General features: G+C 45.2%; 1 protein-coding gene across 8 annotated transcripts; it reads left to right on the top strand.

The window, feature by feature from the left end:
• The first annotated feature begins 8,028 nt into the window (after nt 1-8,028).
• BCL11A (BAF chromatin remodeling complex subunit BCL11A) lies at nt 8,029-109,220 on the top strand. Of its 8 annotated transcripts, none has more exons than XM_021699261.1 (5): nt 8,029-8,052; nt 8,928-9,105; nt 16,012-16,341; nt 93,535-93,636; nt 98,923-101,027. In XM_021699261.1, the coding sequence occupies exons 2-5, from the start codon at nt 9,051-9,053 to the stop codon at nt 100,941-100,943; spliced, it is 2,508 nt and encodes an 835-aa protein (XP_021554936.1). In that variant the 5' UTR covers nt 8,029-8,052; nt 8,928-9,050; the 3' UTR covers nt 100,944-101,027. The 8 variants fall into 8 exon arrangements, with proteins under 8 accessions (XP_021554936.1, XP_021554935.1, XP_021554937.1 ...); XM_021699260.1 differs by lacking the exon at nt 8,029-8,052 and adding an exon at nt 8,404-8,449; XM_021699262.2 differs by lacking the exon at nt 8,029-8,052 and adding an exon at nt 108,666-109,220 and having other exon boundaries at nt 8,641-9,105; nt 98,923-100,665.
• The last annotated feature ends 34,557 nt before the right edge of the window (nt 109,221-143,777 follow it).

Raw genomic sequence — 143,777 nt, forward strand, 5'->3', positions numbered from 1 at the left:
CGGCTCAGGTCATGATCCCGGAGTCCTGGGATCGAGTCCCGCATCGGGCTCCCGGCTCAGCGGGGAGCCTGCTTCTCCCTCTGACCCTCTCCCTTCTCATGCTGTTTCTCTCTCGCTCGCTCTCTAATAAATAAATAAAATCTTAAAAAAAAAAAGGATACTTTCACAAATGCATGCTAGAAATAGCCTATAATATTGCCTACAAAACAAATGTAGTACAGAAAACTCATTTCTCAAAGGTAACTAGTTATTTTATAACATCATAAAAATTGAAAACAATAGATTATCACAGATATTCATGACCAGACCTCATTATTTACCATTCTCGTTTCTGGGAAAACAAGTTCTTTCTCTAGAAAGTAAAAATCTTGTGTCAGAAGTGACCAGCACGGTGTTCCCTCAAACAGGTCCTTGCCAAAGGTTTAGAACTATTCAAATCAGCAATGTGAAGCCAAAGCTCTATAAAGCAAGGCTAATAGTGTGCATCAGTATGGCTTTGGTGTGTGTGACTCATGAACTAATGTGATATGCTTGTGTCTGTGTATGTGCATCCTCGTGCCTTAAAAATAAAAGCCATCCAAGAGCAGGGACCATGTCTCATATCTTGGTGCAGTGCTCCATAAGAAAGAAAGAATAACAATTCTTAGGACCAGATTCTTCATTTTATAGGAACCTGGAGGCTTAGATAATTGACCTTGTGCAAAGAATTTTTTTTTTTAAGAGAAAGAGAGAAAACAGGCAAATTGTATACAAGGAGAAATGGGAGACTAGAGAGATTTGTTTATCCTCTACCAGGCTGCCAAAGAAAGATGAAATAAGAATCGGCATTTTCTACCAGAAAATTTCCCTTTGCTGAATTTGGCAGGAAAAACAAATACTGATGATTAACTATTAGGAAAAAAAGGTGTCTTAATTTCTGGAAAAGGGACCAGAATAGTCCCAGCTATTCAGTGATCTCTGGGAAGGGTTGGTACACATCTGGAGTGGTCGTGGGGCTAGGCATTTGCGGGGTTTATGAGAAATTGGCAGAGAAGGAACTTGAGCTCCGTGACATGTCTTGATGACTACTTCTGTTTTGTCACCTAACTAATGCCAGAAGAGACCAACTAAAGCTATTGTGAGGTGAGAATTATCAAGGCTGTAATGATACCTGATAGCCTGGTTTGGTGGTCTGATTTCCATAAGAGGGAACAGAGAAAAATAAACTGCTCTTCTTCTGGAAGTGAAAAGATTTCTGAATGCAGACATGGTGGCCACACTGTTCTTGGTGGGTCCTTCAGTATGAAGTCAGTGACCTTAGCGCCTGCCAACAATACCCAGCCACGGCCACATCTTGCTGTGTGTGTGGGAGGGGCACATTTGAAAACTTCCTTTGAACTCATCGACCACCTGCTCTTCATGGAACAGCTAAAACAACAAGAATTGGAGCAGCAAGGGCTTGAGCTTTTTACCTTCATCTTTCATCTCATTTTTACTGCCCTCTCATGGACATATTAACTAGAGAAACCACCACCATCCTTATCTCTCACCCCCATGATCATCACTAATCTCCACCACCATCACCTCCATTATCACCCGCCATCCTTGTTTTCCTTATGATAGAATCAGCCACATCCTCACTAGCAAACTTTAATTACATATTATATTGGCGGTATACCAGGTTAATAGAACATACTGCACGACTCTGACCCATTAGATAATCCAAGGTACATCCTCCATTTATCTGTGAACAAAGTCAAGCAGAGAAATATCTCATGTTTGTGTATACGTGGTCCTTGGGTAGTTCAATGCTGACTGCTACTTTCTGAACAAATCAATTGATACCAGGAAGACACAACTTTCCAAAATAAGATGTTGTAAGTACCTCTTTTATTTTTACCACATAGTTGATGGAGTAGATAAAGAAGATCTTAAGTGCTTTATTTCTCTTTGGTAAATTTATACTTTTATCAGAATATAACACAGAATATATACATCTGTGTATGTATCTGAGGTTGCAACATTCCTTCATATATAGTCTGAATTTTAGTTGTTTCTCTCCATCTCTCTCTTCCTCCTTTTCTCTCTCCCTCCCTCTCTCTCTGTTTGTATGTATATTCTAGGATAATAAAATAATAAAAACTTGTAATAACAGCAAAGAGTACTTGTCCAAATAAAGGACTAACTGCCTATAAAATTTCCTTTTAGACAGTGAAGTCATAGCTAGAAGTTGGCAATAAGACCATCTGAAACCACTAGAAATCATTTCTGTGAGGTTCTACGAGGAAGAGAAGGAGGATAAGAGGGAAGGAGTGGGGTGGGGAAGAGGGAAAGGGAGAGAGAGTTCTCCAAAAGCTTTCTCAGCTGAGTTATCCTGTCTTTTATAAAACAACTTCACATCTGGACTGATAACTTGAATTCCACCCAGTGCCATTTAAATAGCCCAAGTTATAAACCTCTTAAACTTGAGGTTTATAATAGAAACACTGACAGACCCTTAACTATAGTGCCTCTATAGTAATGAAAGCACAACTATTTCATTATAGCAGTGTCTGGCAGGGCTGCTATAATTAAGAGTCTGTCAGCATTTCCATTATAAATCCAAATTTTAAGAGGTTTTTAACTCACATTGTTTTAAATCACATTGGGCTTAAACTTGCTGTACAAAATGTCAGACCAGGTGTGTGTGTGTGTGTGTGTGTGTGTGTGTGTGTGTGATGTTGCTTTTCCTCTTATTTAGCCCTCCCCCTGCCAAAAGAAGCAAATAGGTGAGGCTTGTTTTGTGATTGGGCGTGACTGGGTGTGAAAAACATGCCCTGAAAAAAATTATTCCCTAGTTAAAAGAAAAGGAATCAAAGAATTAAGTTTGAGATACTTTTTGTTTTTGGTTGTTCTGATAGTATTTTTCCTTTAGAAGTGCTCTCCTTTGGGAAACCAGATTTGTACAGATTCAAAAAACAGTGTTAAAAAATGAATCTTTTGATACTGGATTCTTGATACTGGTTTATTTGGAGGATATTTGATAATGTAGACTGCTGGAGATGATGGAAATATCTTGCATTATATTCTGAACAATTGTTCAGTTGCTCTAATATTTGGGATGATCTTTTTGAACTCACCATCTTTGCTGGGAATCACTTTTAGGCTATAATTAGCTCTTATAATAGGGTTGCCTGATCAAAGCCTTATTGGTCTCTGGGGAAAACTAGAATTTGAATGGTCATGTGGGTTTCATTCACATGGTAATAGGATTTATTCACTTATTCACTACAAAACCATTTATTGAGCATCTACTGTATTTGAGTTTTGTATGTTTTTAATGCAGTACATTGGACTGGCTTTATTGCCCAACACCTATGTGTCTTTGATGTCAATGTGAGGGAACTGAACTGACTATCTTACCAAGTGGTGTTCTAACCAGAACTCCTTCTTATCTTCAAAGGGGCCTCTTATTTAAATGGTGAGACTGCTTCCCCCGACCCATACATTATTGACTCAGCACACAGCAGCCCAGTGGAGAGGCAAGTATAGACTTATTTAGAGCAGATTCAGCTTTCTCCTTCTTTCTTTTCCTCCCTTTCTCCCTTCCTTCCTCACTGCCTCCCTCCCTTCTTCCCTCCTTCTCTCCCACCCTACCTACCTTCTTTCTTTTCTTTCCTTTTTTTGGACAGACCATCCAGGTAGGTGAGGTAGCCTGCCAGCCAGCTAAAGGCCCAGGGAGCCTCTGGAGAAATGCCAGACTAACTGTTCCCCCAGGAGCGTCCTGGGGGATGTCTGCCCTTGCATAAGGTGTAGACACTGCCCCCCCCCCAGGGCCTCCTTAGGTCCTCAGCTCTGGATCACAGTGGCAGGAGAGGGGGAAGAAACGTTATAGAGAGGTGGGGGCTGAGGGAGGCTGGGGAGAGGAGGGGTCTGTGGCCCTTCTTTTCACCTTTCTCTTTAGGGTGCCCACATAATGCCCACCCCCTTTCTCACACACAATCCCCTTTTTTAAAATTAATTTTTCCTTTGTCTTAAGGACACCCTAGCACTCCCACCCTCAAGAACCCCAAATGCAAAGCCTATGTCAAGTATAGAATCTAAACCCAAATTTTATTTTTATGAAGATGACTGCCCATTCTCTATTTTCTGAACTGCTATTAGGACAAAAAAATAAGAATAAAAATAAGAAGAAGAAGAGAGAGAAAGAAAGCAAGGAAGGAAGAAAGAAAGAAAGAAAGAAAGAAAGAAAGAAAGAAAGAAAGAAAGAAAGAAAGAAAGAAAAGAAAGAAAGAAAGAAAGAAGAGAAAACAGAAAAAAGGAAAAAAGAAAGAATGAAGCCAAAAGTAAGGTGGGACTGATTGTAACAATTTTTTAACCATTCAGTCATTCATTTATTTATCTTTAAGCCTATAAAGGTGTTTCCCCCTAAAGGCAGACAGTGAATATTTTATTTTAATCTTGTAGTTTCCATCGAGACAGACCTTTAACCCTTCATTCTCCAGCTCTGCCCGAGTCCCCCGCGCCAGGCGATCCTCCGCACGAGGGCTGGGACTGTATTAAGTCTCCCTCTTGGAGCTGTTTGTTGACCACATTCACGTTCAGAGCCCTGGAGCTAAAAGCACTTTACACCATAAAATAAAAGCACTGTCTTTTTTTCTAAAAGGTTACGTCTGGAGGCCACGCGGCTCATACTTCATACCGAAAACTACTGAAAGGACTATGAAATCCTCTATGATTTACACTCTCTCACTGCATTAGGGTATAGATCTACTCGACTCTAAAAATACGGTGGGTTTCTAACCGACGTGAATATATGTGCATTATTTCAGAAAGTCTGTTAGAAAACTTGTCAACACATTATAAAGCATAAACCAGGACTTGGCTATTAAGTACGGAGATCAGAGGCAGAATACATACTGCAGGAAGTCCTGGGGAGTCTCCTCCGCGGGCAAGATAAAAAGGGGGAGGAGGGGAGGGGAGGGGTCGTCTGTTGGCCTGGAGTTTACATTCAATGTCGTCACCAAAGGTTTGGGAAAGAGCCCACGGAGCGTAATTAGCAAAGGTTCCACAGCTCCAAATTAAGTTAACTGAACGGCCAGAAAATAATTTTAACGTTGTCATAATTTATTACTTTCTAAAAGCCACTTTGGTAAAGGTAAATATACTTATTGTGTATCCAAGTGTGCGCGTTTAAGGTGACCTTTCACCCCTCTACAAAAGCACCTGCATCATTAATCAATACTTATGTAATGTTTTTAAACCTTTTAAAACAACACATTTTTCTTTCTTTAAACACACGTACAACCTTCCCCTCCCCCCACTTTTGAGCGCTTTAGCGAGCATCCAGCAGGAATGAGGGAGGGGGCGTCACTCTTAGGGGCGAGCACGAGGGACCGGCAGTGGGGGTCTGCGACGAGGAGGGATCAAATGCCAATACACAGCCCAGGTTTTCTGGACTGGGTGAAATCAGGCTGGGGGAGGGGCGGGAGCGGAGGGCAGTTCCTATTTCACTCTGGGCATTTTATGGTGGTGAAATTAAATATATGTTAATGGTGGAAACGTCGCTGCTTACCTCTCCATTGGCACCCAGGGAAAGCAGCTGCAAAACTGGGTTTTTAATGCATGTTTTAAGATGTGGTTTCGGAAGGAACCCCCTGGAATCTAAAACAAGTGCAATAACATAGCAGACCTACTTGTAACTAAGTGCTTAATTTCCTATGATTTTTTTTTAAAAAAGAAAATCAATAAAATGTTGCCAGTTATTTATTGGAAATAACCACAGATAGCGGCCCTGATAGGGTGCCGGTTTTAGAGAGCACACAATTGTGTAATGAATTGTAATTCAGAAGACTGTTAAATGTGAACCACAGAACCTTTCAGAGGTAATAAAGTCATTACTTTTTACACTACAGCCAACCCTGAAAAGCTTTATACACACCATTATATATAAATCATACATATATATTTCCACAACACACATTCGCCCATTTATATGCCTTCCCTATATATGGACTTTTATGGATGGATGGGGGAAATACTTAAATTTGAAAAACTGGGTTCCGAAAGAATCTGACTCACTATTGTTACCTGAAGAGGCTGTTATTTTATTTATTTATTTTTCAAAAACCTCCCAGTTGCACTTTATTCTTTCCTCTCCTCACCTTCCCTCCAACCATTCTTCTCCACGCAGCCCCCCTCCCGTGCAATGACACTCTTTTGGTCGTTCCAAAGCTAGTTTAAAAGGACGACGACGAGGAACAAGAAGAAGGGGAGCAGGAGGAGGAGGAGGAGGAAGGACAAGAAGAGGAAGAAGAAGAAGAAAAAAGACAGTAGTGGGAGATGCCGACCTGCTCTGAAGAACTCATGAAAAAGGGGAAATGGTGTAACGCACACACTACAGAGCTTTACTGCAAGTGACTCTTCCTGCTTCTTAAACAGGATTTGAGTGCCCCCCCCCAAACTGGAGAGAAACAATAACAACAAAACACATTTACACAAACCCAGTTCAGCACACATCTCTCCTAATGCTGAGCATCAAAAACCTCTCTTTCTTCCTTAGTGGGGCCCGAAGCTTCGCGGAGCCAGGCAAGCCAGTCATTTTCTAATAGGTTTGAAACTTTACTAAGACAACACGAGAATAAACAGCCGCTTGCCGGCACCACAGGGAGGTGGGTGTGCGCTTGCAAGCCAGGGGCTTCAGCTTAAAGCAATAAAGCCCCCAGCCGGGTGGGTGAATTTACGGAAAAGACGTCCTTTAGACTGAGGAGGGGAAAGAGAAGACGCGAGGGGTTGTGGAGCCGCTTGGAGGAGAGGGAAGGAAGGCTCCTCGTTCTGCAGACACACACACACACGTCCACCTGCAGCTCGGAGTCTCGCGGACCGCAGCGACCCGCCTCCACCCTGCACCCTCCGCGCCTCCTTTAGACTTGAGTCAGTTTGCTTCCCCCCCGCCCCCCGCCCTTCCTGATTTGGAATCGCAGCGCGGTCTCGGCGGCGGTGGCTGAGGCTACAGGGTGGCGCAGGCAGGCTGGGAGGCGGGAGACGCCGGGGGACTTTGCAGACACGTTTCTGGATAAACTTTCCAATCGCAGGGGGTGCTGTTGCTGTACATTTTACGTAAAACTGAAAGTATCCCACGCCAGAGTGAAGCCCGCTTTTTGACAGCGGCAGCACGCGCGCGCGCGCGCTGTGTATGTGTGTGTGTGTGTGTGTGTACGCGCGCGAGCGCGTGTGTGCATTAAAGAGACAGGGGTTTATTTCCAACAGGTCTTCTTTAATTTCCCGGGAACGTCTGTAGAAAGGCCGGAGGGGCCTGCAGGCTCCAGGCTGTGCGCCTTGGCTCTGGGCGCCTGAGCAGCACGGCGTTGACCCAGGGCGGTCACCCCACCACCGTGGTCTCCCCGCTGCTCCTGGGAGCCAGTCCCTCTCTCTCCATTCCCCATTTTCTTTCCCCGGGTAACAGCACAGGAATAGTTGTACCCGGCCTGTAAGAAACATTTTTCTTTCCATTCCTCTGTGCTTTAGCAGTTGCTCTTGAGTGGGAGGGGGTGTGTCCATCCCTGGGACCCGGCCCGAGGACGTCCCGCGGCGCCGGAGCACGTTCCCAGGGACTGGAACTCTCAGGACTACCCGTGCTTTGTCCTCTGGCCCGCGGCCGCTCGGTGAGGTGGACGCCTCGGCGCCTTCCTCGCCCCGGGCCGCGGCGCTCCCCTCTGGGGGCTGGAACGTGCCCCGAGTCTGGCTCCTCGTTCTTTATTCCTTGTCCTTTCTATTTACGACCCTTGGGAGCCTCGAGTCCGTGCTCCCAGTTTCATTCAGACCCAATCACTTGTCTGGGCGCTCAGATCCCAGCTTTCCCCCGGCCTCGCCCCCGGCTCGGCCTTGGGGGTGCCCTCCAGCCCGGGCCTGCGCCGCCTCTCTCGCCCTTGCCCCCTCTCTCCAGGCTGCCCAGGCACCTACAGGCCCCGGAGCTGCCTTTCCGGACCCGCAACCCTCCAAACTTGGGCTGGACTCCGTTTTGCTGCGCGCTTCCTCCCGCCTCCCCTCGCCCGCTGCGGAGCTGTAACTTGGAGGCTCAGCTCTAAACTTCGGGTGATTTTTCTTTGCTATCCTCTCCTCAGGCAAAGTTTCCCGAGCGCAGCCCCGAGCTCAGGGCTTTCACTGCAGCCCTGGGCGTCCGCACGCGGGGAGCGAGCGCAGCAGCCGCGCGGCGGTGAGGGGAAGTGGGTGTGCGCACAGAGGAGGGTGTCCGGGAGCAACTCTACCTGGCTTCCCTCCGCCCGCGCTTCCCGGGACCCAGGCTGCAGCCGGGCGGTGGGGTGGTGCCTTTTTTTTTTTTTTTTTTAAGTAATCTTTCATTTTAGGGTCCGCGTCCGGGGGGGGAGCAGGGCGCACGTCTCGCTCCCCCCACCCTGCTCCCCCCCCAACCCGGCCGCCCCTTTCTTCTCTCCCGGCCACGCTGCCGCCACGGCGCTAGCTGCGGCCACTGGTGAGCCCGCGGCCCCAGCGCCCCCTCCCCTCCGCCCGCCCCTCCCCCGGGGGCCGCGTCTGGCGTCTGCGGAGCCCCCCGCCCCGCACCTCCCCCGCCCCGCACTGGCCATTGGCTTGTCCTGGTCTCTTTTTCATGTCCAGCCCCTGATGTGTGTCCATTGGTGTGAGCTTCCCCTTCCCTCCTCCCCTTCTCTCCTGCTCGCCCTGCCCATGTTTTGTGTGTCTCTGTCCATCCAGACTCCTGACGTTCAAGTTCGCAGGGACGTCACGTCCGCACTTGAACTTGCAGCTCAGGGGGGCTTTTGCCATTTTTTTCATCTCTCTCTCTCTCTCTCTCCCTCTATCTCTCTCCTCTCTCTCTCTCTCTCTCTTTTTTTTTTTTTTCTTAAAAAAAAAAAAGCCATGACGGCTCTCCCACAATTCATCTTCCCTGCGCCATCTTTGTATTATTTCTAATTTATTTTGGATGTCAAAAGGCACTGATGAAGATATTTTCTCTGGAGTCTCCTTCTTTCTAACCCGGCTCTCCCGATGTGAACCGAGCCGTCGTCCGCCCGCCGCCGCCGCCGCCGCCGCCGCCGCCCGCCCCGCAGCCCACCATGTCTCGCCGCAAGCAAGGCAAACCCCAGCACTTAAGCAAACGGGAATTCTCGCGTAAGTAACCCAATAATAGTAATAATAATTATTAATAATCACGAGAGCGCGCAGGACGAGAAGTAAGAGCGAGGGGGAGAGAGGGGTGTGTGCATGCATTTTTTAATTTTTTCACGAGATGAACCTCCGAGAGTCGGGGTAAAAGAGCTTAAAGGGAGAAAAACAAACAAACAAACAAAAAACAAACCTCATCCTATCCCGAACCACAGCCGTACGTACACTTTTGGGATAGCACGCACCTTTTAATTTTTATTTAATTCACAAAAATTTGACTCCTCCTCTTTCATGCTTTCCGCTGCTTTATTTCGCTTTTCGAAAAGGAATGCAATGATTTCCCCTTCAATTTTGCAAAATAATGAACAATGCTATGGATGCGAACAACTCTCTTGCAAACCTAGAGGAGGGAGCTGGAGGGGAAAAGGGGGGTTGCTTCCACTCACCAAAGGAAGGAAAACGGGGCGGGAGGAGGGAGCCCAAGCCAAAAAAACAATTCCCTGGGAGAAAAGAGGTGAGACTGGCCCTCGGACAGCAGCGCGCTCACGGACAAGTGTGCATCAGGAGGAAAGTAGTCATCTCCACAATAGTGAGAAAGTGGGATTGTGGGAGGGGGGCCCCCCGGCGCTCTGGAGTCTGCCGAGTGTGGAGAGGGGCCGCGGCGGCTGGGAGAGCTTGACGACCGGGAAGGACGGGAGTCTCGGCCGGCGCTGCCGCCTTTTGTTCCGGCCCGAGGTGGGTGTTTGTCCCGCTGCCTTTTGTGCCGGCTCCTCGCGCTTGCCCTTCCGCGCCTCCGCCGCTGAAGTGCAGCAGCAAGGGCCCAGGGCGAGCGGGATGGAGGGAGGGCGCTCGGGCCGCCGCCGCCTGGGTTCCCGCTGCCCGCCCATCCCAGACGAACCTCAGTGGCGGCGAAAAGACGTGAAAAATAAAATAAAAATAAAAACAAAAATAAAACAAGGCAAAAGGATGTAAAATTTCTTGCCCCCAAACAGAAGCCAAACGCTCAGCCAGCCGTTTTCTGCAACGCTCTCCTCTTTGACTCCCCCACCCCCCCTTCAAAAATCGCAATCTCTATTAGAGGGGGAAAAATACAATTACCCCCTTCCCCAAAACCCCTTTGATTGCAAACTTAGAGCGCCGGCGGCATGGAGAGGGAGCGAGGAACTCCCTCCTCTTACTATTTTTTGGAAGATTTTCAAAAAAAGTGGAAGTGGATTTTGATTGGGAAAAATCTCGTGTCTGAATGTTTACAAGCACCGCGTGTGCGGGAGCCTCCTGCCAACAAACAGACAGAGGACCGAGCGCGGCGCGGCAGCCCGGGAGCGGGCGGCGGCGGCGGCCGGGCCTCGCCCGGGCCTCGCCGGGCCTCGCCGCGCCCCCGCCCTGCTCGAGATCGCCCACCCCGCGCCAGCCGTCTGCCCGCCCGCACAGCGTCAGGCCGAGCGGCGACTCCGCGCCAGCCGGGTCCACAGTGCACTTTCACCCCCAGCACAATGCCCAGACCTTCTCCCAGCCCACCAGACTGCGAAATCGGCTGGGGAGAAACTCAGCTTTGTGAAGCATTTTTATTTTTCAAAGCAATTGAAAAAGCGCGTCTGCCGCCCCCTCCCCCCGCCCCCGGACGTTCTTGTCCATAGCTCCGGACCGCGGGGAGGTCACCACGTGCTTTCCTTGCCCCCCTCCCACTGGGTCTGGCCACTAGCCCCCGCCTCCCGAGCGCTGCCAGGCCGGGGGGGGGGGTGAGATGGGGGGGTGGGGTGGTGGGCAGAGTAGTATGTGCGACTGTGTGTTGGGGGAGTGCTGGATCCCGGTACTCCGTGCACCCCACCCTTGAGTTCCTGCCCTCTAACCAGGGCCTGTCTTGGTCAGCGGTGAGGGGATGGCGGTGGTCCTTTTGAGTCTTTATGGGGTGGTGGGTTACTGGGTCCTGGCTAACAGAGTGCGTCTGGAAAGGCGGGCGGTGGGCACTTTGGAAAGTTTGGCAGCCAGGGAAAGAAAGGCGTGAGAGGGCCCACATCCCTTCCCCTCCTCATTTGTGACCCTTATTTTAATTTTTGATGCAATTTAAAACCACCACCTATACCCAATTTTGTATTTATTAAAGGGTTGGGGGGTGCGCATAGGGAGTTGAATTTTTCACTAGGCCCTGGAACTTGTCACACACTTCGGAAGCTCCCCCGCCCCGGCACGTTGCGGGGCCCTCCCTCTCCCCACCCCCGCGCATCCCTCCCTCGTCGCTCTCCCCCGCCCCCCACTCCCCCGGCCGCGCCGGATGCGGAGCAGACGCGGCGCGCGGCGGTGTGAAGTTACAGCCCGGCCAGGTACCGGCGGGAAGGAAGGGCAGTGTTCGCAGGACTCGGGAAAGCCCGGCCCTTCTTCGGAAGGATGCACTGGGGGCTCAAAGGACCGACTGAGGCGTGCAGTCCGGGCTGCTCCCTTGTCCCCCACCCACTCCCGGGTCCATCTCGGGACACTCCAGGCTGGGTGGGTTTAGCCGGCCTCTAGCCTTGTCTCATTGCGGTTTTTGGGTTAAGGGACTAGTATGGAGGGGGTGCGGGGGCCGCTTCTTTCTCATTTTCTGGGTGCGCAGAGGGGGCGGGAGCCATTCCGGTCTTCAAGACCCCCCTCCCCCCCAATCCTCCGCTTCTTGGGCTGACTGAGCCATTCGGTCGCTAGGAGGCAGAACAAGATCAAGAAAGCTCAGCGAACTTGAACCTGTACCAGAGCCTCCCCCACTCCCTGCTCTGCGTTTCTCGGCCGGGGAGGGACGAGCTTTGCGAGGGTGGGGGTGGGGGAAACGGACTGTTAGGCAGAATTCCCTTTCTCCCCCCATCACCCCTTATGTCTTTGTTCTTCATTTTGACTTTAAAAATGCTCCTGGCCAGGGCTGCGGAGAAGCGCTCGGGAGCGCGGTCGACAACCCGGTGCGCCGGGCGCTGAGTGGGGTGCAGTTTTCGCTTTCTTTTGGGGCGGGCATTTTTGGTAGGAAGGAAAAGGGGAGTACGCACTCTCAGCTTTCGAGGCAAGGCCAAAGGGCGGGATCCAGCAAGTTTGCACTTAGGTCTCCCGGTTCACTTCTTCTACCCCAACACCCCTGCGCAAAGCACGGACAACGGCGGCTACGTTGGGCTTGCACGGCGGCTCTGCAGCCGGACCTCTGGCTCCCCCGCCTCCTGCAGCTCTCGCCTCGGAGCCCGAAATCACAACAATAGTAATAGTTATCATCATAATGATGCGGGCTAGCAGCATCATTAATAATGAATAACCGCAGCAGCCGCTGCCGACGCGCTGCGCACACTCGTGCCCGGAATTGCGGGAGAAACGCATTTGCAGAGATTCCCCCAAAGTAAAAAGTGTAAGCCCGGGGACACAGAATGAATTTCGGGGCCCGCGCTTGAGAGGTGTGTGTGGTGATACCGAGACTGCACCAGGTTAACCAGCCGAGTTTTCCAAGCCTCACTTCCCATTTCTCCAACTGGCGGGGCCGGGGAACGGTGGTCACCCTGAGGCCGGGCTGGACGGCGGTGGAGGCGGCAGTAGGGGCCCCTGGCTGCCGGTCGCCTCCCGGCCTGGCCCGCGCCCCACGGCCCGGCAGCCGCCGCTGCACGTGTTTGCAGCGAGCGCGGCCGGAGCCTGCAGCCAGCAAGCTTCTTGCTTTGTGCCTCAGAGTCCCGGCGCCCAACTTCACTTTCGGCAAAGCCCGCCCCCGCCGGGCCCCCTGCCCCGGGCCTGTCGCCCTAGCCTTCGCTTTTGTTTCTTTGCTTTTCCTCTCCACATTTCAGACTTGGTGTGCTTCCTTACCCTGTTAAGACAATCAAAAGGAAGGACTTGGAAAGCAAACTTGAAGGCATAGCTCCTTTTCCCCCTCCCCCTCCCCCAGCAGCCCTCGTTTCCCTCGCTCCTTCCCTACATTTCTTCTAAAGCTTTTTTTTTTTTTTCTTTAAATTTATTCCTTTGCAACTGCAGAGAGGAAGGAGATCTCAGTCAGCCGCTGGGGCATTGAGACGTTCCAGTCTGTTTTGCTGTTTCAACGCAGAAGCATTTTATTTTCTATTTCTTTCTCCTCTTGTAGAGAATTCGCGGCTAATTATTATGATTATTTGCCCACTCCCTTCCACTTCAATCCTGGACTCCCCGCTTTGTAGCGGGAGGTTTAGGCCAAAGCTTAGAAACGATGGTATTGTGGGGGCGAAAGAGGATGGAGTTGAATTGAGGGAGGGGGTAAAATGGCTGAGGTTAGGAATGTTTTTAGGGAAAGAGGAATTTGCATTAAAATACAGAGAAATTATCAGATGCCCAGAAAGGAAATGTTGATTACCACTGAGAAAAGATGTCAATGCAAATCAGTAGACTACACCAAGAGAATGGTATTTTCATATTTTCTTTGTGCCCCACTTCGTCTCATTTTTAATAATATAGCAGCAATAATAAGAACACGTTTTGGTATTTCTCTGAACATTACTAGCCAAATGTTTTGCAAGAAGCCCGATGTTAGACGTATTTCATACATTAGGATATAATTCTTGTTAATTAGCAATAATTTACGTTAAGAGCATAGAAAATGTTGAGGTTACAGGTTTTATATCTGTACATTTGATCATCTTGTTATTTTCAAGAACTTTGCCTCCTATAAAATTAATTAGGTGAAATGTGGAGGTGTAATCAGCAACCTCTGAATTACCACTTCATTTCCTGGTTTTGATTGTAAATCAGTTCAGTCACTACATTTAGAAGACTTTAACCAAGTCTGTTTGCACCGCATTACCTTTAACTATTTGATACCTAGGAGAATATTTCCTTTTGCTCCTAAATAATATTTCCACTTTCAGAAATATGTCAGGCCTTGGGGATAAAAAAAAAGAATCTTAATGGTGGAGTTTAAAAAAGATTTTTTTTGCAAAGGTTCTAAGTAGTACTAACTTTAATAAAGCAAAATATTATCTCTGAGTCTTTCTTTAATCTGTGAACCTCAGAACTTGTAGTTAGTGCTGAACAACAACAGTAAAAAAAGCCACATTTGTCAATGTGTACTTAAAAATCCTTAATTCAAATAGCAGTGATCTTGGAGATGACTTCCCTATTCGGTTCCTCACTTGGTCAAAATGAAAGCAAATGTAGGAGAAAAATGACATAGAGGCATAATGCAAAAGCACTTCCGCTTATCTCCTTTTATTTAAAAAGCATGCATGTGTATTTTGTATTTATCTTTTGGTCAGTATGTTGGGCAAAGAAACATAAGTGCTTACCTTGCTGCCTTTATTAGTGGGAATATAACCTTCATATTCCTGTGGTGACCTTATGTTAAATTAGGAGGAGTACCAGAGGCTAGAAATTATGACATGTCCTACTTGAGCACAGGTGCAGCTAGGCAGGGCTCTCTCAATATTATTTCACCCAGCACATCTGGGAGTTACTCCAGATCTTCCCCCTCAATATTCAGCCTGGGTAGGGTTGAAATAAATTTAACCTGAGTTCACTGGATTTTTGCACTTTATCAAAATCGGTTCCAATATTCTACACTCAAATTAAAATCTATTTTTTGATTCTCTGTGGCTTTAAGTTCATTAAATGTGAAATTGGCAGCTTGCTAAAGAAGGTCAGACTGATTAACTGTTTAAGACTTGTACATTTTCTGCTTCAGTTTTATTAACTGGCAGCATCCTGGATGTGTTTTGTATTTTGTGATTTTTTTTGATAGAGTAAGCATACGGTTTCAGGAGCAGAGACTTAACCAACTCTCTTTTCCTCTTTGGAAGGTTAAAAAAATGATAGAAGCTGTTCAAATGAGATGCTGGAGTATTTTGGTGCAAAGTTAAAAAAAAAAAAAGGAAACAGGAATGAAAGACATATCTACCTTGTTATACCATCCGCTGGTGATTATGTGTGTAGAAATAGTCCCATAATGAAGCGTTTTGGAGCTCATTCAGAAAATTAGTCAACTTTGACAACATTAGGCGAAGTATTTCAAGTCTAAAGAAAGGACTTCTCAGCCTTGTTCTGAAATGTGGCGTTTGCTTGACCATTCTGATTTTTATGTGATGGAGGCCACCAAGTGCAAACATGTTTAGAATATTTTAGGCATTCCTTTCTTCAGAATGAAAAAATGACTAATTGGCTTATTTTCTTAAGTACTCAAAAGTATCCCATTTAGCTAATGTGTCTGAGAAGAATTGCCAGTGAATTTGGTATTTCTTTGATTTTGTGGCACTGCTGAGAGTGAGATCAGAAAGGTTTTTGGCAGTATGAATTATGCTGCATTATGATTATTATTTAGATCCGTTTCACAGGTGAATGCAGTCGTTTTCTTATTATGATGGTGTAAATGTGGCACATTTTCTGTGTGATATAGTAGCTTTCTAATTTATGAAGCTATGTCTCTGTATACTTAGGAGTATATACATTCACACACAAAGGGTGTGTGTGTTTATTCACCTCTCCTTTTTTATTCTTTGGCACAATGGACAACTTAGTCTATAGGAAAAAAGAAACAAATTTGGTTTCAGTACATGTTTTTACCAGTTTTGGGGGTAGTTATTATTTAAGCTTTCTTTATATTCCCTGTCTTAAGGATTTATTTAACACTCAACATTGTTTCTAAACTCGCAAACCAAACACAGTTTATAGTGTGTGTGTGTGTGTGTGTGTGTGTATGTATGTTTTCTCAGGAGTTAGGGAAGTCAGAGAGTTTTCTTTAAATATATGATGATTTGTCTCATTGATAAATTTGCTTTCTTGTTGATAATCTTCACATCCTTACATGTTTTAGGTGCTCACGTTTTCTGGGTATTATATGAAGGAGCCTAGAAACACTTTATATAATGTGGTGGGATGGGATGGGGTTGAGAATGTATTTCCCCCTTTTCTCTCTTCTCTGGAGCTCTAATAATTGTGCTTTTGTTTCTCCAACCACAGCCGAACCTCTTGAAGCCATTCTTACAGATGATGAACCGGACCACGGCCCTTTGGGAGCTCCAGAAGGGGACCATGACCTCCTCACGTGTGGGCAGTGCCAGATGAACTTCCCATTGGGGGACATTCTTATTTTTATCGAGCACAAACGGAAACAATGCAATGGCAGCCTCTGCTTAGAAAAAGCTGTGGATAAGCCACCTTCCCCTTCACCAATCGAGATGAAAAAAGCATCCAATCCCGTGGAGGTTGGCATCCAGGTCACGCCAGAGGATGACGATTGTTTATCAACGTCATCTAGAGGAATTTGCCCCAAACAGGAACACATAGCAGGTAAATGAGAAGCAAGGAGAAAAGCTGTTTGCATGTTTTCTTTTCATTTACAGAGGTGCTGTAGCTAAGCACTAAGGAGTGGTGAAGTGCTTTCTGTATTTCTCCATGTGACTGTCCCTGACAGCCCTGTAATGTTTAAAATAATCATTCCTATTGCTTACATCCAGAACACACAAAAAATAAATATTTTCCACTTCACTGAGTCAGATGTAGATGGTACACACACCTGATGCCCTCTCTCTGGATCTACTGATGCTGAACTTCTTTTCTTTTTTTTCTCCCCTTCTCATTTTTAAGTGTTGAACCTTACTCTACGTGGCCCAGTTTCCACTGTCAATTTCCAGTCATGGTGACAAGTCAGAGGCAGAAGTGGCCATGCAGACATTTGGTGGTTCGGCCGATGACCTCTTTGAGTCCGAATACCTGGTCAGACCTCCCTAGGGGTACAGTTAGTTCTCAAGGCTTCCATGAAGTGGGGTGGGCTGCAGGATGTTTTGGAATGGCTAGAAAGAGTTAACTGAGCTTCAGGGCTAGCCTTGGATCCATATTGGCTGTCAGCCCGTATGGGGCTGTAATTAAACACAGCCCCGTGGTGGGATGACACTGTGACCTTGACTTTAAGATGCCATTTTCGACTGGCCAGGCCAGAGTAGAGAGGGCAGTTGCTGAAGCGCACAGACATGCTTACTCGAAAAGTTTAAGGGCATGTTGGAAATTTCAAAAGGTTGGTTTGACAGGAACGGCTGCTCCCTGCAGCCTGCCTCCTCAGCTAAATGATAAATGCTTCTCTGTGCTCTCTCTTGTCTCTGATGTGGTTTTGACAGATGTATCTTGATTTTGTTTGTGGTTTACACAACCACATGTCACCCTTACAAATGTCCAGTCCAGACTTCCCCTGTTTCTGCTATAACACAACGTAAAAATTCTATTGGAAAAACATATACCCATATTCAACAGCTCTCCTTTCGGTTAATTTTAGCAGAGAGGTAGCTAGGTGTGTGGGTTTCTCAGGAGCTCACGGGGAAAAAGAATTAGCGGGCTAACAGAGGGACTTAAATCCCTGCTCTAAGTGATAAACAGCAGCCCTATATAGTGACCTTTAAAACGTGTTTTTGTGAAACAACAGTGATTTAGCACACAAGACAGAGTAAATGCAGAGTCCATGGTGCCAAAAATACCAAGACTGTTGATGGATCCCTTTCTTCTGTTTCCCCCTTGCCCCCTTCCCTAAAAGGCAGAAGGTTTGTTCAGTTTTAGGAAAGAGTGTGTATAATCAGTTGATTCACTGAAACTTGTCTTTCTGACCTAGTTTGACCACAGAGTTGAACTGTAGTAGGTCAGTGGTCCAGAGGGGATTAAATGTCGTATTATTTCTCCTTTTCCCCTCTGGAATTTGATCATTAAAATCAAACGTGGCATTTTCTTTCTTTCTTTCTTCTTTTTTATTTTAATGCTTCCTGCAATAACACTCAGATACTTTTCATTTAGTGAAACGAGAAATCTGTACCAGAGAAGCTGCATTTACAAAATATTTTTCTAGACTCCACCACATTTAGCTTAAGTGACATGTAGGTTAAGCTTTTATACCCCCGCTCCCCCCCACCCCCCCAGTAGGATATGGCAATGACCATTTCCATGTGCTGTCTTGTGACTGGAAGGAAAACGTAAGGCATGATTAATGAAGCAAGAGCCGGCAGAAGGGGATTTGTCGACTTCGGAGATCCAAAGCCTTTCTAAATCACCAAATATGGAGTAACACTTGCGTGATGTAACATCGTATTTACATATCGAGCTGCTCGTTTAAAAGACAAAACACAGTGTCTGTCAAGCAGGAATTAAAACCACACTTCTTACTGAGGTCCCAAGTAGGTTATTCACTCTCAGATTAACCAGCTCCAAAATTCTGTGCTTCTGTACTTAGAAGAGGAATCTAAAAGCTGGGGGGAAGGCACTGTAGTGAAAGCTTTTTACTGTGATAGTTGTGAATCTACATAAGGAAAGAAAAGATATTTTCTTTAACTTCTGGTTGTCATAAAGGTTTTTTTTTTTTTTTTCTTAAAACCTGGTACAATAGCAGAGCCTAGAGAAGCACCCTGCCCTGCCAAAAACAAAAACAAACACAAAAGAAAGCAAAAAGAAGAGAAAGCAAATTTAAAATATGTTTTAGAGTGCTAATACTAAATAATTTCACTGAGATGAAAAGCAGTGTAAGGTATCTAAGATATTCAGTGGGTGCACCAGCGCTGCAACCCAGGTGAGGTAAACCTTTCATGCACAAATAATTACAAAGTCTTGATTCCTTTCATTGTGTTTAATCACCTGTTCCCACCCTGGAATTGGCTGAACATAAATAGCGTGGTCACATCTCAAAGCGAGATGTCAGTAACTAGAATCACGACTTCTCATAATTCACAGTAATGAATTAAGAGTTTCCTATGGTGAAATTAACATTCTACCATTGCACATAAATTAAGATGCCTTGGCCCTCAGGTGCCTCTGAAGGGAAGTTCTGGAAGACGGCTGTGCACAACTAGCCCATTTCCCTCCAGCACGTCTTCCCAGTTCCAAGTCTTCTTTTCTTTTTATGGTGAGGAAGGAAACAAGAAGAATAATCATTCGGTAGATATTTAAATTGTGTCACAAAAAGAAAGGAGAAGCAATACTCCATATTAGGAGAGAGATCTATTGATGAATCTCTAGAAGAATATGTTTGGCAACCACATAAAAGGTAGTCATTTAAGTGCGCTGTGTAGGAAAGGCTTTATTAAAGTGATGTAAGTTGGATTTGAGCTCAGTGTGCTCTGTGCCATTTTATAGGCAGGAAGCAGGAATAAAACAATGACAGATTTTCCTGAGATAAATAAAGCTTAGAATTTGGGGCTTTCAGATAGGAGAATAAAGTAGAGTTCTTTAAATCCTTAGTAAAGTGATATGTATTTTGACTGTACACAGGCCTCTCCAAGAGGAGTATTTTTTTTTTTTAAAGAAACGATGATTTTTACCTGGCGAATAGATGGGTCTGTGCTCCAGCACTTCACCCATGTACGTGTGTTAACACATCGACGTTAATCAGTTTGGTTTCTCATTTCATTCAAATATTCAAAATATTGCGTGACAGTGATCCATTGAGACCACTGAAATAGTATTCATTAACTGGAAATGAGCAGGTTATATTGTGTGGGGTCCAGTGCATGTATTTGTGTTTCAGATATTCACCACGAGGTATGAGCAGCCTGTGTGTGACTGGCAGTCAGGGCTTTTAATAGGGGTGTTGCTGTGTTTTCTAGTCTCCTATTTTATGATGGGGGAAATACTCATCAAAGACTAGTGAATGGGAAACTGCTGTTCACTTATAGAAAGGGCCAAAAATATAATCCCACAGTGTCAGATGTGAGGTTTTGGCTTATTATACACAGAAATCTTCAAATTAGGGTTGGGCTGTTATGAAGTTAGCTTTTTAAGAGAATGGGAGAAAATATGACCAGTGCTATAAAATGTAGTCAAGTCTACTACCATTGATAAATATGATTTTTTTCTCCTTAAAATTGTGAACATAGGCCTTTTTATCGGATATTTCAAAATTATTTGCTTAGGTAATATGCCTCATCACTGGATAAAAATATGTAAGACAGTTACTCTAATGGGAGGGAGAAATACTAATTCAAAACAGAAATACATCAGCATGTTACTTAAAGGTAAATCAAATATAACATGCTTTTCAGAATCTAGAAAATCAACTTGCCTTTTCCTTTTGTACCCATTCTAATTCTCTAGCTCAGACTGGATTTGGGATGTATTTGTATGCTTCATGGTGTGACTGTAAATGAGACTATAAATTGTAGTATCCTAGTATGACTACTTACTTTTAATTTCTTTTTATTCGAGTGATTCTGAATAAAAACCACTGACTTCTGAAGTGAATTTTTAGCATGGCAGCTGAAAAAGAAAACAACAAACAAACAAAAAAACCTCCAGTGTACTGGTGAACATTTTACTTACCTTCTGAATCCAGAGAGTAGAGAATATTGTTTCCTTATATATATCTAGGATTTTCATTGGGAGCCTGTGTGTTTGTGAGGCCACTACCCAAAGACTCATGTTCATGAGTCTGGGAGTCCTATATACAAGCTGTATTTGTAAATAAGACCGAGAAAGGTTGTGAACTGGCAGCTTGGATGTTTTGTCAAAGTACAATGTCAGAGAAACTCTCTCTAAGACAAATTGTAAATAGAACTGTCACAGTGATTGCATGATTGAGCCACAGAAGTGTCTTACAATTGTTGGCATTGTCAGAGGACTTTTGAAAGCTTAATTAAACACGGTGGCCCGCATGGCTGCTAAATTTACTTCGGAAAGCCAAAAAGGAAAAAAAAAATTTTTTAAATGTGGAAGATCCCAAAGATCCCAAAGTTCTTCAGACATTACCCTTTCGGTCAGACACAGAAAAGAGGCATTGTGCATTTTCCTAGTTGTCTTTTATAAATAATAGTTTTGAGAATAGGGCCACGTGATATGAAGATCATCCTGTGTGTGATGTAGAGATTGCGTTAGTTTTTCTGTCTCCTGCTGTTACAGACAGTTAATGTAAAAATGGCCTTTTATTGGAAACACAAATATGTATTCACTTCAAGAACAGGAGCAGAGGGGGAAAGTTTCCCTCCCATTCTCTGTGTTCATTCTATGAAAGCTTAAAAAAACAGTGCTTTAATTTCTTAAATCACCCCATTCCTTGTGTTGCAAGTTGTGCCTTTTACTTTAAAGGATCTGAAATCTGTTTTGCACACCTTTCTCCGAGTGAATGTGGCATTTAATTGTGGAGCTGCCCATGGGCTGGAAAATGCAACTGGGTGTAGAAACGTGCAGGCAATGTCAGGACAGCGAACCTTAAGCTCAGGGAAGAGGAGAGTTGGATGCATATTAATGGCACATTTTCGAGTCCTGGAAAATCATTAATTTCACACCATAGCCTCAATGTAGTTTGGCTAATGTGGGAGGACTAAATTGGAGTATATAACAAACGTGCAGATCCTAGGGAAGCATTTTTCAGAATTTCGTGATTTCTTAAGTGAAAGTCTTTAAGAAAGAAAACAATAGATGAATGGTGGCAGTGCACACTAGTCAGTAAGAAAGGAAGAAAAGTTTGGCTTTCCTTTGGGGGAAAACATGAAATCGAACCAAAGTAGCACAGCTAGGGAGATGCACCGAGATTGCGGCATTCAATGTGAATTTAATGTACTTTGGTTGGTCTGTTCACACTCTTTACTGCACAAAGGAATCATTTGACAAAATTTACCCAAGCCCCAGTCTGTTTTTACATACCGTAGTACTAGCTTCATGCAATAAAAAGCACTTAGCATCAAACTGGACCCAGCCTGGCAACTTGCCACTTTTTTAGAAACAGATTTAATCACCAAGGATCTTTAGTACCTTTCTGCTTGTTCAGATTTCATTTGGGTCATGGTTATGTCAGCAGTGTTGTTATTACAAGGATTAAAAAAGAAAAAGATTTTAACTTAGTGCCCATTTTTAACATTGTCTCAAATCAAGCAGGTTTTTATATTATGTGTCAATTTGGAGGACATTAATAAAGTTCATAAATATGTTCAGACCATGTAATTTAATGGATAATAACCAGTACTTTTATTTGTAATGACAAATAGAAAATTGGCCATTGTATCCCTCCCTCCTCTATTCTTTCCTCCTACCCAGGTAAATAAGCATCCTTAAACTGCTTCTCCCTGTTACTTCCAGGGTATAGAGGCTCTGGCCAATATCAGTAAATTTACCTTTGTAATTTGCCATGTAGTTTTTACAACAATGACCTAATTAATTTGAGCATGAACCATATTATTGCTACTAGAGTCATTTTCTGTCACAAACTTAATTTCCAGGAAATGTAACCTGACGAATAAGAATGCTTTAGCTCTCCACATGTGCTCCTAGAGACCAAAGGCAAATTTAAAATAATAATAATAATAATAATAAAATGCCAGCATTATTAAAGCCAGTATGCTTGATGCCAAACTCAATTTGAAGCCAGCAAACATAAGACTGTATTTCTAATCAGTTTTAGAATGTAACGTATTCCATATTGGGTTCGCTGGAATCTGTCTCTCTGCTTTTTACTGGCCAGCTGCACTCCCTATGCATTTTTAAAACATTTCAGCAAAGGCTTTTGCTGTTCTTAGCAGGGTTAGTAACTTGGGGTCTATTTCTGAGCTCATTCGTCATTCTGCGATGGCATTGAGTTAGGTTGGCAAGGGAAGGATTTGAAGCATGGGGGGTGGTGAGGTCACTTCTGACCCCAGCAGGGAATAGGTGAGCTTCATTTGCCTTTACAATAGGCGCACAGTTACTGCACCTTGGAGGAGCACTCAGGTGCCGCTCAGATGGGCGCATGTAAATGCCCTGTCAGATGCGGAGCTGGAATATTAATGCTCCTTCCACCACCGCACCATAATAAAGCTGTACACAGCAAGCTTAATATGCAGCTAGTCTGGGGAATTGTGTAAACTTAGATAGCCCAGTGTGAAAGACAGCAATGTAAAAATGCTCGATATGCTACAGTTTCCATTCTTGTTCTCCTTTGATCTATAGCAAAATGAAAACATCATCCTTTCCTCCTCTTGGAGTTGCCTCCCCAACTCTGCCACCTCCCAATCCACCACCAGAATTTTCTGCATGTGTGGTATGGAGAAGTGCGACATAATTTGTTTCATATGGTTAATTACAGGCGTTTGAATATTTAAAATTTTAAATAGCCGCAGTTTCAGCTTTTCCTGTTAAAAGTATGTGATTTGAACAAAGGGAATACAGTGTAAATATTTGTGGTGATTTGCAACACCCCTCTCTCCCCATTAAACACATACACACACACGCGTGCGCGCGCACACATTCAGTTTAGATCTAGTGCTGACTTAAAAGACTTCTGTACCTTCATTTATACTTTTTTTTAACCAACTCTCAGTTGGAACTCCATTAAAACATTTCGCCATTATTTTTTGAGTCCACTTTTGCTTGAGGTTTTTAAAGAGGATTTTGATAATGTGTTCATTTAACAGAATCAACAGCTGTCAGAACCAGTTGTGGTAAATCCACAAAACGTACAAAAGAAAATACACACGTTTCCTGAAACAAAACACTTGGAAAAATAAGCTGCCAAGAACTGGTGAATGAGAAGTTTGCAGACAGGAACCGGAGTGTTTCATCTCTGGAGACTGATGTGAGCGGATCTGATGCAATGCCCCTGGAAGGCTTACCTGACCAGGTGGCTGTGCTGGGGTGGTGCTCCCCATGCACGCAGGCTGGCCAGGGCTGCAACTTGCTCCTTCTGCCCTCCTTTTTTCCCTTTTTGATCTCTCTACAGAGATAAAATACCAAGTTTGTAGAGTGCTAAGCAACAAATTCTATCCACTAAAGGTGAGATGATCAGATTTAAACTTCCTGTAAAAGAGGTGAGAAGGCGCCCAGCACACCCTTTTCCAGATAGAGTTGGCTGTGTGTTATGCCGAATGGAATCGGCCCCACCAGGGGAATTCCCAGTGGGAGCATGGAGCAGGCCTGCTGATGAAGGGGATACCTGGGGACCTTGGGTCACTCACAATGCGTTTCTGTTTGTATTTTCACTCTTGTGAGCATTGGCGATGAACAATTACACCTACAATTTGATCTGAGTTTTAGATACAGGTGAGTCCACTGATTAAAAACTCCCATTAAAATGAAGAATGGAATTATTGTGAAGCCTGTGAAGGTGCTTTTGCAAAAAGAACACAGGTGCTGTTGTGTCCCCTGCCCTCTGGTTTCTGTTTTCTTTGAATTTTCTACAAAACACAAGGAAGCCTCATGCTAAGCATCAGGGCACTTAAATTCATATTCACCAGTTGTTCATTTTCTTGATATGTAATGATGCATAAAAAAACTGCAAAAAACATCACATCTGTTAATTTTTAGAGAAAGAAGGTGTAGCTTGGATTTTTACCTTAGTTGGAGAACAAGGCCCTACATGCCATGTTTGATCTTTTTACGTTTTTAAATATGGAGTTTCTCTTTGGGCCAAAAAAAACCAAAACCAAAACAAAAACCCCAAAACAAAACTCTGAAGCATTTCCCTTTAGTGACTCAGGGGATACCACGATTTCATGATTGATTTACGTTTAGGGGGCAGCTCACAATGAACCATTTACTGCTCCTTTTAGCCCCCTCCTCCACAAGTCTTTTGAGTTCACAGTTAAAACAATACATTAACCAATGTTAAATTTTAAATCTCATGAGTTTCTCCTACTCCATCCTATCCTAAGATTAAAAAAAAAAAAAAACAACCCAACTATTCTTTTACATTTAAAAGTGAACATTGGCTACTGAAGAATGATTTAAAGGCTGCGAAAATTTTTAATAATAAATCGTAACCTTCTAATGTTATGTTTTTGTTATGTTAAGGGGAAAAAATCAATAAGGAAAAATTTAATTCTGATAAAGATACTCTTGGATCTTTGAAAACAACTGCTGTCCTTTTAACTAAAACATTTGAGCAGCTTCAAAGACTGTATTTCTTCTGATCTTGGAGCTGTGTGACTGGTAGCAAGAAAGAAAAAAAAATCTTATTCTACATACAAGTGGATTGCTTAACAAGTCTGCACAGACACGTACTTGTTTGTACAATAGAGATAAAAATTCCTGTATAAAAATAATTCAGCTGCTGACAGCAGGCATTGTTGTTGGACCTGTGTTTTGTGCTTGTCCCAGCTCTGGGCCCCCTCTCCCCCCTATCTGCTTGGGACAACTTGCTGCCTACAGACTCCTGACCAGAAGTTAATTGCTATATATTAAATGTATAGGTATTGTATCTAAAGAGGAACATCTCAAGCCTTCCTGTATACATTCCACTCTCCTTTCTGATGTGATTGCGGCGCTGCCAGCAAAGGGGTGGCAGGCAAACGCTCTAATAGGGAAAATGACTTGAAGGCAGTTAGGGGAAATTTGGCCTTCAGGTCCCATTTGCTCTGCAGTGTAGCATCAGTTTCTAAACTTTTGTTTTTAATCTAATTCTGATTTACTCTGTCACATCCCATATCAACCCTCATTGAACTCTACTCATGTAGAGTAACATTAGTGTCAAACGGAATTGGTCAGGACTGTGGACCTGTGGCTCATACAGATGGTTGTGAATGTGAGTTACATGCAGCTCTGCATCCGATTCTTTCTAATAAACGTTAAAATGGGGCATATTTCCAAGCAGGGCCCATGGATAAGTGAGCTAAGGAATCAGGGATAGTACTTGGGTATTTTCCCCTTCTCTGTTCTCTTTTCCACTTCCTTGGTATACCTGCCTTTCAGGTAGGAGGATCAATTCTAGGAAAATGTCTGAGGCTGGGGGTGGGAGGGGGGAAAGAGTGGCAGAGGGAAGTTACTGGAGTATTTTCAGTAGGGATTCAACACAATCACCAAAGCAGAGAGTCTTTTGGGTCCAGAAGCAGAGCAATGAGCACGGGCACGTGGTCCTAAGCTGTTATTCTCAGTCTGACTTGCACACTAGCTGAGATAGGACTTAACATGTGCTTTCATCTGGGTTGGATGTATGGGATGGGGGAAGAGGAGACATTCACTGGGAATTCTATCACTAGAATTTCTTAAATATCATGAGGTTAGTAAGGTGTGAGTTAGCATTCGAGGTGTGAGATAGATTCTTCTCCATACTTGTCATTGGGAAGCATGAAAATTCAAATTCCTACTATGTAATAACTGGGGTGGGGGGTGGACACAACGACTTTCTGAATGTCAGCTGATGTCTGCATGACCTGTTCTTCTTGAATTAAATGCTGTCAGTGTAGGATAGGGGGAACCCCCAGGAAGATAAATACCCAACGACAGGATTTTCAATCCTCAGAAGTAAACCAGATCTCGCTCCTCTGCCTCATATCCTCTCCTTTCTTGTTCTTTTTCTTTTGGAAGCAGAAACTTCTAAAACGAATGCCACTACAAGGCGATGAAAAAGCTGTTTTTATACCACAGTGGATGTTTACACAGGAGACTCAACTTGAGGGGAAAAAGGCTTTTTGGGAGGGTGGTGGGACTCGTGTTAATCTGTTTTGTTGGAGGCCTGTGCAGTATATTGCCTATGAGCAACTCTGGGCTGTTTTTGATAAATTACCATGTTTAGAGATAGGTTTGGCTCTTAAGGGCTTAGTTTTATGAACAAAGTCCGTAACGATGTTTGCAGCCTCTGTTTGTCTCTTAGCCCCTTTGGCTTCACTAGAAGCTCAATGTTTAGTTTAAGCTCAGTCTGGAAGATATAACAATTTTGCATTAAAAAAATGAGGAAATCATAGGAAGAAAAACCCTTTGCTTTTTGGATGAATCTTACTGATAATTTGCTAAAGCTCATTTGAATTTTAAGCACTTCTTTAATCTTCAAAGGCTAAATTGCTTTATGAATATGCATGGTGTGGGCAGACTTCAGTTCATTACCTAGTTGTAAATTCTAATGACCATTAGGTCCTTCCAGTAATTGCGAATTGTTTTGCATTTTTGATTGGCCTATTAACATGTACATTCGGTGCACATCAGGCTGGCCTGTCAGCCTGCTGAAGGAGAAAAAAAAGGTGAAAATTGTTTATAGCACCAAGATTCTTAGATTTTCAATCTTGCAAAATTGATGATGTAAAAAAATTAAAGCAGTGTTTTTTCTTCTCAAGATTGAAAGTTCACCAAGAGATTTGACATATTTAATTTACATGATGACTTTGCACTCCTTCATTAATGCAATTTGCATATGAAGCTGTTGTTAATCACTTTTGATCATGTTTTGTGTATTAGCTGCCTCAGTGGCTCTCCTCCTAGGATGCCCCAGTAGAAAGGAGCAAAATGATGCATCTTCTTGCCAAGTTTCCTTTAGTGAATTGAGGAATTAGAAGTCTAACCTTGAGTAATTACATATGTTTTATCCGTTTTCTTTTAACATTAAGTACAGTTTGTGGAAGTGGTGGCTGGAAGTTGTTCTCATTTGGGGAGAAGACTGTAAAATTCAAGTGTATGATTGAGGCATATCCAGATCTGTGCGGAAATATGTGCTGCCTGTCCCTGTTCCCCCCGCGAAAGTTGTCGGGCAGTTTCATTGTTAAGCGGTTTGATGTCAGGGAGACTTGAATTTTCCAGCGTATTAAGACATCAGGCTTCTCCTTTGGAAGAGAGATGGCTACAAAGTACAGACAGACCTTTGCAACAATGCTTTGGGTCTTTTCTTTCAATATGTGCCTAACACCCACAGCCCTCCGTCTTGGGCCTGGGCTTGGCTGACTTTTTTACCTTTGAGCTCAAGGAAGTTTTCCCGTGGCCTCGTCCGGCTTCTGCTCTCCGCTGCTCTGTCTGTGTCCTTCTCTAGTCACGAGAGTAAATCTTGGTCCCTGGGCTCCCGGGTGCCTCCTTCAAGGTACACAAGTGCCCTGGTTGTGAAAACAAGCTGCTAACTAACGGTTTCCGATTTTTGAGAGACTGTGATTTTGGTATTTGCCCTTGCTGTTGAATAGCCCGTGCTGTATTATTGATGCTCATCTTTGGTCTATGAGTTTATCACTGGTTAACAAGAAGAATCAGAACACGGAAACTGATATTCTGATTAAAAGGAATGTTTAATGAAAGAAAATAAATTGTGATGGAAAATGAACAGTGTGTAAGAAACATAACTACAATTTTAACCTCCGAGGGACCCTAGCACTGCCCTACTGTGACTTCCATCCATACCATGCTAAAAGCATGCTTCAGTTCAAAGTTGTTAATATTCAGCTGGGAAACAGTATCCAGAACACAAATAAATTATTAAGTGCATGAACTTTTTAGGCAGTAAGATGAACTGATGGGGTCCATCTGTGAGATCCAGGGGCTTTTTATTTGTGTGTGTCGAGCGATTCTGCCCTCTCCGACTTCACAGCCTTTGGTCTCCGGCCAACTGCATGCATAATTGATTCCACACGCACTATCATTTTCTTGATGTAATTGCTTTACTAAGATATGATGAAATCTAATGGATAATTTGCTATTTGAAAATGGGCAAAAAAATGTTCATACTTTTTATTGGGGGGAGGGCAACAGAGAAGGGGGTATTCAGATGACCGGCTATTTAAGAAAACACAACAAAACGAAACAGGCAAAACTAACTCATGCACTCTGCTTCAATCACATTGCTTGTGGGTAGGAAGGTCTTTGTGACATATGGAAGCCAGTGTGTAAATCTCTCTCTTTCTATCTCATATCACCCTCCTTCATTCCTTCTTTCTCTGTCTCTCCTCCAAACTTTACAAGAAAGGGATCCTAACAAGGTAAAAAGTAAACAATTTAGTCATCACAAGCCTTATTATTCAGTCTATCCAGGAGTTTTGCCATGTCGGTTTATTTAACTTCCAGGAATGTAAACACTGACACAGCCCTAGAAGCAGCCAGAAAGATTACAGTATTAGAGTTAAAAACCGTGAGCACGGAGTAGCTGTGCTTTATACTCAGCTATAATAACACTTTACATTGAAACATAATGGTAAGTCAAAACCGACTGGAAACTTCTGCTTATATGGAGTACAAATTTCATTCTAATAGATTGGCATAATCTAGTGTACCCGGAGTAGATTGTTATATAATGGAGAAACTGTATAAATGTCAAGTACACAAATAATTCTACGGGAAGTAAATGAAAAGTATTAGAATTTCTTAAATCACCATTAAATTTTGTTGGTGGGACAATCTCATTAGGTCCCTCAAAATCATGTGTGGCTTTGCATAAGTCTTTTAAAAATGTATTTTGAGAGAATTTATGGACATTGAAACATTGTTTTAATCCAAACCAGTTCATGCTTTAAATATACCTTAAAAAAATTGTACTGTTTTTCAAAGTACTTAAAGGGAGTGGAGGGGTAGAAAGCATATAAAGTGAATCCATCTCACTGTGGCAAACTGTTTTTCAAGTAAAGTCATAATAATGAACAACACATGATCTGAAATTTGATCAGCAAACATGTACTTATGCCAAGGAATTTCCTTTCTTTCGTTCTTTCATTCTTTCTTTCGTTCATTCTTTTCTTAATTTCTTTTTTCTCTCTTCCTTTCCTTCCTTCCTTCTTCCCTTCCTTCCTTCCCTCTTTCCTTCCTTCCTTCCTTCTGCCATTCACATACCAAGGTTCTGTAAATCAGTAAAGTAGGGGGAGATCAAATCATAATACACAGAATGGCACAGCTAAGCTATCTTTTGGAAGAAACATTAAATTCACCACCACTAACAACAACAACCACAAAAAAATCTTTTTACAAAACTGGAAATGACAGAATAGTTTTAAAAAGGAAAAAAAAAACCCACCCCACCTTCTGATGCTCAAAACTTCAAACTATTAATAGACCACCAGTAAGATAGACTGTCTTTGTGCCTTGAAATGCAAAATGAGGGAAATAATTAGCAGAGGAACAAAATTCTCAAAATTTGAAGAACTTCTGTGATTACTGGGGGTACAGTGAAAAGAAAATGCAAATTTCTTCCTGATCTTAATTAGATTCGATTGTGCGGTGGGTGTGTTGGATTTGGGGGGAGAGGCGCGGGCAGGGATTGGGGGAGGCGGGGGTGGGGGTTGAGGCGAGGGGCTGCGTGATGTGGAGACAGGTTAACAGGGGTCTGGTGGTGTGTGTTGGGGGGGGAGGTGGTTTTTGGCGCTTGTGCAGTAAAGGGTGCTGATGGGGTGAGAATCCTGAGCCCTTAGTTTAGCTGGGCTCATTTCCCTCGGGTCTAGGAGATTCATTTGAGGGGAGGGGTGGGCACTGAAATAAGAGCCAGGCTGCCTTAGGAAGGGGAAGCTGCCTGTGGGTTACTTTCCCCGACCACATGGGAAAGCTGTGTGAGACGTTATGGCCTCCACCTTGTGCTCTGTGGCCATGGCTCAGTCTCTCAGGGGGGAGTCTGCACAGAACCCCCAACACCAGAGCACCGCTTCCCCGCCCCCCTCCCCGCCCCCCTCCAAACACGCTCTTTAGAGTTCACTGGTGTGGTTGGCCAGAGTCCTGCCAAAGTATGTGCAGCAAGTTTCACTGGCTGGATTTCCCCTTGCGTGAAATAATAAAAGCCCTGGCCAAGGCTTATGAATCTATTTTTGTTTCATTAGTATTATTTATTATGTATTTTATTAATATTTTTAGGAGGGACTGTGCTCTCATTTGACCATTTGTAGTTATAATTAATACATTCCGTACTGGTTGTAAAAAGTATTTGCATTTAATTGCAAGTCAGGCTAAATTAATGGATATGATTTAAAACAAAACTCACTTAAAATAATCTTGCAGGGAGCAAAAGAAGGGACGGTCCTTGCATTAAATTTATTTTCTGGGTGTCTGTGGTGAGAGGGTGGAAAGGATTATGTGGATATAACGGGAATCGTGTGTGTGTCCGAGGGACATGGGGGCCACACAGGGGAAGGAGGAAAACCTGGGCAGTAGGAGGGGCAGCCAGGAGCTCCGATCCTTTCTTTAATTTCTGAGGTTACCAGGAGGGGCTTAAGCAAAGTGGTCAAGTCCATCTGCTCCGGAGAAGGTGGTAAAGAAAAGAGGTTAGTGGCAAGAGGGAAGAAGCACAAAGGGAAAATTGTACACTGGGAGCGTTGCTCTCGCGGCCGTGGTGTAGCCAGACTGGTTTAGCAGACAGACTGATAGATTGTTTTGTCAAGGGTCCCAGGGTGTGCCCTGAACTTGAAGCACTTTGTTTATCTTGAATAGAAAGGGAAAAGCACAGACATAATCGATGTCTAGTTTTTAGGAGCTCGAAAGAGGTAGGAGAACACAGAGGAGTCGGGGAGGTGGGGGAGGTGCAGGCCTTGGTTGTGGCTGTCCATTAACAGATGAACTTGGCCTAGGGCCAAGCTTTAGATGAGAGCATGTCAGGGCCCCAGTGCAGCCAAGCCTTTTCAGTGTTTTTTTTTCCTTCCTTTTTCTTTCTTAAAAAAAAAAAAATACCTGCTGACTGTACATCAAATGCTCCCAGGTCTTTGGCTAAAGGCAAGAAAAAAAAAAAAAAAAACACAGCCCAATTTTTTCCCCTCTGAACCAGTTGAGGCCAGTCTTTTGGCTACACACACAGGTTCTATCATCTTTCCTGGCTTGCCATTGGGAAAAAAAAAGAGTTGTGATAACGCCAGTAACCCGGAGGCCCGGGCCGGAAAGGGTTCGGTGTGTTCAGGAGAGCAGCGTGTGTGAGCGCGTGCGCTGGCGCCGACGTGTGTGCGGAGCCGGGGCGGGCGGGGCGTGCGGGGCGTGCGGGCCTGCGTGCAGGTAGGAAGTCCGTGCGAACGAATTCTTTTTTTTTTTTTTAATGGCTGAAGTTAAACTCCTTGTTGGGAAAGAGCTGTGAACTAGGCTGTTGGTGGCTCGGAAGGATAATACACCAGCAAGGCCCATGAAAGGCCAGGGTGGGGGAAAAAGTGCCCCAGTTGGAATCGCCGCATTTCCCGTGCAGGGCTGATGGCAAACCCATGTGTCTGGGCTTGTTTTATTCTCAATTACCTTATCTTCTTTGGTCTGTTTCTGTGTTTTTTAGTTTATTATGACATTATGCATTCACTTATGAGTGTTGGCAAGCAAGAGTCATCAGCCCAATAACTTCCTGACATTTTTAGCTCTTTTTTTTTTTTTTTTTTTTTAAAGATTTTATTCATTCACTTGAGACAGAGAGAATGAGATACAGAGAGCATGAGAGGGAGGAGGGTCAGAGGGAGAAGCAGACTCCCTGCCGAGCAGGGAGCCCGATGCGGGACTCGATCCAGGGACTCCAGGATCATGACCTGAGCCGAAGGCAGTCGCTTAACCAACTGAGCCACCCAGGCGCCCTGTTTTTAGCTCTTTTAATGTGCCGTCTTTGCCCTCCTGCCACAAGTGGCGAGGTAATTGAATTTCCCTGTTACTTACTGGCGGGGGGCATGTTCTGGTTCCCACCAGAGGAGCTGCTTGCGCTAAATCTGGGTTCGTAGCATTCTACCTAGAGGACACCCGGGCTTCCAAGTGGTTTGGGGGCCTGTCCGAAATGCAGTTCACACAATAAAAGATGTTTTTTCCCAACATAGACTTGAAAAGGCACCATTGTGAGCAGCCACATAAAATGGGATAAAATCACGGGGCGCCTGGATGGCTCAGTCGTTAAGCATCTGCCTTCAGCTCAGGTCATGATTCCAGGGTCCTGGGATCCAGTCCCACGTCGGGCTCCCTGCTCAGCGGGAAGCCTGCTTCTCCCTCTCCCACTCCCCCTGCTTGTGTTCCCTCTCTCACTGTGTCTCTCTCTGTCAAATAAATGAATAAATAAATAAATAAATAATCTTAAAAAAAAAAAGATAAAATCATGTTTACTTCGCCAGGCTGAAGCCTCAGCAGGGAGGTGGACTTTTTCTCCTCCTTATCTAGTAGCAAATAGAAACTGGGAAAATTTGGAGGCCTTTGGACTCATCCCACAGATAACCCAAAACACTCAGCCAAGCCCGTTAGATGCTGTTTTCACTCCACCTACGTGCCTTTTTAACCTGCGTGGTAACATGGGGAAGCCGGGCTGGAAGAGGGGGAAATAGGCCTTAAAAATATATTTATCTCCTTTCCTTTTCTCCCCCTTCTTCAGCTTCCGGGCATACATGAAATAAAATGGTGAAGAAGTGCTGCCATTTCTAGTTGTGTGAGCTTGGGCAGATTTCTTCATCTGAGTTTCCATTTCTTCATATGTAACATGGGGGGAGTTGCAGGAGCCCCCTCCCCCCAATGGGGACATCATTAGCATTGCATGAAAACGCTTGCCTGGTACGCAGTAAGCACTTGAGAAAAGCCAGTTATTATTATGATTCTGACTCATGGCTTAGCACTTTTCTCTCCTGTAAGAACTGGGGTCTCAACATAGTTCCTCACAGTGTGGGGCTAGTAGCTTGGGATGAGAGATGAGCGGGGCAGGGAGGGTTCGAATAGGCTCAGAGCCTCCTTCTCCCTCAGGGTGGGCTCCTGCTGGAGCCTGTGGGCAAGGGGCTATTGGGTGGAAACAGTTGAGTAGCCGCTGTAGATCTGGTGAGGTGGGGTGATTGAAGGGGCTTCTCCCCATTGGCAGCTCCCTCAGTGCTTGGCCACTCTCCCTACAGACATGGGCTGCATCACCAGGAGAGTATGCCTGGGTATGTGACATAGTCACTCTGGGTTCAGATTCTTGCTTCACCACTGACTGGTTGGGAGAGTTTGGGCAAAGCGTTTAACCTCTGTGCAATGCAGACAACCCAAAGCACCTCCCTCATAAGGTGGGTGCAAGGGGTAAATGAGAGAGAAAGCACATAAATTACCTGCTACACAGGATGCACTCAGAGAGTTGCCATTGCTATACTATGTATCTGTTCCACAGCAAACCCAGAAAGGAGGTCCTATTAACCCCATTTGGTAGAGGAGGCAATTGGACCTCCCCAAGGGTTAAATAACTTCCCTGAGGGGTCACAGTCATTAGGGGCTTAATCCTTTGGCTTCCAGTCATTATCCTCTGTCACCTCCTCAAAATGTTAGCAGCTTTCTGCAGTGGAGCTGGGCACCAGTTGGGTGGGAAGCTCTGGTGCTGGATGGTTGGCCCTCCTGTGGGTTCTGTGGTCAAGTTTTTAAGTCTTCTGGGAAAGAGAAGAATGTTCTCATCCAGCTCCTGGGCGGCTGTCCTGGGCATATTGGCGGAGCCTTGGAGCTGTTGGAAAGAGTTGCAATGTGAGGAATTCTGCTTTGCAAGTAGTCACTTCTCCATCTGTCCAGAGTAAGGCAGACATGGGGCGAGGGTCCTGTGAAGAACAGGAAGGAGGTTTTATTATTTGCGCGTGACTCGGTTACGAGATAGCAGTAGGCTGACCAAAAAACCAAGCGAGGACTTTTAAGGGCTGGTGAACCCTGGCTTCCAGTGTTTCTGTTCTGTTTTCTCTCTGGCATTGGCTTCGCTGACCACACCTTTAAAGGGCGGAGAGCATCAGAATTATGCTCTGAGCGGGAGAGCATGTGTGTGTGTGTGTGTGTGTGTGTGTGTGCATATGTGTGCGTTGGGAGTGCTGCGGGGTAATAATCTGCTTCTAGGAGGTTTTCATTATTGGCTGGACAAGTGCTGTGGTAAGGCAAGTCCGGAAAGCACGCTAAGAGACCTCAGAAAATTTTTGAATGGAAACTACAGTCACCAACTCCATATGATCCACATGTGGCTTTCCCTGAGGCAAGTTTTCAAGTGCATGGTGGCCTCCCCTCGTCACTCTGCAGGCTGCTCTGACTCCATTAATATTTGCTGAAGCAAGACCTGAGGTTCATTGCAGACGGATTACATAATGTATTCCAAAACCAAATGTCAGGGTTTTCCTTTTTATCACCCATCCTTTTGAATTGGCTGGGCCACCATGGACCACCATTGGTATAATTTCAGAGTCCACTGGGTAGTTAGGAGGCGCCTAGTGTGTGCAGGAGTCCGGTGGGGGACCCAAAGAGTTGCCTCCAGCAGTGACGAGGGTTGGCTGGGAGTTCTGCTCACTCTTCTATGCTCTTCTATTCCATTTGAACCAAGGGAGGTTGTTCAGATCAGGTCCACCACCAAGGAGTTGTCATGGGCCTGGATCCAGGAGGTCTTCTGAGGTGGGGATGGGGGTGGGGGTGGCTGCTGAGAACACACGTGGGTGAAGAACTCCAAGCCTTACACTTCAGTTCTCACTCTGCCCTGGGACTGGATCCTTGCTTCCTTTGCCCTCGCCTCTTCCCCTGGTTCTCCATGTTGTGTCTGCCTGCCCCCCGGGTCAGGACTGCAGCAGTCTTCCCCTATCACCCCAGGAGACAAGCTCTGAGTTTTATTCCTAGGCTGAAAGGCAGAAATGATAAAAGGAATACCATTGCTTTTGAGGCCCTATTTTTCCCCTCTCGTGTTCTCCCCATTCTCTTGAAAATCAGGCCAGCTCTCTGATGGTGGCCTTTTGTTTCTTTTTCTTTTTTGGTTCTGCCTTCATTAAGGTAAGCTCGAATTTAATGTCCCAAGAGGCAGGCCAGTGACCCTTCAGGCCAAGTGTCTGGATGTGGCAACGCTATAATAAATTTTGAATGGTGAGAGCAATGGAAATTTAACAAAGCCATAACTGAGGAGACCACAGAGGGGCAGCGGACTGGTTAAGAGGCTGTTGGATGAGCTGGGTAGTATTTCTACTTCAACCTGATTGAAATGTCGACTAAAAATCAATGCTGTTGACTAGTGATAATTTACAACGTTCCTGGTGCTAAGTAGTTCCCCGCTTAAGAAGGCGTTGGCTGGGCAGAGATTAGTGCGGGGAGTTGTGTGTGTCACAATGAATCAGACGCATTATAGGTCAGCCCTTTATTTGTTTCATCATGACTTTTACACAGTTGTCATGTAATTTATGGCTGCTTTCACGTTGTCAAACATTTTCATTGCATCTTCTTCTTTAACACACTCCTGACACAGACGCGCTGTCTTGGAAGGCTTGGTATTATTTCATAATCCGAGAGGAGGCCTATAAACCATCAAATTACACTATCTTCGGGCTAATCTAAATGCGCTGCAGATTAAAATCAGAGCTCATTTGTCCCTGATGCAAATTATTAAGTTCTAATTATAAATATCCATTTAATTACCCCATACATTTTTATTTTGCGGACCCTTTTGAGCCCTGCTGTCTGCGACGGGGCGGGGGGGGGGGGTGCATAGGAGACAATCTGCAGTAATTAGTGTACACTTCCCAAATGTACAGGATAAACATATGCTGCTTTGTTTGTCATATTTATTGATTGATTAGATGTATAGCGACTTTGGCATGGGCACAATCCAAAGTTGAAATCTTTGTTTTAAAAATGAAAACTATTTAAAAATCTTTTGGGGGGAAGACAAAGCAAAACAGAGCCAATCCAGAGCTTTCTGCTAGAATACATCATCCTCAAATACAGGATTTTCAACCAGATTCGAATTTGAGTCAATCTAGATTTTTCAGAAGTTAAGGGTGAGAGAAACCCTACCTCTTTTGTACCTAGAATACGAAATCATCATCATAGAAAAAACTGTAGTTTTTAAAAACAAAAACAAAAACAAAGTCATCTTTATTTCCACCCCTGTTGCCATTTAGGAGATAACATTTTCTGCCTGTAATAGGAAGACAGTCCATTTGAGAGCATTATGATAAACTATTTTTGATTACTAGACAATAAAGTAAAACAAAAAGAGAACATAAGAATTTGTGAAGGCCCAAGAACTAGATGCTTACTCTTCCATGAAGGCAGTGGAAAAATGACCAAAATGGTTTGGGAGGGTAGGGCGGGGATTGAGGTCTCTGGGGATTTTTCTAGAACCAAATTTTGACTTCTAATGATAGCGGGAAGACACTGGTCTGGGAACCAGTGTGCCTGGGTTCTAACTCTGAGCAGTGAGACTTTGAGTTCCCTTCATTTTCGTTTCCTTGTCTGTAGAATGGGTAGTTTGGAGTGGGTGCATCTCCAAGCCCCCGTCCTGTACCATGTACTCTGAACACCATAGGGAGATTGCCTGCTTCCTCTCCTTTCTGCTCTTTTTGGAACCTCCTTGCTGAATGGGGCTCGCCTGCAGAGAGGGCAGAATATTTTCTTTATTTGCCTCAAAGGTAGGAGCTATGGTGGAGATTAAGGGTTGGGCTCATAATCCCTCTGCAGAAAGCTTAAGAGCAACTTTCAAATTGCTGGAAGCAAAACTGAAGCATGGTATAATGGAATGGTGATAATTCACAGAAGTTTCCAGCCTTACAAGATTTCTCCGTCTTTTAATTGTTGCAAGCTGTTTGTTTTTTTGTTTTTTTTTAATATAAACTCTAAGGAGTATAATGTGTATTTTCTCCAAGCTTGCTTTTTTGGGCAACTGTAGCTATGTCAAAATAGAAATACGTTTGACAAAGAAATCAGTTGAATTTAAACAACCAGGTATTTTAAATTCAATTAACTGACTGAATTCAGTGATATTTTCCTTTTTCCTCCCCCAAAAGCTGGTTTCTCTGTATGGACATAGCCTACATATGCTGAGTTCTTGGAGTTACAAATTCTTGCTTGTTAAAGGCATCCGATGCAACATGTTTAGAAGAACTCTCCCTCTGTTAGTGTTGAAGACAGCATAAATTGAGGGAAAATGTTCTTTTTTTATTCATCATGTAGGTAAAAGCATATGGCCTGTTCTGGGACATGTGATCTTTGCAATCCGTTTTCTAAACTTGGTGTTTACCATTGACTTTTAGCATGGATGTTTCTGTTTTCCACACTGTCCAGCAAATACCATTTATGCATGGCATGAAATTAGATATAAAATGATGTTTTCAGAAGCATGCTGATAAACAACACTCAAAGTTACCCTTTGGATAATGATTATTTAAAACTTTCTTTTATTATCCCACGTGCTAAGAGGAAGGGGGAAATGAACCAGTTGTGGGATACATGTTTCTCGTAGAACTCAGGCACTCTTGAGATCTATAGCTTCCATAAAAAAGCAATTTATTTAAATTACTGCCTCTTTAATTTATAATGTTTTGGGGGATTTTTATTAGGAGTCCTCTATTAGGGCACTGATAATCAGCTGTTTCAAATTTTGCCTACTCTTCTGTCTCTGGCAGAAAAACAAAACAAAACAAAATGCTAAAAAAACAAACAGGGAAAAGGAAAAAGTTGAGCCCTGACTCAACCCAGAGGAAGATAACGGGCAGACTGAATGAATGGCAGCCACCCAGAGGTACCACTTTCCCCTTCAGTTATTACTCGAACAAAAAGCACAATAGCATTCATGCCAAAGAGATAGGCAACAAAATATGTATTCAGATACGAAGTTTCGGATTTCATAGCGGATAGTGTCTCTTCTCCCCCAACCCTGCATTGTGTTGTGCAAATGTATCAGCATTGTATTGTTAATGTGTGATAGGATGCTACCGCTAGGACAGTCTTGGCTCACTAATGGGGTCAGCTGTGTCACAATGTGATATATGGATTATGTTTACCATGGCATATTTTGTTTGCGAGCTGGGTTGTGAGACTGGAGCAGATGATAAATGAAGATACCCTACAGGTTTTCACACGGGGTCCTGTGGTCCCGCGTCTCCAAAACAATCAAGCACTGCTGGTAATGGAGAGGTAGTTGTGGGGACATAATTGACTTCAAAGTTTGAGATCTCCAGCTGAAGTTTAAGATGTGCTAGTCCATTACGTTAATGTCTCTACTTAAAGCTCCTGTTTGACTTAAATAAATTATTTAGGATTTGTTGCTATTACCTGGGTAAATTCATGAATTGTCAGGCTGGTTAAATAATTTTCCGGTCGCTTTTTGTGCCTTCATGATTCTTTTGCTTGGGCTCCTGTGTGTTTGTATGATTTCTAAATCTATCTCTCAAGTGTCAATGGCAATGAATGATTTATCTTACTGGAGTCTTGTGTGGTACACCTATAAAAGACTTATCTCTTTGGGGAAAAAAAAACCCCTCCAAATACAGTGAAACGATCATCATAAGATGTAACACACACATGCTTATACATATGTACTACATGTATACACATATATAATGTGTGTATATATATCTAGAGTGTGTATATGTATAGCACATGTGTGTGTGTCTGTGTGTATATACACACACGTATGTATATGCACTCTATATATAGGTAGAGCAAGAGAGAGTGAGAGGGAGTGGGAAGATCTTCAGATTTACCATTAAGTTAATACAAAAGTTTTAAAAAGTCATCCATATGAATACCTCTTTCATTAAATTCCAACTTAGGCCAATCTATTTCATGCTGTTTGTCTCTGAGGGTCTGTTGCTCACATAGCCCTGGATTGAGGGGCACAGTTTCTGATTCAAGCTGAGCTCCTGGATGGTAGCCTATCCCCTGTGCGTTCACAGAGCTGAGGAGGCTGGTCTTTCTCTTGGTGGCAGTGACACTTGTTGCCATGAAGTCCCCCTCTGCAGAGTTCTGCCATGAGAGTGTTTCTTGACCCGCCTCTGCATCTGGTTAAATGGACTTCAGTAATCTGTGCACAGTTACTTCTTACTTATTTTATATCCTGGAAGATATTAAGTCCAACAAGCTTTTACCCACTGAGTCTACAGAGAAAACGGCCAGGCAATTTTTGTTTCAATCTCTGTGTCTCTCTGGAGCACTAGTTCCAGAGGCTGATCAATAGGTTTTATTGTAGACCTCACTGTCTCTAAAAGCATTGTGACCTTATCCTGTCTAAAAATAGTATTTGCTCTTGCCTGCAGAACCTTGACCTGTGAAAACCCATTTGGAACATAACTGACATATCTAGTCAGCTGTATATCTAAGACATGCTCTGTGAATGAATTCTGTGCAGAACTGTCCAGGAGAACACTTTCTTCAAAGAAAAATAAATACCAGTTCTGAACACTGGGAATGTACCTGCTTGCCTAAAGCGGTGATGGGCCACAGAGTGGAGAATGAGGAAGACTCAGGAATTAGGGGGATGTTGAGAGGGATGAGGACTCTCATGGAGGACTCCCAGAGAGTGCATTTGGCCCCCAATAGGGCAAGGGACTGCAAGGAGGAGTTTGGGCTGAAGTGCAAGGTGGCTTTAAACAAGGTCCATGACCCTTTTTAGAGAGTGTGATTCTCCGAATGCTTTTCTTGTCAGCTTTAGTCTTGAACTTGGTGGAAGGGATCCTCCAAAGCAGGACCTAGATGCAAAGAAGTATTTCTGAGTCTAAAGTAACTCCCCTATTTAATGGTAAGGAATTATTGTCACTTTAATTTTTTTAGGTGTGACAATGGTTTTGTGGTTAAAAAAAAGTCTTTAGCTTTTAAAAATACATACTGAAGTATTTGGTGATGAGATGATAGGATGTCTAGAATTAATGTGTATAATCCAATGGGCAGGATTGGTTTTAGAGTTATAGATAAAACAAGTTTGGCTGTGAGTTGCTAGTGGTTGAAGTTGGATGATGCATACTTGGGAGTTGATTTAAACCATTCTCTGTACTGCTGTATGTATGTATGTGAGATTTTCCCAAAAATAAAGGTGCTGCCTGACTGCTCAAGAGCAAAATGGCCTTGTTCAGTGGATGTTGTTTCTTTGCCAAGGGTTCAGCTCAGAGGTAGTGAGGGGACAGGTATCCTTTAGGGAAGAAAGTACTTGTGAACTCAAGTCTTGTATCTGGAAAGTTCACTTTTAAGGGAAGGGGCGTTCTTAGAGTCTTCACTGTGCACTGTGCTTCATTCTCCTGGAAGGAAAGAGCTGCCAGAATTTGTTTCAGCATGTGAAGAGCAGTTGGAGGTGGAGTTTAACTGAGTGCCAGCACTGGTGCCTCTTTTCTTTGTAGTGGGTGTTGGCAAGAGCAGGTGGGAAATGCCCATTTACCTGGCAGTGTTGACAAAGAAGGTTCTTGGGCCTTCCTGTGGCCATTGAGCTCTGGCTATTTGAGAAAGATGGTTTCCCCAAGAGGAAGCTGACCATGCTCTTAAGGAAGAGGGGGACCAAAGCACAGTGGAGGGAGTTCTGGGGCACAGCCTCTGGAAGATGGGGGGGAACAGGCCGATGATGGCAGAGTGGTAAGGGGCATCTGTTCTGTTCAGCAAAAGCCAGGGATGTGGCTGCTTAGCTTGAAAGCGAGGTTACTGGGGGCTCTAGTGCAGCTGGTCTCGTTAGAGGCGCGGTGGGCCTGGTCTCGTGCGCATCTGCTGCCTGGGAGCTGAGACCAGCCTCACCGAGCCATTCCCAGGCAGAGGTCCCTCTGGTTTCACAAAATGTCCACTCTTGCTCACTTCATGGAGAGGCTATTATTAGCAAGTGTCACTCAGTTATCTGAGACTGGCGCTTTTAGCTGCCATCGAAGTGCCTGACACTTGGGTTTACAGCAGATTAAATTAAATTTTAGGCTGGTTTGGCTTCACTGGCGGTAGACAATAGGACCAGCTGTCGTAGAAATGTAACCTGGCACCGTCAAGAAACTCTGTGCGCAGGCGCTCCCATGTGCACCTACGGGGGTGCCGAGCGTGCAGGTGACTCTGGGGCAGTGAAGGACCTGACGAGCCACTGTTGTGGGAGTGGGGAGAGTGCCATTGTCTGGGGCTGACCACCGCGTACACCTCCCTATTTTCTCTTCTCCGCGTTTCATCCCTTCCCCAAAAAGTGTTTGTTCAGACAAATTGTCTCTCCAACTTGGTTTTATTGTGCTTGTTGACAGAAGGGAGTGTACAAAGCTGGAATAATCTTTCTGCTGTTTGCACATCCATGTCACTGTTTTTCTGGAAAGGGGCTAAGCTTGCGTGAAAACACCAACGGAAACCAGCAGAAGGGTGTAGATGATCTCGGGCTCGTTACAGCCTGGTGACCAAGCTGATGTGACGGGTGGGATAGGCGGAAGGTCTGGCTGCTCCCCTGGCCTGCTTTCTACCTCAGACTCCCGTAGGTCCAGCAGGCACACCAACATGGGGCTTGTGGGGGAAGGTCTTCTCTTTGAGAGGCGAATGTCTTTGCTTTCCTTGGCGCTTGGTTGTGGTTGTGCCTGTGAACTTAGGACCTTTAGGCCTCCACTGGTGAGTCAGAGCAAGGCAGTGTACATCAACATCACTGATTTAAAATTCTTCAGAAAAGTCTGTGTGGATAACTTCTCCTTATAAACAGAATGCAAATGTGTCTATTATTCCACCGAAGGGCGATGCTCTTTGCTTTTATAATCTGGATTTTAAAAAATTCTGTGGCACTTGATTTCAGTTCCTCAGACTCCAGAATTTATACTCACTGATTAGAAATACATTATGCAAATAATTCAGTTTACATATCCAAATACTGTTTTGCATCATTCACACCTCATGTCTTGAAAAAAAAAAGTGAAATGTTTCCTCAAAATAAACAAAACCTGCAGAAGAGTTTATTGTAAGGGTGAAAATTAAAGAGGCACCCATTTGCCTGGGAACTTTTGAGGAAAATTTTAATACTCATGCATAAATAACTTTGCAGGTTTTTTTTTTTTTTTTTTTTTGCTTTTTTTGCTTCTACCCATAGGACATGCCATTCAAGGTATATTATGTTATCGTTGGCTTTGTGAATTTTTCAATTTTTGGAAAAAAGCAACATGCTACATCAGATACACATTTGTGTATCTGCACATACAGCCATAAATGAGAAGTTAAGCAGAGGAGATTGAAGGAGGTACAGACACTGCTTACCGGTGACATGAGTTTTCTGCTAGAGAGAGGGGAGAGTAGGGAGATGCAAACTTTTGATAACCCTTGTCAAGAGAGGGTTAACTAGGCATAGCCATGAAAGCTTAAGCTAGAGATTGACAAATGGCAGGGCCCTGCAAAAGTGTCTCTGCTTTCAGTGGGTTTTTATTGTCATTGGAATAATTCAGGGGAATACAGGATGTGACCTGGCAGCCTCGTCTTTATAAGCACGTTCCCATGCCCACTTGAATGTCTAAAACAGTGGCTTTGACCTCGTGCGGCAGACCCGAATTGGCGTCAGAAATCTGCCCAGGATTCCAGTGGTTCCAGCCTCACTCTCTGGGGTGGTTAACCTACTGCTGTTGCAAAGCATGTCAGATTTCAGGAGGAATTTCTCTCCGAAGGAAGGAAGGATGGCAGGGAGGGAAGCAGGCGGGCGGGGACCTGGCCTTCTCTCTGCGCTGTGAGTGCCGTCATCCTTCTTGTAGGATGCTCCACACCCATCTCCCCTAACAGGTTACAGACACATTTTTGGCACCGCATAAAGTAAGCGTTCCAACATGTTTTTAATCTTTAACTTTCAAGTCGTTAAAAGTCTGATGTACTGACTTTCAGCTGCCTGCAGATAGTTCAGGGCACAGCACCTGACAGGTGTAGTGTTTGGTGTTTTATGTCTCTCAATATGGAGGTTATAGAATCAAAAAGGCTGCAAAATGCTTTAAAGCTGTTGATACCCATATACCAAACTCTCTTGGTCCTTAGGCTCTTTCTTACCCCACTTTCACACCTACATTTTTTTGTTGTTGTTGTTTGTTTGTTTTGTGGCCTGTATTCGAAAGGGGCCCTTGGTGTCCTGGGGAGACAAGAAACCTCTTGGCTTGGTGTTACCTACCAGAGTGTCAGGACTGAAAATCCCACTTCTCTTCATTTTTTCCTCAAGGGTTGAGAGACGTGTACCATAGCTCTTTCAAAGAACCAACTGTCCTTTTGTCGTGGGTCATGGGGAGACAGATTTGGTGGTACTGTGGCTGCAGATCTCAACTCAAATGGCGGAAGGTCATTGACAAGCAGCCCCACCAACTACCCTGTGAGTGACTGCATCTTAATTTTTGCCTATGGAGCAGTGGCATGTTGATGGTCTGCCCAGCTTGCTTGGAGCCTGAATAGTACCTGCTGGGTCCTCAGGATGCCCCGTGGCACCTCCTTTTACATCCCAGTTCTGGATGGACTTTTAAAGGAACTCGGTGATGATAAGTGGACTCTTGAATTTTCCTCACCGTTCTCTGATGGGTTTATGTGTCGTCTCTCACCCTCCCCTGGTAGGTGGTGATTCTCAGATTGTGTGCGATGCTTCTCGCCTTGTTCCCCCCCCCCCGTGTCTGTGTGTGTGTGAGAAACTGACATTCTCATGTGTGATGCCCTCCCATGGGCAGCTTCTGGCTGGCCCCACCTCCTAGTCTCCACTTGAGGAAGCATATTGAAATTCAGGTGAATCCAAATGTCATTTTGTAGGCATCATCTTGAGTTGGCTCTAACACAGACACTTACAAAGTAAATACATTTTATCCGTACTAAGTAGTAACAAAATCATTTGGACTCACTTCATGATGGGCTGCAAAACTCCCGTGTGGATCTCGAGCTCTGATGCAGTGGGCCATCCCCTCAGTGCCTTATGTGGTGGGGGAGCTCAGCAGATGTTGATGGAGGGACCCAGACAAGATGTGCGGAGGCCCACCCAGCCTTGCTGGAGGGAGTCTGGATAGAGAAAACCTACGCCTCATTTTGCCTTTTTAAGTTAAGAGAGCTATTTTTTAAAAGTGCTTTAAAGAAATGTCTCCCTTTCCCTAAAATTGACTCGGAGGGCAAGGCTCTTGTTCCGTTTTTGACCAGAGTATCTGAGCAATCAGAGAAGAGAGGTTTTTGAGCCTAGTGTTCTTCATAAAAGGGGGAAGTAAGTATTTATTGAGCATCTTCTTTGCAGACATAGGAGTCATGAAGTCCTATCACCTACCCTCTCATTATACAGACAAGGAAGGTTGAGGCTGAGGAGGGGCGATGATGAGCCCGAGGCCATTCACTAGGCGGTGATAGAATTGGCCCAGAGCCCGGGCCTCACACCCTCTCCCTGGCTCGCTCTACCAGCTCGTACAGCCTCTCCTCACCCAGCGGGACCCGGGGTGACCCTCCTGTGCTTCTGCCGAGAGACTCGTGCTACCCCCGATGCTTTTATGTGTGATGGTTGGAATACTTCTGAGAACTGGAGCTTTGCTGAGGAAGACCCCAGAGAGTGGTCGGGTGCCGTACCCTTTCCTCAAGGCCTCTTTCTTTCCCTGTCCTGTTTTGGGCAGGCGAGGCCGCCATGTTTCCTGACAGGGTTCATGCAGAGTGGTAGCACCATGTGCACATGGAACAGCTTGGCACTGTTATTCGAATCATTGAACATAAGGGGTGGGATGGAGCTGGGGTGCTGGTGGAAGTTGGACCCTCTCAGAGGCAGACGGGTCTTGAGAATTGGCCAGCTCAACCTCTTCCTCCTCCACATGTGTTCTATTTTTAAAGACATCTCTCAATAGCAGGAAATCCTTCCTTTTGTCTACCTTAAATCTCTTATGCTTTAGTTTAAACCCATTTCCTCTTCATTGCAGAGAAGATAGAGTTCCTTATCATCAGCTTTGAGCTGAAACCCCTCATATTTTAGAATCCTTTACTCTGCTCCCTGCCTCTTCTCCTTCCTGAAGAATCTCTATTCCCTGAACTTGAATTCATAGATCTGTTATCTTTTAACCCATTTATTATTTTTGTACCTCTCTTTAGAACCTCCTGGTTCTAACCTTCCCGGATCTTTTACTCAAACACCAGTCTGATTACTGTAGAGTACACTGGTGAGATACTTGGTGTTTTCCCCATTCCTTACTCTGAGATCTGTACTCAGGTATCTTGCTTACTTTTTTAATAAAAAGCAGGCATTCATGTTCAGCTCAACGTCCCTGTGGAATTCTAGAGCTTCTTCAGCCATCTTTTTTTTTTTTTTTGCAGCAATGCAAAGTTTATTGAGCGATAGTGAAGTGATAGTACAAAGCTCCCAAAGGGGGAGGGGACCCGAGAGGGTTGCCATCTTCAGCCATCTTTGAGTGCAGTTAAACTTGCCCTCTCAACCGTCCTGAAGCCACACCTCTCCCTTCCTAGGCTCTCCTCTCTGTCTTTGTCCATACTGAACCTAATTCTCCACTCCTGTCCCAAGCCCCCCGGCCACCTCTCTGCTTCACCAGGTGGTGGAGGGTTATGATCCTGTCTCTGAGGGTGCCTCCTCCCTCTTGGCTCCTCTCCCAGTGACTCTGTTCATGGAGGCTGAGAAATACAGTGAGTGGCCTTTCTTGCCTCACTTACTGCTGGTGAGAGTCTAGCTGTTCATAACTTTCCGCTGACATCTGGAGAACGTAGGCTTTGGAGGAGCAGAGCCCAGATTCCCTGGGAGCCAACAAAGCCAAGTCTTTTATAAGTTTCCAGCACAACCTATGTTATAGTAATATGAGTTGGTCATTGTGTTTAATAGTAAAACAAAACCGGGGCTCCTGGGTGGCTCAGTTGGTTAAGCATCTGCTTTCAGCTCAGGTCGTGATCCCAGGGTCCTGGGATCGAGCCCCGAATTGGGCTCCTCGCTCAGCGAGGAGCCTGCTTCTCCCTCTCCCACTCCCCCTGCTTGTGCAAGTGCTCTCTCTCAAGTAAATAAATAAATAAAATCTTTAAGAGAACCATAGTAAAACAAAACCTAAGTGCCCATGAAAAGCACATCTTCTCTGCGTGTTGGGGTGAGGGAGGTGACAGCAAGTGTGTAGGATGATCTGAAAAGCATTACGGACATGGGAAAGCATTTCAGAGCACACAAACATGGCATGAGTAATGGCAGGCTTATAGCCACAAGGCTAGATTTTCAGCCCTGCCTCCCTTTTTGGTACCGCAGTTCCATCAGTCAAGATGTATACGACGTGGTGAGAAGGGGGGCCGCCTGCCCAGGACCCCTTCATGGGTGTTGACCCAACAGAGCCCAGAGAACATCCCCTGACTGGATCTTTCTCGGACTGACTTGCTCAATTCCCATTCTGCCTAGCCCGAGGTGACTCGGTAATCCCCACTGTATGACCTCACAGTGGGCTAAGTGGCTTGGGAACTTTAGCCTCCAGTCTCAAGTCAGGAGCACAAATAGGGAAGCTGGGGAGGTCGAGGGATCAAGAGTCGGTAGGCAGGCCCTGCATCCATTTCAGAGCCTGCTTCCGCCTGCCCCTCTCTTCGCCACCACACTCTCCTGGCCTGAAAGCACCGGGCTGTGTTTTGAGGAACAGAGAGATGGCCCGGTCCCATATACGGGCACTGAGTGCTTGTTTCTGGCTTGCCTTTCCCTGAGCTGGGTGGCTCCAAGGCCATCCCCCCAAGTCACTAGGAATGTATGATTGGGGAGCCAGCAAAGGCCCGACTCCCGTCAGGAAGTGGCTGCAACCCCCGCGTGGCCTTTGGAGGGAGAGTGGCTCTGAGACTAATGAGAGGGCATTAGTAGTATTCACGCTGCCTCCTGGTGCTAGAATCTTCTGCTGCCAAAACTATAACCTTTTGGAAGATAGGGATCGTGTTTTATTTTTTGTATTTTCATGTCCCACATAATGCTAGTTCATATATGGTGTTTAGTTCATTATTTGTTCTGACTGATGGTTTGAAAATCGAAAGGCCAGGCTTTGCACTGGGGCTTAGCTCCATGTGGGGGAAAGGTGCCAAGGCTAGGTGAGTTTATTTTCCTCTTTCTCCCTGTGGACAAGATAAGGAGGGGTTGGGATGGGTGTGACATCTTCGATGCCTTCACTTGCAGACACCTTTTCTCCTGACCAAGCCGCGAGCTCTTTGCTTATAGCTCTGCTCCTTCTTGTCTGGAAGTTGGTGTGGGGGAGGCTCCTCAGGGCTGGGCAAACACTGAGGAGGGCAGCTAGGAGTACCCTGGGAGTGAGGGAAGCCGGGAGCAGAACATGCGAGAGGGAGCGTAGCCTGTGTTCAGAAGGGAGTGAGTACTGCTTTTCTTTCTGATAGCTCTGGCTGATGCTGGGTTGGGTTGAAATGGGGATTCTCTCTTTTTGGTGTATGTGTTTGCAGGACCTTTGATATTTGAGTAGGGAAATCCTCTCTTATCCATGGAATTCACTAACTCTTGTGGCGTGTTTCCCTTGCAGTGTTGTGAAGAGCGTCATCCAGACCAGCTAGATTTATTTGTACAACTTTGATTTCTTTCATAAGAAAAAAAATTCCAATTGAAGTTTATGTTTAGATGGTCTGTTCTCCCAGTCCCAGGACTGTCCAGAGGTGGGTTGCTCAGCAGGACTGGGCTCAGCGCTGCTGTCCCATCCGTGGCCAGGGCAGCTGTGACCTATCTCATGATACTGGAGGGGGTCCAGCATGAAAACATTCCCCTTGAGAACCTTCGGGAGCACTGCTGGCTGGAAGTGCTCTTAGGGAAGTCCAGGAGGAAATGGCTGATGTGGCCAGAGGTCCCTGTGCTCTGCCTTTGCCCCAGCCCAGGTCTGCCCGCCTGCCTGCCTGCCTGCCTGCCTCTCAGGCCAGGCTGCCTTCCTACCTCCCTCCCCTCCCCTCCTGCTCCTTCTTTGGAGATTTAGGACTGTGGCCTTAGAGAATTCAAGATAGTGGAACTCGAATCCAGGTCTTCCCCATAGGCCAGGAAGGTTCTCTTCTATGGAGGTGCCTGTCTTTGAAAGGCAGTGAGTTGCTGGCCTGTTGACAAAATGGGTTTCCTGCCCATTGGACTCCAAGGTGTTTGTAACATAGGACTGCTTCGTTAGTGTGGATGCAGCTGTGCTCTATTCTAGAGCTAGGTCTTACTTCTAATTTCCCAGGTATTGGTATAATGGGAGTATTAGTTGTGGCAGGAGACATTTTTTTTTTTTCTATCCTGGCCAGGGATGAACTGATTCTATCATGGATGGGAGCAGGCTGCCAGCCCTTGGATGGGGGTGGGATCTAGAAGGGAGAGGGCAGGACAGGGAAGGTCCCGACAGGACTTGAAGATAAGCTCCAACAGGAGAGAAGAAGCAGGAGTTCTTGCTAGAGACAGAGCCAGCACCTACCGCTGGTGAAGTTGCTCCTATGGGTGCTTGGCCTTATGGTGCCTGGCCGGTGGCTTCTGCAGAGTAGCATCAATGGGGGCATGGAAGCAGCGTCTCCCTCACCACCTGGCTTTAAGTGCCCCTGAGGACTGGGCCCTGGGGGCAGGAGCTCCCTTTAGTGTCACTCCTAGCATGAAATTCCTTGTTCCACCTTCTGACATCTTGTTGTGGTGTCGACTGCCTAGACGCGGGACTGGGGCATGATAGGGTGTGCCGCAAACCTCATTAGCACGTGAGTCCCTTGCTCTGGGCCTCCTCCTTCTAGAGGAGAGCATTTCAAAGAGTTGTGGTGGATGAGAAAGACCAAGGATTTGTGGCCCGTGGATTTTGGTGCTGGTGGGGATAGGCCTCCCTATCCCTGAAACTTCTTAAAGGGTGACCGTTCAGTGGGCTGCCCGTATGCTGCCTCTCTCGGGGGTAACCGGAGGTGGTGGTGTGGTCAGGTGTGACTTGTGGGCTGTGCCCTGGGTGTCTGTTTTTGGGCGAAATTCATCTCTGAGTTGGCTAAGTGGTAAAACGCCTTTCTCCTGTGTCATCCAAAAGGATATCATGTGGGTGGGCTGTGTGGTCAAGTGTGCTCCTTAACTTTAGATGTGTTGCAGTAAAACCTGCCTGTTCTCTTACCCCTCCTTCAAGGTGACTCGTAGTTGAGAAACCGAAAGAAAATAAACCGTCTTCACCAGACTGAGAACCCCTCCAAGCACTGAACCAATCTCAAGTAATGGGGATGCCCTGATGCCTACATTACCGAAGCCTCTTAAATTAGATAAACAACATGGTGTTATTTGGGGCTGTTGTTTTCACGGGACCAGAGAATTAGAGCTGAGAGGAGAGGCAGATGCTGTCTCATCTCATTTTAGTTTTTATTCAGCATGTGTTTATTGAACACTTACTCTGTGCCCAGCATTGTGCTGGGTGCTAGATGTGCAGAGGTGAGCAAGACCAGGCAAGTTTCCTCTCATGAAGTGTTCTCATTTGGGAGATGGGTGTGTGTCGGGGGTGGGGGGATGTGGGAGGCAAATTCCTTATACCTGATGGCCAGACGTGCAGCCAGAAAATCTAGAACATACAGGCAAAGAGAGGGCAAGTGACTTGGCCCAGCCACCCTCAGCCACAAACCCAGACAGGTTTTTCTGAGTCCCAAACCCATGCTTTTCCTAGCATGTCAAGGAGCTGCCTTTAGCAACTCAACCTTTATAGGTGGGGATCTAGGTGCCTCTGAATTGCCCCCTTTAGAGCATCCTAGGTAAGCAGGCTTCCTCTTCTGATAGCTCCCCAGGGAAGGTGAGCACAAAACTTCCTTTGCCGCACCCACTTCAAGTGTTTCTGAGCCTTCCAAGTTGTGTGGATAAAGTTGTGGCCCCAGGTCGCTGCACACATATTCATTTCACCTGAGGCACTTGTATGTCCTGGGAAGACTTCCTGTATCTTGGCCCAGTTAGTACTAAGCACTGAGCCATATCCTTTCTTTGGCATTTGAATACCTGTCCCAGTTACTGGAAGGCCAGCTTGGTGAGTTGGGGGCAGCGAGTACAGCATCTCATACTCTTATTTATTTGTTTGTTTGTTTTGAAAGAAAAGAATTCTCAGTCGCTTTACTGGTCCTCCTGTTCTTGCCTCCATGGAAACGAAGTGCACAAAGCTTGGAAAAGAATTAGTGACTCTCCTCCCCACCAGTGTCTTACATTATGAGCTTCTTCTATGCCTCCTGCATTTTCAATGTATTACAGCTTTTCTGTGGCTTGGAAAATCCGTTGACTGAGTGATGATTGTTTTCATGAAACGGTGCAACATGTAAAGCAATGGTTGTCATTAATAGTGCAGTTATGTAGAGAGTAGCTCTTTAAGCCTTCAGTTTCAAATCAGATTAGCGCTCTGTTGACTTAAAATAGCCCCAAAAAAGAAGAAGAAAAAAAGAACTGTCGGAAATCAGAGGGAAATATTAGCAGTATGAAACATGTTAACAAGTGGCCATTAGCACTTTATGTCTGCATGAATAGCATCTTTAAGTGTTTTATTGGTAACAGAATAGAGTAGAGTCACATAGAATGGCATTACTTTTCAAATTGGCAAGTTCTTTTAATTCAGACTTCTCCTTGTTATTGCCTACTGGGGAGCATTTATTCACCTGTCAAAATGTACACCAGGGTGGGAAAAGGTACTTTAGCTGTTCTGGCTGATCCCGGGCTCTCAGGTCTAAGAGTTTTGTCCCTCTACCGCACCCCCCAACACCGCTCCCCCACGGGAAGAAGGGTGAGTCTGAAAGCACAAACCGGGATGAATGATGCTCTGGAGGAAGCTAGCCCAGAGCCCCCACACAGCCTCGGGGGTGAGGACATGCATCTCAGTGTGCCTGGACACATGGCTGGCTGCCACGAGGTGTGTTTGTGCGGATCACTGAGCTGGAGGGAACTCTGAAGAGCTGCTGGTGGTGGGCACCTCCCCAGGCTCTTAGCTTCTCCTTCTGGAGGCCCCTCCTACGCCTTAGGGAAGAGGCTCCAATTTGGTCTTGACTGGCCTCTCTCAAGAGCGCCCCCCCATTCTTTCTCCTTTCCCAAACCAGCTGAACCCCTTTATGTTATAATGCAAAATGCTGTTCCCTCTGGGCCTCAGGGCCTGTGGGGGAAATGGAATTTGGCAGAAACTCAGACTCCAAAGCCAAAGTGACCCTAGGTCTGGCTGCCTGATGGTTTTATAGATATGGCGTTGAGTGGCCTCCTGGCAGTTTGGGATTCTAGAGGTTCCCTCATTCATTTTTCAACACAATTTTTGAACACTTGCCATGTGCCAGCAACTGTTCGTGGTGTTGAGCACATAGCAATGATCAAAGCATTCAAAAATCCCTGACCTTGTGGCACTCCCATTCTAGTTGGGGAGACAGACAGTAAATGAATAAACATGTGAATTATATAGTGTGTCAGAATATGACCAGACTGCTTTGGAGCAAAATAAGGCGGAGATGAGGGATAGGGAATGTGGTGGGCACACTTCAAATGGGATGGTTAGGGATGGCCCCACTGAGAAGCAAAGGCTCCAAGGAATGAGACAATCGGCCATGTGGATTTCTGGAGGGAAGAGGGTTCTGAGCCAAATGAATAGCACATGCAAAGACTTTGTGCATAATCTGCCTGGTTGTTGGAACAGGAGCAAGGGGCCTTTGGGGTCCCAGTGGAAAGAGTAAAGGAGGTGGGTGGGAGCTGAAGCCCAAGGGACAGGAGTCCAGTGCCTTGTCAGTCATTGTGAGGACTCTGGCTTTGACTCCAAGGGAGATAGAAGCCACTGGAGGAGTGGCATCATGTGACTTAAGTTTCCAGAAGGAGACTTTGGCTACTTTTTGAGACTTGGTGGGGGGGGGGGGGGGGGGATGAGGCAGAAGTATTACAGGAAGCTGTTGCCAAATCCAGGCCGTATGATGGCAGCTTGGACCAGGGGGATGGGCATGTGAGAGGAGGCTGAATTCTGGAAATGTTTTGAAGGTAAAACAAAGAGGATTCGCCGACAGATTGGGCGTGGGGTGTGAGAGTTAGAGGAGTCAAGGTGGACCCTAAGATGTTTGGCGTGGTGACTGAAAGGATGGAATTTCCTGGGATGAGGAATGCACTGGGAGGCGTTTGAGAGGATGGAGGTGCTCGTTCCCAGCTGTGGGGCTCCTCTTCCTCTTCCGCTTTGGGCCACAGGTGGCCGTTAGCCTGCTCTGCTCAGGGAGGGTTGAGAGGGAAAGGAGTGTGACCCTCATGGGGCAGCTGGGAGATCTCCAGTAGACTGCTGGGAGCTGAGATGGCTTAGGTCAAGCTCTAACTTGTAGTTGTTTAGAAAAGGTGCTTTTTTGAGCTGTTTTGTTCAGTTTCTTTCTCTATTGTTCGTTAGCTACCAAAGACAACTTGATCTTTTGACTCAGAAATATGTGCTTTGTGTCTTGCATTTCTTTTCCTTAGCTTTTTCTCAGAGCTCAGGTGAATCATCAGGGGCTGCTGGTGAACCATGGGATTTGGGAATGGGTAACTAAGCTGCATCTTGCCCTGGGCTTCACCCTCTCCAGGTGCTGGAGGATTATCAGGAATCCACGGCCACTGAGTTTTATACCTCTAAAGAGTCCTTTTCTGAAGATTTCTCTGTGGCTCTGCTGTACCCAGATCTGCCACTCAGCCTGGGCTTTGGAATTACTTATCTGTTGGAAATCTGTTGTCCTCCTTTCCATAGGTCCTCCTCCTCCCTTTCCCCATTCCTGGAAAGAAGTTGGCTGGCAGATAGAGTATTTTTCCTTGAAAGGAGAGAGGAGAGCCCTCTAATGGAAAAGTAAAATAATTCTTGGAATTCTTATTACACCCAAGCCAGCCAAAGCTGAGACCAAGTAAATTATTTGGGGGTAATTTGCAAGGGCCTGAATCAAACAAATTGCTTTCTTGCACTGACCTCAGCTTGAATCTTTAGACCAAAAGCTGGCGATGTTAGGAGTTTGATAAGAGTGAGCATTTTTATCTGAGCCATCTTCAGGGGTTTTTTTTGGGGGGGGGATATCTTCTAGGCTTTAGAGCTCACAGGTGAGCATCTTTTGCTAGCAACAGACTCCTTATCATAGGAGGCCCTCCTTTGCCCTCAAGTCTCAGAAGACCTTATTCAATAACAGCATTTAGAGCATGAGTTTACTAACATCCATCGAGGTACGCCTTAGTTTTCTCTTTACCTCTTCCACGGTGCTGGCTTTGCTACATGTAGAACAAATTATTCTGGAATCCAAGGTGGCCCAAGGGAGAGCCCACAGAAGAGTCTAGGTTGCCAGCTTGAGGGTTCAGCCTGTTGTCAAAGAGGCTCTCGGGGAAATCCAAAGATCTCCAGCCTTTCCCGTGGTCCCAGATGTGTAAGCACCAGCCTCTTGCTGGGATGGGTTCCTGACATCTTCCTTCTCATAGCTATGTCCCTCCTTGACCAGTTTGCTGAGGTGCCTGAGATCCTTTGCCCACCAAGCAGATCCTTCCCATCCCGGAGGAAAACAATGTGCTCTTCAGAAAGGCTTAAAAGCCCAGCACAGTTCCGCATTAGCTGTTCCGTAAACTTACAGCAGCACTCCTTTAAAAATGTGTCTTGGGGATGTTTGTCTCGCAGCAGCTGGTAACCTTGTTTTTGAAACTGTCAGACTTGGGCTGGGCTGCCCTATTGGCCCCCTTCATGACTGTGGGGAGAATGGCCTGCAGTGTAATTCCGTGTCCCCCAAGAAGCTTTTCTCTGGCACCTCTTTCACATCTTGCCTTGTCTGCCACATTCGAAAACAAGTGTGGCTGAGTTTGAGTTTCCTCCTATTTTTTATTTATGTAACTTTTTGTAGTTGTTTGGATGGGGGAGGCGGTGGGCGGGTAGACAACCCTAGGGCAGTCAGTATGTTAGGTTGGCTCTTTGAGATGAATAACTACTTAGCTGTTGCTCAACTACTTTTGTCTGTGAAATAAAGGGCAGTAAGCACCATGACATGAGAGAATTTCAGGTTTATTGTGATTTCTTTTTTGTGTTAGCATCTGCCCTGCTCAGTTAGGGCATTACCCGTAACCCCATAGGAGCGAACACCGAAGACCATATGATTTTAAAGCTTTAGAAATCTGCGTGTGTAATATGTCTTTTGTGAATTTTTGTTGTTGTTGTTGTTCTTTTGCTTTAGAAACAGTAATAATAATCCATAGTAATTATCCCATAGTATGCTGTCCTTTGTTACCGGAGCACTGGATTAGTGTGAAAACGTGCCCTGTATACAGTTTAAACAGCTTGATTTTGCTTCTTCCTTCCCCCTTCCACCCCCCTTTTCTGTCTTGTGCTATTTGGAAGACAATTTCCACATTTCTGCCATATGTCTTAGAAAAGCTCAGGACTTAGAGGCAGAGCAGACTTAGGACAGCAAGCTTAGTTCAGGTGGGGAGGCAGCCCTGTACAGCAGACACTGTTAGGGAGACCGAGAGCTGTTGAAACAGCTGCATTTGGAAATCATGCTTCCCCTCGCCTGCCCTCTTTTCTTGAGAGACTCCCAAACATCTGAAAATGCAAAAGCATTTCAGGTTTTAACTTTTCTGGCTCAAACAGAAGCAGCTTCAGATCAACAAGAGCACAGCAGTCTTTGTATGTTTTATAGACATTTTTTGAGCTTTTCAAGCAAGACAGCCCCCTCCCTCCCTCCCTCCCCCACTCACTTCCTTCCTTCCTTCCTTCCCTCCTTCTTTCCCTCTCTCCCTGCCTTCCGTCCTTCCCTCCCTCCCTCTTTTCCTTTCCTTTCCTTTCCTTTCCTTTCCTTCCCTTCCCTTCCCTTCCTTCCTCCCTCCCTTCCTTCCTTCCCTCCCTCCCTCCTTCTTTACCTCTCTCCCTCCCTCCCTTCCTTCCCTCCCTCCCTCCTTTCCTTCCTTCCTTCCTTCCTCCCTCCCTCCCCTCCTTCCCTTCCTTCCTTCCTTCCTTCCTTTTTTCTTGGTGCCTTGTTTTGCATTCTGCTCAACTGGAAGAGCATTTAATCCTTGGCCTCCTGTCTGTTGAGATATTATGTTTTTTTAATAGTGCTTGTTTATGACTAAGGTCAAAGACAGTATTTCCGAACAAAAATTAGAGTTAGTTCATAATTGAGTACATATGTATGTTAACTGTTTATTTTTATAGTTTGCTAATTTATTTTTAAACCACTCAGTTATGCCAACAGGTTTATAGCTCTGTTCATCACGTGCCTTACCAGTCAGGGTGTTAAAAGGCACATGCTTTTCAATAGTTTGGATCCCAAGTTAAATTAGATACTGCTATCAGGTAGCAATTTAATTACATTAATTAAATGGTTAGGTGGAAAGGTAGTTTGTTGCAGAGACTATAATGAAATAACATTTATAAGTACACATGTATAAATCTCAGCATTATAGACATTATTTGAGGTTGCTGACAGAAAAATGGGTATATATCAGGCGCTTAGAAGGAAATGTGAGGGGGCTCTGTCATCGGTGTTAATGCTGCCTTCGCAGTTTTGGAGGCTGCTGGGCATGGCCGTTTCCTTCGTGCGCCGCCTTTCTCATTAGGCCTCTGAGCAGAGATGCACAAAGGCACCTGGGTGGCACTTCCCTAGGTGGCAGCCGGCCAGTTTGGGCTGGCTCACTGAGCCCTAGGAGACGAGACACAGTCCTGTGAGGCCTTTGTCACCTTGGAGGCTCGAGGCTTGGCACACTTGGGTCCATCTCCGGGGCCTTCCAAGCCAGCTCTGTCCGGAATCCGAGGAGGGCTGTCTCAGGGTTCCAGGCATTTTACAGACTGGGGTGGAAGCAGTTGGCAAGGAGAGCCCTGGCACGTAAGGTGTGGCACGTCGGCCCGCAGCTCTTGCCTGCGAGGGTGGCTTCCTCCGATGCAGAGGGAGTTGGAAGAGGGGGCCAGAGCGCCAGGCCCCGGTCAGCCGCCTTCCCTCCATGCCCTTGGACGAAGTGGGAGAGTTGGCATTTGAGTAATATGACAAGTTATTTGGGGCCCGGGTGCTCCTTCCCACCTCTCTGTGATTTAGTGTGGTGGGTGTCGAGTGATGGCTCGCAAAAAGGGATTTTTAGGTGTGCTAACAGCAGATTCTTTGCCTGTGAGTCATTCATTGTCTTCTGACGCCATCTGGTTTCATTGGGCTGCAGAGCCTAGTGTGGTGTCCCGTCCCCTGCAGCACCCTATGTGGGTTATTTACCAAATGCCACCGTGCCTCCCTCACAGCATCTGGCAGATAAATCAGGTGGGCCTGCCGTTGCTGCTGGGTGTCCTCTGGATGCAGAGTTTTCTGCCCACCGTTGTTTTGGGGGATACTGTCCCCCTCCCTCAGGTGGATTTGTTTCTGGCCATATCTGTAGTTGGCCCTTCCCCTTGGGAGTCAGCCATGAATGACTTCACCTAAAATTAAAGACCCAGCCGGAGGATTACCCTCCTCATCACAGAGTGGCCACCTTGGGTCCCTTACCTCTTGGAGGTGGGGCTGGGTGGGAGGGCTTGTGATTTCAAAATACTCTTGCTTTGGTGGCCAGGAGGTCTCAGCCCTCTGAAAGAGAGCTGCGGAAGCTGGAAGGAAGGGTGGGCAGCTGTGCCTTCGAGGGGAAGGAGGCCTGTTGGTTGGGACAAGGAGGTGAAGGAAGGTTGGTTTGGCCCCCCAGGGAAGGACAGGAAAGTTCTCATTCCTGGTTGCAGATGCAGTGTTTGTCCAGCTGAAAGCAGCCCCACTTGGTTGGCTACCTGATGAGTGATCTTCTCCAAGTTAACAACTGCTCCAACACATTTCCCCCACAAGTCCTGACAAAGTGGCATGTTCTTTTGGGGCTGTTATTACCGCAGTAGGCATTTGGAAGAATCTGGAAGAATAGGGTTCCAAGGGACAACCTTGAAGCAATTTTTCGGTATCTGTTCCTTCCTTTCTTGCCAACCCTCTCACTTTTTTGGTTTATGAAAAATTGGACCCCTCCCTTTCAAACATCCACTGTGCTGTTAATAATGAGACTAGCAATAAAATCACAGTATGTTTATGTGGTTCTTGAATAAGCCCTTTGATGGGCATTGTCAGATTTGAGCCTTACCTCATGAGTAAAGTTGTGAAGAGGCAGGAGAGGTGGTACGTGAAGCCCAGAGAGGTTAAAGCGCATGTCTGGTCTTACACAACTACGGGATGGACTTAGGGTTTGGACCCAGGACTCGTCCCTCCTGCCCCTCCATCCATTCCACAGCCGGCCCACAGGGCAGACAGTTGGGGCTTGCAGAAGGCTGCTTTCTGGTGGAAGGTCTGTTGGAACAGTTGAGAGCAGGGACATCGGTAGGAGTGCTCCCTGGTAAGGGACCCAGGTGATGGGAATTAGGATGATTTTTGAGGGTTTGCAGGGGCAGAATTGTGCCCGACATTCAGCCTTTCTATATACTTTCAAGAGTTTCTTGCCGTAGCCCCTAAGCATCAGGGGAAATGTGAAGTTGGAGAAGCTTCTCAGTAAATACCTCAGGTACAGTTCTTTTTTTTTTTTTTTTTAAAGATTTTATTTATTTATTTGAGAGAGAGAATGAGACAGAGAGCATGAGAGAGGGGAGGGTCAGAGGGAGAAGCAGACTCCCCGCTGAGCAGGGAGCCCGATGCGGGACTCGATCTCGGTACTCCAGGATCATGACCTGAGCCGAAGGCAGCCGCTTAACCGACTGAGCCACCCAGGCGCCTCCTCAGGTACAGTTCTTAGTGAGCAGCAGTAGCTGTTTCTTGGGCTCACACCTGACTCCCTGTAATGCCGAGGGAAGGCTCAGAAGAGGAGGGTTTGGGGAAGACAGACGTGGAGCTGGTTGCTTTAGCACACTTGGTCTTCCCTTTGCATTTTGTTTGACTTGACTTTTCCTGGGTTCCAGGATGTTGAGCTCCCGTCGCAAGGAGAACATTAGTGTAAATATAAAAACCGCGGGTAGTTAGAGGTTGACTCGTTTGTTTTATTATACCTTCCTCTTTGGGAAAGCAGGCTGGCAGGGTGGAAGGAAGGGTCAAGTGTGTGTAATATTCTGGTATTTCAGATTGGTGGCCTCCTCTCTCTCTGCAGTGGGTGACTGGGCTGGGTGAAGCCCCGAGGCAACTTAGAAAGGGCAGGGTGGGCCAGCCAAGCCTCTGGAAAGCGGTGTGCCTTCATCATCACTCCTGCACGCGTGCCAATGGGCAGCTGCGTGTGATGTCGGGGAAGTCGCTGTGCGGTGTGAGCCCCGGGCCCTGTTCGCTTGTGTGAAGGCTCAGTGGGCATCTCTGTTTTATGTAAGGAGTCCTGCCAGGCAAGTGTGAATGGAAAAGGAGACCAGAGCCCTGGGGTCCAGGGGTGGTGTAGGCTGAATGATGCTTTTCAGAGTTCTTAGCATGTGCCACCCAAAGCCATGAATGCTTCCAGGAGGCAGTGGCAAGTGTGAGGTTTTGGTCTCGTTGGGCCTTTCACTCAGTTTCTTTCATTTCCTTCCTTCTTTTTTTTTTAATCAATAAACAGTTGATAATCAGTTCTCAGAAAGTTTAGATAAATGCACATTATTGTTGAATTTTAAAAACTTCGCAAAGAGAATTAAACTCTGACGAGAGCTCCAGAATACTGTCCCTCTCAGTGGGTGCTGGGTTTGTATCTTGTTTCCCAGATCTTCTGGACTGGATAAATGAGTCCTTACAAAATGTCACATTTCCCTGGCAGTGCCATCTGGGTGTTTGAAGAAATCTTTCAGAGCTGGGTCGGAACTGTTGGGTGTGGAAAACAACCGTAAACCCGTAAACAGCACTGGGGTGGGAGCTTGGACGGCACACAGGCCTTTCCAGCCTTGGGCAGTGCCTGGGGAATCTAACCCATAGGTGGGAGGCCTCTGCCCTGTCCTGGGAACAGATGGGGGAGAAGGTACAGGGGAAGCTGTTATGGCGCTCAAAGGAAGCAAGGGACGGCTATCTCCCGGGGAGAAGTCTGGGTCCTCAAATGGCTGTCCAGGCTGGAGTGGGTGGTGGCAGTGAGGGTTTTAAGAGGAAGCCAGTGTCCCTGGAAAATTGGGGTTCCTTTGCAGCTGTCCCCTCTTCTCTCTTGGTTCTCCTGGTCGGACCACAGTCTGTCCTCCTACCTGCTTGGAGACTGCCGAGGTGTCAGAATGGGGCCAACATGATCAGGGAGGTGTGGCCCCTTCCTCCTGGGCCTGGGGGTGACCCAGTTTGGAGGAGGTGGCCCCCACCCCTGCTCCCAACCCTGAGGCAAATGTAGTGAGTGGATCTGGGGCTGATCCCTTCCCCACAGATACCTTCATGACTAGCTTTGATCCTATTTAAACACATTCCATGCATATTAACATGACAGACATATTGGTTTTACTCCAAGCAAGTAGCAGTCTACCCGAGATGGGCCCTGGGCCCTTCAAGACAGGTGGGTGTTGGAAGACAGTAAGCAACAAACCTCACCATTCTGGGAGCCCCGGATGGACCGGTGTTCTCTCCGTGTCTTGCTCACCCTGTCCCCCTCACACCCCATCTCATTTTACTCATGAGAAACTTGACTCTCTTAGAGATTAAGTGCCTCCTCCTGGTCACATAGCTTCTTAGTGACAGGACTAGAATTTATGTCTCTTGGTTACCAGTCGAGTGCTTTTTCTGCTCTACTCTGTTACCACAATCAGAGCTAAATTTTTTTTAATTGGTCTTTCTTGAGTGCATATTTTAATATAAGAAAGCCTGGGATTGGATGTGAACACTACTTTTTGATGTAGGAGGAAGATAAGGGGAGGAAGCCGCCTGGGGACAGTTCTGGAGCAATACCTGAGATCTGGGAGTCGTGCGTACAAAGTGTGTGATGGCAGAATGCAAATATGTGCTAGCAAGAACACCCTGTGCTACCCTTCTGAATTCCACCAAGAAGTTATTCTGTCTGTAATTTTATTAGGCTGAGACTTTTTCCGAGGGTTTATTTTTCCATTTGCTCACAGCGCATAGAAGAGAGCCAGGGAGGGAAGCCAATGCATTTGTACTATTTACCTACTCCCTGACTCTGGAACTCAGCAAGAGTTGCTGTGTAGTGCTTTGTTGCACCAACTTTCACAGATCGGGACAATAAACTGTAAGCACATCAGCTCACTTGGAGGGACCTGATATCTGATTGTTGCTCTGATAAGTATCTGTACAAATATTTATAGGATTCTGATAATCTTGGGTTGTGTTGTTACAACATGCAAAGCTGTCAGTTTTCCAGGCCTGCTGATGGTAGGGCTTCTCCGTGGAGCGAGGCTTATTTTTGATCTGGCCTTTCCTCCCTGAAACCCTGTTAGCCTGGGATTTCATCTCGTGCAACACAAGTTTTGTAGAAAGAAACGTGACATTACCCCCTTCCATCATTCACTGGTAAAATAACCAGAAGAGGCCCTTCTGGAATACAGAGAGGCCGGCATAACTTCTCAGAGTGGGTCTTCCTGCTCCCCTTGCTTAAATTTTCATGTGAGAGGAGCCCATTGCTGTAATTAAGGAGGCGATAGAGCATTTTGGAAGGCCTTTATCTCTTCAGGTGAGCACCTGAAAGAGAACTTGGAAGTGGCTAATCCCTATTACAAAAGCGTACATTTCCCCAAAGTATCCATGGCTCCTTGGGAGACTTAGGCGTCCATTTACAGATCACTGAGGATTAGAGCTGCTAGACTGTGAGCTCCTTGAGGGCAAGGAATGAGGCTAATTTCATTTTGTTCTCCCTGCCATTAACAATACATGTGTGGGACAAATGAATGAAATTGGCCTCCACTGAATATCAAGCAGAATGAAGGAAGAGTTTCCAGAACAATGATGTAAATAAGTGCAAAACTGGATAGTTAACTGACACTTTTCCTGAAACGGGTCTTGTTTTGGAAGATGAGCCAAAGGCGTCTTGTTGGGGAGGGGCTCGTGTAAGTGTTTGGAGACCTCTGTTGTTGACTCATTCAACCGTGATTGGGCCAAGCGGCGCAGGTTTTCCCCATGGCTCACACGAGAAAGAAGTGCTTGTGAGCCCACTCTGCTAGGTTACCAAGCTCCTGAGCTCCAGACACTATTTTTTCCCTAGGTCATTTCACCCTAAACATCTTCGCCATAGACATCTTTGCTGCAAGCATTTTTGCTGCATAACTAATTGGTCCTAAGGCAGTTATGCCATAAAAGGTAAAAAAACAAAACAAAACTGGTTGACAGTTTGGTTTCATTTCTCCAATGAGGCAGTCCTCCCATTTTTATATGATACAAATCTCAGCTCTCATAATGGTCTCTATGGTGGCATAGAGTTTTGAACCCACATTTCCCATAGAACTTTGGAACAGCTATCAACTGACAAGTGACAATATGCCAAGAACGAACAGCAGTGTAGAAGGCTTTCACAATGCAATACAAAGCCCAGTTACAGATAAACATCCTAGTATTTGGAAACAGATGCCTCTCTTAATGAAGGAAGAAAATTTAGCAAGTAAAGAAGTGGGATGGTGAACGAGATGAATCAACAAGCAAAAATATGTATAATACTATGAATGAAAGACTTCGAAGACAAATGTTTAGGTACAATCCACAAAATAAAATCAGTTATTTGCACCGTATTGCCATGAATCAACACTATACATTTTGAATGTATTTGAATACTTTGTATTTTGCAATAAAGTCTTTTAAATTTTGTTATTCATTTTTCATGTTTCGTTATGTCCTTCTCAATGACTGTCCCTTTTTTATTTTTTTGTGATTTTATCTTTTAAATGGCAAAATCGCCTTACGGCCAATTAGTTATGGGGTGAGAATGTTTGCTAGAAAGGTGTTTATGGTGAAAATATGTAGCAGCCCCCGGAGGCTGGTAATACAGTATGGTCAGGCACATTTTACTGATGGACAGACTGAAGGCTCGGGGACCTTAAAGAGCTGCTCTGGGTTGCACAGCCGGGAAGGGATGGGCGATGAAGATTCTGGAGTCTTCATCTACCTTGTTCAGGGATCCTGAGCGCTCACCCTGCTGACCCACCCGAGCTTGAGCCCACGTGCCCCGCTCTGAGCTCCGGGCTGATGTTCCAGGCTGCCAGGTGCTGCCTCCTGGCTCTGGACTTGGTCCCGAGGGGTGGGGAGAAGGGGGGGTGCCCTTAGTCCTTCCCACTCTCCCTGCATCGTTCACAGGGCCTCCCCTTCCTTGTTTCCCTACCACAGAGACTGTCTGCCTGGCTCTGGGGTAGGCTCTGGGGTAGGCTGCCTGCTCCAGTGTGCCTCCCCGCCAGGGATTATTGCCCTGGCCAGGCTGTGGCCGCTCCCCCACCCTGCTCTGAAGGCGTGTCTGTCAGGCCGCAGGGGTGCGGTTCACAGGCGAGAAGTCAGAGGCGCTCTGCCTGAAGGAACTGGTCCTGGGGAACCTCACCTGTCCCCCTCCTCCTCCCTGCCCTGGCCGGACTTGGGGAGTTTTACTCTCAGGGTCATGTCTCCAACGCCAGCCCATCTGCCACCTCAGGTGTACCCCCCAGACCTTTCCGGGCCTCTGGGTCTTCCATCCTGGGCAGAGAAACAGGACTGTGGGAGTCTCAACACTCAGTGCCCTGGGCACAGCCCCGACATGCAGTCGCTCTGGCAAGCAGCCTCAGGCAGGCCCGGGCAGAGGGCCGAAAGGAGGAGAAGGAGCAAGCGGAGCCGCAGCAGACCAGAGAGGAGACAAGAGCCAGCTCCCGAGCAAACCGCCTGGCAGTGGGGTGGGTGCCCTGGCTGGAGGGCTGGCCCGGGCTGGCCTGCCTTGGGAGGAGTCAGGTTGGCGCCTGCTCTCTCAGAGGCTCCGTGCTGCTGGAGGCCGGCCAGCTGCTGGAGCCGTGTGTGGGCGACGAACACAGGGTCTTGGAGTCTTGAAGGTTAGGGGTTGGGAAGAGGAGGAGAGAGAGAACTGAGGGAGGCCTCCTTCCCGGCCGCGCCGTGGGGCCCAGGCGCGGTCTCAGAGCTGTTTCACAGGAGCTTCCCCATTGGAAGCGGAGCACTTTTCCTCACTGTAGTCCACGCTTTGGTTTTGGGGATCTAGTGGTCCCTGTGGCTCACCGACACCCCTACCTGGGGCCGGTGAGTAGGTCAGGCTGGTTAGCAAAGACCTTCTTCAGAAGGCCACATTTTGAAGGCATTTGGGCCCGAAAGCTGGGTATATCTGGCTTCGCTCCCCTGCCGGCTGGGTGCCCTGAAACAAGTTGATCAACTCTGGAGCCTCAGGCTCCTTGTCTGTAAAATGGGGATAATTAACTTCCCTGTCCACTGGGAAGAAATGTTCTGCTTGACTCTCTCTCAGAGGTGTTAAAGAATGTGTGTCTTCCCCAAAGGGTATTGTTCCAGAAGGTACAGTCCTGGTGGCCTTCTGACTTCAGCCTCAGCACTGGAGGGCACTGTCCGCTGACGTCACGCAGCGTGGCCTCTGGCCCGCGCTCCCCCTCCCCCCCCCAGCCTCTGTGGCCAGACACTGTTCTCCAGCTCACTGGCTTGGCTCGGCAGGTGGGAGAGGATGATGGTAGCCCTGGGAAACTGAGTCCCAGGGGACAGGCCACAGGGTCACCTCCCAGCAAAGGTGAAGGTAAATGGGTTTGTTGTTGTAGTGTTCCTCACTTTCGATGCCCATTTTCGGAGGGAGTCAGAGGAAGGGAAAATGGGGAAGATAGGCTGGCTGCCCCTGCCTCACACCCCTTGCCCTGCCTGCTTCCTGTTCTATTAAAGAAATGTTTCTGCATGAGTTGGACGATCATCTGAGTCTGATCGAGGTTTATTGGTGATTCAGATCTATGTGTAAGGTACATATGTCTTTGTACATAAATTCGAGAGGCTTCCCTCAGCAACAAAGTCTCCAGGCCCTTCAGAGAATCAGCCTCCTGGCCAGCAATAGGGTGGGTCCAGGACAGCCTCGGGCCTAGAGATGACCTCTGCAGCCCCACTGGCTTCTGGCCTCCTTGTCCCCCATCGGCCTGTTTCCCGCTCTTTCCTGTTCATACACATAGGTGAATAGATGGGTAGGTCAGATCACCCCTGCTCATTTCTCTTCAGCACACTAACCTGTGTGCTATTAAAATTTGAAGACAAATGCAGGTGCCAGAGGTGGCTGTGTTATGAATGTCCCAGGCTGCTTCTAGGAAGAGAAGGGGTTCGAGGGGAGCCTGGTGCCTTATGGTGCCTTCCTGGTATCAGAATGGTGCAGTGCTTGGAGGCTGTCCCTCCCCGTGTCCTCAGTGCGCACCCTGCAACCTTGTAGGGACCCCTGTGTCCAGCCCAGCCTGGGTGTGCATCTCGTGTGCTTGGTCGGCACTGATAGGGGTCACCATGAGGAGGAGATCTCCTGGGAGCGCGCTGCCACCTGGCCTGTGCCCAGCCTCCAGTGTCCAGGCTCTCTTCTGCCAGGGCCCTGCTGCTTATCACCGTGGGCATTATCTGTACTCGCCACCTCTGCACTCAGGGCTGTGGTGTCCCCTTGAAGAACCACACACCCATCTACCCAGGGGCCCTTCTTGCTTAGAGTCTAACCCAATTCCCCCCCTCCTTCAGAGACTTCTTACTCGCCCCCGCCTTTCTCAGGACAGTGTCCTTTCCCAAAGGATGAGACCCAGCTCTCTGAGGGCTGCCCTGTGGGTCCCAGGCCCTCACCTCCTCGGGCCTGTCAGGTTTTGTGCCCGGCAGCCTTCAACACCCAGACCTTTGTGGGTTCTCATGATGGCCCTCAGCCGTCGAGGTGGCTGCCTTTGGGACTGCGCACAGGACCCTTTTGAGCAATTTTCTAGGCATTGGCAAAGGAAGAAATGGGACAAAAGAGGCCATGGAGTCCTCTGGGGGAAATATGTGCTGAGGATAAGGTGGTAGCACATGGAAAGGGGGAGCAGAAGATGTCCTGGAAGGCCTTCAAAGGAAGTAAAGTTTGTTAAATTGCTCCGTAAGCTGCAAAGTGCCATTCAGTGGAAGCTGTCATCATCATCCTCATCCTCGTTGTCATGGCCATTATCATTACCCTGCAGGAGAGGTAGGTGTGACGGACCAAGTCTCTAGCTGATTCCTGACTTTAGAGGCCATGAATTTGTTTCCTTGGAACATTCCAGTTCAACTCAAGAGCTGATGTTTGAGTCTGGACGTCAAAATTTTCCGATACTCCCCTGACTTACTCAACTGAGGGCTAGTTTCTAGGATGGGACTTGAAGATGGCTTCTATATCCTTGAATACTAGTTATCCATACTGTGAAAAATCGGAATGTATCACATAGAGCAGGAAAAAGGTGATATTTTGTTCTACAAAAGACTTTTTTTTTTTTTCCCACTTTACAAAAGGATCCACGATGGTATTCTTTGCAGTGGAATGTTTCTGTAGCCGAGTAAGTGTTTACAGGTCATTAACTACTCCATGGAAGGACTTTAGTAGAGAAAAGGAAGACTGCAAGGAAATAGACGCCTAGCTCTAGTGCAGAGATGCTAATTAAAGAGCATTAGAATCTGCTGGCCAATGCGTGTCTGCTAAGCATTCTGTGCACTCAGTGTTGGGAGAGAAGTAGGGGGCATGCTTCCTGCCCTCTGAGAACTTATAGTCCCTTTGGAAGCAGAGACCTCTGGTGAACTAACCATGAAGACACTGTCATGGAGGCAGAAATCAAGTGCTAAGTTGTGTTTCTTCACCTCTTATCATTGCTGATTGGAGAGTGGACCATGCTTTACAAAAATTCCGTTTACATACTACTTTTCAGGACTCCTGCTATTGCATATGGTGAGGGAGGTTTGAGGAAGGACTTGGCCTAAGACTCCTCCTGGGAGCATGGCGAGAGCTCATGTTGGAATGCAGAGGGTTGGCTGTCCTGGAATTTAATTTGGAGTTGGCACTCCAAAATGGCCCAGGTCCCTGATGGATGGTGGGAGTGAGAAGGTGGTGAGGAGAGAGGGTTGTATAGGAGAGGAGAGATGTACTCAGCATGCTCTTCCAGAAGAGGTAGCTGGCTCAAATCTGTGTCTTGAACCAGTGACAAAGTGGAAGGTGGCCATCCTCTTTCTCTCTTCCCGCTCTCCTGCTTGCTGCTACTCTGAGCTCACTTTGGCCACGTGTGCGGAGCCCAGCAGAGGACAACAGCAGCCCTGTCATCAGACGGGTCTGCCTGGGAAATGGTTTCCAAGAGCTCCTGGTTGTGGCCTTGACACCTGTGTCACAGGGCTAGCCGCTTGCCCCTTTAGGAACCCCTTTGGGATGGTCAGCTCTTGGCCTTTCCCCCGTCTGTGGCAGTCCGCACCACCTTGCCAGGCAAGGCATTCTCTAAATGGCTTTATTGGCTTTCCACTGTAGAGGTCATAATCTGTTCTCCCGGCTTCCGGGGGCCCTCCGTGGTCCTAGTATTCTGGGATTTCATGAGCACGTGCATGTTCCCCATCTGTTTCCTCGCAGATGCGTACTTTTCATTCATCCCTCCTCCTGTTGTCCTAAAAGCCTTCATCGTCAATCAAGTTTTCACATATGAGGGTGGCCCAGGCCTCCTTCTCTAGTTTGTTCCTCCCTTTTCTGGCAATCTTTCCCAGATCTGTAGCATATTTCTTAGGTGTTCAAAAAAATATTCAAAGAAGAATGAAAATGTCCTTGTGCTGTGGAGACCGCCAGAGAGACGGTAGTACCACGTAGAGCATGGATGGGGTGGTGCGCCACCCCTGCCCCGGGCTCGCACAGTTGCGGGGTTGCGGGGGAGTATCAAATTGCCTGTTCCTGAGCAGGAAGGGACTTGGAGTTTGCCAAGCATCTTTTATGTCTGTGTGCCAGTGGAAAGTCCCTTTGGAACATTTTTACTTGCAGGTAAGTCCCAAATTCTCAAACCACAGGGGCCACATCAGACACGTAATGTCTGCACCCCAACCTGGAAGACAACCTGACCGCTTCCACTGGCCGAACCGGACTCATGTCTCAGGGGTCGTACTTTGAGGTACTGATGGATGAGTCATGCTATGAGAAGAGAGGACGCTAGGCAGGACTTAGAAGTTATCTAGAGTGATGTGGTGTGCTCCAGGTGCATAAGTAAGAACAGGAAGCTGGTGCTGGGGCAGAGTAGTCCCAACATTGGCCAGAAAAGAGATATGGCATCCCCCCTTAGAGCACACCAGGGTCAACATAACTGTAAGAATTGGTCTGGTGCAAGCTAACAGTTGCTTTTATCAAAGGCCCCAAGGAAGGGTTTGGCCTCCCGATTGGGGTGGGGGTAAGGGTGGGGTGAAAGAGGAGTGGTAGATCTCCTGGTCTGTGGCTGTTTGCTCAGGTGGCCTCTTTCAGAAGACTCTCTTATTGGTAGAAAGTTAGATTTTATTTCTCAGTGGGAATAAAATTATTTGTATGCATTGCCATGTGGACTAGATCATTCCTCCTAAAATTGTGAAGATTAAGACCTGCCCCCCCCATCTCGTCACTGTTCATTCATTTTTCATCTGTCTGTCTGTCTCTGTCCATCCAACTTGCACACATAGGTACCTATCAGGTTCCAGCTACTCTGCATTCCCAAATGACCCCCCGCCCCAATCTCACATCCTTTCCTCTGTTCTCTCCCTCTTCCCTTTCTATTACCCTTGGGAAAGGGGCTGATGACCTCATTTCTGCTGAGGTGTAACTAATAAATACTAGGAGGTCTGTGTTTTATTTCACAGAGCACTTACTCTGTTGTAAGTACTTCCCAAATATTAACTCATTTTATTTCCATAGAAACTCTATGAAGCAAATACTATTATTATTCCCATTTTTCAGATGCGTCATTTTTTTATTCTAGCTGAAGAAATACAGTGTGGTGGTGCAACACCATAAGCCAGAAATTACTTGTCATCACAGAACCAGCATCTATCTTCCCAAGTCTGGCTTTACCAATCAATGGAGGTTAGGTAGTTGGAATGAACACTTCTCCTCCCTTTCGATATTTCATCTCAGCTAGGGCCATTTTCACTGTCCTATCCCCAAACTCCCATCTCTACAAATATGGCATGAGATTGATAAGACATTAAGGACTTAGAGGTCATTTTTTCCAACCTCCTTGTTTATAGTGGGGTGACTGGGTTTCCAGAGAGGTGACAAGGCCAGGCATGGTCGCCTGGCCAAGTAGTGGCAATGAACAGATGAGGAGCCAGGACTCCCAGCTCCTGGCCCCATGTCTTCCACTACCCCATACCATTCTGTCAGCACCACCGTCTCCCCACCTCACACTTCCTCAGTCTCTTTAGCTAATGGATCTGTTGCCCCAGAAATAAGGATTTGCACAGGTGTCTTAAGTAATGTAGGTATGCGTCACTCATGGGGCTTCATTTTCTCTTTCTCAGCTTATTGAGAATAAATATTGCCAGTAGCAGTCTTTGTTCTGTTTTCTTGAGCTTCTTCTTCTTGAGTTGTTGTCTATTTAAGATGGCTGCCCCATCTTGTGCACTTCCCCCCCATTCCCCCATGTCTGCCCTTAATCTGCTTCTGCCACTGCCTGGGGCCATTGTGGCTCCTCTTGTGAGGCTCTAGCTCCTTCATGTATCCTTCTGCTTCCTGTTCACCCATTGTCCCCCAGCCCTGCCCTGTTACAGCTGAGGAGAGTGGGGGAGGGGTGAAGAGGGCGAATCTTCATTTCCTCCTCTGGCTCTCTGCTGTCCACAGCACTGGGCAGCAGCTGTTTCCCCCCGGGCTGTTGTCTGAGAGAGGCCTCGATGTTGTCTTTCTTCTCAAGGCCTTTGGCAAGGTAGAAGTTATCTCTAGAACCCTTGGCTGCTGTTCAACTATACAGCTAATGGGGGAGGTCAACCGTCTCCTTCTCTGACCTAGTGGGGGGCTCTTAGGCCACTCAACACCACATTTAATAGTTATCCCTGGCTCAGAAGGGGCCTCTGAATGCCCATTATAAAAAGGTTTTGAGGTCTCTTTCTATCACTTCCTTAGGGTAGTGGAGAGGGTTCTGCTTGGAATAAGGTGACATTTGGTAATTGAACCAAACAGATGGCTGGGATACAGGCTTTGGAGCTGAACTCCCAGGGGAATGGGGTGGAGGTGGGGCTAGCTGAAGGGTGACAAAATGGGGGCTTCCTGGACTCTTAAATTCAAAACCTTTCCTGTGTTCTCAAAACTTGAGTTGCCGTAGGTATTTACCTAAGAGAAATGAAGACATGCATTCATACAAACACATACATAAATGTTCATTATAGTGTTTTTAATAGTCAAAAAGTGGTAACAACCCAAATGTCTATCAGTAGGTGAATGGATAAATTATAGTACAGCCATACAATGGAACACTCAGTATAAGAATGAAATAGTAATACATTTCAAAAACATGGAGTCTCTGCATCATTCTGCTCAGTGAAAGAAATTAAATGCAAAAGGTGACATGTTGGGACGCCTGGCTGGCTCAGCCAGCAGAGCATGCAACTCTTGATCCCAGGTTCCTGAGTTCAAGCCCCACATTGGGCATGGAGCCTACTTAAAAAAAAAAAGGTGGCATATGGTTTGATTCCGTTTATATGAAATTCTAGAAAAATCCAAACTATAGTGACAAGAAGTAGATCAATGATTAAAAGAGGTCAGAGAATTAGGGGAGAAGATTGACTGCAAAGAGGGGCATGAGGAAACTTTTCAGAGTGATGGAAATGTTCTCTATCTTGATTTTGGTGGAGGTGAGACAACTGTATACCATGGGCAAAATTCACTAAACTGTACGCTTAAAATGAGTGACTTTTATTATCTGTAAATTATGCCTCAATAATAAAAACCAGCCACTTGAGTTGGACCAGCATGGAAGGCTGTCTCTCTCTAAGTCTTCAACTGTTTGCATCTTCTCAAGACTCAAGCTGTCTCTGAGTGGGGCACCAAAGTACATTTTCTAGAACTCGGAATGTTCTTTGGATTCTGAGGAGATTTCATAGAAGTTGGGAATGACTGGGAGAGAGACAGAGGCAGGCTGAGATGGTGTCATCCGCCACAAGCAGAGCATGTGGACCTGTGTGAGAAATGCATGAGCACTTGTGAGTCTGTCAGGGAAGGAGAAAGTAAAGGGAGGGTGTCTATTGCCTAGAATTCCATTGGGCTTTAATAAATAAAAAAGGGGAGAGGGTGCCTGATTCGGTCTTAATTCATTAATAATACCTTCTTTTGGGTGAAGATCCCAGCTGTGTAATTGTCTGGGGAATTCCTATAAAGTGAGAGTTTTTATTTGTTTTTAATATTCATCTTTCTCTCCAAATTTGTGTCTCAGGCAGAGTTTCCAAGGTAGTCAGCATAAATGTGATATTGGAACTTTACTCATTTATTGGCAGACTTGTATGGAGTATGTTTTTTTTTTTTTTTAATTTTTTTTTTTAAAGATTTTATTTATTTGACAGAGAGAGACACAGCAAGAGAGGGAACACAAGCAGGGGGAGTGGGAGAGGGAGAAGCAGGCTCCCGGAGGAGCAGGGAGCCCGATGCAGGGCTCGATCCCAGGACCCTGGGATCATGACCTGAGCCGAAGGCAGACGTTTAACGACTGAGCCACCCAGGCGCCCCTGGAGTATGTTTTCTGAACCCAGCTTGGTGCTAAGGCTGTGTAGATTTGGGTCCTTAACACGGAATACCTCCATGCATACATAGTGTTGGGTCCCACCTGGACATGTGGCCTGACTCTGGGTCTTGGCTTTCAGGGTGGAGGCGGGATGCCCATGGCACTTTGATATGAACAGTCTGCCCAGCCTGGAGAATTATGGACCACATTTCAAATAATAGTTACATTAGCTGCTACCTTAGTTTTTGCCAGGCCTCCCCTTTACCACACCCAGTGGCTAAAAGGGGCCAAGAATGTCCATGTTTGCTGCTCTCTGGCATCAAAATGAAGTCCTTTTTAGTGATGCTGGATTTAAAGTCATATTAAAACTATGTTTTTGGAACTTAGCTTTTTGCATGCAGGATGTGCTCCTGCTGAGCCTTACTTCTTTGCAGATGACCGTGGTTAAAATACAGCTAGAGAGTGCGGTGTCTCGCTGGCTCAGTCAGTAGAGCATGTGTCTCTTGATCTTGGGGTCATAAGTTTGAGCCCCATGTTGGGGGGTAGAGTTTACTTTAGGAAAAAAAAAAAAACCACGGCCAGAGAGTTGCACAACCTTCAAGTTGGTTTTCACATTGAAAAGATGTTATTTTTTGGTACCTCTGACAGCCAGACTCAATTGGCCTGGCAAACGCTCTGGTCAGCACACGTACTTTGATTCTGCTCTTCTCCAGGGTGTGGGGTGGCTGTTTAAAGAGGGTGGATATTAATGCTAATCTTTGTGTAGCATAACATGTTACTGCCACTTGCCTTTTTTTTATCTGGACGTTCAAGCAGATATCAGAAGGGAACTGTTGGTGGGTACAGAGATGGTTAAAATTACCATTATGCACAGAAATGATATTTGGAAAAAATAACTTCCCTTTTAGAAGGTAAATCAGTTATTTAAAGCATTATTTGTTGAATTCCTAGATACATGTTTATCATATATCACATGCTGTGCCAGGTACTTTGAAATAAAATTAAAATAAGTAGAGGCCAGGGTCCCTGCACTTAAGAAGCGCTTGGAGAAGACATGGAATTAAGTAGAGGCATGGAGAGATAACCAGTGATGTAAGGACTGGATATGAGTCCAAGGTGGTGCAGGCAGTGAGGCTGGAGAAGGAAGAGATTGATTCTTATGCTAAGGTGACTCGTAGACCTTTACCTGGGCCTTGAAACATGGGCCAGATTCCAGGAAGTCAGAGAGGAAGAAGAAAAGCCAGAAAGGAAATGAGAATGGAAGGGATTTTGCACTTCAGCAGGGTATTTTCACTGGTGCAGAGAGGAAGCTAAGCCTAGAATAGAAGTGTCAGGCTGGATTATGGAGCTCTGAATGGTGGCTTAAGGAGCTAGACCATATCCTGTTGACCATGGGAGGCTGTCAGATCGTTCTGAGCAGAGGATGAAGGCAGCATTCTAGGAGACATAAATGGAGGATTCTGCCCAGGGGTTGGATGAGCAGGTTGTTGGAATTCTCTCTATAATGTCCTTCATGCTGAGTTCTCCTTTGTCAATATATATGTTCTCAAGGATGGAGCTGGTTGAGGGTAGGGTTTCCTTTCACAAGCAGGGTGGAGCCAAACATTGTAGGATACGAGCAAATGGATCTGTTCTCAATGTATAGAACCATTTAGGTCTTGGAAAGTTTTCACTTCGCCCACATTATGGATGGAGAGTTGACAGGAATGGAGTTTGGAAGCAAAAGCCCATCAGCTTCCACATTGTTCTCTTGTCCTTCTCCTCCAGACCATCCATGTTGAGGAATTGTTCAGGGCATGGAAGTTTTCCATGGCATTTATCATTCAGATGTGAGGAAACAAGGCAGGCACTAAAATCCCTATCCTTCTGGACTGTCTTTAATAGCATCTTCCTACTTTGGGCATCAGTGAGCTAGTCTGAATTTAAAGAACTTTTTTGGATGGAGTAAGAGGAAAGTTGAGAAAAGCGGTGGTAGATAGGCATTTGGAAAGGAAAGAAGGTCTGTGGGCTCAGGAGATTAGCCAGGGAAGCACAGAAAGTCAAACAAAGCATAGACCCTAGTGAGCCCAGAATATTCGGGAGGAGAACTCACCTCTGTTTGGATTTGAAATGATCAGAGCATCTCTTCAGCCGCCTTCTTTGGTACTTCTTCCTGCAGGCAGAATTTTCTTTCGAGACAAGTGTTAGTCAAACAAGCATTTTTTGTTTGTGGTTGGTCATTTGGCATGCAGCATGGCTCCTTGTCCTGGACAATGAGGAAGCCATTTTAATGGCAGACAGGGCAGCTGTGTGTTCACTGCAAAGGAATAACAGCTTCTAGGAGAATTGGTGGCTTTGGGGAAAAACTCACAGTGGCAGAAATTAATTGGAAAGTAGAGTAGAACTGACTTCCAAAGGCTGGTATTATGTGGATTTGGATGTGCTGTGGGCAAAACGACATAAAGGAAATGGAATGAGAAATAGTGTAAGGGACTGGCAAGGACCCTATTGGCTGGTAGACTAGTGTTGACCGCTCCCCCAATCTGAATTTAGTGAGGTGTTTCCACTTTATCTTCCCCAAACTCTCTAAAGCAACAGTGTTATTGGGGTCTGAGACATCCTTCAGAAACTTCATGGCCACCTATTGTTTTATAACCGACAGCAATCTTTTCTTCTTTCTTTGAAGATAAATTTGTTTTGGGTGGTAGTGACTTCAGGCTGTTTTTGAATCTTTGGCTTTTGGTTTGAATTTTTTTTTTTTTTTTTTTTTTATTGTCACATCAACCAAAGCTAGGAAGTTTTACTGAATCCCCTTGCAGTATAATTGGTGTTTCCTTTCATCGGGGGAGCAAACTATTTACAGCCCTAACAGGGTTTACAGTGAATTGTATAAGTGATACTGACTTCTGTGTCAGCAAAAAATGAAACAAAAGCTGATCATAGATGACATTACCTAAATGACAGTACCTCCGTGTGTCCTTTCTTTCACATTTGCTGTAATCCTGTTACGGCATTGTCCTATTACCCCAAGTACTGTCATCTTTAAATGCTGTCAAATCGTAACTGGATTGCCAAGGACAGAGGAGAGGAATCAGAGAGAGCACAGTGGCATTCCCCAACACACCACAGAGACGGCTCTTTTCCCATCCCATAGGCTGAATTCTTGGAGAAATTGCTCAGTTAAAATGATGACTCAGGTGTCTTTTACAAGCTTTGACGAAATAGCCAGTTTCACTCGTCATGTTCCTAGAAGGAAAGAAAGAAACATTCTCTTTTAACAGCTAATGAGACACACTCTTCCAGGATAATGTTCATGTTTCTGCATAATGAGAACTCCTGATAAGTATTATTATTGTGTTTTCAAAACCAGGTCAAAAGTAAGAGCACAGACAGGGCTCTATCCAAGAATTTAAAATCCAGTTGTTTCTCATTATGTTTTCCCAGACTTGGTGAGGAGATTGCATTCTAGAGATGGGAAACTGAGTCATAAGACATTTAGAGGCAGATGTTATGGGACAGCTGGAGTTGGGAACATTCGTATTTTGGGTTTGTTCCACATGTCCATGTTCCTCCTTATATATTGAGACCAGACTAGTGTCCAGATTTTGCATAAAACTTTCATAAATTTCCAGTCTTCACCTTTCTGCAGCTTCTGTAGGTAGACTAGTTGATGGGGAGATGGCTGCATTAAAATTAAGCCTCTTGCTTTTTGTACTCCATTTCTCCTAAATAAGGGAGTGAGAAATGGTTACCCAAGCACCCTTATTCAGCCTCGCTTGGCTGCCCAAGAAGAGGACTAAATTTAAGGGGGGCCAGCTAACACTTCTTTCTCATGCCTCTTTGTTTTTTGTTTTTTTTTGCTTTTTATTTTTTAGCTTTGGATTTTATAACAGTATCACTTAGTCTTCCCTTGATCTGATTCTGTATTTGTTTTTTAATATATAATGTTGAATAGTGTGTTCTATTATTTATAGCTCTCCAGAAGGATTCCCAAGGGAAGATAATCTCCATTTGAGGAGATGATTTCCCAGTCTCCATTCAGATGACGAAACAGTAACTGCCCACTGCACGGCCTCCCTCCGGAGTGTTTTCCTTACGCTCTCGGTGTGTGGCATGCGGGCTGCAGACACCCAAAAGCCTGACTGGAGGTGCAACCTGGGATGTGCTGACATTAACTCGAAAGGACTGGCTAATTGACTTGCAAAATACAGGTTAGGGAGTTTTATGGGATATCAAATTATCCTACTCTTTTTCTGATTAAAGACAAAATATTATATTAAGTAGATCATTACATGGGTAAAAGGTTAGACCTTCACACACTTAGAGGTGCAGTGCTGGTGTTCCCCCTGCTGTTCACAGCATTTCCCTGTGGCAAATAGTGGACGGAGGGCCGGGAGACTCACTGTTCACAGAAATGTGGACTGTGGACCGTCTGAAGAGAGAAGTTCAATTTATAGGAGGGGTGTTTGCCCTGGCTTCGAATGTCCTGAGTCTTTTTGATTCTGATAGACTAGAATCTCGAAATGAAATATTCATTTGTTCTGATTCCATTGCTGTTAGAAGGGAAAGGGCGAAAACATGAAAGGGGGAGTGAGTAGCGGGCAGAGCAGCGGCCGGGTTTCAGAGATGGGGTCTGCCTGTGAGGGGCATCCACGGGGCCATGGAGTGGAAACATCCTGTCAAGGGATGCGGTTGTTCCATGACTACCAGCGCCTTGGCTGTCACCCCATGATGCCTTGGTCAACTGTCTAATGGTGTCAGGTTCTTCCTGAAAGAAATTTCAGTCCTAATCCTGATGTTGAGGTGGAGCTTCCATGTGTCTGATAATCATCTGCCAGCTAATCCATCATGCTGCCCACTTCTCTGCATTATTGATTTCAAAGCCTGAGGACCTCAGGCCACCAAAGGGCTTGTGATTTGTAGAAAGGGACAATTTCAAGGCTTTTCCAGGCCAGATGTATTGTAGACAGGTAGGTCTTTAGAAATTATTTCTTAAAATATGTGTGTGTGTGTGTGTGTGTGTGTGTGTAGGGTAAGTAGAGTTTTCTTGAATTTCTCGCTTCGGTACTTAACTACACATATGTGCATCAGGTGAACCATCAGTGTTTGCCACCCCATCTCTTCCATTGTGTGAGAAGAAGCTGTGGTTGCCAAAGGGGAGGTGGGCAGTGTGGGCCAGTAGAGCTGTGGTTGGTGTCTTGATTTGATGTATGGGGGAGAGAGCAGACCACAAGTCATTCTCTGGAAATGAGCCAAGGTCCACCTGCAGAGCAATGACCCTGAAAGCCCCAGTACCAGCATCCCCAGGATGTCTTGACCTTCAGCAGCCTTTTTGTCAAATCCACTTCAGAATGGAGAACAGCTTGCTTCTGTCCTATCCTGTTGACCTGCTAACAGACGCGAGTGTCAGAAACTTTGGATAGATATGGAAATAGAGCCCTAAAAATACTAAACAGACCTTGTATGTTGCTAGGGTGGGGGGTGGAGGTGGGGAGCAGAAAGTTGGAGAAAGTAGAGGAAATGCTAAAATGTGCAGCCTCGTTCCCTAGCCTTCCCGTTGAAAATGGGGATCGGATGCAGCAATATCTATTTCCCAAGAGAAGACAAAGCCATCTGTCGGGCGAGGGAGTTTGTCTGGAAGGCCTGGAATTGCTGTGTGACCTTAGGGAAACACTTGCCTTCTCTGGGTTGAGCTCAGCCTGTGGCTCACAAGGGGCGATGCTGGTATTTATAGACCATGTTTGAGAGTCCCGAGTGGAAGGCAACTTCACTTCTTAGCTCAGAATAGCAAGTGTTGTTTCTTATTTCTAGGTTGCTGGGACAGCTTCCTAGGAGCCTCATAGTCGGCAGCCTGGTGACGTTAGATGAAGAGTTCGTCTTTTGAGTCGATTGGTTTTTGCCACTTTCCACGTATTTTCTGGGTCTAGGTATTTTCTTATTTTTTCCTCCCAGGCAGTACCTAACTGAATAGGGAATCTGCCCTGGCCCACACGATCCTGTTCTGTTAGTTGGCTTTAAAGGCACTGAAGGTTTTCCTGGGACTGGTGCCTGGAAGCCGATGGCCAGCCCGACAGCAGCAGGATGTGGGTGGAGGCATGGGCCCCTTTGGGGTTAGCGGCCCGCTGTGGCTGTTGAGGATGCTGCCCTTAGGAATCTTGCTGGGGTCGCCTTGCTCCACCCTGCCGGGTTGCTGTGACTTTAGCTAATTCTGGGGTTGTGTGAATTCATCAGTCTAGCCTGTGGCACCCCATCCCATCCTGTCCCATTGCATTTCAGAAGCCGGCAACTTGCAAGGCCAGGCTCTCATTACCCTCAGCTGCCTGTGTTTGTTTGCAGGACCTCAAGAAAGAGCTGGGTCTTCTTAGGGAATTGGGCGCAGTATCAAACTTGGAGTCAATGTGGGAACTATGGCAGAAAGGGATAGCTTGTTTTTTCAGAGCTGTCCCTTGTTCTTGGTGGGGGTGTGCAAGTAGTTTTTATATTGCCTATTTTGCCTTAAATACTGGTCTCTTTGTTGGCCAAGTCTTAGGCACGTGCCACAGAGCATTTCCTTTTGGCCTAAACGTGATGACATTTAGATGAATTTGATGAAATAAACACAAATTTGCATATGCGTGGTCATGGACGCATCACCCATCCTCTTGTCCACCCCAGCATGTATCCCATAAAGAGCTATTCCTAAGTGAGAATGCCTATAATTTTGAGGTCTTTCATTGGAAGGGTGATCAGGGCAGAAAACCTCAACCCCATATGCATTCTTGCTTGAGTTGTTAACCTTTCCTTCCTTCCTCCTCTTTTTTTCCTCCCCATCCAAGGTCTCCCTTCGCTTACATATGAGCCAGCCTGGAAGTATAGACTTGACCTCCACCTCACCAGGTGCAGCTGCTGACCAGCGCAAAAAAATAGGAAATATTTTTTTTAAAAAGAAGTTTGGGTAGGGGGAGCTTCTGTTCCACAATCACTGCTGTTTCAATAAAAAGCAACCTGGTTTATCTATAAAACCTACTTCCCTTTCTGTGAATGTGACCGTTTTCAATAGCAGAAGACCCTGATGTATGTGTGTGTGTGTGTGTGTGTGTGTGTGTGTGTGTTGGGGGTAACGGGATGGAAGGTGACAAAAGGGAGACGCTAGAGAGAGGATGGAAGGAAGAGAGATGAGAGGTGGAAAAGAGAAGGAAAAGGGGAAGAGAGAAGGCAAAGAGGCAGGTGGAAAAGAAGATCGAAATTTGAGCTATTTTTAGCTGAATGTGAATGCAGATTTCATCAGGCTTGTTGGCTGTGGGGAAACACTGTGTGGGGACAGTCACCTTGCATGTAACTTCCTGCAAAGCGGCCATGGTGACTAAATTTTCTGACACTGTCAGAGTTTGGACAACCCTGCCAGCTCCTGGAAGGGCAGCCCAACAACTGTCACAGGCAAAGCATCAAAAGCATGAGCTGTCGATAGTGACCTGCATTTGCAGAAAATCTGAGAGCCTTCTAATTAACAGGGGAGCTCTAAATTAGAGTAAAGCTGTTTGACAAGCCCCCTCAGATGCGGTAAGTGTCACAGCGCAGATAATCATTACATCTAACAAGCTTCTGATTTTTAACAGAAGCTATGAGATGAACTCGCTTATAATGGTTCAGTTTCAAGGGGGGAAAAAAAGCCACTCCCCTCCCCAAAAAGGAAGAAAGAAAGAAGGAAGGGAAGAAAGAAAGAACAAGAAGGAAAGAAAAGGCGGGGGATGAAAAGAAATTCTCACGCGAGTGCTTTGGGCAAATGCTCAGATCCCATCCCTGAATTCTTGCCTTTGTTGCTAGCCGAAGCATTGATACATCTTCTGTTTTAGAGTCTCCTTACTGTAATCTGTGTCTGCTAATAGGCCAGCTCAGTTCATTTGATGTTTCCCGGAGACAATAATCGTCTGTGAGTTATTTCTGACCATCGCGTATTCCGCGGGGTCTGAATTGTTGAAAGTGGGGCCCCAAACCGTAACAACTTGAGCATTACAATCAAAACACATGATATGGACGGCAATTGATTAGGGTTGTCCCTTGGATGGAGAAACAGACTAGGGGCTGGTGGAGACTGCAGCTGTACCTGGGGACTTGCCTGAGCTCGCTTGGGGTTCATCTGAGCTCAGGCCTCCTGACCCTGCCCGGGGCTCTTTGCACAGGGCTGGGGGATTTGAATCCCAGTGTGAGGCATTGATTTAAAGCAGCTTTCAGAGGCCCGAGTGGCGTGGATCATTTGGGTGCCTTCCTTTGTGGGTGCTACCCTTGCAAGACCATTTCTCTACCACGGGATATACATTAGAGGAGGAGAGGGCCATCAGTTCTTTGGCTTGTGTGGATTCCCCCCAAACTACCCACACCATCCTTGCAATTATTCATGGGAAATAAAATAATGTAAATCACGCTGCCTGATTCTTCTCAAACAGCTTACAAAGTAATCACAGGCTGAAGTGCAGGTTTTCTTGTAGTGTCTTTATCAGTAAATCAGATTTTGAGCATTTATCAGCGAAAGTTAGATTTAAACATCATTCCTGTAATGTTTGAAAGAAAGATTTGTTTCAGTGGGGACTCTGCCAATCAGTGATCTTCCAGCTTGACTCTGCTATCAATTATTGCTGCAATTATTTGTCTAGTTGGATATTTAAAATGTCATCAGAAAGAGATGATTACATATTCCAGAAAGCAAGGCACTGTATAATCAGATGAACTGAATCCAGTTAAATGTAGTGTGGTACCAACCTGTCCTTCAAAGTACGATTGTGGAGCTACCACCAAAGCAGCAGTCTTCTGCCCGGTTTTCAGGAAGCAGATCTTAACCTTGGGATGCAGCGTGCTGCCGGGGTCAGGTGATCCTCAATTATGGGAAACTTTCCAAGTCTGAAAATGGAATTGCTCCTTCAGATACACGAGAAGTGCATTTTGGTTATCTCATTCAATTCATCTGCAAATCTATAAATAAGAAGTCCCTCTATTCTTCTTGCTTCCTGTGGATTTAAATGCCAAATCCTGATTTGTGGCAAAGTTGTCACATGCCCCTTTCCCACTCTCTCTGCCTGGTGCCCAGGATCTAAGCAGTGGCAGTAGAAATTACAACTGTTTGGAAGCCAAGAAAAAGCTCCATTTCTCACTTTTCTCCAATTCCGGATATTCTCGGCCCTGCTCCATCTATCAGTCTTCTCCCCACACACCTCCTCCACCACACACCCTCCTTCTGTCCGCTCCACGAACAGGAAACAAATACAGCTTCAAATTTATTTATTTATGGAGGTAAAGAGACCACAACCTGAACACACAACAAAAAAACTCCAACCCAACTAAACCCAATGGTCCCAAATGTATAGAAATTTCCCCCTTAATAGTCTGACCCCATTTCTGGGCATCAGGAGTGCCCCTGATGGGTAGAATGTTCTATCTGAAAGTGACAGCCAAGCCCTCAGCTGGGAAACCTTAGTCCTTCCCCATTCTTACAACTGACTAGAGGTTGCAGGGACCGTCTCTGTATCTAGGTGGGTTTCGTGAGTTAGAGAACATGGTGGGCTGGCTGGGAGGGTTTTTTCCCAGTTCACTTCCTACACAGCGTGATGAGCTCTTACATCTTGGTGGTCAAAAGGCTTTCCCACACTAACATAAAATGTACAGGGGTTGGGGGGGCGTCTGTTAAGAAATTAATCTCAGGGTGCCTGGGTGGCTCAGTCACTGAGTGTTCCACACTTTTTTTTTTTTTTTTTAAGATTTTATTTATTTATTTGACAGAGAGAGACACAGCGAGAGAGGGAACACAAGCAGGGGGAGTGGGAGAGGGAGAAGCAGGCTCCCCGCCGAGCAGGGAGCCGGATGTGGGGCTCCATCCCAGGACCCTGGGACCATGACCTGAGCCAAAGGTGGACGCTTAACGACTGAGCCACCCAGGCGCCCTGAGTGTCCCACTCTTAATCTTGGTTCAGGTCTTGATCTCACAGTTGTGAGTTCGAGCCCTGCATTGAGCTCTGTGCTGGGCGTGGAGCCTACTTGAGGGAAGGAAAGAAGGAAGGGAGGGAGGGAGGAAGAAAACATCCAAAAAAAAACTTTAAAGAAGTCACAACCCATTGAAATGGAGAAGACACACTGTCCGTGCTGCAGTAAGTGTTGGCCCAGGAGCTGGCAGTGGACAGCCCTGTCACCTTCGTCCCCTCTTCTCCCTCACTGGCTGTGCTCCAGGACCTTGGCCTTGCCTGGGTGTCCCTGCCAGGCCCTGCAGCATGTGGCCTGCAGTCCCAGCCCAAGGTGACCCAGGTCAGCTGACCACACTGCCCTTTTGTGGGGGGGACAGATATTGCTTTGACCCTTGAAAGGGGGTTATCTGCTTGTGGTGGGTGAGGTGTGGTGTATTAAAGCCACAGAACAAAGGTGCAAAGGGCCTGGTTCAGCTCTTGAGCGATGGAGAGGAAGCCCTGGGTTCTGAATGTCTGCGCTGTTCTTGGGATTCCTGTTCTATTTTTAAGGGTGTACATTTCTCTCTTTGTGCCGCCTAGTATGTCTCAAGCAGAGGTGGGGGCCTGGGCCGGTGGGTGGGCAGGGAATCTGTGGCGCTGTGTCCGAAGCCCATGGCCATGGTGTCACACGCCGCGGCCCTTGCCAGGCCTTGGACTGGGGAGTCCAGGGCCTCACGGAGTGCAGCAGGTCTTTGCATTCTTTCTTTCCCAGGCCTCCCCGGGGCCGTGCGAGGATATGGTGCAACTCCTGGGGGATGAGGTGTGGGTGGCTGCAGGTGTTCTCCTGCATCTGAGGCAGGGAGGCAGCTGAGACCAGCCTGTCAACCTTTTCTGCACCTTCCATGGCCAGCTTCCTAGCTTGTTTTTAAGCCCTTTTAGTGGAGCAAAACCATGGGTTCTAAATAGAATTATTTGAACTGAAGAACTTCACACTGTTCCTTCTCTTGGGGCAGAAAGATAGGGGTGTAGGTGGGGGATGAGAATAGAGGAAAGTGTGGGAGATTACTAAAAAAAAAAAAGAGAGAGAGAGGGAAAGGAAAGGGACCCAGATTAGGTAATTGGGGCCAGTTCATCAGAAGACTAAAGAAAATTTGACATCTATTGTAACTCTTCTAACTGTGTAATTATATGGCGTTTGGAAGGTGAATTATTAACCTGATTGTCCGTAACAACCATTGAGTAAATATACAATTACAGATTGCCAAAATTGTACAGTGAACTGACGGGCCAGCAGCCACTTTCAAGGGGCTGTAATCATGTCCTAGGTCAAGGCTGACCCGGAGGTTCCTTGGTTAGTGAATCATTTACTGCAGAAACCTCAATGACCTCAGGGAGGGAAGGTTCCCCTGGTCACTGCTGGCTCCTTCCAGCCAGCTCGTTAAGAAGAAATTCTCTAACATGAAGAAAAGTCCACTGAGCAGCACTCAAGTTCTGAGTGTTTATTGAGAGGCTTTTCTCTGCCCAGAATGGTGTCGGGCCATGAGAGGTGGACAATGAAGTCTTGGTTCTCAGAAGCCTGGGAGTTTAGTGGAGGAACTGGGGCCAATGGATGCATGATGATCACAGGGGGCCCTGGACCCAGGAGAAATGCAGCACAGAGCTGAAGACAGAGGAATGGCACAGCCTTTGTGGTCCCCCTCCATTGTCTAACCAGGGCCCTTTGTGAGCGTCCGTGCCCCCAGCCCTAGGTGCAGGGGGTGGGGGGTGGTAATCTCAGCGGGGCCTCCTCCTGGGGAAGTCCACAGCCCTCTCACACTGAGGAGCCAGCCTGTGTCAGCCAAGAGCCGCAGGCCATAAATGCAAAGTATGGTTGAACAAAAGCAGCTTTTGAGTGAGAAAGCTGAGTGGAGTTGTCCCAACCTGTCAACTTCAGATTTCTTTCCTCCTCCCCATAAATCAAAAAACGGCTGGTGGAAGGGAGGGACAGAAGCATTTCATTTTCAGATTTTGTAAGAAAATAAAATCAAATCAAAAGAACCTGTCCCACGCTGATACCTTACATGCCAGGTTTGAGCCTGAGGCAAATTTTTGTGGCCATGTAATAAGCCTCTTTAAAATGGTGACAGACCCTTGACTCTTTGCCTTGAATTACACTGATAAAAGACATTTTATTGCGTTAGAGCTGGGGCAGGAGTACAGGACCGTTCTTGCCTGGTCGGCCTCTTTGAAACCACGTCAGCCCTGCTGTCCACACTCCCCACCTCCTGACGGTTTGAGCACCATGGCGGCGGAGAGCTGGGGGCCCGTGACAGAGGGGGCTTTCTACCCAGCAGTCGAAAGTTGAGGCTCTGGAAGTAAAAGGATTTCAGCCTGAGGGGCTTGTTAGGGAGAGTGGAGTGTCTCCATTCTTAGTAGACATAAGAGATCTTGACATTGGTGGCTCTAGGTCAGTCTCAGGGTTGGGACCGCCCGGAAATAGAGCGCAGAAAGCGAATTCTCTCAGACCTCATGTCCCCCGCGGTCTTAGAGAGATTCCAAAGACAAAATGATTCCTGGGTCTGCATTGTAGTGTGGGGTCCCTTTATGCCCCCTTGATCCCTATGGAATAGGGACAGGGGGCTTGTGGCCCCTTTGCCCAGGGAGGCCAGGTCTCCACCAGCTGAGCTCCCAAGTGAACCTGTTCACTGGGTAGGAAGGAGTTGAGATGGTGCATTCTTGGTTTGAAGAGCTTGGAGGTGTCTGATAACTTTGGGTGTTACCCTTGCTGAATCAACAGAATTAGTAAACCCCAGAACAGCTAGCAACACCCACCCGGTGACTGGATTGGGAACTCTTGAATGAGTGCAGATGATACATGTGGGCATCTCTTTTTTATTCAGGAAATTCTTTCCAGGTTGGTTAGTGGTATAAATGAAGGATTAGAAATTGGGTAAAAAGCCAGGAAAATAACTAGGAAGCCCAAGAAAATAGGCCTCAGCTAAATAGGCTATGTCCACCTCTCCTTTGTTCTGTGGGATTAGGGCTGAGGCCAGAGCTTGGCTGCTCTGTGCCCAGAAGGAGGGAAGGTGCTGAGGGACTGAGGAAGAATGGTAGCAGAAGTTGGAGGAGCTTGTGGGCGGGCAGAGGCCTGTTTCTGAAAGAAGGACTAGCTGCCTTGGGATGAGGCCTGGCCTCATAGGACCAGAACCCTCCTTGATTCAATCTCACCTCAGGCGAGAGGGCAGCCTAGTTTTGTTCCTGAAGAAATGTCAGAGCCTGACCTGCTAGACCATTTTTTTTTCTTTTTAGTTTGTAGAGCTTTGAAGCCTTAAATTAGTTCTCATAATTTCTGAGCACTTCTGTATTAACCATAGAACATAATAGGTTTTAATTCTGGAGAATGGCCAATTCTGGTTCTAAGAATCTCTTGGCCAAGATTATCGTAGAGCATTTGGCCTGTAGAGTATGGCTTCTCCACTGCCTCAGACAGACAGACAGACAGACAGACACACACACACACACACACACACACACCACTTTATAGAGTCAGGAAGGCAAGTGATTGCCTGTAAATGGCATTAAGACTTGTGTCTAGACAACACACTCTGCCTTGGCTCACCTCGAGGGCTCCTGAGGTGAGTGCTGACAAGGGGCAAAGCTTGGTCCCCGGGAAGATGGACTGGACTCTGAGTTCCAGCCCTGCCTGCATGACCTGCAGTACGACGCTCTTGACATCTTCTGCTTCCTCGCTGGGGAGGTGAGGATAACACCTTCCCTCATCCCACAGGATTACTGTAGGGCCAGAATGTGAGGAGGATGCTTTGGGAAGAAGAGAAACCTCCCCACAGAGGCCAGGACATCCTTCCTTAAGAAGGGCCAGTCTGGGAGGACTGACACAGCCTTCCTGGGGCTGCCTATTCTTTGGGGCCCCCTTCCCTTTAATGGTTGCGCAGATCAGTCCTGGAAGATAAGACCAGAAAATTCTCCAGCTCTCTGGGTGGTCAACCATGCCTCTGCCCTCCCTTGTCTTTCCAGTGACACCCCTGCCCCCCGCCTGCCGACTTCCTCCTCCACAGTACCCAAGAACACCTGAAAACATCAAGGATCTCTTTCTAAGTGCCAAGCTTAGTTTTCTTAAGCTTATTCTGGTATTTTCTTGAGACTGATGAAAATGGTGGTATGGAAGCATAAATTACATTTGCCTTGAATTAACACAGATAAAAAGGCTTGGGGTGGCCTCTTCAGAGTAATTTGGGAGTTGCATGTTGTGCCAACTTTGACAGACAAGTCCTCTGCTCTGGCCTGTGTTATCAGAATGAAACGTTTGCTGAGCAAGTGGTCAGTCTCATTGGCTCCAACTTTCTGGCCCAAATGCCTTTCCCTCCCTTCAGTGAAAAATGTTCATTCCACCCTCTTCAGGCACCTAATACTTAAGTCAGGAGAAACTCAAGTGTGGTTTTCAAGGCTTTCCAGCTGTCTGGGACCATGATTTTCTGTCCTTTTCTTCATTTCTCCTGTGGGCTGGGGGGGTGTGAGTGGTATCTGTGAATGTATTTGCGGGAAGTTGGACAGTTTGGGTGACAGAAAGGAATTCAGGGCAGCTCCTTGGATCACTGCCCCCTTCTCACCACAAAGGTTTTGCATTGAGCCCCACCTTAAGGAAGCCCGATACCCACAAAATCTCATCAATGGCAACTGATAAATTAGAGGGTGATTTTTCACATTACAGAAAGATTGTTAACTTTTCAAAAGGTTTCGCCACAGGGTTCCTTTAAATAGTGAGCTCCCCCACTGAATTTAAAGTGTTTGTTTACAGATCATTAACTACTTGACAGAGAGGTTGGGGAGGGGGTGGAGGAAGAAGCACTTAAAAGGTAAAATGTTAGAAGCCCTGCCAATTTTCGATGGGCCTGGAAGGGTGATGAAACATCTCTGAAATTATGTCGGTTAGCAAATGTGATTCCGTTTACAGAAACTCACTTTACACACGGCTTTCCAGGAAACCTTCACGTTGGTTGAGGGCAGGGACCACAGGACCCCGGGGCCTTGCCATCCTGGTTTGAGGTGGTTGGGAGAGGACTCTGGCTTTCCTGAGAGTCCTGTGTATGCCCTCACGAGCTGTGGGTGCCAGGCTCTGGCATGAGGCCAGGCTTTGCCACTGGCCGTCTGGCACGGACAGCTGAGACCTTTTCCCTTGACATTTAGCCTGAGTTTGTGGAAAGTTTTTTCCTGGTTCTCTGTGACCTTCAGTCTCTTTGGCTCTGGACCCACCTAGGTTTCCTCCTTGAAGCTCAGACGGGTGAGCTTGGCAAGATTGTGCCCTAGGAAGCTGAAATCCACCACCAGGCCTACTTTCTGAGTCTAAGAATTAGGCCGGCAGCTGAACCCAGTTCACACTGGCCTGTAGGTTCCTCCTAGTCCCTGCATGGGCATGAGGGGCACAGGCCCATCCTGGCCAGCGTTAGGATAGCAGGTCTCTTCACTGCATCCCAAACTCCTGTCCTAGATCTGGTCTCAAAGAGACTCTGACTGGCCTGGGAAACAGGAGGGAGAAGCCATCCGTCGGATCCAGTCTTCTCTTTTTAAGGACAAGAAACTTAGAGTCAGAAAGGGGAAGGGATTTACTCAAGGTCATGCACAGCTGGTGAGTGGCAGAGTTGGGACTGAAGACTCTGGATTTCTGACTTTGCGCCAGCAGCCTATCCAGAGGAGCGAGTCCCTGATGTCCTAAAGGAAGAAAAGAATCTGGAGAGTAAGGGTCAGTGCGGTTCATGGGCCTGGGCATCTTTAAAAGTAGTTCTTATATTCTCCCAAGTAACCTGAAAAAGACCCCAGGTAGAAGCAAACCTGCATGTGCATGTGTGCAAACACACACACACACACACACACACACTCATGCACACCCCACCCCAGACAAACAAAATCCTCAAATACGGACTTGGAGAGGGGGTGAGGGTACCCCCGCCTTCCCCGTGGCTTTGAAGAGAAGAAAGGGGGGAAATTTGGAGGGAAGGTCAAGTCGATGATTGAAGAGACAAAGCAGGGTAGGAAAATCTCCACATTTCTTGCACAGTCATTTGTTGAAAATGTGTCAGCAAGTACAAGCCCATCTTAAACTGGCAATGATACATCTGAAATAGATTATTTAAGCCAGGGAGGCAATATTGCAAAGAAGAACATGGCTATCAACACTTGTTTGTCTGACTTAAAGGAATAAAGCAGTGAATTCTGCCTCAGCGGACCACCCACCATTCATCAGGGGAGAAGAATGGAGGAGGGGGGGACAAAACAGGACAGATGAACTTTTCATGAAGAGTTTCACAAGCGTCCGCGTGGCTGTGTCCCTTATTTTAAGAAAATGTGATATTTGGAAGTATGAATTTGTCAAAGCTGAAGACTTCACCGAAGTCCTCAGAGGGTTTATTTAGATGAACAGATCCTCGTTGTCAACCGAATGGATCGGTGTACAATATTTTGATTTAAATGTGACTACCTGTTGGGCCCCATTTGCTCCGTGCACTCCTTGGCTTTTGCTCCACTGAGCATCTGTGCCGGCTTTTGCTTTTGTCTAGAAAGTCCTTCCTCTTGGCTCCCCAGGTGCAGTTCCTAAGTTACTGCTTCCTGAAAGCCGCTCTTCTTCCTTTCAAGTGGAAGCAATTGCTCTTCCTTTGAATTTCCATAGCAGTTTCTCTGTGGCTCTCTCGTGACACACTTTCTGCATGGGAGTAGAGCGATTTCTGTCCAGGCCTTATCTTTTCTACTAGGTGAAGGCTGCCGCGGGGAAGTCTGGGTCTGGGTTTTCTTTGTGTTACCCACAGACGCTGGCCCATTGCTTTGGGCCTCACAGGCCCTCGGTAAATAGTTGTCGAATGAATGCCTGAAAGAATGAATGAATGGAATTAACCTGGGTGACACGTTTTGCATAGTGAGGTACACAGTTAAATCAAGGGAAAAAAACTGTCCCGAGACAATTTGTCTTTATATAGCTGACCTTCCAGTCTCCTTGATAAGTTCCACCATTCTAAGGCAAAAGCTTAAAGTGTAATAAAAATTTATCTAATTCACAATCAAGTGAAAATACTTTGGGCCCAGAGCCAAAGAATATTATTGGAGTGCACTTTTTTCAACACCCTAAATTTAACCAGCTGGAATTCTTTTTTTTAGTACCATCCTATTCAACCTTTTGAAATGAAGGATTTGCCTTTTAGTGGGAAATCTGCATTTCAACACAAAGATGGAGCACAATGTCTTTGGTTTAGTTATTCTTCAGAAAAGCAAGCTCTTTTTTTTTTCTTTTTTGAATTATATGCTTTGCTTATGTTAAAGACACAGATTGCAGAAAATTTTGTTTAGGCCTGACAGATTGGTAGCTTGCATTTTTTGCATTTTTATAGATAAAGGGGCATGAAAGGTGTCATCTCTCCTCCCCCTCACTGAGTGAATTCCTAGGATAAGAACTCAAAAGGTGAAGTTAGTTTTCAGATAGTCAAGGCTATGATAAGAGGATAGAACTGGTCAAAAAAGAAAAGTTTTTAAATGAATAATTGATAAAATGGAAGTCACTGATGAAGTATCGGGGAATGTAGAGATCACGAGCAAGTTTCAGCACAGAAATTCTGTTAAGTGTGGTATCTCTAAAATTCTTGCTTGGTTTCATTTATACAGGATACACTTTTTTTTTTTTTAAGATTTTATTTATTTATTTGACAGAGAGAGACACAGCGAGAGGGGGAACACAAATAGGGGGAGTGGGAGAGGGAGAAGCAGGCTTCTAGCAGAGTAGGGAGCCGGATGCGGGGCTCGATCTTAGTACCCTGGGATCATGACCTGAGCCGAAGGCAGACGCTTAACGACTGAGCCACCCAGGCGCCCCCAGGATACACTTTTTAAAGAGCATCACAATTTGGTAAAACCTTAGCTAGTAAAAAAAAACAATGATGGAATAAATGCTCATGTAAATGCTCATTTCTAGAACAAAAGGGAATGCAATTTTGACAGTATCAGAAGGTTAATTAAGAAGTCTGTTAGTGATGATAAACCTGGCACATTTTCAGTTTAGACTGACATGACTCAAGACCTAGGCATAGCTAACGTTTGCTCTATAATACTGTGATAAGTCACAGAATCTGAGAGGAGCCGGTATCTGTTGTAAACGGAGGGTCAAGAGCTAGAAAGACGTTTAGTGGATTTGCTTTCCGGTTAAAGAAGCCTCTGTCCCAGACTGGCTGCACTGTTGTTATTTTTGTGATTTAGATCCACTAATATTGATAGAACTGGAATTGGTTCCAAAACTGTACAAACTTTCAGGATGCATTTGAAGGGTAGTCTGTAAGTTGGCTACCGGCTGGGGGGAGAGGGGATTTGAGAATTTTGGAGCTGGAACAGTGGGTCAGGGTCCTTTATTTTGGCCCATCACCTAATATAGAGATTCCCTCCCCATCGTGGTGGGTTGTTACTCATTCTTTTCTTGAAGACCCAGAGTGAATGGGACGTTATGGCTTCCTAGGGTAACCCATTCCACTTGGGGACAACCCTACTCCTTTTGTGCCCTACCTGGTTGGAAAAACAGGGAAGTTTTCTAAAAATATATGTTCAAGGGGTGCCTGGGTGGCTCAGTTGGTTAAGCGACTGGCTTTGGCTCAGGTCCTGATCCCTGGGTCCTGGGATGGAGCCCCGCATCGGGCTCCCTGCTCCGTGGGAGCCTGCTTCTCCCTCTCCTACTCTGCCTGCTTGTGTTGTCTCTCTTTCTCTGTCAAATAAATAAATAAAATCTTTAAAAAAAATGTTCAAAAAAGGAAATATATATACATGCATATACACTGTAGTAAACATCAAACATCTATACGTCTATGTACCCCTCTAGAGAGGCCTGGGGATTTAATACCTGATAAAAGTCGAGCACCCAGAGCGGCCATCAAGTGTGTTGGAAATGATGCTTTGTGCTTAGCTGTTTCCGCACATTTGTAGACAGCGGTATTACTTGTCGATGAGGAGACTATAATGTGGCTGCATTACATACCCAGTGATTAATTTCAGAAACAAACAGCATGTCAGTAATAAAGGAGTCTTTGAGATGTTCTTGAGGAAACCTAAAACTTGATTTAAGGACCTTAAATTCCAGGGACATCCCACAGGGCTTATAGAGCTCTGCATCAAAAGTTGGTACCCATTGTATATAGAAATGTAAAGTGACCAATGTAAAACATTAAATCAAAACCATTCCCAAATTTTTGCAGATTTTTAATGAGACCTGAAAAATAAGATTCATTATTTTTTATTCAGCCCAAGGAAACATTGCAACTTAATAATGCATAAGGCATTTCCAAGGCCCCAAGTGGAAATGCTGGGTCTCACGAGACCTTTATGAACCAGAAGGTTAAAACACCTTTTGCCAGAAGAGTACAGGCATTTGAAAAGACTGATCCAGAAGAGGGCAACACATCCCATTTGTGAGTCCAGACAAGGAAACAGAGTCCAGTTCTTACACCATCCATGTCATGGGCCACAGCTGCTGTCTCAAACATTTCAGCTTTTATGGAAGTGGTGAGGACACCATCTGTCTGACATAAACTGGTTTGGATGTTGTCTTGTGCAAAGAGCATTCCCTGTTTATGGAAGGCTTGGCTCTATTCTCTGTCCTGTCAACGAGGAAGGGTGGCACCTGGGATTCCACATGAAGAGATTCTTAGGTATGTCCCAAGCTTGCTCTGGTTTTGACTGTTCTGAAGGAGGTGAGTCCCAGACAGAAGGGACGACAATCTTGTAGCCATTCTGGCTCTCTGCCAGAGGAACATGCTTCCAGCTTCCATGCCTCCCCTTGCCCTAAGACAGCAGTATTAAACTGGAACTGTGCCTACACATCACCTGGAGGAGTTGTTAAACACAGATTGCCGCACGGCCCCCACCCCCAGGTTTTTATTCAGCAAGTCTGAGGTGGGCCTGAGAGTTTGCATTTCCAACAGGCTCCCTGGGCCTCAGTCTGCACTTTGAGAACCACTGCCCTAAGAGTACCACCAAGGAAACAAAAGAGAGCATAGCCAGACTGCCCACTTTCCAGCCCACCACTCCCTGGGGAAGAGAAAAGGCCCTCAGCCGGGGGTGGCTCAGGCAGGTAGAGCTGCTCGTTGAGTGTGATGCTAAGAAGCATTCATTGTGAGACTTTGCCTAAAACATGTTGAAATAATTGAAAGCATCACAGCAAAAAGTTAAACCCTAGGGAGGCTATTAACAATTTAGCATTTCCAGTTCCTGTGAGAATGTCGACTACTTACCAAGGGGAATGGGTTCAGTGGGAGAGGCTGCAGAATCAGCTGGGGTTCCCCATTGCCTTTGCTTCGACGCTCTTCCTGGACGAAGAGAAATGCAAGGATGGGTCTCTCAGAAAGACAGTGTCAGTAGCTTGTTAAGCTGACAGGAACAGTTTGTCTCTCTTCAGCTGGCTAATTCTGTAGGGGAAGCAGAGGTAAAGGGTGAAAGCAGTGAGGTCTGGGTTGGGGAGAGGGTGCAGCTAAGAGGCTCAGGAAGCAGATCAGGTGTTTTCCAATTTTGAAGCCAAGTCCGATTATTTGGATCCTTCGAAAGGCCCACTCAACACCTCTGGGTTGGACTCTCTCCCAAGAGGTTGTCACGAGAAGTTGTTTCTCTTAATGGGTCAGGAGAAAGAGAACCCTCCTCACTGGCACTTCTTGGGTAGGAACCAGGGGAAGAGATAGATGGATATCCCAGAAAAGAGCACTGGATGGGAAGCCGGGAGACTAATTCCAATCTTCACTTTAACCATCAGCATAGCTGTGGAGCAGCCACTTGATTTCTCAAGGCCTCAGTTTCCCCATCTGTAAAATGAAGGCATAGACTTGAGGATCTCGAAGGTTTTTTACAATTCAAAAGCCAAAAGCAGGGTCGTGGTGCCAGATACCCAGGTACTGGCCCTCGCTTTGTCACATGGCCTGGCCCTGTGGAAAAGCGGACCAGGCTGCTGCCCCCGGAAGCTCTGCTTGCTCGGGGCCGACAAGTTTGTAGACACGTTCACCCACCGAAGGTAAATGCGAGCGGTCAGGCCTGGATTAGGCTAAGAGCCCTCCCATTTCTTGTTGGAGGCCGTATCAAGGCACCTCATGGCTCTTCTCAGAGGAAGTGGCAGGGAGTTTGAAATCAGACCCTCCCTGTGCAGGGGTCCAGGTCCCTTGCTGCATTTCTGCTAGGGTCGCAGAGCTACCTCAGCTGTGTGGGTCCCTAAGAAAAAGATTTCCGTCTTGGTCACAAGACAAACTTAGGAAAGGGCTAAGGCAAGAGCAAGTACAAAAATGGGTTCTCAGACTTCTTGTTGAAAAACAATGACTAAATCCGTAGTTAATTTTACCCTCTATTCTCAATACCCTGTTTATAATATAAACAGTTGAATGAAGACATATTATTATTTTTCTTAAGTCCAGTCTTTGCACTTTTCACGGGTTCATTTTGTGGTATTTATTTTGTTTGGGGTTAGAGCGGAGGATATGCCTCTCGAGATGGTCTCCGAGAGCAGCCCCCTTTGCAGGCCTGGTAACAACCGAGTGTGAGATCTTCCACAAGCACCACGCCATTGTTACCCACCGGGCTCCCCATGAAAGGGAGCCTTGTGCTGACTGCCCTGGCTGTTCTTGGCAGCATGAATCTCTATAAGGAGAACAGGATGTATTTTACACTTGAGACCTGCTATCCTAGAGTCTAACAACAACACTTTTAAGTGCTCTTAATATTAAGCTAATGGAAAACATACTCTGTTTACTCACCATCAAAGTCTGTTTTTCTTCTCTCCCTCCTCCCCCAATCATCACAACCTCCCAGCCTCTAGAACACACCGAGTATCTCCTGCTCCATCGATCCTACACTCTGTCTCAAGGTTGACCTCTCCATGCTTGGTTGGCTCAAGGTGGACTTGGAAAAACTAGGAACTTACCACATAAACCATATAATCCCCAGGTCGCACAAACCAAATATTTCCTTTCTCACAAAAGTCTCAGTGCTAGAAATGCTTGATTTACTGCTAGATTTATGTTTACTGGTGTGAGAAGTCATTTCTCCTCACCAGAGAGAGACCAAGTGCGGGAGAATGGAGAAGGTGGGCCACTTTTTCTGGGTGCTGGTTCTCTCCTTGTCATGTAATAGTAGGATTCCTCACCCTCAAGATGTGGACTTGGCCAAAGTTATTTGAACCCCAGAAGTCTAATCTTTATTCTCCACTGCTTTGTGTTGTAAGAAGCCATGTCTAGGGGCGCCTGGGTGGCTCAGTCGTTGAGCGTCTGCCTTCGGCTCAGGTCATGATCCCAGGGTCCTGGGATCGAGTCCCACATTGGGTTCCCTCCTCGGCGGGAAGCCTGCTCTCCCTCTCCCACTCCCGCTGCTTGTGTTCCTGCTCTCGCTATCTCTGTCTCTGTCAAATAAATAAATAAAATCTTTAAAAAAAAAAAAAAAGAAGCCATGTCTATATGGGGTATTCCATTGATCCGATTCTAGAGTGTGGCCCAGCCCACGATTTCCCTGTCTCCGAAGGTGCTGTCATAAGTACAGCTTGGGAAGAGGGAGCAGTGGGACAGGGAAGGCAGAGTGGGCCTCTCTATTCTAGAAGAAATGATTCACAGATCCACTCATTTCCTACTTGCATATTGTTTTTTGCTTGGGCTTATCTTGTTAAGTAAATGTATGCATGTAAACCAGCCTTGCAGATAAATCCCCTCCATTTTGCCAGTCTACCCCCTAATATTACCAATTTCCCCCTTGCTGTGTACACATCTCTTATTATAAGACAATAAACAATAACAAAGAAGCAAATGAACCAAAGACCACCCCCCCCAACTAAAACAAACCCCTTCTCTTTTGTCTAAAAAGACCAAAATCAAAAACAAAACAAAATTGTGTGGAAATAACTTAATCGCTGTTTTTTTGATACAGGCCTTGGGCCTGTTAACTATCTGCAAGGCTGTTGTAATGATGTTAATCTATTTTAATGGAATTGAAATGTGATATCCTGTGGTTTACGATGCACATTGTTTATAGCTTTAGTGCTTGATTTTGGGTTTCTTTCACAGATAAACTTCTGCACTGGAGGGGCCTGTCCTCCCCTCGTTCTGCACACGGAGCTCTAATCCCCACGCCTGGGATGAGTGCAGAATATGCCCCGCAGGGTATTTGTAAGTTGAGCATTATTTTTTCTACAAATGTCCATGTGTATAAAGATGAGAGTTTCTGGAAATTACCCTTACTTTTTAAGTACTGAAAGGAGTTACAAAATAGATTGGCATCCTCATCTGCATTATTCCATTACTCACTTGGCACCCTCTCCCCCACTCCACTCGACCCCCTCCTCTTTCCCCTCTCCTTTTTTGTTTCTTTCCTCACTGAAGACATGGAGCTCACAGCAGCTCATCCCTGGGGTGGGGGTGGGGGTGGGGGGTCTTCGCCCCAGGGTCTTATCTGGCTCCACGGCTGGTGACCATATACCATCTGTGTGTTCAGGGCCCATTTTATTGCTGGACATTCACTTGCATGGCCTCATTTAGGACTTGGAGTTTATTCCATGGTGTACGTGTTAGCAGAGGCCAGAACCAAAAGAAGTCAGTTTAGAGTTACTCTAGAGTTGTTCTCATGCATGTTATGTGTGTATTGAAACATGGTATATTTGTATATAGACATGGTGCCTTATATATGTGCATACATATACAATTTCTATTTATTTTTCTCCTAGTTTTAGAGAAAAATGCACAGCATTGTTGCTTAAATTCAAAGATTCCACCGCCACCCCACCACTACCATTAACACCATCCAAGTACTTGTTCAGACCAACTTTTATGGTGGGGAAATGTTTATGAAATGTAGATTTGTATGTTCGTAAAAATGTGTTTGAAAGATGTTGTTTTAGAAGGTAATACAGTTTGCTTTTCTATGTAGTAACAACTAATAGGAGTCATGCATGGCTACACAGTCGGATGGGGGTGGGGGTTGATTCTACCCCAAACACGAAAAGGCAGCTTCCAGAAAAAAAGAAATGTGACATCAAATTTTTATTTAAGGAATGTATTTTTATTTTGAAAGTATGTGAAAACTAACCTGTTGTGGAAAGAAGAAAAGAAAGGGAAAGTGTCACGGAAAGAAAAGAACAAGATGCAGGTGTTCAGCTAGAGAGGGGACTGGTTTTTAGGTGGCAGAGGTCAAGTAGACCTCACCATCTTGTGAATGGTGTCTGCAGGGCAGGGCATGCGCCCTGAGACCAGATTGGAAGCCAGTTGTTTGTTTTGTTAACTCCTAGGTAATCCTAGGTAACAAAGAGTTATTGTGTGAATTTCACAAGTCCTCAAGTCCTGAGGGCTGGGCGGTGCAGGGGTTAAAAAGTCCCTCTTTTGCCACCCCCTCCCCAACACCAACCTGGGCCTAAACCTGGCTTAGGTCACAGATTGTAGAGAGTTTAGGGGGTTGGACTCTTGGTTTCGAGTCCCTACATGCTGACTGGGTGGGGAGAGCGCTCCTCATTTGGCTGGGGGTGCCTGGGGCCCCGCATGGGGCCGTGGGAACAGAGCCACCCATGGAGGGAAGGGAAGAGAAGGGAGTGGGGCAGTAGAGAGGAGGGTGGAGCTGAGTGGCCGAGGGCTGCTGGCCTCCCTCTTCCGCTGACCCTCCTGAGGGCAGGGGGTTTGATTGGAGGGGTGGGAAACTAGGAGCCTGATTCAGAGCCCATGTCTTCTCCCCCTCTTCCCGCAAAGGGAGGGTGCCCAGTTTGCTGGTGCCCATGCCGGCAGGACCAGTTTAGGAGTGACCAGACAAGGTATGTGGAAATGGGTTGTGGAGTTCCAGAAAGCTCTCGAGCAAAGCTGACCTCCAGGTCACTCAGCTGCCTTAACCGGCTGCCCTTGGCTGGCAGAGCATTTAGCACTTAACCTTGTGGCTTCCCTGCTGGTGGACCACAGTCGTGGGCCCTAATGTGGCCCCCTCTTGCTGCCTTCTAGCCAGGGCCTCCCCTTGGCCTGGGCTGAGGCCTGGATTCTGGATTCCAGCCTTCTACAGGAAGCCCTTCTGGGTGTACACCGTGGTCAGTCATCACGCTAGGTTAACTCACCAAGCCTGGGAGTAATGAAAACTCACATTCACGTCGGACCTGGTAGTTTACATATGGGTTTTGTATACGTCTGTCATCTGAGCCTCACAATTCTTTCAGGTACTGTTTTTATGCTCACTTTACAGATAGGAAACCTAAGGTTCAAAGAAATGACATGACTGGCTCAGAGCCCTAAGCTGGTAAATAGTAGAGCCAGGGGTCTGGTGTCAGACCTTGTTCTTCCAAATCCTGAGGCTTAGATCACATTACTTTTTAGCATTGCTGATAACCTAAAAATGGGTTATTCCTTCCCATACAGTAAAAAGAAATAAAATAAAAGCCGGTAGGTGAGCCAATAGCCGATTTTAACCGTTTGATGCCTGGAGTTCCTACACTTGGGGCCAGGTCTCAGTTTATTGCTGTAAATCAAAACAATCCCCATGAATGCCCAATGAGGCTCTCAAATTGAGAAGTTGATTTTCATCAGAGTAAATGAAGAATATTATTATATTTTACATGTCAATAAATCAATGTAGCCCTAATTTTGCCACGCAGGAAATCAATTCTGGCCTTTCTAAACCATCAGAGATGTTATGAACAAAGTAATTTCACAAATTATGGCAAGTAACACATTTATTGATGACTGCAGTTTAAGAATTGAGAATCTGTGAGCACCGTAATATAATATGGTGCACTGGCGTGAGCTGAGTAAAACACAGATTATGTGGTGAAACTGTAATGCATCATTTGCTATTAGTGGACTAGTAATAATTACCAGTTTCAAAGCCGCTCTTTCGATGTAATCTTTAGTCTCAATCGTAACAGCCCTTCTCATTGACGTTATGATTACACTAGCTGCCCTCATGATCTAGAATATCTAGTTGATAGGATACTAAAATGCGATAGTGAAAACTGTATGTTGTGTGCTCATCATAAGATGAAATGGCATCTTCTCTGACCCGATGTATGGAGAGGAGAGGCTAACAGCATAGTGTGAACATATACTGTAGAGTGATCACATCACTGGCTCTGAAAACAGAATTTTAGGAAGGTTCAGAGCAGCAAAATAAGACAGACTTTTCTCATTTAAGCCTTTTGGAGAGGATACAGGTGCGCTCCCTGATGCGGTGCTATATAACTTTCGGCACTCACCAGTGGCCATCCCGTTCAGGGTGCATGCGAAACTGGCATTGCTAATTATGGGTCCAGTCCTGGGATTCAATAGAATATTATAAGCTAAGATACGATTTTAAGGCATTTGGAGTGATGAAAGTGTTAAGGACTTGTTTCAGCTGACAGATCTCCTTTTTACTTATCCAATTCAGATTGTCAGGCTAAATGTATGATAATAACACAGAGTCCTAGGGAGGCAAAGGAGAAAGCCACGGAGGGTCACGTTAGTTGGAACCAGATAGTTTTTTTCCTGACTATTTAGGACCCAAGTCATTGTTCAACAACAACAAAAAATTTATGAAAATACTCTCAATGATGCTTTTTATTTCCCTTTGAAGAGAGGAGGAAAACAAAAATAGGCAGATAATGTGATACTAATGTCAGCATTTTCTTTCAAAATCTTTCTGCCTTTTTTTTTTTTTTCTCCCTCCACATTAGGCAAATGTTGGAAACCTAATTTTGGTATCTTATCATCTAATCTTGTTAAAGAGATTTACCCAGGAGTGGGATACATTGAGGGAGATTATAAATGCATTGTAAAGTAAATTACAAGGTCAGGGCAGGGAGTCCATTATTCAGACAAGTGCTTGAGCAAGCGGGCTTGTTTTGGAATGCAAGTGTTTGGGGCTCCTGAGAAGACCCTGCCAGCTTTTCTTTCTGACTTGCTAAATGGAGGAATCATAATTGATTAATTACTCATTCCCACTCTTTAGCTCCATGGTGGATTTTTTGCTTTTAAAAAAAAGTTACTGACATATACTAGCTGGGGGCCTTACGCTACTCTTCTAGTCCCCCTTTTAAAAGACAGGCTAAAGTTTATTTCTCATTTGTGTTTTACACACTGTCTTTTTTGGAATCCCTGGGAAGTTAACTATTTTTCTCATCCTTGTCCTTTGGCCACCAACATTTGTGCCCTTTTTAATGCTGTAGTTGACTGGTAAACTGTTAGTTACTCCCTTGGTGTATATATATTTTCAAATTTAGCTATCTCCAAAAATGAATGATTGTGAAGTCAAGTTGGCCCCTCTTTGCCAAAGTGGCATTTACCGCTCTCGGGTTCTTTTCAGCGAGAGAGAAATAATGTGACTTAAGCAGGGCCCCTCTCCAGACGGCTTGGCTACTGGCCAAAGAGTTGACTAGCTGAACTGTATCTTTCTGTTTCTTTCTCAACTGGAGCTGAGGCTCAGCCGAGGGCGCAGGATGTTGTATAATTTGGTTCACGTTGTTAGCCTCTCAAAATAATGAGGAGGAGGATAGTGTAGCATTTCTCAGCCTGCTGCCCGTCATGGTGCTGGCTGCTTTAACTGTTCTTAAACTAGGATGCTGTGTCTGCTTAAGTTGGCACCAGCCCCTCCTCCTAACTTCTCCAGACTTGCATTTGTTTGACTGGGGGACAACTCCTAAAGATTTGATACGGCCTGTTGGTTAAATCCGAATTAAATTTCTCTTTTGAGATTTTTTGCACCATCCCTTGAGATAAAAATGGGAGTCCCTGTAGGGTGTTGTGGGACCAGGATTGGGACTCACTGATCCTCACGCCGGCTGGGATGTGAGAAGGTTGCTAGTTTCTTTCCTGGAATTATTTTATGAGTATCTTCTCATTTTTAACAATATCAACAATTAGTGTGTTTCAGGCTAAGATTAAAAGCATCTCTAGGGCCATAGAGAATTGTAATGAGTTGACCTTCTCTTTTTTGATATCTCTATGAAATGATTGCCTCTTTAGAAAGTTCACCTGCCACCCAGGGGAGAATAGAACGATGGGATTTAGGAAGCAGAGAAGTTTCCCTTAGGTCACCTTGTCCAAGTCCCTCACTTAACAAATGAGGAAACGGAGGCACAGAGATGAAGTCGCTTACCCCAAACCACAGCTGGCGAAAGATTGGGAAGCTCAGATGTTTGCTGAGTTTCCCTAGAATGTAGGGATCCTCATTCCTAAGCTTGTATTGGTCCAGATTTTTCTGCTTTGGAGATTGGATTTAAAATTCTTAGAACTGAATGAAATGGCAGAAAGACTGACTGGACAACTATTTATTGGGCACCAATATGTGCCGGGCACCAATGTAGGCATGGGCAATAATAGGTCAGTTAGGGCTTAGGCCTGTGGGTTTGAGGGCTGGGGGGCAGGGAAGGCAGGAGGTGAAACATAAAGAAGCAGTTGCTAACGCCCTCCTCTGTGATTAAACATTGATGCTGGTGTTGTATTATTTTGCAGGTAAAGATGAGCCCAGCAGCTACACATGTACAACTTGCAAACAGCCATTCACCAGTGCATGGTTTCTCTTGCAACACGCACAGAACACTCATGGATTAAGAATCTACTTAGAAAGCGAACACGGAAGTCCCCTGACCCCGCGGGTTGGTATCCCTTCAGGACTAGGTGCAGAATGTCCTTCCCAGCCACCTCTCCATGGGATTCATATTGCAGACAATAACCCCTTTAACCTGCTAAGAATACCAGGATCAGTATCGAGAGAGGCTTCCGGCCTGGCAGAAGGGCGCTTTCCACCCACTCCCCCCCTGTTTAGTCCACCACCGAGACATCACTTGGACCCCCACCGCATAGAGCGCCTGGGGGCGGAAGAGATGGCCCTGGCCACCCATCACCCGAGTGCCTTTGACAGGGTGCTGCGGTTGAATCCAATGGCTATGGAGCCTCCCGCCATGGATTTCTCTAGGAGACTTAGAGAGCTGGCAGGGAACACGTCTAGCCCACCGCTGTCCCCAGGCCGGCCCAGCCCTATGCAAAGGTTACTGCAACCATTCCAGCCAGGTAGCAAGCCGCCCTTCCTGGCGACGCCCCCCCTCCCTCCTCTGCAATCTGCCCCTCCTCCCTCCCAGCCCCCGGTCAAGTCCAAGTCATGCGAGTTCTGCGGCAAGACGTTCAAATTTCAGAGCAACCTCGTGGTGCACCGGCGCAGCCACACGGGCGAGAAGCCCTACAAGTGCAACCTGTGCGACCACGCGTGCACGCAGGCCAGCAAGCTGAAGCGCCACATGAAGACGCACATGCACAAGTCGTCCCCTATGACGGTCAAGTCCGACGACGGCCTCTCCACCGCCAGCTCCCCGGAACCCGGCACCAGCGACCTGGTGGGCAGCGCCAGCAGCGCGCTCAAGTCTGTGGTGGCCAAGTTCAAGAGCGAGAACGACCCCAACCTGATCCCGGAGAATGGGGACGAGGAGGAAGAGGAGGACGACGAGGAAGAGGAAGAAGAGGAGGAAGAGGAGGAGGAGGAGCTGACGGAGAGCGAGAGGGTGGACTACGGCTTCGGGCTGAGCCTGGAGGCGGCGCGCCACCACGAGAACAGCTCGCGGGGCGCGGTGGTGGGCGTGGGCGACGAGGGCCGCGCCCTGCCTGATGTCATGCAGGGCATGGTGCTCAGCTCCATGCAGCACTTCAGCGAGGCCTTCCACCAGGTCCTGGGCGAGAAACATAAGCGCGGCCACCTGGCCGAGGCCGAGGGCCACAGGGACACTTGCGACGAAGACTCGGTGGCCGGCGAGTCGGACCGCATAGACGATGGCACTGTTAACGGCCGCGGCTGCTCCCCGGGTGAGTCGGCCTCGGGGGGCTTGTCCAAAAAGCTGCTGCTGGGCAGCCCCAGCTCGCTGAGCCCCTTCTCCAAGCGCATCAAGCTCGAGAAGGAGTTCGACTTGCCCCCGGCCGCGATGCCCAACACGGAGAACGTGTACTCGCAGTGGCTCGCTGGCTACGCGGCCTCCAGGCAGCTCAAAGATCCCTTCCTTAGCTTCGGAGACTCCAGACAATCGCCTTTCGCCTCCTCGTCGGAGCACTCCTCGGAGAACGGGAGCTTGCGCTTCTCCACGCCGCCCGGGGAGCTGGACGGAGGGATCTCGGGGCGCAGCGGCACGGGAAGTGGAGGGAGCACGCCCCATATTAGTGGTCCGGGCCCGGGCAGGCCCAGCTCAAAAGAGGGCAGACGCAGCGACACTTGTGAGTACTGTGGGAAAGTCTTCAAGAACTGTAGCAATCTCACTGTCCACAGGAGAAGCCACACGGGCGAAAGGCCTTATAAATGCGAGCTGTGCAACTATGCCTGTGCCCAGAGTAGCAAGCTCACCAGGCACATGAAAACGCATGGCCAGGTGGGGAAGGACGTTTACAAATGTGAAATTTGTAAGATGCCTTTTAGCGTGTACAGTACCCTGGAGAAACACATGAAAAAATGGCACAGTGATCGAGTGTTGAATAATGATATAAAAACTGAATAGAGGTATATTAATACCCCTCCCTCACTCCCACCTGACACTTCCTTTTTTCACCACCCCCCTCCCCCATCGCCCTCCAGCCCCACTCCCCCGTAGGATTTTTTTCTAGTCCCATGTGATTAAACAAACAAACAAACAGAAGTAACGGAAGCTAAGAATATGAGAGTGCTTGTCACCAGCACACCTGTTTTTTTTTCTTTTTCTTTTTTCTTTTTCTTTTTTTCCTTTATGTTCTCACCGTTTGAATGCATGATCTGTATGGGGCAATACTATTGCATTTTACGCAAACTTTGAGCCTTTCTCTTGTGCAATAATTTACATGTTGTGTATGTTTTTTTTTTTTTAAACTTAGACAGCATGTATGGTATGTTACGGCTATTTTAAATTGTCCCCGATTCGTTGCTGAGCAAACATGTTGCTGTTTCCAGTTCCGTTCTGAGAGAAAAAGAGAGAGAGAGAGAAAAAGACCATGCTGCATACGTTCTGTAATACATATCATGTACAGTTTTATTTTATAACGTGAGGAGGAAAAACAGTCTTTGGGTTAACCCTCTATAGACAGAATAGACAGCACTGAAACAAAATCTCTATGAGCTAAATGTCTGTCTCTAAAGGGTTAAATGTATCAATTGGAGAGGAAAAAAAAGGCCTTGAATTGACAAACAGAAAAACAAAACAAGCTTATTCTATCATTTGGTTTTAAAATATGAGTGCCTTGGATCTATTAAAACCACGTTGATGGTTCTTTCTACTTGTTATAAACTTGTAGCTTAATTCAGCATTGGGTGAGGTAAGAAACCTTAGGACCTAGCATATAATTCTATATTGTATTTCTCACAACAATGGCTACCTAAAAAATATGACCCATTATGTCCTAGTTAATCATCATTTTCCCTTTAGTTTAATCTTATAAGCAAAACTGATTATACCAGTATAAACGCTATTTTGCTCCTGGTGAGAGCTTAAAAGAAATGGGCTGTTTTGCCCAAAGTTTTATTTTTTTTAAATGATGATTAAATTGAATGTGAAACGTGCAAAAGCCCTGGAATTCAATTAAATGCATTAGTAAGGAATTCATTTTATGAAGATAACTTGTTTTAAATAATGTCTGTCTAAAAAAATTCTGGCACCAAAAGAAATAGATCCAGATCTACTTGGTTGTCAAAGGGACAATCAAATGATAAACTTTAAGACCTCGTAGACCATATTAAAAAGAAGAGACTGACAATAAGGTTTGACAGAGGGTAACAGGAAAAAAACAATATGTGATCTTTTAGCACAACGTGGTACTATTTGCCATTTTAAACTAGAACAGGTGTATAAGCTAATATTGATACAATGATGATTAACTATGAATTCTTAAGACTTGTGTTTAAATGTGACATTCTTAAAAAAGAAGAGAAAGAATTTTAAGAGTAGCAGTATATATGTCTGTGCTCCCTAAAAGTTGTACTTCATTTCTTTTCCATACACTGTGTGCTATTTGTGTTAACATGGAAGAGGATTCATTGTTTTTATTTTATTTTTTTAATTTTTTCTTTTTTATTAAGCTAGCATCTGCCCCAGTTGGTGTTCAAATAGCACTTGACTCTGCCTGTAATATCTGTATCTTTTCTCTAATCAGAGATACAGAGGTTGAGTATAAAATAAACCTGCTCAGATAGGACAATTAAGTGCACTGTACAATTTTCCCAGTTTACAGGTCTATACTTAAGGGAAAAGTTGCAAGAATGCTGAAAAAAAAAAATTGAACACAATCTCATTGATGAGCATTTTTTAAAAAAAAAACTAAAAAAAAAAACTTTGCCAGCCATTTACTTGACTAATGAGCTTACTTACTCGGACTCAACATTGCAAGCGCTGTGAATGGAAAACAGAATACACTTAACATAGAAATGAATGATTGCTTTCGCTTCTACAGTGCAAGGATTTTTTTGTACAAAACTTTTTTAAATATAAATGTTAAGAAAAGAATTTTTTTAAAAAACACTTCATTATGTTTAGGGGGGAACTGCATTTTAGGGTTCCATTGTCTTGGTGGTGTTACAAGACTTGTTATCCATTTAAAAATGGTAGTGGAAATTCTATGCCTTGGATACACACCGCTCTTCAGGTTGTAAAAAAAAACATACATTGGGGAAAGGTTTAAGATTATATAGTACTTAAATATAGGAAAATGCACACTCATGTTGATTCCTATGCTAAAACACATTTATGGTCTTTTTTCTGTATTTCTAGAATGGTATTTGAATTAAATGTTCATCTAGTGTTAGGCACTATAGTATTTATATTGAAGCTTGTATTTTTAACTGTTGCTTGTTCTCTTAAAAGGTATCAATGTACCTTTTTTGGTAGTGGAAAAAAAAAAAAGACAGGCTGCCACAGTATATTTTTTTAATTTGGCAGGATAATATAGTGCAAATTATTTGTATGCTTCAAAAAACAAAAAGAGACAAACAAACAAGTGTGACATTGTACAGATGAGAAGCCATATAATGGCGGTTTGGGGGAGCCTGCTAGAATGTCACACGGATGGCTGTCATAGGGGTTGTACATATCCTTTTTTGTTCCTTTTTCCTGCTGCCATACTGTATGCAGTACTGCAAGCTAATAACGTCGGTTTGTTATGTAGTGTGCTTTTTGTCCCTTTCCTTCTATCACCCTACATTCCAGCATCTTACCTTCATATGCAGTAAAAGAAAGAAAGAAAAAAAAAAAAGGAAAAAAAACAAAAACAATGTTTTGCAGTTTTTTTCATTGCCAAAAACTAAATGGTGCTTTATATTTAGATTGGAAAGAATTTCATATGCAAAGCATATTAAAGAGAAAGCCCGCTTTAGTCAATACTTTTTTGTAAATGGCAATGCAGAATATTTTGTTATTGGCCTTTTCTATTCCTGTAATGAAAGCTGTTTGTCGTAACTTGAAATTTTATCTTTTACTATGGGAGTCACTATTTATTATTGCTTACGGGCCCTGTTCAAAACAGAGGCACTTAATTTGATCTTTTATTTTTCTTTGTTTTTATTTTTTTTTATTTGGATGACCAAAGGTCATTACAACCTGGCTTTTTATTGTATTTGTTTCTGGTCTTTGTTAAGTTCTATTGGAAAAACCACTGTCTGTGTTTTTTTGGCAGTTGTCTGCATTAACCTGTTCATACACCCATTTTGTCCCTTTATTGAAAAAAATAAAAAAAATTAAAGTACACAATGTAAGCTTCTTGTGTCCTCATTTGACACACTCTGTAAATTACTTTCAAGAAAATAACAGGTTTTAAGAGAAGGCCAGTCAGTCTTTTTCAGGATTATTTCAATGGGCATTTTGATGCGTGTATTATACCCTAAAGTGTATATATACCCTACTATATTAATATAGACATATCTCAAAACATGGAAATAGTTTTTAGATTTTATAGTTCTAGAATAATTTTCAAGAAATGGAAAGTGTTTTCAGTCTGATGTTAAAAACTTTCCCTTCATCTCTTAACGATAAGCTATTCAGATATAAATGAAAAATTTATTGGTAATAGCATCTTAAACTTTTATTTCCTTTGGATTTTTTGCTGTTCTTGTTGTCTGAAAGTTCTTTTCTATTCTCCCTTCCCTGCTCTATCTTAGAACATAATGTAAAAAATCAGCTCTTTCGTTTCCATATGAGTCTTTCTTCATACCAAAAATAACCTCACCCTCCCCATAAAAATCCAGAAACAAAAGCATCAGGTTAACGAGAGAGAGAGAGAGAAAGAGAGAGAGAAGTAACCAGTAGTTTAGCCAGATGTGGCAAATCTCTGGAATCAGCCACTGATTTCCTGAGATGGATGGTGGTTTGCCTTGTGCTTCTGAGATCCTAGGGACCAGAGATGGGACAGATCTTTTAGGTGCTTTTCTAGTGTGTTCCTGGCTGATAGCAAACGAGGGGGCGAAATACCCTTCAGTGATCTTTTGCCCAACCAACAGATTTATGAAATGAAACATAGTCTTTGGAAAGCAGGTTAGGTCCCTTATAAAAACCCCTCCTTAGAAATCTGTGTTGTCAGTTTTACAAATACTGCATGCTGCAGCATCTATTTGCTTTATTAAAACACATACTTCTGTGATACTGTCTCCCTGTTCCCAGTGTAGATGAATGCATACAACGTTGTTCTTCTTTTTGTAAAAACCAAAACAAAAGCTGTTCTGTTGTCTTCTTGTGGTAGCATTTTTGTTGCTTAGGTCTTATGCCCTGGTGCCTGTGAGGTGGCCTTTTCATGTAATGCCTTTTATCTGAGGCAAGAATAGTTTTATCCTTCTAAAATACACAGAAAGTAGGTATATTTTTTTAAAGCCAGTTTGGGTGGGAAGCAGGGAGTGAAGGCAGAGAGGAATCCCGTACGAGAGGATTTGGGGCTGGGTGTAGGAGCTGGGATGAGATGGACGTATCTTGCAGGACTTGGTAATTGGCAGTGAACTGAGAGGCGGTATTTGTGTTTTGAATTAGGTTACTTCACAACTGAATCCAGAATACTATGCAAGATAGAAATATTCCCCAGGGCCATGCCGGTTTTAGATGTGGTGACTTCCGCTCCACCATATTAAATGTCCATAAAACCGCTGTGTGTCCCCTATTACTCTTTTATTAGGAGCTATGAGTGCAGCTGTGCAGGTTTTGTATACAGTGTTCATTTTAATTTTTCAGTATATGATGCTCTTAGCATAATTAGGTTTTGCGTCCTGACAGACAGAATTAATGGTGGATACTGTATACTTACTTGTATGTTCAAATTTCTTAAATGGGGAATGGGGAGGGGTGCAAGCATCTGGTGATAAATCATGGATTATGTTTGATTTACATGGTCCCGAAGTTAAATAAATTTATTGGGAGACGCGTTCTTCAGGGTACTTAGTCTTCTGACTTATTGAAGCCCTCTTATAAAATCTTATTTCTGAAGCTGAGTGAACAATAGGAGCCTGAAAACCTAGGCAACAGGAATATAACTTAAAAATGGCATCTGTATCCGGAACCCCCAAATTAAAAATCTTAATGCAAAATAACAAAAAACATTTCCAACTGAGGATAAATTCATGATATTTTTTTTAAATGAGGAAATACTAAGGATATTAACGTTTTTCAGAATTCTCCAGTTTATGTGATACCCCTGATGTGTTGATGCAATGTCCTCTACATACGTGAACTCTTAACGCTTAAATGTTCCCTTCTATCTTCATTTGGAGAACAACTTAATAAACAGGAGGACAGCAAATACTACTTCTCACAGATTTTAACTTAGAAACCCTCCCAGTGCATGGACTGCCTCTATCCTGAGACCGTTTCCCATCTTCTCTTTGTTTAGGACCTACAAAAGGACTGAAGCCAATACATTTTAAAGGTGGCTAAGAAGTGGGGTGAACACTTGCTTCTTCATTTGTACCAGCCATGGCAGGAAGTGTGAAGTAGTTGAATTTTTCCCAGGGCCTTCTCTGATAGAACTGTTTATTTAAATACCATTTTTGTATATGTAATGAGTACGTACTGTATATGTTCATAATGCTTGAAGTGAGAATTTGAAAGGAAGTGGCAGTGGGGGTCAGATATCATTTCATTTGGAGCAATAAGGAAATGAGGTGGTTTATTCGCAGACACTAAAAGTTTGTTAAAAGGTACTGGGATATTTCAGGCTTTCCTGAAAAGGTGTTGAGGAGCCTCAGGCCTCATCCTGTCCTGCTTTGAACACTTTACTCTCAGAGCATGAGGGAGGAAATACGGTGTTTTCTTTTTTTTTTTTTTAAAGCCTCTTTCGCCCTCTGTACACACACACAAACATGATTTCTTATGACTGTGTTGTAGTCGTGTGTTCTTCATTATGATTCTGTTACTCCATCGTTCCCGGGCCTGGTGTGTTCAAGAATGTACCCATCCCATTCTCTTTTCTTTTTTCAGACAACTTCCCATTAAAAAAAAAAAAAGAAAAAGAAAAAGAAATGTGGGAATTTTGCCAGTGTGAGGATGGGATTGGCAGTGTTCTTTAAACCTGCTTGGAAAAATGTTCTTTGAAAGACTGTTAACTTTTTAAAAAGGCATGAGGCACTTAGCAAATTTTCCTAAGTGTCTCCTAAGGCCCTGCAGCTTTCCCAATTAAGAATAAATGAACCCATGTTTAGAGAAATGGACATCAGGACACATAGCCAGAATTGGGATTACGTACATTTATTTCAGGGCTTCTATAGCTGTGAATGGTAGACATGGGTTGTTGGGTGTGCACTTTTGCTTGCTGTCATCTTGTTATCCCATTAGCCCTCTGTTTCATTTAGTAAAACACATGGCCAGTGAATTAGCCTTTAGGGGGATGGGTCTGTTTCTCTCTCTCTCTCTGTTTCCCAGTGTCATCTATGGTCATGGGATGCAATTAATTCCTCCCTTTCAAACGGGAAAGGAGACCAATTCAGTTCACGTGGGTCATTGTACTTAAGAACTGAAACTTGCCTGAACACAACTCCAATGGTTGATCCAAATACTGTTTTTTCTTTCTGTAAAGTGGCAAAGACTACTTAAAGGGAGCGGATATCAGGTCCTTGTGATTCAGCAGAAAAGGCAAATTAAACGATTTCCCCAAAGTCAATCCTCTAATGCAGGATCCACTCCCCCACCCCCAAACCCATAGGGGGTTGTGCTGTGCTTTTCAATAACGGTGAGCGGGGGTACATGCCCAGGCTGTATTTTGTCTGTTAGGGTTTTCAGTACTGGTAGCAGGTCGGACAAAGGGGTTTGATGGGGGTATCAGCTAGAGGGGCCTCAACGACAGTGACAGGGCTGGACTGGGAACGGGGTTCCCCAGAACCCACCTGGACACAGGAGGCCCCTCAGTCCGGGTCTCCACTGCGCAGGGGGAGTTCGGGAGAGCAGCTGAGCTCCAGACCCTGGGCCTCCTGCGGCGCCAAGTCGGGGAAGAGGAGGCCCCAGGCCCCTGCTTCGGGTCGCCATGGCAACGAGCCCTGGAATGCCACAGTGGTAGCCCTCTTCCTCGGCACATCCGGACTCCCAGTTCTGCTGCTTCAAGTCAATGTACACAGCAAGGGAGGAACCCCGGAGGAAAATAACCACTCCCTTCTTCCCTTCACCATTGCCTTTCCCCCTTACCAAAAAGAAAAAAAGGAAAAGAAAACTGCATGTTTGAAAGAAACTACAGGCAGTTTTTGGTGCAATTTGGGAGCAACTATTTTGGGTTCTGGTTTCCTCTTCAGAGATTTGTTCGCCTCTTGTAAATCGTTGGCTGCTTTGACGTTGAACTTGATGACATTTCATGTTTTCGTTGTGCTGCTTTTACATCAATTTTGAGTTTCTGTTTCTTTATAATTTTATTATTATTTTAAGGAAATGTCCCCCTGCCCCCCTCCCTCCCCTGTTCTCCTCAACCAAAGGACTGTTTCCTACTCAGTTTTCTCAGTCATAAGGGAAAGTGTTTCCTTCCAGGTGTGTCCCCAGTTTATTAGGACTATCATATGAGCGGGTAGCGGGTCTGGGTCCCTGGCGGGGGAAGGCAGGGAGGGAGGCATGGGAAAGGCACTCAGAGGTCAGAGATGTGGGGGGAGGGGACTGAGTTTGAAATCATGTTTAAGATGCCAGTGGCTCAACCTGTGGTGAATTTAAGTTATAGTTTTAAAAAGCTAGTTAGAGAACAGAAAATCACTGGGCCAAGTCACACCTGTACTTTTTTTTTCCCCTCCTCTGTCTCCAACCTCTTTCTAGGTTCTTCACACACCCCCATTCGGCGTAGTACCCAGAGAGCTCAAGATGTGTGGCAGTTTTCGGATGGAAGCTCGAGAGCCCTTAAGTTCTGAGAAAATTTGAAGCCCCCAGGGGCGGGGTGGACGAGAGCCGCCCAGCCGACATCTGCGTGGTCTGTCATCCTGCTAGTTTGTGATGTTTTCTGACAGTAGCCTCCAAGAAGCGGTTGTGCGAAGACAGAGTCCTGCAGAGTCCTTCCTGCCCGGGCCTGCAGTGCCATTTTATTTATATTTTTTAATAAAAAGTAAAAACAAAAAAACAGACCCACATTGGAACAGTGAATCAGTCCCATTACAGAGGGCCCCTGCACCATCGCTGTCCTGAGCAGCGTCCTGGCCCTTTTAAAACCAGCCAACCTAATTACCCGTGTTGTGGAAATGAGCATGAGTCCCCCAACCCCTTGTTTCTATACATTCTATGTTGTCTTTTAAAAAGTGTGCTTAACATTGACACAATAAATGTTGGAGCTTTAGGTGGTGTTTGCTTGTTCTTTAATTATTAATGCTTATAAGACAATGCAGCTGCTTATGACTTTGTATTTCTGTACCCGTTTCCTGCAGACATCCGTTGGGTGGGTAGGAGGAACAGATTTGAGGAATGGGTAGGAGGTGTAGGAGGGGAAAGAGGTTACTGCTTATCAGATGGCATAAATTTTCAAGGAGAATCAAAATGCAAAACTTGGGAATAAATCATAGCAATATCATAATTAATGTAGTAGTAGTGTTGCTGTTTATTAATGCTGAAGTGTGGTTTTCCTAACTGTCTGACTTATAATTTGCATACGATTAAATAATGCATAATATGGCACGCTGAATTCTGTTTTCCAAATATATGCTTTTGGTGGCTACCAAGCAGGATTTGAATTTGTCTTTTAATTTAGCTCAAGAAAGATAACGTCACTGGGTTAGTGGTAAATCCCAAAGAAAGTGATAAATGTCAGTAGTGGCTTATTAAATATTCTAATTTTAGGTTCCCAAACCTTTAGCAAATATATCTTAATACAGACAAACAAACACACATAAAACTTCTTTATTACTTATATTACTCGTATTAGGAAATTTGGGGCAGATTTTATATGGCGGGGGAGGGAACTGTGGGAGGAAGGAGGTTCACATCAGAACACACAGTTGTGATCGTGGCGTCCATTCCTCAGAAATCAGTGACACAAATAAATTAGTTCTACAAACAGGTGATAAAAATCCCTTCTGGTCCAGTTAATTTACAAAGAACTTTTCTCAATTTGGTGTTTTCTATTGCCTGGAGAACCAGAAGAGAACTAGAAACAATATAGCATATTAAAATAGGTTTATAAATAATAGAACTCAGACACCTGTGTATTATAGATTTACATATTGGCTGTGAACGTAAGTGGGGAAAATCTTACCCACTCACTACCCTCTGGCTAGATTACCTAGCCTAGTGAGAAGATAGCAAAATAATTGGCATCTGGATTCTTTCCTGCTTATTCATCATAAATAATGACTTCTTACAGTAGCGTACTGCCTTCTACTTTATACAGTGCTTTCATGAACATTATTTCATCTGATCATCGTCGGGACAGATCTCACAACTTCCACTTTGTGGGTGAGGAGACTGAGGCTCGCCAGGGTTAAGGGCTTGCCGCAGGCCAGGACGATGAGAGGGAGGGGAGGAAAGCCAGGTGTTCTGGTGTCTAGTCCAGAGCTGATTTCACTGAACTCTATAACTGATCAAAGAGAGTGTCTCCCTGTGTTAGCACACAAGTCATTAATGTTCATAAACGCACACACGTATGGCGTATGCGCGCGCGCACACACACACACACAGATCAAGGATGTCCGTAGGTCAGGGCACGCAAAATTGTCCCTTTCTACCAACAGCCATGGGCACTGCAGGAGGAGGTTGGAGCAAGGGTCCCTCCTTGCCATCTTTTCCCGGTGTCTTTTCCAGGACAGATAAACAACCCTGATTGACTAGGTGGCCTTGATGAGTTTTTCCTCTCACCTGGGTGGGATGGGGCTTCCAGACAAGAGTTATTTCCTGGAGAAACATTCTCCCTGCCCCATGCTCTGCCTTTATGTTGTTGAAACCTGAGACCAATAGGGATTCTGTGACAGCATCCTCCCTGAATGTGCTAAGCTCCTTGCTGATAATTCCAAAAAGTGACACCATTTCCAAAGGGAGACCCGACTGAGATAGAGCAAACAATTAAGATTCTTTTGGACAATGTCGGCCTTGGTTGGTAACTGCACTTGGTGTTCACTACACTTTCATTTCTGGTCTACGTTTCTGCCTCTACCTCTTTTTTCTTCTCGGAGTCAGAAAGTAAATGGGTAATTATAAATTATTGGGTAATTGTAAATAAGTGGATCGTTATAAATACATGGCTATCTCTAGAAGTGGGATTTTTGTTTTTTGAGGGGGTGGGGGAGGAGAGAGGGTGTGGGTAAAGGATATCTTTTCTTCCTCCCCCTTTCGGGGAAAAAAAAAAAACGTCTCATTAAAAAAATAAAAGACCATCTCTTTCTCCCATATCTTTTTCAGTTGGAAGAGAATAAAAGTTCATTTATGAAATTCATTATGAAATGATGGTGTTGTGCTAGGGCTAGAACTTTTGAAAATCCACACAGGATTGATGATTTGGGAAGACATCTCCCTGTGCGATATGTCAAGGTCGTGGTTATCCGTGAATGGTGGAAGCCGAAGAAGGGACTGACAAATCTGATCGGGGTCCTCACTGTGCCCTCTCCTGAGAGTGAAACTTCAAATTGCAGAGAGATTAATTGGTTGCCCAGCAGGTACTGAGCACGGATTAGAGGACACAGTCTCGGGTGCTTGTGAGGGGGGGGACCAGACATGGGACATTGTTCTTACCCTCCTAAGCCTGGTCTATGAACATTAATTTTGCGGTCTGTCCAGATTGTCACACTAAACAAAAAAGTCTAGTTAGACTTCTGAATCCATGATGGCAGAGACTCAGTAGCTCCTGCAAAAACTGGTGGTAGTTTAAAGAAAAATTTAGGCAAGGCAAGCAAATTTGGATTCTACTGAGGTCTAACCGAGTGCCCCAAACCTTGGTAGAATGTTTCCCTGGCATTTTTGCTTGGAGTTTTCAACAACTTTTGTATTAGAGTCAAGCCTTGCAAAAGGTGAAGAATATCTTTCAAGTATTGTGTGCACTGACATGATTTTCCTTTTTTTGAGGGCTAGTTGAGATTAATGTTGAAGAAGATGATTATCAATATTAACATGTTTCCCTTCTACAGTAATGTTTATTTCTATCAAGAATTCCATCAAGAATCAGTGTCTCCAGGAAGTGGTGGTAGAGAGGGTCAGAATTGAAGTATTTTGAGGATACCTGGGTGGCTCGGTTGGTTAAGCTCCTACCTTCAGCTCGGGTCGTGGTCCCAGGGCCCTGGGATCAAGTTCTGCGTTGGGCTCCTTGCTCAGCAGGGAGCCTGCTTCTCCCCCTGCCTGCTGCTCTCCCTGTTTGTGCTCTCTTTCTCTCTGTCAAATAAATGGATAAAATCTAAAAGAAAAAAAAAAAGAATTGAAGTATTTTGTAGGCTGTTGTTTCTCTTCTTCCATGCCATATAGCTTTGGCTCCTTTTGGGATATAGCGTGAGGAAACAGATTCGAGGAATTTACATACTGGCTGTGAAGTCAATATAAAGTTGAATTGGAATTTCAGAAACAACGAATATTGCAAGCACACCTTCCTCTTCTTCAACGATCCATTCTGTCCGAGTTCTTAACCAACAGGGAAACAATAATGCTATTTCTTTTCTCGGAGTCTCTAGCAGAGACAGCACTCCTCAGTTTGCACTCCCCCAGGTTACATTAAGACAAAGTACTTCACACTTCCAGCAAAATCCAGAAACGTAATTGTTTTCCTTCCTATCTTAGTGTAATTAAGATACCTTCTTGTTAAATCACATTACTTTCCCCCCTGGCTTTATATTTTTAAGAATGCTCCCAGAAAATACCTAAGGCTTATGGAACACTTTTATAGATATGATAGAATCAATTTTCCTAGCGATTCTAGAAAGGTGGGCCAAGAACCGACTACAGCAGAAAGGAACCACAGCAATCATCCATTTTACAGATCAGGGCAGCAGAGTCCCAAAGATTAAGTGAAGGATCTAAGATCACACAGCCTGGGGGAAAAAAAAAAAGTGAGAGCCAAGCTCGAAATCACACAGTTAGTGGTTGAGTCAGAATTGGAACTCAAGTCTCCAGCTCCCGTGCAAAGGAATTCAAGCGGCAAATCTCTCCCTTGTGACCTACTAAATTCAGAAGCAAGAGCGGCAGAAAAGTGTGCATTACGGAAGGTTTTAAGAATAAAATCAAAAGCTTGTTGTGGTGCCAGTCCTGGTGGAGAGCATGTGAGCATGTCCCATATTTCAAGGGTTTCTGAGCAGCATCCCGATGGCAGAGAACATTTAGGTCACTACCTGGAAGCATTCCTCCTTTAATTCACCCCTCCGATGGTAGAAATAAACTTAGGGACCCAGAATTGCTGTGAGACAGCTTTTAAAGTTAAAAGGGCATAAAAAAGAGCTACTCATCAAACCAAATTCATCTCGAATGACTTAAATAGATTTCACAATCTGTTCCATTCTCTAGACAGGATTTAAGAGAAACACCCACTTAATTTGAATTTCAAGGCCGCATCACATCCTGTTAGAGAATCCAAATAGCCAATAGCATGACCTGAATCTTGTTACTGGAGATATTTAATTTTGAGTTCAAAAGTGGTGTAACAGCAATGAACGGCAGGGAGGATGGACTGAACGGGTATACAACTCTGTGTGGTGAGGATTATTCGCCTTCACATGCTAGTTAGGCCGCGCGTTCTTTTCTGTGCAAGATGAAATCCTACCCACTTGCCCCTTCCTTCGATCAGGGGTTCCTGCCTCTGTTCAGAGATGTACAAATCCCGCCTCACCCTTTATTAGATCTGCTGCCTTCAGCTCTTCTGCTGCCATTTCTTTTCTCGCCAGCCATCCTTTGATTCTCATTCCCTTTTTTGAATGGACAGGGGTTGACTCCGAATGTCCCCGGGGCCTGACGGGGCTGCAGTTGTGGGCAGCAACAAAGTCATCCCTGAAATAGGAGCAGGACAGCGGGATGTCTCACAGAGCAACAGCCAATCAAATATCCCTGTTGAGGATGGTCTGAGAGGAAGTGATTTGCCGGATTTTTCTCCCCTGGTGATATAGTCCCTTGAATTTCCCGAACTGGCACTGCCTACGAGCAACTTCTGCTGACATCGGGGTCCCTTCCGCTCCTCTCCCCGGGCTGTCTTGTCCTCTCCCCTCAGACACAGAGAAAGCCTGCTGAGAGGAACGCGGAGATTACCTTCCTACGGGCTCTGAGGTTTGCAGAGTTGCTCACGCCCCTGTTTCCGAGTGCCCGGGTGCTCACCTGTTGCTTGCCTCACCACACGAAGGGGAAAAACCAAAATGCAAATCCTCCGCCTCAGAAATTCACTCAAAACTCAGAACTCTGAACACAAGAGATTTCCCTTTAAAGCAGTCCCCTTTGCGTGGATTTGCCTGTAGCCTCTACGCCTAATTTGTGGAGTTCTTTTTATTTTTCAGGTCCTTTGAGAGTCCATTCTCGTTTCCCTCTGACGGGATGATGTACTGCGGATGGACTCCTGGGCGTTATGGTCCAGGCCAGCGAATGGTGCCAATCTCTGAGTCAGCCTCTCTGGGCGGTGATCCTGGCTTTATCGTTGCCATGCTCACCCACCTGGTGTCCCCTCTCTCTGCACTTGACCTTATACGGGGTCCATTCCTCCCTCTAAAAAAAGGAAGGGCACTCCCTGCTTTCTGCTTCCTACGACCCAGCAGGGCACAACAGTCATAGTTCTATGAGCCACCCATATGCTCTGGACTCTGGGTAGGGGTGGGGGTGATGACATCCAGTCTTGATGACTATAGGCAAGTGGGGTTGGGGTCCATCTTAAAGGTGGTCTTTTCTTTGTTTTTAGTTAGTAAACCCGGTTTCTTTATAACTTTATGGCACAGAAAAAAAAAGCTGCAGCGATTTTTGTTTGGGATCTAAAGCTGTCATCACATTTTTTAAATGGTTACATGTGCAGTGCTCAGGGTGCATTTTATCACTTTGGTACACCTGAAGGTTGGAGGTCCCTCTCTGCAACTTGCGCTGCTGGTGGGTAGCCCTGGAGGGCCTTGTGCACCTCCCTGAAGGTGGCAAAGCACCACACATCTGCTGCCTGAAGATCGAGAGCCAGGACAGGTCCGAAATGTGATCGCTATTGAACACCGAACACTTCTCAGCTGGCCAACTGCCTGGAGTTTGGTAAAGAGCAAAATATAGGTTAAAATAAAAACAATAAAATTAGCCAATGCTTATTCAGAATTTACTATGTTCTGGGCATAGTGATGAGTTTTCCGTTCATGTTCTTATTTCTTCTTCATAACCATTTTGTGGGGTAGCTACGGTCATTATTCCATTTCACCAAAGCTGAGAGAGACCGCGGGGACATATCCAAGGTTAAACGCCTGGCACTGCCATAGTATGACTCCAGAATCCTCACTCTTAACCTCTACGTGTTGACTTCCAGGTTCTGTCTCATTCTAGAATTTTGTCATCATATGTAATGCCACGGTGGAGGATCCCCTATGAAAAACAGTGACAACAGTGCAGGGCTAATTAAACTGATTAGAAAGCATCCTCAAAGTGGCGTTGCCTTCAGGGTTCTGGTCTTGTTAACCACTGACTAAGGTTGGTGTCAGTATTTCTCACAGCGCTTACATTTCTGTCTGTCCTTGGCACTGGGAGGACCAGTTTGATTCCCTGAACCATATCCGAGAAATTCACTCATGCATCTTCTCCATCTGCAGTAAGGCTCATTCGTTTGTTCAATCAACAAATATTTATTAGGTCCCTGCTATATGCAACCTACTGAGCTAAGTGCTGGGGAAAGGAGGCAAAGAGGTAAAGGGCACAGTTACTGCCCGTCAGAAATTGCCACCAGTGGAGAACGAAATTAATTAGAATCCTACTGAAAAACTAGTTGACAGTGGTGAGAACAGTGGGCCTTTTTAAATGTTAATATATGATTCACTTTGCCAAAGTAGATGATAGGCCAGGGGCTTCAGCACTTCCGAATGAATGGGAATGTTATTCTTTATACCTTATCAGTAGGACATACTTAAAAGTTATTTTTCAAATGATGGGGATGAGTATACACTGATGTTTCCTCATGTAGTTGGTCCAGTCCTTCTGGTAAATAATAACAGCAGATAATTTAGAAGTAGAGTAGCTATAGAAACACAGTTTCTTGTCCTGCGGATGGAAGATAAGTGTTACTATATCCTGTATATCCTGTGTGTATATCTTATATAAAGGATAAATCCATGTATTTCCACTCTCTGGGCTGACTTGTCCCCAGTTACCTGCTGGTAATTCATTCTAAATGAAACAGGACAAAGAAATCTTGACTTCTCCTATGTGCAGTCCTATGATCTCTTTCAGAATATCAGCATAAGCCAAATTCATTTTCCCCACCTACAGCATACAAGGTGGTGTTCTAGGCACTGTGCAACTATCAAGAAGTTTAAGACCCAAGCCCTGTCCTCAAAGGGAATATAGTCAGTCCCATTAAGAGGGCAAAATTATAAGCATAAAAGCAGGTCATTAACAATGAAAGGGTGCAATAGGATTAATTCAGAAGTGAGAGACACAAACTATAGGAATCTGAAGAAAGAGGATTTCTCTGGGGCCCACAAAGATGCTGGGCTTTTAGTTGGTCATCAAAGGCAGGCTACGACTTGGACCATAAAGAGAAAGGACGGGGGCAAACCAGTTCAAGGCAGTCCTGTGGTGTGTGGAGGGCAGGGGCTAGATCACTGTGGCAGGAAAAGGTTTGTTTATGGATATAATGGAAGGTAAACTTAGAAACTAATTGGGAACCAATTATGGAGGCTCTTTTCTTTTTTTTTTAAGATTTTATTTATTTATCTGAGAGAGAGAATGGGAGACAGAGAGCATGAGAGGGGAAGGGTCAGAGGGAGAAGCAGACCCCCTGCTGAGCCAGGGAGCCCGATGTGGGACTCGATCCCGGGACTCCAGAATCATGACCTGAGCCGAAGGCAGTTGTTTAACCAACTGAGCCACCCAGGCGCCCCTATGGAGGCTCTTTAATGATAGGTGATGGGGCCTGTACCATAGTCAATAAAAAGTTTTTCAAAATCGTGTCCATAGAAAAGATTGTAGGAAGAGTATAACAGAGTATGGAATGGATTGAAGGGGAACTCAAAGGTGACCAAGAGACCAATAGGAGGCTGGTCCTTGAAGGTGTTGCCAATTTCCTGGAGGGAGGACTCTGCCATGAGTATAGTATTTGGGTCAAGCTATGTAGTCATCTTCACCGCATGCAAGCACGCGAGGATGCCATTATTTGATGGTATATCTAAATTCCCCATTTACCCTGCTCTAGATCCATCCCAGAATGCCTATGGAAGCGGACAAAAGATCTTCCTTCTGTGTTGACGGTTCTTAGAAGCCCACACAATGAAGAGCCTAAAGATAAAGACCTTGAGGCCCAAACCAGTTTCCTAGAGATGAACTGTTTTTACAGTACGAAGGGAAAACATCTCGTCTCATCAGGCATTTAACACTTTAGCAGAAAGTCTCAAGCACAATGATAAACTTAAGTGGAAAATGAACAGAAAACTTTAAGAGTTTTGTAGTTCAGTGGGCTCCAAGGATTTCCTTTTTTTGAGGGGGAAAGATTAAAGATTTTTTTTTTTATTCTCTTGACTATTTGTAAAAGTTGAATCATGTTGCTTTTTTCTTTGCAATATGCATGTTGATACATGCCAGATACTGCAATAATACGATTTTATTGTCATTTGGCCACAGCACTAGATGAATTTCATAATGAAGGCATGAAGTGAAAGTAAGTAAGCATGTTTACACAGAATCAGAGAAATGTTCTCTGCACCAAAGTGAGGCTGAGCAGGCTAGGGCTTTACTCTCTTAGAGCTTAAATAAAAAAAAAAAAAAAAAAAAAAAAGAGAGACCTTTGTATTATTGTATGGCAGTCATATGATCTGGTATCCTTCCATACCTCCCTTCCCTCTGGCTACCATTCTGTTCTCCCTGGAAGCAGGATTGGTCTATGACTGTCCAGGGTCATAAATCAGGACATTTAAGGCACACAAAGAATTCATTTTTGACACTGGGTTGCAAACTCTCCATTTTACTCTTGAGTTTCCCCTCCACCCTCCTCCTCCTCACCCCTGTGACCTGTCCATAGCCACAAGCCCCAGTGCTGGCGCCAGTTCTCAGGAGGATTGTCAAAGATGTAAATACAAGCTAAAGATCAGGCATGAGTGAGTGGCTGGGAGCCGCCCAAGGGGTTCAGCACACATGGAAACATTCCCCTGAGGTGCAAAAACACTTTGACATGACAGGTATGGCTCGTATTTCCCTCCTACCGAAATAAAGTATAACTGAAAAAGTTAAATATTCCCTGTAGACCTCGACGTGGGACAGGGAGGAAAGTAAGGTCTCTGGGAGATGAAGTCTGTGGAGCAGAAGACAAAGCTCCCTTCTCTAGCTAAGCTCCCCCTCTTCTATATTAGCACAGGGCTCAATTCACACTTCAGCAGATAATCACTGAAAGTCACAGATAGGAGCCCCTCCTCATCTGCAGTTTTGCTTTCCTCAGTTGCCCATTGGCAACCATGGTCGCTAAGCGTGTACTCCTTCTCACTCACGGTGGGAAGGGCCACAACCGCCCGCGCTACGTCACGACGACGCCTGCGCCTTTCCCCTGCGTCACTCCTCTGCGTCATTCACTAACGTCATCTCATCCTGCCGACATTTTGCCATCTCACATCCTCACAAGAAGAAGAAGGGTGACTACGGTACGTAGAGATTTTCAGATAGACCGTGTTCACATAAATTTAATACAGTGCAGGCATACCTCGGAGATACCGCAGTTTGGTTCCAGAGCACCGCGGTAAAGCGAATATCGCCATACGGCGGCTGTAATGAATTTTTTTTGTTTCCTCGTGCGTATATAAGTTATGTTCACACTATACTGTCTATTAAGTGTGCAGTAGTGTGATGTCTAAAAAAGCACATAGCTTAATTAAAAAATACTTTATCGCTAAACAATGCTGTCATCTGAGCTTTCAGGGAGTCATCATCACTGGTCACAGATCACCATAGCAAATAAAATGATAATGGAAAAGTTTGAAATGTTGTGGGATTACTAAAATGTGACATAGGCATGAAGTGAACAAATGCTGTTGGAAAAATGGCACTGATAGACTTGCTCAGCGCCGGGTTACCTCAGACCTTACATTTGTAAAAAACGAGTATCTGTGAAGTGCAATAAAGCAAAGCACGGTAAAACGAGGTATGCCTGTATATTTTTATAATTATTTTATTTTATTATTAGTTTTTGTTGTTAATGTCTTACTGTGCCTAATTTATAAATTAGACTTTACTGCAGGTATGTATATATAGAAAAAGACCATACTATAATAGGGTTTGGTACTAACTGGTTTCAGGCATCCACTAAGGGTCTTGGAATGTATCCTCCATGGATAAGGGGGTCAACTGTATACTTAGTTAGGAAATGCAAGTGTCCATAGAATATATTTAAGTGTTTAATGTAGTAGTTGTAATGCAAGTGTTCAATGTAATAGTTTCATGTAATCATTCTTTTCATTTTTCCCATGAGTCAGAAGTATGGTGTATGTATAGGAAGGCTGTATATACGCACAGTTATACTTCTAATTTTTTATGTATACACCCATTTATAACATATGCATATTCATGTCTTGTGTATGCTACCAGTATGCACACAACCAGACAGGAAAACATGCCTCATCTATGACTGTGATGATCTCAAGGACATTATCGGGTTTTGATCTTTGATATTCAGCACCCCCTGGTTTCTAGAATCTTATCTTCAGAAACTGTATTCACTCTGACCCCTCACTCTTCTTCTCCAGGTGTTAAAGGTAAAGGCTACAAAACTGGACTAGTGAAGGTTCGTTTATCCTCTCCTGGCCTGAGGAGTCATTGTGTCTACAGAACAGATGTAGGATGGGCAGGAGTGGAGTAAACCTATCCCCTCTCCTACTGGAAATCACATTTAATTCTGACCCAAGGGGCCTCTGTTGCAAATGGAGAGGTAATTAAGCCTCCAGACTCTGAGCCTTTTGGGGTGAGAGGGCTTAGTTTTTCATATGTACATCCAGTATATTTTTGAAGAGCAGAGGGTGGGGGGCCAGAGAGGCATAGGAAGCCTTGAAGAGAATGGAAACAAGATGACAGGTGTTGGGCATATTGCTATTAGGTGGCATGGATAAATAGAACACATATTTAAAGATTAATTCCAGTTTTAAAAAGCTCAAAAAATTAGGGCGCCTGGGTGGCTCAGTTGGTTAAGTGACTGCCTTCGGCTCAGGTCATGATCCTGGAGTCCCTGGATCGAGTCCCGCATCGGGCTCCCTGCTCAGCAGGGAGTCTGCTTCTCCCTCTGACCCTCCCCCCTCTCATGTGCTTGCTCTCTCTCATTCTCTCTCTCTCAAATAAATAAATAAATAAAAAATCTTTAAAAAAAAAAAAAAAGCTCGAAGAATTGTACCAGCATTCTTGGTAGTGTGACAGAGGAATGGGGCCACCACCTTGCCAGTGAGTGCTTATGGGAAGGAGAGGGGGCTGGAGTGCCCCTTCTGCTGTCATTATTATTATTATTATTATTATTAAGGAAATTATGATTGAAGTAGAAAAGTTCCACCTGCAGAGACCTGGAGTGAGACCTTGAAGGACAGGAGCCCTCCGCTGGTAACGACATCTGGTTGTTAACCAACACAGCCAAGGACTGAGCCCAGTGACCTAGAGGGAGATGGCTGAGGTAACCAATCCCCAGGAGTGGTCCTCCAAGGAGTGTTGGTCCCATTTCAGCCACTGCCAGCTAGGAACATTCCACCTGCTGCTGTTCTGTGTTGATTTAGACCATGCCTCCTGGGTGTGTGGCTGCAGTAGAGCTTGGAAAATCTGAAGCAAGCAAAAGGACTTGGGATTTCCATTTAGGAATGTTAACACCTTCCCCTAGTCAAGGGACATGGAGTGTGTGTGTGTGTGTCTATATGTGTGTGCCTGTGTTGGACTTGTGTAGAGGGTAGGGTCAGTCCTTTCTGTATCACCCCACTGTGTTAGGGCTGGTGAAGTGGAAGGTGCTGTTGTACACTGCTCCCCCCTCCCCTTCCACCACCCTCTTTTGGAACCAAGCTGAGAGAACTCTTTAGCATGGGCACCCTTGGTTTTTTTTTTTTTTTTTTTTTTTTTGATGGGCCAAGCTTACAGTTTTCAAAGTGCTATGACAGGATGGTTGCAAAAATAAAAAGCTAGTGAAAGCTTAGTCACAATATTTCTATAGCTGGCAATCAAAAGATCATATTGCATGCAACTGGCAAAATCATCATAGGGAAATTATGCATTTTCCAGAATACCTTATTCCCTTCTGTGTATTAAACATTACTTTAATATTCTGGTGACAATGTTTTATAATTAATCTAAATGTAAGGGAATGAACACACCAGAGATTATGTCTCAGTGCAAAGAGGTGAAAAAGGCTTTTTTGCAGTGGCAGACCGGATTACTGACTCAACTCCTTTCACTTAAGAGCAGCCACGGATATCACTAAGGGCTAATATCCCGCCCCATCCTCCAGTGAATGCAAACATTCTGTACACTTTGGGGAGTAAAATCTCTTCACTCATAAGGGTGTTAACACAGAAGAAAAGCGTTTTAAAAATTGCATTAGTTCATAGACTTACATTGAACTCATGAGGGGGAATCTAGCCCCAGAGAGATAAAAACTAAAGAGCTGAGCCATAAACCAGTATGATAACATCCTTATTATAAGATGCAAATTGAGGGACCCAATTCACTAAAACACATGTTACTGGTATTTAATTTTGCTTGTGGGAATATATCAGAAGTTGGCCTATGCCTTTTGCACAATGTACTTAAAACGAGGGCGAGTAACTTTAGCTATTAAAAAAAGTGATAAAGAAGCGCAGGGCAAGCCAGGATTGAGAGATAATTGCAGGGATCTAATTTAAGTGTCAGTGTACACAGCTTTCTTCCTTGGCTTGGGCTTAGAGGCACAGAACTGGTGTGGGAAGGCAAGTGGGGCTATGCTCCTGGATGGGGAGGCTGGGGTCCTGCAGTGGGGCAGTGGAATGGCAGCCCTGCTTGGCTGGCCTGGGCCCGTGGGGCCATAGTCTGTGGGATGGGGGCCAGATGAGGCTGGCCCACGCCCAGTGGTCATCGCAGGAACTTCACTCGAGCTAGTATGTTTGGGAGCCTGCGGTTTGGAGAAGAGAAGGTACACTTCCCCATGAGAAAAAGGTCAGTTCCTCTTTCCTCGGGTGGCACAAACAGCCTGCTGGGTGTACTTGGACTTCCTGCCACCACTTCCACCCCTGGGTAGGTGAATTACGCTTCCCTCTCAGGGTGACATGGTGAGGTTGTACCCTGGGTCTGCCCAGGTGGCCATTCCTGTGGGACTGCACGGACAAGAGAACTATTCCTCAGCTGTCACCTCCTTTCAAAAGCCTTCCTTACCTGGGGGCTCTAGGGAAGGGACATCGCCCCTCAAGACTCAAAGTGCTATCAGTGGACCCCAGGGTGTGGGCATCATCATCTGGGAGCCCATTAAAAATGCACAATCAGCAACCCCTCCCCAAAGCTATTGAGTCATGGTCTACATTTTAACAACGTGAATTAAGTTTGAGAAGTGTGGCCAACCCCATCCTCTGGCCTACTGCATGGGCCCCTCATTTGGCATTTATCATTTAGGGCTTGCAAGGTTTGTATAGTGAAGAGAGGGTTCTCCAAACATCTATATTTATTTATTTTTTTGGTGGGGGAGTCAAATCTTTGTGATTAGAGGGAAAAATATCACAGGAAGCATAGGAATGCATTGGAAGTTGTCAGGGCACAAGCATGACGCACTGTGAGATGCTACCTTAAATAACATCGGGGTCACCTTGATGTTGGCTGGGGAGGGAAGGGGTGTCCAACTGTGGGGGTGTGGAGGGTCTGCTGAGGGGATACATTGTTCTGGAGATGCATGGTGGTGATGGGCATACAGCATTGCGAGTATACTTGATACCACTGAACTGTATGATTACGAATGGTTAAAATGGTAAATGCTATGTTATATATATTTCACCCTAACTAAAAAAACTGTTTAAAAAAGCAAGGAAACAGAACCAAAATAGAAAATAACAAGAACAGGAGTGCCCGGGTGGCTCAGTTGGTTAAGTTTACCTTAACCTTCAGCTCAGGTTATGATCCCAGGGTCCGGGGATTGAGCCTGAGTTGGGCTCCTTCCTCAGCGGGGAGCCTGCTTCTGCCTCTCCCTCTGCCTCTTCCCCTGCTTGTGCTCTCTCTCTCTTAAATAAATAAATAAATAAATAAATAAATAAATAAATAAATAAATAAATAAAATCTTAAAAAAAACAAGAACAAATGGCAACAAAGTAAACAAACACAAAAGAGGAGGCGAGGCTAGCAAGAGCAAGCAAAGGAGAAAGGCGGGGCTGGTTTGGGAGAGGCAATGGCAGAGAGGGAAAGGAAACTTATGCGGGGACAGAGGCACTCTCTGGAGCCTGGGGCTCCCGCAAACTGTCCAGTCATTTGCAGCTGGAGAACAGCTGATTTTCTTTTACTGCCTGACAGTGTGCCTGGAGTTTAGGGGCAGGATCACCACCCTGGGGTGGGAGAAGTGTCCACTTCCAGTTTATGTATGTGTGTTATCCCGAGAGTAGGATAAATGGCTGTGAAGCTCACCTGATATTTATGTCCATTTTAAGGCCGGTGGTTGTTGATATGAGTGCTTTCTAGGTGAACCGCACGCTCAGAGTCATTTACTTTATGGACGGTTTCTGCTGGGGAGGACTGGGAAAAGTCATCAGATTGCATGTTTGCTGCTTCCCCTCATTATATTCTCACTTTTGAATAATTTCTGAGGACTTTGGAAGTGTAAGAAGGGGGACCCCCTTCAAGGTGTGGGAGCATTCCAAAGACAGGTAAGATGTTTCCTGCCCCAGATGGGCTCTTTACTATTCATTTGTGAAATCTACTATTATCATTCTAAAAGTTTCCTGTTGTTCATTCTGCCCATTAGAAAAAGTAGAAGATTTGGCTTTCAAACATGTGTTTGAGCTGGGTCAGGGAAGACATATTTTAATCTTGTCTGGCCTGTTAATTTGTTTGGTCAGTCCTTGCTTGTTTAGGATTCCCTCCCCTCTCTTTTCTCCTTCAAGCAACAACATGGTATAATCATAGCCCTTGCCTGTAGAACTCCCTGCTTGTCAAACACTGAAGGTTCAGTCTGTAGACAGAAAGAGGCTGGAGTGCAGGTGTGAATACTGAGGTAAAACAGAGGGTGGGCAAGAGTTTTGTCTGGTTGCTATTGGGCTTTAAGAACTTGCAGATCAAGAACTGGCCTCAAAAGCAAAACTTGAGAGACTTGAAGTTATATTCTGAGACTAGGGTAAAGGACTCCAAGCTTTCAACTCTGTGACTTGCTTTCAGGAAGATGCAGCATGTATTTGCTGGTGATGGAGGCAGATGCTTGGAATTCATTTTTCGCCAAATGATTTGGTTTTCTGAGTCTTGAGTCCTGGTCAAAGCTTCCCTTTTTATCTTATTTTTTAAAAAAGTCAGTTGGTACAAACTGGGCTTAACTGCAAGGGAATTTAAACAGGAGGGGAAGCTAAATCTTTCAAGCTATCTGGTAAATCTGAGAGGTCTCTGAAAGGTTTCCAAAGAAATGTGAGTAAATGTCTGGGAGGAGGACAAGGAAGTGATTGTATTATTACTAATAACATAATGAGATACTCATACCTTTGAAAACTATTTTTACCTTCGTTGAACAGTTTTTATTTGCTCATTTTGTCCCTATTCTATCAAGGTATTGCCATTAACCTCACTTCTCCAGTGAGCAAACTGAGGCACAGAGCAGTCCAGTGGTTTGTTAGGGGCCATAGAACTGGTAAGAGAGTAGGCAGGACTTGAGACCCCGGCACTATTACTCATTCTGCAGGCTTTCCGTGAGGTTTTTAATCTTGTCCTTTCTGGACATGCTCTTTCCTGGGTTTAGACTCATGAGAGGTGCTAGGTGGGAGGGTACTGGAGATAGTGGGATAAATGTGGGTGTAGGCTCTTGAATGTGCTAACATGCTCAGGCTGGAGCTGGTCCTAACCCTGCCACGGTGAGGTGATGGGAATTGAGGATAGACTCTTTCCTGGAAGGGAGGAGTATGAGTGTTGGGTTCATGATACTGGTATGTGGTTCTCAGTAATTCCACTCAGGCCAAGAAAGCGGGTGGATCCTCATACAACCTGCATTCTCTGGGCCATTTCTGAGCCTGGCCAGTTCCTACGCCTTACCTCTAAAAGGATGGCTTACTCCATCACCCTCTGAGTTCAAGCATCTTCTTTTATTTTTTTAAAGATTTATTTATTTATTTGAGAGAGTGAGAATGAGAGAGAGAGAGTGAGAATGAGAGAGAGAGAGTACATGAGAAGGGGGAGGGTTAGAGGGAGAAGCAGGCTCCTCACTGAGCAGGGAGCCCGATGTGGGACTTGATCCCGGGACTCCAGGATCATGACCTGAGCTAAAGGCAGTCGCTTAACCAACTGAGCCACCCAGGCGCCCCTCAGATATCTTCTTTTAAAGATGCTGTGTTGGTCTGGATAGCAGAGCCTTCAGAAGGCCCTTATTTTAATATTCTCAGATTATCTGGGAGGAGTCATTAATCTCCTTTCCTCAGGTAGGCTGATTTGTCAGATATTGCTCATCTCACTTAAACTATTCCAGAAACAAAGGGTCTGACCTTGAGAAAACGAAATATAGGGAAGTCAGCTAAGATAAGACTGGAGTCTTCAGGGTGATGGGTGGGAGGATGGCAGCCACAGAGAGCCTATCCACACAGATTTTGGAAGCCAAGCTGAGGCACTGAAGGCAAATTCTCTGGACTTCCCACGTGACCTTCCTGGAATGTGTGCTGGGGGAGGGGCGGCTGAGGATGTCTTCAGGTCTTGAGCCTAGTGGCCGAAGTCTAGATTCAGAATTAAGACCCTCGTGTTCTATCTAGTCCCCACTCTTTCTGTTCATTTTCTTCTCCGGATCTTATTTTTCTCATCTGTAAAGTGAGTAGATGAATTCCAAGGTCACTTCTGACTCCACGATTCTATGTGACTCTCCCTGGAAGAGAGAACCTGAGAGGATAACCTGGGAGAATGCTGTTCAGTGGTGGCCAGGTAGGAAGTCACCTGGAGCAGCCATAGGAGGAATCAGTGAATGGCGGCACAGTCACTGCCATGAGCAATCTGTGGTGAGAGGAGTAAGCTCAGACCTGTCAGGGAAAGAAGGCCACTCTACAAAACACCAGGGAACCTATATAAGGAGGTTTTGCCCAAGTGACGCGCAAGTAGGTGCTGGTAGCAAATAAACCAGCTCAGGGTCTCAACTTGGTCGGGAATGGAATGCCTTTTTTTTTTTTTTTTGGTAAGGAAATAAATCCAGTCAGGTCTTTTATCTTGTTTAGAAATCATAAATTTAACATGTATTGTGGTTAGTAGACCAGTTCAGGGGCTGTTTGGGGGCATGGATTCATTAGGCTGAGAATATTTATGGGGCAGGGTTTAAAGGACACCATTCAACAATCCGTGGCCCAGGGCTGTTTTGGCTGCAGCTTTGGGCAGTCTTTTGGAGTTCTGTTTTGTTGAAATATACTTTAGGACACAAAGAATTAAATGGCTTTTGAAAACATTTCCCTACTACTCCAGCTAGTTAAATTCCCAACACTTTGGAATCATGGCTATAATTCAGTTTTTAAATACAAATAGAGTGCCTGCTCTGTCTTACTACGTGCTGGACACATTTTGAGGTATTTTGAAGGAAACAATGGTGAATGATACTAGGGCCATGGCAGATGACTCAAACAACATTTTTTGTTATAATAAGTTTGGGGAATTTTTCTTCTCCTATAAGAAGGCAAATCAGCACACACCTACACCTCCCCATGTCCTTTTGCTACAGGACTTGGTCTTGATTTCTGGAAACCTTTTCACAATCAATAGGCTAAACCTTGTCCTAATCAAAATATGGTAGACATGTTTCAGCATGAATACTGCTGGAAAAAAAAAGACTCTGAAATATAGACTGGTTTAGACAATCAGTAAATGAATGCAGACTCATTGGGCACTTGGTGAAGGTAAAGGGCACACTCTGTCCTTGACCACCTGTTATGTGTATTTTATTTATTCCTCTGAGCCGTGTCATATTATTGCCTTTTTCCAGATAAAGAAACTGAGGCTAGAACTGGTTAAGTGACTTGCTGAAGGTCATCTAGCTAGTAAGAAGTACCGTCCGGTCTTTCTGACTCCAAAATCCATGCTCTTATTTACCTGTTCATCTAACAAATGTTAATTGAGCATTTCTCATTAACATACTGCCTTCATATGGGGCATTCTGTATGCCTGAAGCATGAAAAAAAGCACAATAGAACATATTTTGTAATTAAGTGCTACTTTAAGAGCTACATGAACTCAGAGAAGGGAGAATGATGTGGGTTGTAGAGGCTTGGCAAGATGTCTTAGGAGTATCTTAGGCTGGGTCTCAGAGCATGGGAAAGATTTGCAGGGACAGAGAACAGAGTGGCAGAATAAGGTGTGTTTTGGGGGGGCATTGAGGTGCAGAGGTAAACCAGAATAGGTGGTTTAACTTTGCAATGTCACAGCCTTTTGGGTTCAAATGTATCTCCCTGAAGTAGACTTCCAATCCCTCAAATATTGGAGAGGTTGGAAGTACCGGCACTGTGTTACTCTCATCTGCCTGAATAGCAACTCTCTCTAAATCCAGAAAAGAGACCTGGGAGGGGTGAGAATATAAAATAATTATTCTTTTTTTATAAAATAATTATTCTTGATGGCAATTTCCACATGCTTCCTAAACCTATATCCAACCCGAATTACCTTAATAAATCGGAAATAATAATGGGAGAAGCCTAAGAGTAATGATTTTAAAAGCCCCGTGTTCCCAAGGGGCATATGCTACCAGCTGCACGAACTCTTTCTGTGTGTGATCAAAACCTTTTTTGTTCCCTTTAAAAATAAGACATTTGCGGGGCGCCTGGGTGGCTCAGTTGGTTAAGCGACTGCCTTCGGCTCAGGTCATGATCCTGGAGTCCCTGGATCGAGTCCTGCATCGGGCTCCCTGCTCGGCAGGGAGTCTGCTTCTCCCTCTGACCCTCCTCCCTCTCATGCTCTCTGTCTCTCATTCTCTCTGTCTCAAATAAATTAAAAAAAAAAAAAAGACATTTGTAAGTAGGTGCTTCATTGGTTGAAGAAGTAGTTGCTTGGTTGTTGATTTGGTTTTTGAGAACAGCAATGCCATATCTATAGAATCAGCTTGAGCAGTGTATTTCATTCAGCTTCTCAAAAGTTACCAATTGGGGTGCTGGGTGGCTCAGTCAGTTAAGCATCTGCCTTCGGCTCAGGTCATGATCCTGGGGTCCTGGGATGGAGCCCCCAATTGCATCTGGCTCCCTGCTCAGTTGGGAGTCTGCTTCTCCCTCTCCCTTTGCCCCTCCCCTACTCGTGCGCACCCATGAGCGCTCTCTCTCTCTCTCAAATAAATAAATAAAATCTTAAAAAAAACCCAAACAAACTTTAGGGATGCCTGGGTGGCTCAGTTGGTTAAGTGTCTGCCTTCGGCTCAGATCATGATCTCAGGGTCCTGGGATCGGGCCCTGCATCAGGCTCCCTGCTCAGCCAGGGTCCTGGGATAGAGTCCTGCATCATCAGGCTCCTTGCTCAGTGGAGAGACTGCTTCTCTCTCTGTCTGCCGCTCCCCCTGCTTGTGCTCTTTCTCTCTTTCTCTCTCTCTGACAAATAAATAAATAACATCTTTGAAAAAAAAACTTTAAGGAGATTCTCGGTGAGGCTGTTGTAGTGACTCTGACTTATTGCATCCCATGTGCCTCCTTGCCCCTCTTTTTGTCTTCTTTTCTAGCCCCTGTATAAGCTGAGAAGGTGGGATAGAAAGGAAGTACAGGAAAGTTTGGGGCCCTGATGTTGGTCAGGAGGGTTTGGAGGCTGGGAGTGGAGCCCCAGAAAGACATGGCAGCTCATGGTGGTGTGGTGTGGCCTCCTAGGCACCACCTGAATCTCCCCAAGGGGAGGCAGCCACTGCCATCCTCTCCTTTGCCACTGGTGGTGACTATTGGGAGCATTTCTCATAAGATTTGGGAGGCATGTCCAGGATAATCTCTTGGGGCCCATTAACTCAGTTGCTTGGGCATTCTAGTGACAGAGTTGTGTGTTGCAGCGGAAAGAGCACCAAATTGGAGACGAAGTCTTGCCCTAGACAGTTCTGCTGCATGTCCTTAAGTGTTTCTTAAGATTTCTCCATCTCGATTTCCTTATTTGTCATCTAGATGGTCACTAGATAATCTCCAAGCTCCTTCCTAAGCCCATGACTGGAGGCCAAGTTGTAAATTTAGTCTCCTTGTGGGATAGATAATGTTGCTTTGTGCCAGGGTCACAGACAGCAGCCCTGCCCTGCCCTCATCTTGACTTCTCTAGAAGGGAGAAAGTCAGTGGTTCAGCCCAAATCCTTTGTTGTTTTGGATAAAACAGCTCCCAGCTGATGCTGTTGGCAAAATTGTGTAGAAGGATTAGTGTGACCAGCCATGCTGGTTTGCTTGAGATGGAGGAGTTTCCCTCATTTTTAAAATAGGTAAAATCTTGGGCAAATTGGGACAAATTGGTTACCCTAAGAGGGACAGTCCTCACCAATTTAGCGTTAAGATGCTGCTCAACCAGGGCCAGTGAAGGTATCACTAAGAAATGTAAAAAAAAAAAAAAAATTTCTAAAAAATTCCAATTTCTGTTGGCAATTACTATAATCCCTGGAAGTCTCTCCAGGTCTCTGTGAAACAAATATTGAAATCTAAATGATGAAATGCTTTTTTTCTCTGGTCCCAGGGCTGTGTAAGCAAGATACTTCCTACCCAGAGGCCTATCCTAGGGTCTTGAAACAAATGTCTCTTTTCATTCATCACAGACAGTCTCTTCATCCAGCACCCACCTGTTCAGGGCAGGAGGGATGATCTGGATACATCTGACGACACCGTGGCCAGGCCTTACCCTGCTTCCCACATTCCCTCTCACTTCTCACTGTGGGCCTGGGAACAAGTAACCTTTCTTCCAAAACTGATGCTCTGATTGGGCTGCTAAGTTAGAAATGTAGGGCCACAAGAGAGCAGGAGCCATAAGAGATTGGGTGTTTCATGCCCAAGGTCTAAGATGTCCTAATTCAGATGACTTATTTTGGGAGGGAGGGTTCTAAGAGTGGCCATAAGAGTCTAAAAGAGCCTTTTTGGGCACAGCCTGTAACCTGTTGCCAATAGCTATTTTTTGTAAGATATGGCAACTTCTTTCTAGGACTTGGATACCTTTTCCCCTTCTAAACCTCTTTTGAGTTGGGGAGCAATGCAAGTGGTTCCCCCAAGTCCTTCTCCTGTCATCTAACCCTACTTTTACTCTTAGCTTTGTTTACCTTCTCTATCTGCTTTGGGGGCATAGAACACTAAGCAGCTGTTTTATAATTTCTAAAATCTACTCAAATCACACAATTTATATACAGATATATTTTTTGTTGTAAAAATTCAAATTTTGTTAATCCAGTGGATGAGAATGGTATGTTCTTGGTTTAGTTCACATTTCCCTGGGTCCCCTGAATGACTGTGTGGAATAGGTCCTCCTTTGCCACCCCCCACCCTCGACAACCTACACCAGACTGTGATATAAGGCCCTTTATGATGTTAGGCCACTGAAATTGGGGTTGTTTGCTACAGCAGTTGGCCAACCCTGATTAATGCAGGGCATTGCAAATATGGCAGAATACCAAAATCTTTTTGATCTTTTAAAATCATGCCATCTAGGCCCTGCCCTACTTGTTGTGTATATGAAGTTAACTTCCATTTCTTAAGACCAAGACTGTGGTTTGAAAACCCAAGTAACTGCAGAGAATTGAAATAATCTTTTATCATCTGTTTCTGTCTCCCTCCTGTAACCATCCTTTCCCCCCATCTTTGTGAATATTCTTTTCCTTTCTCCCAATTTGTAGAAGTAAAATGGAAATGTTCGAAGGTTAATATAGGCCAATGGTTCTTTGGCTATGTCAACACATAACAAATTGGGGTGGAGAATTTTAACAATTAAAAAAAAAACTCTTCCTGATTTTTCCTTTGGCCTTAAATACCATCTAGATAATTAATGCCACTGTGGTATCTTTTCTCTACTCTTTGGGTGACTAAATATTTGTACCTCAGCTTCCTCCTTCTCTTTATGTATGTGTATAGAAATAATTTCAATGCCCTAGCTTAAGATCTGGCAGGGAAAAATATTCTTATCCCCTTGGAGAAGGTCATCCTATTCTGGAAAAGCAGCCTCAAGAAAGGACCATATACATGTTTTGTAAAAGCATGATTATTAAGTTTCAGGTTTATTATCATGCAAATGCTTCTATTTCCCCTCTTACTCCACCCAATCCCCTCCTATAACTGTGAATAAAATGACATCTGGGACGTTGGGAATTTAACCAGCCAGTCAGGAAGGCGGAACAGTGTTTCCTCAGCCAGTGGTTCATAGGGGTTCTCAGAGGGCCTTTGCAGGGAACTTAAGGAGTTGTTCCTCTAAACAAGGTGCCAGCTTATCTCACATTTTAAAATTCCCTTTGCTTTCAAAGTTAAGTGTTTATCTCCCTAGGAATATGGATTGGTACAATCTTTCAGGAAAGCAATTTGGCAACATGTATCAGGAGCCTTAAAAACGCATATAAACTTGACCTGGAAGTCCCACTCCTAGGGCTTTATTCTATGAAAATCATCAGATATGATCACAGATGCTTATCACAGCATAATTTATGAAAGCAAAACATCTGGTAATAGCCTAAATACCAAAAAATAAGGGTAGGGGAAATCTGCTCCATAATGGAATATTATGCTGCCTTTAAAAATAGTGTTAAAAATTGATAACATGGGGGAAATGCTCATGATAAAGTGTTAAGTGGAAAAAAAAGGATACAAAACAAATTCTCACTTTATTTAAAAAAATTATTTAGGCACACATACATAAAAGACAAGGATCAAATACAAACAAAAAGAGTTCTGTTCTAGAACCTCAGCTCTGAAGCACCCTAAAACAAGTGGCTTAAACCCTCTGAATTTTTTTTTTCAGGGTTGTGGTGAGGATCTGAAAAAATGTTTTCAAAGTTCCCCACACATAATGGTTGCTCAATAAATGGTAGAAACTGTTATCATTCTGATTCTTACCACTATTATTTATTAGTGGTAGGAGTTGGTCTGTGACAAAGCTCGTGAAAGAGTAGTTTTGTGGGAACAGTCTTCCTGTTACTGACAACTAACTTCCCATCGTTGTCTTCCCACTATCTTCTGTGAGGTGGTCCTGCCGATAATCTTGACAAAACAAACCCCAAGCCCCAAAGTGAAAATTGCAACAGGGATGAAATTCCTGGAAAATATATGAATGGGGACATTTGGAGGAAGCAGAACTTCCTTTGGCTGTTCAAACAAAGCAAGTTAAGCATTTAGGAAAGTGAGTTATTTATTGGGTCGAAAACAAATGATAATATACATCTGTATGGTGCTGCACTATTTTAAACCCTATTATCTCAAGAAGAATGTGTTTCAGTGAAGTAGCTTATATGCTTTGATATCATATATAGGTTATCTATTGAAATATAAGAGATTACCCCAAAACTTAACATTGACATCAACACACATTTATTATCTCACAGTCTCTATGGGTCAGGAATCTAGGTGCAGCTTCGCTGGGTTAAGGGTCTATCATGAGGCTACAGTCAAGGTGTAGGCCAGACCTGCAGTCTTCTTGAGGTTCAACTGAGCAAGCTCACTTAGTGGTTGCTGGCAGGATTCAGTTCCTTCTGAGTTGTTGGACTGAAGACTTCAGTTCCTCAGTGGCTGTTGGCTGGAGATCATCTTAGATTTCTTGCTATGTGGGCCCCTACAGGGCAGCTCACAACATGGTAGCCAGCTTTATCACAGTGAACGAGTTGAGAGAAAAGTCACAATCTTTTGTAACCCAATCTTGGAATTGACATCCCATTACTTTTGCCATATTCTTTTTGTTAGAAGCAAGCCAGTAGATCTAGCCAACACTCAAGGGAAGGGGATTACACAAGGGTGTGGATACCAGAAGGCGGGGCATTGGGGCCATTTTAGAAGGCAGCCTACCACATCCCCTTTTTACAGCAAAGGAAACCAAGTCTCAGCAAGGATGTGTGACTTTCCCTAAATCATCTACGAAAGAAGACTCAAACCAGGGTTGTTTAGGTTCCAAAGCCTATACTCTGTTGTCCACTCTATCATATACATCTCTACTCATCTTCTTCTAGCATAATCTTGTGCATAAAGGCATGTATGGTGTAATTTATTGAGTGCTTAAGATTTTTATGTAATAAAAACATCCTAAGAAACCTACAGCATTTTATGATATTTTAGGATGGGGGCACATTTTGGAGACAAATAGAAAAATGTGATGATAATTAGAAAAATATACAGAGGCTCTATTACCTACAAATGCCATCCAGAGTTTTCACAGATAAGGGTCTGGAAAATAGTTCTTTAGGCCATCCAGGGTAGCAGCTATTATTAATTCCAAGCTGTTAACGCATTATATTATGCAAATACTCCAGCAGCTCAGCCATGGAGAAAGTCGGGCACCGCCCCCACCCCATTCACTCTGGACACTCAATTTGCATGGAAATGTGGCACTCTCACTAGGAGAGGAGACAGTTTGGTTCTCCTTGGGGGGGCTGGGGGGTTAGGAGGTAGGTGGGGGAGGTGGCTAGAGGGAGATCAAGCTACCCATTAGTGACATTGATCATTTTAACACCATTTGTGGTTAGAAAAACAATGATATTACCTTAATTTAGTAATTAAATTGCTTCAAGCAGGAGAGATAAGCAAAGCCTAGAGTCAATTGCAGTCGCACTGAATTTGGGGCCTTCTAGGAATGGGAGTTGAATCTTAAATTACAAGAAAGAAGGCTATTCTATGTGAACAGTGTTTAGTCTCAGCAGAAACGGGGATCTCCTTTCTGGGGAAAGAAAGGCAAGCAAAAGGAGAATGTCTCGGGAAATGAGATGGAATTTTACCAGGGAGTTTTTACTATGGGAAGTGTTCGATATCCAGGAAGTGATCATTGATGACTCTTACAGTTCTTTCCTTCATAGTAGTACTCGGGTGGGCTCAGAACTCTATTCAATGATTGAACCATCTTAGTTTAGGCGTAGCTGACTTACAGGGTAATTTAGCCCTGGGTTGTTGGAGATAGCTGTTGAGGAGGCAGAGCAGGGGCATGGATTGGAAGCCTCTCAAGAGATGGGCCAGGACACTGGCCTAACTTTGGAGGTAGAGTAGGGGTGCTGCAAGTTGAGGGCTTGAGCAGCACAATTACCTGGGAGTGGGAAGGGCTTCCAAGACCAGAACAAAGATGCACTTAAATATCTCTGTGCAGGTTGTATTTCCAGATAGAGAGAAGAAGGTGGGGAAATTGGCAGAGAGTTGGGATGTCCACCCACCCATACACACACATCTTCTATAGACACGGAATGAAAGGATCAAATCAAGTTTTCCTATAAGCAGAGAGGAGTTCCACTGTGGGGAGAGAGTGTGCATGCAGGACATGCCCCCAAACCTCCTTTGTAATTTCTGCTTCTGGCAGTGAGGCTTCAGAAAAAGCCTGATTTGGTACGTGTTTTCTTCATCCCTGTACCTTCTACTATATGCCAGCTTATAGGTATTGGAGGACACTTCTGCTCTGTTTTCACTGTATCTTCATAATGTCTTTAAGCCAATAGTGTAAGTGTTATCATTCTTATTTGTCAGAGGAGAAAAACTATGGCTTGGTTCAGTGATTTGTCTCCTAACTTCTGGCTGAGAGCCTTTCCCATTTCACCAAAGTACCTGGGAAAGCCAAACCTGGCTTGAAGCAAGAGGCAGAGAAAGAGAGCTTGGTTGTAGTGGGGGCTTTGAAGAGAAGCCACTAAGGTTTCTTGAAATGGTTTCTGCTGATTGGTGTACAAAAAGGGAGGTAGCATGTGGGGAGATCTGTAGACCACCCTCTGACTTTTTGGAACAACCATCTGATTAACTTCTTAGAGCTCCAGCTCTGGAAGCAAATGGCTCTGTTAGTTGACAGGCAGGAGAGGATACACATTGCCAAAAAAAGAGGCTGAGATACGATGGAAAGGTCTTTGACCTTGGAGACAAAGACCTGTATTGTTTTCTAATCCTAGTTGTGCTACTAATTCATCATTTAACTGTGTGACCTTAATCTCTCTAGTTCTTGTTTTGTTCACTTGTAAAACATAGACTAGATGATCTCTAAGCCCTTTCCAACTCTTGTTAGAGGGAAGCTGGAGTCAGACAGAAATGTAAACTTCCATTCCATTTCTCAGTGATTGATTACCAGATCCCAGCCTCCAAGAACCCCAGTTTCTCCCTCTAGAATTTCCAAGTTCTGGACATCTTGGAACTTGCTCTGATTGTGAAACACAGGCTATGAGAGAGACTGACTTCTTCCTAGTCACCACTTTCCTCTGCCAGTCCCAGGATATATGACACCACCCAAGAGTTCCCAATCATTGTCCTCATGTCTGCATTTGACCCCACACCATTCCTGACCTGTGTTCCTTCAGCAATGCCTTCTCCCATTCTGCCCTCAGCCTTTTCTGCCCCAACTATAGCCTCATTTCCACCGAAAGATGGGTATTTGACCATCACTCAGGAGCCATGGGGAAATGTAAGATAGGTTCCTTGTCCTGCAGGAGCTTAAAACATAATTGGGAGAGAAATTGATCAATAGATTTAATGCATTTTCAGTCAAAATCCCAGCAGGAATTTTTGTTGAAATCGACAAACTGATTCTAAAATCTATATAGAAATGCAAATACCTAGAATAGTCAAAACAATTTTGAAGGAGAAAAACACAGTTGGAGGACTTATACTACCTGATTTCAAGACTTAATGTAAAGTTAGAATACTCCGGACATTGTGGTATTGGTGTACAGATAGACATGTGGATCAATAGAACAGAATAGAGTCCAGAACTAGATGCCCACATATAATTAGCTGATTTTTTACAAAGATCAAAGGCAGTTCAATGGGGAAAAGATAACTTTTTCATCAAATGAACTGGAATAATTAGAAACCATATACAAAAAAAAAATTCAATCTTTATTTCACACCATACACAAAAATTAACTTGAAATGGATTGATCTAAATGTAGGAGCTAAAACTATAAAAGAAAACATAGGAAAAAATTTATGTGATCTTGAAATGGCTTCTGCTGATTGGTGGACAAAAAGGGAGGTAGCACGTGGGGAGATCTGTAGACCAGACCACAAATACACACAATCAAACTATAAAATAAAATATTGGTAACTTGAGCATTATGAAAATTGAAAATTGCTCTTCAAAAGACACTTACCCAAATGAAAAGACAAGATAAAGACTGAGATGGGATGCCTGGGTAGCTCAGTTGGTTAAGCATCTGCCTTCGGCTCAGGTCATGATCCCAGGACCCTGGGATCAAGTCCGGAATCGGGCTCCTTGCTCAGTGGGGAGCCTGTCACTCCCCCTGCTTGTGTTCCCTCTCTCTTTCTCTCTCTCTGACAAAATAAATAAATAAAATCTTTAAAAAAAACCCAAAAAGATAAAGACTGAGAGAAAATTTTTGCAAAAAATATATCCGATTAAGAAATTGTATCCAGATTAAAGAACTCTTGCAACTTAATAATAAAGGAAACCCACAACCCAATAAAAAATGGGCAAAAAGTTGTGTACAACAGACATTTCACCAAAGGAGATATACAAATGGCAAATAAACACCTGGAAAGATACTTAGCATTAATAGTCATTAGAGAAACACAAATTAAAACCGTAAGGAGACACCACTATATATACAATCAAATGATAAAAATTAAAAAGACAGAAAATAACAGAAACACTGGTAGAGCAACTAGAACTCTCATTCGTGGGAATGCAAGATAGCATACTCACCCTGGAAAAGAGCTGGCCCGTTTGTGACCCTGTGACTCAGTAGTTTCTCTGCTGACGCGAGAAATGAGAACATATGTCCACACAGAGACTTGTACTTAAATGTTCATGGCAGCATTATTTGTAATGGTGAAAAACTGGAAACAACTCGGATATCCATCAACCAGTGAATGGGCAAACAAATTGTGATCTAGCTGCGCAGTGGAATACTACTCAGTAATAAAAAGTGTAGAAGTACTGATGCCTGTGATGATAGGGATGAATCTCAAAGACATTCTGCTGAGTAAAAAAAGCCAGACACAAGAGTACACGCTGAATGATTCCATTTAAGGGAAATTCTAGAAAAGACAATCATGATAGGAAACATCACAGGATGCCAAGAATCAGGGGCCCTGGATAAGGGGTTGACTGCCGAAGGACAAGGGAGAGAATGTCGATGTCCTATACATGATTGTGGTGGTGGTTACATGACTGTATACATTTGTCAAAACTCCCTGAATTGCACACTGAAAATTGGTGAGCTTTATTGATGTAAATCACACCTCAGTCAAATTGATTATGGAAAATATCACGGGGAGAGAGAAAACATGTTGGCATGAAACAAGCAATGTCAGGTAGAATAAGAGAGAATGTCCAAACATGAGGGGCAGAGGGAACAGTAGGGAAATGTAAAGAATGAGACCTAGCTCCCAACTGTATGTGGGATGGTCCCGGGAAAGTGGGGAGAAAGGAGGCTTGTGTGGATGAGCCTTCGGGCTTGGTCAGGCTGGCACAGGAGGAGGGGGAGGGCAGGGGCTTAGCTGTGGACCAACCCCTGGGGAATGCCAACTTCTAAAGGGCAGCTGGGGAAGTGGTTCTGGCTGTGGCAGTTTTGGTCAGCACCTTTACAGTAAGCTGTGGGGAAGTGTGGGGTTGCTCGAGTGTGGCGGCACTTTTGGCCTTGAGCCCCACACACGGGTCACTTTCATCAGAACAGGAAAACGAAACAGGCTCCCCTGAATGATTTATGGGAGGGCTTGTATTTTGGGGATGTGATACTGCAATTTGTGTTATAGGATCAGGACATCTGTTTCCAGGGAGGTGTGTTCTCTTACCATGAGTCTTTCCCACCAGGGATCTTTTGCCCCTTCAAATAGTTACACGTTTTATCTTGGTTGCTTATTAGCATAAGGGGGCCTTCTGGTGACAAGTGGCATCACCAGTACGTGAGCGTGAGTGGTCTGGGGCCAACTGGGAGGTGAGCAGGAATGGCTTTGGTCCCACCCTGCCCCTCAGATGGCGTCCAGCAGTGCAGTAAGCTGTAGGATTAGGGAGCGTGCCATCTGTCGGATGGCATAGGAAAGCTCCCACTTAACAATTAAGTTTTAGCCATTTATTTGATTAAATTTCAGTTATGCTAACTGTCCCCTTGTGGATTAATGTCCCTTGCTGGGGAACTCTACTGCCAGCAGATCTTGGCCTACAACCCCTTCTCACCAGGAGGCACATTCCCTTGGGGAGGTCTGAAGGAAGAAGGGATAGAATCAGAGTATCCTGGCTAGAGGAACTTTGGCAAGCTTCCTGTTCAACCCTGCACTTCACGGATGACAAAATTGGGTCTAGCTGGCCACAGGGAGCCAGTAGTGAAGGGACTTGCTCAATGTCACACAGCCTGTTAAGTGTTGAGCAGGACCTGGTGCCTCCAGCCTCAAAGTTCTTTCTAAATCATGCAGACTTATTCCTCTTGGTTTACGGAGGGTGCAAGCATAGCCCGGCATATGTGTAGATGGAAACACGGTGTGTACCTACGGCAGGCAGGTACCCTACTCCTGAGGAGGGTAAGGTAGGACCTTTGCTTGTGCTCACCTTTCTCTGCCAGGCTAGTTCAGGAAAAAGCCCTCATTAAAAATTCAATTTGAGAGGGAGGCTCAGTACAAGCCACACCTTTTTTTTTTTTTTTTTTAAACCCTACCCCCTTCTGCTTTTAAAGGAAATACAAATCCTCAATTCTTAGTGAGGAAGATCTTTGTCTGGTTTAAATTTCAGAGACTTTGTTTTGTCAAAAGGGTGTTTGAGATTCTGGAAGCCCCACCCTGCCTGGTTTTTAATACTCCCCACTAATCCCTTTTCACCCCAAGGCCTTGTCCACATGGTGTTCATGGTCTCCTAGCTTGTCTGGGTGAATCCTCCCAGCTCCTACCCTGGGAACCTCCTGCAACCCAGGATCCCCGTGAGCATATTATGCAAGAATGTGTGTGTACAAGCACCTCCCCCCACACTGTATGTGGGATCGAATATTCATTGTATAAGTCAAATTAAAATGTATTAACTTTCCTTCCAGATGCCCCCTGATAGCAAGTTTAATTACTCTGGACATAATTAAATGAGTTTAGGAGATTAGAAATATAAGGGGGTAGTGAAGAGCATAAATTTATGGGGAAAAAAGGAAAATGTAATTCTGAGTCTTTTGTCACTTGGTGGGTCGAATGCTGTGGACAAGCGGGATGGAGGAGATGCTTGGGTAGAGGTGGAATGAGGAGGGTTTTAAGAGGGTTGAACCAGTTTGGATGTATTAGGATGTATCAGTCTCTTGACCCACAAATGTAGAAATGTAGGAGACCCTATGCCTGGGCATCTTTCCCTTGATTCAGGGTGTTTTTTTCCTGCAGAAATCCAGTAAACTTGAGGCAGATTGACCAACTAAGGAGCTGGGCAAGCAAGCAGCTATACTGAATCCCGCTCTCTCTCCTGCTTCATTCTAGGACATGGCTTCATCTTGCCATAGGCTTTCCCTCCTGGGGTAGGCTTTGCCAGGGACTTGAGGTCAAGTTCATAAACCTCAGAATGTCTTCAACAACAGAAGTGGATCCCTAGAATGTTTGCTGCTTTGTGTTTCTGTGGCCCTTGGCTCATTGCACACCTCCGGGTACTTCAACCCCAATCTTGCCCTGACTGAAGGAGCAAGGGGTGGAGGGCAGGTTCCAGGTGGAGCCAGTAGGCCCCTAATCCAGCTCATTAATTAGATGCTGGGTTACTCCATTAAAAACCCAGGCACACACACACACTCCTGTGGGCATACATGCATGCACACAAATATACTCACGCTGACATACACTAGCACATTCACACATACATGTACACTCACTTGCATGAACATGCACTCACATATGTTCACACACTTATTCATAAACCCACACACATGAACATACACCAACACACACACACGTACATACACTCTCATACATATAAATACATTCACATAACAACACATTCATACACATGCACACACACTTGTACACACATAAGTCACTCATTCCCATATACACTCTCATGTATGCTTACTCACTTTTACATATTTGCAGAAGTATGTATGTATGCATACGCATATCTGTACACTCAAACACACACACAACTAGACACACAGAACTCAAAGGTGAGTGTTTTGGAAGAGAAGATATCCTCTTTGTGATTAATCTTCCTATAGGTCCTTCTCTTCAGAATCCAGTTTTTCAACTGGAGGGGATGTCTTGCCTCTGAGTGGAAAAGGCAGTTGTGGTTTGTTAAATTTTTCAGCTGCACAGGGCGGAAGGATATTCTTCCTTGTGGTTTAGAACACTCTAGAAAGTTGCAAACAGATTTCCACACCCTTTCTGAAGGTGCCTTCCCCTGCACTGGGGCTGTTTTCAAGAAGCTGGACAAAGCTCTTTAAGTAAGGTCCTGATATATATATATATATATTTACAAAATATATATATATATTTACAAAATATATATATATTTATTAAAAATATATATATTTATAAAAGATATATATATATAGCCAAAAGAAAGCACCAAGACACTGAATCAATAGTGAAAGTGAAGGCAAAACAAGCCTGAGGAGATAAAGTGAAATTCTCTTACATTTGAGCCTTGGGTTGGGGGGTTGGGGACTGCGAACTGCTAGAATGGTGTTTAGAAATAAAGAGTCTGTGTTATGTCTAGTGGTCCTAGTATTTTGTGTTACTCTGACCCCGGCATTGTATCATTTCAATGCAGTCGGGTGTGCAAATGTTCAGTTCTGGTGGGTGAAAGGTATTTTGTATTCAAGCCAAATCTACATTTCAGATTTGAAATGGGGGGAAGCTGGGAGAAAAGGGGGTGGGACTGAAAGGGGGCAAAGGTCAGTGTTCACAGGTCTGAGACCATGTTTAATATCACATGACACCTTTGTCAAACAGTGTGTCACTGGCCCTCCCCTCCGTACACACAGGCTGTCTGGGTTTCTGTACCTAAGGGACCTTTCTCTGTGTTGTCTTCCCGCCCAAACTCTGAGACTTGCTTTCCATAAATCAGAAGAAATGAATGAAATTTGATCTATCACCTTTTTTTAATGTGGTGGCAAGAGAAGCCCTGGAGGGTCATGTGCTCCCTTCCCTCCCTGATCAGGCCTGTCTGCATCCCCTTCTTGGGCTCCTGTGGGTTGTCTGAGGCCTTGGGGATTGACAGGAGGGCGGGGAGGGAGTGGTATTATATTTCTTACTCACAACCTTGAAGGTGAGCCTGGGTCTGCAGCCCAGGGTCAGGTCATCCCCTGAAACCTCAGAGGTGATGAATGAGACCCGGGCAGTGAGACACGTTCGAAGCAGCTTGAGAGTGGCAGTGAAGACTCTTGGGTTCTGGGGCCATTTGCTGCCCTTCTGTGTAGGGGAGACACAGGGTAGCATGGGCTAATAATGGCCTACTTTTCACCTCCTGGACCAGAGTTCACCATGGCTTTGATCTTCACCTACACCCTGGGGTGGACATCTGTCCCTATCACCACAGTCCCCACATAAGCATAGCTGCTCTGCATGAGCATCCTAACTGGGATGGTGCAGAGACACACCTCTCTGTGTCTAGTGTCTCTGGGTCTCCCCAAAAATGCTTTATAAGAGGGAAAGCCTGGTGGATATTTTTTTTATTAAGATTTTATTTATTTATTTGACAGAGACACAGCGAGAGAGGGAACACAAGCAGGGGGAGTGGGAGAGGGAGAAGCAGGCCTCCCGCCGAGCAGGGAGCCCGATGCGGGGCTCGATCCCAGGACCCTGGGATCATGACCCGAGCCCAAGGCAGACGCTCAACGACTGAGCCACCTAGGCGCCCCAAGCCTGGTGGATATTGTAGTCACTTTCCTCCTTCATCTTTTGGACACCGAGTTTTGAAGACCAGGGAGTGGGAGAATGAGCCACCAGAATAAGCGGTTTCCCTGTGAAACTTTGTCCAAGCTTTATGAAAAAGGGACAGCTCTATTAATGAGCATAAATCAGCAAAGGCAGGAGGACTTTGGAAACACATAGACCTGGGTTCAAGTCCAGAGTGTCACTTGAAGTGGTAACTTCTCTGAGATTCTTCATTTCTCATCTGGAAAATGGGGATAATAATAACTCGACTGTGAGGTTATTATGAGCATTGTATGAGTTATTGCATGCAAAGTGCCTGACATGAATTTGGCTCTCAATATATGTTAGTCATTATTTATTTCTTAAGATTTATATTTAGCCCTTATTTCAAAGAGTGAAGCAGTTTCTACATAAATCTGTGGGGCAAAGGCAGAGTTTTAGAATGGGCATTTGGAAGACGGAAAACAAACATGCTCAGGAATGAGGCTTAAATTCTTCGATCAACCAACACTCCTGACCAAATCATGATTTCCCTTATTTTTAGGAGCTGAGAGGAATCCCTTCCACTTGGTACATTGTGGTGGGAAGAATCCCTGCAGAAACCAAACAGTACTCTCGGCCACATGAAGGCTCATGCCCTGTTTATACCAGCTGCCATTTTGACAGTTGTGCTTAAATGGATCAAGGTCAGTTTTACCTGCTTAATGATCTGCTTACACGAAGAAACGAGATGCCAGGAACAATTTAGGAAGACTAAACACCATGCAGAAAGGCCACAGCCTTGTCCTTCCCCCGCCGCCCCCCATCTCCCAAGCCCTGCTTCTAGGCTGTAGAGGTTACTCTTAAAAATGAGGATATAATCTTCATAATATGCCCGAGACATCACAAATCCACCCAGCAAGCCACTAATTCCTATGTACATGAGCTTCTTAATTTGTTAGTTGTTCTTAAAAAACTTCAGTTCCTTTCACTGTGGAAGGTATCTTCTCACTGCCAATTTTGAAAGTCCTAAAATCAAGGAAAAAGCAAGAAAAATTGTGATATGGTGGAGGGACCAAGAACTGGATTTCACTTTTGGCTCTGTCACTAATTAGCCAAAATTAGCCATCCAATCTTGGGCAGGTAAATCTCATTCCTGCCATCTCAGTTTTTAGATTTGTAAACCAGGGTGATGGTATCTGCTCTATCTCACGGTTTTGTTTGGGCATGCACCAAGATAAAGGATGGGAAGGGGATAAATTGCTCTGCATGTTGTTTGCCACCCTTACCTATGAATCTTCCCTGAAGAAGGTAAACCCAGCTTCAGTTCACATGACCAGTTAGCCTGGGGTTGGGACTCAGCACATTTTCCCCAAGTATTAGTAGTAGTCACCAAAAACCCTAATAAAAGTTGACTTACTCAACCCAGGGGCAGTCTACAGGGCTTAACAAACTGATAAGTGTGCCCACGATTCTGTTTTCCTTAATTCTGGTATGGAGACTCTAGTCCTCCAGACTCTAATATAGAGTATGGCAGAATCTTCAGAGGTAGCGCTGTGATGCTCAACAGAAGCCACAGAATGAGGGACTTGTTGATATAGAACAGGGGTCAGCAAACTATAGCCCAGGAGCCAAACCCAGAGCATTGCCTGCTTTTATAAATACCATTATTAGAACACAGACACGCTTGTTCTTCTATGGATCTATGTCTGTCTAAGTCTCTGGCTGCTTTCAATGGCAGGGTTGAGTAGTTGTGACAGAGACTGGCCCTCAACGCCAGCAATATTTACTACTTGGCCCT

Source organism: Neomonachus schauinslandi, chromosome 10 (genome assembly GCF_002201575.2).
Source record: "Neomonachus schauinslandi chromosome 10, ASM220157v2, whole genome shotgun sequence".
NCBI lineage: Eukaryota > Metazoa > Chordata > Mammalia > Carnivora > Phocidae > Neomonachus > Neomonachus schauinslandi.

Coding starts and splice junctions, on each gene's coding strand:
- BCL11A (XM_021699261.1), top strand. CDS start 9,051: ATGTCTCGCCGCAAGCAAGGCAAACCCCAGCACTTAAGCAAACGGGAA. Junction 9,106..16,011: donor AAGCAAACGGGAATTCTCGC/GTAAGTAACCCA, acceptor CTCCAACCACAG/CCGAACCTCTTGAAGCCATT. Junction 16,342..93,534: donor CAAACAGGAACACATAGCAG/GTAAATGAGAAG, acceptor TTTCTTTCACAG/ATAAACTTCTGCACTGGAGG.